Source organism: Myotis yumanensis, unplaced genomic scaffold, assembly GCF_028538775.1.
Source record: "Myotis yumanensis isolate MYYU_CA2020_CCGP unplaced genomic scaffold, mMyoYum1.0.hap1 SCAF_14, whole genome shotgun sequence".
Lineage (NCBI taxonomy): Eukaryota > Metazoa > Chordata > Mammalia > Chiroptera > Vespertilionidae > Myotis > Myotis yumanensis.
The window spans coordinates 33,808,380-33,929,179 of record NW_027223765.1 but is presented as its reverse complement, the minus strand read 5'-3'; the positions used below and the strand labels follow the sequence as shown (position 1 = coordinate 33,929,179).

Genomic DNA, 120,800 nt, shown 5'->3' with positions numbered 1-120,800 from the left:
AAATACTTAAAGAATAAGCAGCTAGAAAACAAGAACAATTTGATCAGATCCTCATCAGCTCCTCATCAGCTCCTCATCAGCTCCTCATCAGATCCTAACCAGAACCTAGTCAGAGAACATGGCAAAAGATCCTGGACAGAACCTGGCTACAGAACTTCACTGGAGAACCTAGACAGAACATGGCAAAAGAACCTGGATAGAACCTTGCTAAAGAACCTGGTGACTGAACCTGGCTGGAGAACCTAGCGAGAGAACATGGCACCAGAACTTGGTTGGAGATCCTGACCAGAACTTCGCTGGAGATCCTGGAGGGAGAACCTCGCTGTGCTGATGAACTGAAACCAGTTTCCATGTCATTCATTCTTCGCCGACTCCGTCCACACCTTTGGGGACCCCTGGACCCGCTGGGGCTGGACCCCAGCAAAGGAGTACACAGTTCTCATATCTTTGCTTTGTATGACACTGTTTGTCATATCTACAGTAAATTCAATGCCAAGTCCTGGGTCAGGAAAGAAAAGTTGCATTTCTGTCCATGAAAAAGGCAATCAACAAATCTTCCCGCTACTTCATCCAACAACTCAGGATGCAAGATGACGCCTGCTTCCTTCGCAGAAGACGTTCTTTCACAAAAGTGGGAAGGAAGCCATTTCTTAATACAAACTTTAAAAATCAGACTGTCAAGATTTAAGAGGATCTTTAATTCTTAAAGATCCTTAAATAGTTTCTCAAGCATTTCAGAAGGTGGGAGGGTATATAAAATAGATGCATAACTTTCCTTCCCACTCTTAGAAAAATAAATCAATTGGATTTACACAAAACCTAGTTTAAAAATAGAATAAGAATATATTAATGGCATCAAATCATTTTCAAATAATAAAAATACCCCAAAAGCTAAAAAAAAAAAAGAACAATTTGAACTTAAACATATAGAAAAGGAAAGATAATAAAGATTAGAACAGAAATCTGAAGTAAAAATCACACGTACAATACAGAAAATGAACAAAGCTAAAGTAAACTGCAGGATGAGATGGCTCCCATGGTAAATTATTCTGAACATTTAAGAAAACATGAATACCTACATTACACAGACATTTTTCAGAGAATTGAAAAGAAGGAAGACTTCCAAACTCATGCATAGCTCAGATACTAAAACTTGACATGGACATTCTGAGGAAGGAACACTACAGACCACTACCTCTCATAAACAAGGATAAAGAAATGCTAAACACAATATTAACCAAGAGAATCGAGTGATTTATAGGAAGAAAATGTAACAGAATAAAGAATAAAACAATATGGCTTTCTCGATAGATGGGAAAGGATTTGATTTTTTTAAAAAGACATGTTCATGATAAAAACTCTAAGGAAACTTGAAAGAAAAAGAAACTTCTTTAATTTGATAATAAATAGCTTCAAAAACCCTAGAGCTAACATTTTAATTAGTGGTGAAATACTAAATAATTTCCCTGAATTCAGGAACAAGACAAGGTTGTCCACTGTTACCACTTTTATTTAAGGTTACACTGAGGGTTCTCAGCAGTAAGTAAGGAAAAGAAATAAAGGATAGCTCAGTTGGTTCAAGCATTGTCCTGATACATCACGGTTGTGGGTTTAATCCTGATCAGGGCACAAAAGAATCAGCCAATGGATACATAAATAAGTGGAACAACAAATTTCTCTCTCTCTCTCTCTCTCTCTCTCCACTCTCTTTCCAAGATCAATACATAAATTTTTTAAAAAAGAAAATATATAAATATAGCATGGAACAAGCAACAACAATTAGGACATTTTTAAAAATATCATTTAGCCGAGACTGGTTTGGCTCAGTGGATAGAGCGTCGGCCTGAGGACTGAAAGGTCCCAGGTTCGATTCCGGTCAAGGGCATGTACCTTGGTTGCGGGCACATCCCCAGTAGGAGATGTGCAGGAGGCAGCTGATCAATGTTTCTCTCTCATCGATGTTTCTAACTCTCTGTCTCTCTCCCTTCCTCTCTGTAAAAAATCAATAAAAAAATATATTTAAAAAAAAATATCATTTAAAATAGCATCCAAAAACCCATCTAGATACCTAGGAATGATCTAATAAAAGTTGGCAAAGACCTATACACTGAAAACGACAAATTTCCCAATGTAGTTCCTAAATTTTTGAGAGAAATTTCAAAAGTTCTAATTGGAAGTATATACTGTGCTCATTCATTGGAAGACAATATTTTTACAAAAGCAAAGTAAAAGAACTACATACAGTTATATGTTCTTCTTATAGTATGTATAGATCAACACTGACAGCTATATGTTGTTCTTACAACACATATAGGTCTCAACTGTATAATGTTGGTCAAAAGAAAACAAAGAGTACATACTGAATTATTTCATTTATATCAAGGTCAAGAACAATCTAATTTGTGATGATAGAGGTGAGAATTACAGTTATCTTTGGGAGCTATTGATTGGGAAGGGGCATAAGGAAGCCGGGTATTGATAATGTTCTTTTTTTGGGTGGTGGTTTCATCAGTGTATTCATATGTAAAATTCATGGGGCATATGTATTTTGTCTGTTATATTTCAATGTTTAAAATTTTTTTAAAGGCAATACGAAATCATTGAAATGGATAAAAGAGTTTAATGACACGATCCTTTTACTTAAAAAAAAAAAAAAGGTTTTGTGTAACAACAGACTAGAAGAGGGCAGGAGCAGAAGCCAGAAGAGCAGTTAAGAGGCCATTGCATGGGCCCGGGTGAGGAGTGTGGGTTGCTTAGACTAGAACCATGAAAGTAGAAATGGAGACAAGAGGATTCATTGGAGAGCAGGATCTGCAGGATATAGAGAACCAGAGGGACATATCAAGAATTATCTTTCTGGCCCTGACCGGTTTGGCTCAGTGGATAGAGCGTCAGCCTGCGGACTGAGGGGTCCCAGGTTCGATTCCGGTCAAGGGCATGTACCTTGGTTGCGGGCACATCCGCAGTGGGGTGTGCTGGAGGCAGCTGATCGATGTTTCTCTCTCATCGATGTTTCTGTCTCTCTATCCCTCTCCTTCTCTTTCTGTAAAAAATCAATAATATATATATATTTTTAAAAAGAATGATCTTTCTGGGTTTCCACCATAGGAAATGGAAGACAAATAGCAGAGGAATGCCTGGAAAGAACATGACTAAAGTTTGGGATGCGAGTAGAGATTTTTAAAGGAGCACTTGGGCGAAGTCTAAGGGACTCCTTACTTGGGAGGCGCGGTCTGGCGGAACAGTTGAGGCAGGACCTGAGAACGGGTTGCGGGAGTGTAAACTGACATGTAGGTCGGGGTGTCTGGGATTAAGATGCCTCCAGCGGGGCGAAGTGATTCTAGGGACGCGAGAGTCGCTAAGGAATGCGCTTGGAGATGGGGCAGCCCCGTAGGCACTAAGAGTCAGCACACGGGATAGGACTTGCCATGGCCCGCCCAGGAGGCTTGGAAATGGCGGGAGGAGGAGGAATACGGGGACTGAGGATCGGCCCCGCCTCCACCCCGGCGCGGAACCAATTGTGACGGCGGCGAGGTTTCCGGCCGGCACTATAAAGGCGCACACAGGCGGGGGGGCGGTGTGCGCCTTCGTGACGCGGCCGCGCGAGAGGGGCAGGGCCAAGGCAGCGACGGCGGTGGCCAGACTGAGAGGCGGCAACACGACCACGGCCCTCTGTCCCGACCACCATGAGCACCAAACAGGTCACCTGCAGGTTAGTTTGCGGCTCTGCGGGGTCCCGGAGCGCCGGGCCGTCTGGGGCCTCTCCCCCGGGGCCCTGGGCGACGAGTGCGCGCTGGTGCTGCCGCCGGGGAAACTGAGGCTGGAGCGGATTCGTGGAAGGTTGCTCAGGTGTTCACCGTCCGGCGTTTTGGGCCCAGGGCGGGGGCCCGGCGTTGTGTGGCCGTGTTTCGTGACCGAGCCCCAGGGCGAGGCCAGCGCGGGGCTGTGCTGGTCGGAAGCGTGGCCCGTGTGGCTGGAAGGATGTGCGAGCCAGGCCGTGCGGGTGCGGGGCCCGGGAGGAGGGCTCTGGGACCAGAATCGAGCCGGACGAGGAGACGCGGGTTAGAGTGAGGGTGCGCGGAAGGGCCGTTTGCGGGCGGGGAGGCGACACAGGAGGGGCTTGTTAATCGACGATGAGGGCCTCCGAAGAGCCGAGGCCCGAAAGCGGCCTTGGTTCTCTGCGAATTCGAAGACCCCCGACCTAAACTTGCAGAAAAGAAGCAAGTAAGCACTGCTGTTCGCAAAGATAGCAACCGTAGGCAGGATGTTTGGAAAGTTTCGGTGCTCCTCAAATTGCCAAGTCCTTCGTATCCATTGTCTTTAGACTTCACTATAACGCGGTTAGGCAAATAGAATTTCCATTTTGCAGTGCAGGAACCAGACTGAAAGAGGGTAAGTGCTACTCAGTCTTAGGAGACAACCTGTTTACGTGGGGAAATACAGCGGCGATGGATGAATGGCTGCAGAAAAGTCAGGACCGGGTGACAGAGAGAGAGTGTGGTTGTGTAACACCGTGATTTCTTGGTCAGCTTGTGCGTTACCGGGATTGGGATCCTACTCTTGCTGAACTGATACTTGGAAAGTACACATTTTATTTTAATAAACTGTTTCCAATTAAACCTGTTTGGGAAGCATTGCTGAAAAGAATGTTAGTTTGATTATGCCATAAACTGTTTATTTATCATATATATTGTTATTTCTCTTCTCCAGTGTGAATAACTGAGAAGTGACTGAAAACATTTTCCTTTTAGCATTCGTATATAATTAGCTGTTCAATCAGTGTAACCAAGGCCCAGCTGATTTATGTTGAGCAGTTGTCAGAGATTTGTACTTAGGTAATTAGTACTAGAAAGTCTTCTGTGAAGACGTGTGTTTAGTTTTATTTGTATAAAGTTTCCCCAGCGAACCTAAAATTAAAAGGTGTTTTCAGAGTGAGCAGCAATACACATTTATTTGAGATTTAAAAAAAAAAAAAGAATGGCTCTTCTGGAATCACCGATTCAGGCAGAAACCCATGTAGTGTTTTAGTTAGGAAACAAAGAAAAGGGGTATTTAGGAGAAGGTGAAGGGGAACAATGACATCTAGAAGGAAGGCATTCTGTTGATGTAGGTAAGCTAACATTGTGATGCTAATTCTAGATAGTGTTTTTATTTTTTTTTTTTTATTTTTTTTTTTTAAATATATATTTTATTGATTTTTACAGAGAGGAAGGGAGAGGGATAGAGAGTTAGAAACATCGATGAGAGAGAAACATCGATCAGCTGCCTCCTGCACACTCCCTACTGGGTATGTGCCCGCAACCAAGGTACATGCCCTTGACCAGAATCGAACCTGGCACCCTTGAGTCCACAGGCCAACTCTCCATCCACTGAGCCAAACCGGTTAGGGCTAGATAGTGTTTTTAATGTTAAGTCCTTAGTCATAGCTGCTTTCTTGTTTTCCTTGCAAAGGGTTCTTTGGGGCACAATGTTGCTTTAGGCCCAGGAAAGGTTATTTTGCCCTGTTTTAACATTACAAAGGCTTGAGGTTAAGGCGTGTAAGGCCTTCCTGTGGGCTGGCAGCTCCAGCTCTCTTTAATGTGACTCTATATTTTTACATCCCTGTTGGAGCAATTTCTTAGTCATTGTGGACTATAGCAGATTCTGGCTACTGCTTCTAAGATGGGTTCACAAAAAAGTGCACAGTTATACAAGGTTTTATAATCGAATCTCAACTCTGGGCAGTATCTAATTTTACTGATACCAAAATCTTATCCTCAGAAAGACTTGAGACTTGCCGCAAACTTCACATCTAGTTGAAGGAATAAGAACTTAAATCAACATCATCTTAGTTATTTTCTGTACCAGAAGATGGCCTGTCCTGAAAGCTTTAGTCTTTGTTTCCCAAACAGGGGTGTCCTGCAGGATGTTGCTTGTAAACTGAGAGTGAGTTGGAATGTTGAGAAGGGATCACTTCTGTTTAAATACAATCCGATTCTGTTGGGGGGGGCTTACAACATGCTGGGTGCTCTACCAGCCATATTGCTATAGTCTAGCAACCAGGACTATTCCATAGATCGTGAATCTTAGCCTCAATGTTGAAGTGATTACCCAATATCATTCAGCTTCCAAGTGGCAGAGCTGTGGCATCAGAGTCCATGTTCTTGTAGACTATATGGCCTCCAAGTAAGTTTTAGAAATGCTAAATGAAAGTTTCTTTCCCGCAGGACTTTTCAAAGCTCTTAATATGTTCATATGAAAGGAAAACATAGGCAAAAACCTATAGAAAGTTCACTTGCCAAAGGGGGTGAAGGAATCAGCCCTCATAAGGACTGAACACATATTTAAATGGAAAAAACTGCAGTATTACCAAGAGTTCCAAGTTTACATTAGTGTGTTCATGGTGGAAAAGCTTTTCTTGCTTTATTATCTTATTCACTAAAGTTTTTTTTTTTTTTAGTTGAGAGAGAGAAACATCGATTGTTGTTCCACTTATTTATGCATTAATTGGTTGATTTCTGTGTGTGCTCTGATAGCGGATCAAACCCGAAACCTTGGCATATCAGGATGACTCTCTAACCAACTAAACTACCTGACCAGGGCCTTAATCACTAAAGTCTTATCTCCAGACATTTGTAACTTATAGGAAATGTTCAAGGTATGATTTATTTGGAGGGCAGACTTAAACAGGTTTCTTGGGTTTGTCTTAGGGTGCAAAGTATTTTTGTGGTTTGTTTTCCTGACTGGAATGTGATGTACATGCTTCTTCTGGATGGCAGCAGGACAAAGGGTTAATTTTGCTTCCATTCTAGTAGGTATTATATCTCTCCAAGAGATGGATATGAAGTCCTTGGATTCCCAAATTTAATGACAAAGACTAAATGTTTATTGTCTGGAATGACAAGAATGACAGCTGATACAGTTTTGTTAGTCAACTCTCCTTCCTAACCATCTCCTATGTCTTCCAATCTGTTTTCAAAGTACTGGTGCAGGCCTTTATTATAGCTTGGTAACCAGTTTTTTTTGTCCTCCTGAAGTCCCTCTGTCTTATTACTAATGAACAATCTAGAAATTTCAGTTTCCTGAGAGAGTCAAACCCAGAGTTTTTCATTCTTTGAAAGTCACAAAACTGTCCAGTAAGTGATAGGAAGAACGTGAGCTCCAGAGTTGGGGTAGTTCTGGATTCTGATCCTGATACCACCTGTGCCACAGTTTCCTCATCTGTAAAATGGGAATAGTAATGCCTAGCCAGCAGAGTTGGTTAAAATACTAAATAATAACAACAAACCATTTTGGAGCATTTATGATGTGTTAGGATAAGCAATTACATGCATTGTCTTAGCTAAATCTCACATTAGTTTATAACAGCAGTCTATGAAATAAAATTATTATAATCATATTAGTTGCCCAGTGCATGGATTCGTGCACATTGAAAGGAAATTAATTAGAAGAAATATTATAATATCTCTATTTACCCTTTCTCTATAATAGAAGTGTAAGAGATGAAAGAAAATTAGTAAAATTTATATGAAGGCCTTCAAGAAACCAGATTGATTCCGTTTTTTCAGCAACAGCTAGAACTATTGGTGGTTCTGTGGCTAAGAGTGAGCTGATATACTTTGCAACATATACCAGTAATAGCCTTACTGTCTGAAACAGTCTTGGAGTCACCCAGAATAGCAGACGCCTTTGGAGTGTTCCCCAGAAAGAATCTCCCTACTTTTTTTTAAGTATCCAGCTATGTACTTACCAGCCCTTGTACACTCATTCCCCCCCTACATTCTCTGCCCCAATTCATGTCTCTAGGAAGGTATAAGGGATGGATGGTTTAGCCATCAGGAAGGGTGAACAGTTGGAAATTCACTACAAGGTATGAGAGTCCTGGATTAAATTTAGTGTAACAGATGGGAGGAATGGCTATAAGTGGTTGACAAGGATGCCCCAGAGGTCAGGCAGAATGTATTCTTTTTTTTTTTTAATTTTTAATTAAATCTTTATTGTTCAGATTACATTTGTTCCTCTCCCCCCCCCCCCCGCCCCCATAACTCCCCTCCTCCCAGTTCCCACCCCACCCTCTGCCCTCACTCCCCACCCACTGTCCTCATCCATAGGTGCATGATTTTTGTCCCGTCTCTTCCCGCATCTCCCACACCCCTTCCCCCCTCAAGAATAGTCAGTCCATTCCCTTTCTATGTCCCTGATTCTATTATAATCACCAGTTCATTCTGTACATCATATTATTTATTCACTTGATTCTTAGATTCACTTATTGATAGATGCATGTTTGTTGTTCATAATTTGTATCTTTACCTTTTTCTTCTTCTTCTTCTTAAAGGATACCTTTCAGCATTTCATATAATACTGGTTTAGTGGTGATGAACTCCTTTAGCTTTTCCTTATCTGTGAAGCTCTTTATCTGACCTTGAATTCTGAATGATATAGCTTTGCTGGATAAAGTACTCTTGGTTGTAGGTTCTTGGCATTCATCACTTTGAATATTTCTTGCCACTCCCTTCTGGCCTGCAAAGTTTCTGTTGAGAAATCAGCTGACAGTCGTATGGGTATTCCCTTGTAGGTAATTGACTTTCTTTCTCTTGCTGCTTTTAAGATTCTCTCTTTGTCTTTTGCTCTTGGCATTTTAATTATGATGTGTCTTGGTGTGGTCCTCTTTGGATTCCTTTTTTTTGGGGTTCTCTGCGCTTCTTGGACCTGTAAGTCCATTTCTTTCACCAGGTGGGGGAAGTCTTCTGTCATTATTTCTTCAAATAGGTTTTCAATATCTTGCTGTCTCTCATCTTCTGGCACCCCTATAATTCTGATATTAGTGCGCTTGAAGCTGTCCCAGAGGCTCCTTACACTATCTTCGTATTTTCGGATTCTTTTTTCATTTTGCTTTTCCGGTTGGGTGTTTTTTGCTTCTTCGTATTTCAAATCTTTGACTTGATCCTTGCGCTCCTCTGGTCTGCTGTTGGGAGTCTGTATAATATTCTTTATTTCAGTCAGTGGATGCTTAATTTCTAGTTGGTTCTTTATCACAACATCGAGGGTCTCATTAGTTTTCTTGAAGCTCTCATCAAGTTTATCGGCAGCTTCTAGCACATTATTGAAAGCCCTCAAAATTGTGTTTTTTAGCTCTATATCCTCCATTTCTGTCATGTTTTTTTGTCTCTGCATTTTTTATGCTTTCTTGGTGCACCCCCTAGTGGTCTTTGTGCGCAGTCTTGTTCTAGTTAAGCCTTCATTGTTGTAGTTAATACTAGAGGGATTTGACCACCAGGCCGATTGGCTGTGAGAATCAACTGTGTCTGCCGTGGGAAAACTTCTGTCCTCTGGAGAGGTGCTAATCTAGCCTTTGCCTGAGGCGATCCGGCAAATGGTTCTGTGCAGGGCTTGGGTGGGGCGGGATCAACAGGGCGGGTGGAGGGAACAGTTATGGCTGCTCTCAGTCTCGTTCCCAGAGGCTCTGCTTCTCAGAACCCCAGCAATCGCTGCAAACCTCGGAGAGAAAGCTGCCCTCACGTTCCGACTGATGCCAGACAATCCCGCTTCTCCCGTTTGAGTCTGAGTCCCTAGAGACTCGCCCGGATCTGGAGCTCAGAGTCTGAGACTCCCTCCTGATTGAAAACGACAACCGCACCCTCAGCCACCAGCCCGCTCCGCGCACGCACTTCTGCACCTTTGTATTTTCCACACTGCACCTCCTCTGAGCCTCGGTATGCTGTTCTCTCTCCTTCTAGTTGAAGAATCTCTCCTCAGCCAGCTTTCCTGTGGTTCTGGGTGATGTCCATTCCACTTTTAGTTGTATTTTTGAAGTGGTTGTTTGCGGCAGCAATCTCCGGTGTTTACCTATGCCGCCATCTTGGTTCCAGGGCCAGGCAGAATGTATTCAAGGTAGTTTGTGTTTGTTACTGGGGAATGGAAATGGAGACATGCTACAAAAATAAGACTGGGCTGGCTTCGCCTCTTACATAACACTCGTTTCACACTCACCTTTCTTGAAGGCAGTGATGGTGGTCTGGAAGTTATTTTTGAATCTCTTTAAATTTGAGCTCATTCACTTAACTGAAGTGAAATGGCTGTGCAGAGTCACCAGCTTATAAGTGGCAAAACTAACTAAAAGCTCTGGTTGGTGGTTAAATATTTGTTTTCTTAATGGCAAAGATAATTAGTGAATGCAATTTGGAAGGCAGATTTTCTGAATATGACTTACTAGAGGCCCGGTGCACGAAAAAAGTGCACTCTGGGTGCAGTTGGGGGTTCCCCTCAGGTCAGCCTGAGCCCTCTCACAGTTCAGGAGCCTTTGGGGGATATCCAACTGATGGCTTAGGGGGAGCAGGCGTAAGCCGTCAGTCGGACATCCTTAGCGCTGCTGTGGAGGCAGGAGAGGCTCCTGCCTCTGCTTCTGTGCTGGCCAGCCATGAGCCGGCTTCTGACTGAACAGCGCTCCCCCTGTGGAAGTGCACTGACCACCAGGGGGCAGCTCCTGTGTTGAGCATCTGCCCCCTGGTGGTCAGTGCACATCATAGCAACCGGTCTTCCCCCATCATTCTGCCATTAGAGTTAATTTGCATATTACCCTTTTATTATATAGGATAGGGTGGGATGTGGTGGTAGAATTATAAAAGGCATCCTTGTACAACCAATGCAAAAAATCTTTCCTCTTACATGCCTGGTTAACAAATAGTATCTGGTAGAGGACTTCTGGCCATCTCCTACTCTGTTTTTTGTTTGTTTGTTTCTTTGTTTTCAGGAAATACTCTTGTCTAGTTTATCCAAAAGAAACCATTAATGAAGTATTTGTTAGACCTTGCTTTTTATTTTATTTTATTTTTATTTTTTATTTTTTTATAATTAAATCTTTATTGTTCAGATTATTACATTTGTTCCTCTTTTTTCCCCCCATAACTCCCCTCCTCCCAGTTCCCACCCCACCCTCTGCCCTCACTCCCCACCCACTGTCCTCATCCATAGGTGCATGATTTTTGTCCAGTCTCTTCCCGCATTTCCCACACCCTTCCCCCCCCCCCAAGCATAGTCAGTCCATTCCCTTTCTATGTCCCTGATTCTATTATAATCACAAGTTCATTCTGTTCATCAGATTATTTATTCACTTGATTCTTAGATTCACTTGTTGATAGATGCGTATTTGTTGTTCATAATTTGTATCTTTACCTTTTTCTTCTTCTTCCTCTTCTTAAAGGATACCTTTCAGCATTTCGTATAATACTGGATTGGTGGTGATGAACTCCTTTAGCTTTTCCTTATCTGTGAAGCTCTTTATCTGGCCTTCACTTCTGAATGATAGCTTTGCTGGATAAAGTACTCTTGGTTGTAGGTTCTTGGTATTCATCATTTTGAATATTTCTTGTCACTCCCTTCTGGCCTGCAAAGTTTCTGTTGAGAAATCAGCTGACAGTCGTATGGGTATTCCCTTGTAGGTAACTGAGTTTCTTTCTCTTGCTGCTTTTAAGATTCTCTCTTTGTCTTTTGCTCTTGGCATTTTAATTATGATGTGTCTTGGTGTGGTCCTCTTTGGATTCCTTTTGTTTGGGGTTCTCTGCGCTTCTTGGACCTTTAAGTCCATTTCTTTCACCAGGTGGGGGAAGTCTTCTGTCATTATTTCTTCAAATAGGTTTTCAATATCTTGCTCTCTCATCTTCTGGCACCCCTATTATTCTGATGTTGGTACACTTGTAGCTGTCCCAGAGGCTCCTTACACTATCTTCGTATTTTCGGATTCTTTTTTCATTTTGCTTTTCCAGTTGGGTGTTTTTTGCTTCCTTGCATTTCAAATCTTTGACTTGATCCTTGCGCTCCTCTGGTCTGCTGTTGGGAGTCTGTATAATATTCTTTATTTCGGTCAGTGTATGCTTACTTTCTAGTTGGTCCTTTATCACACCATCGAGGGTCTCATTAGATTTCCTGTACATCTCATCAAGTTTATCGACAGCCTCTAGAAGCCTCTTGAGAGACCTCAAAAGTGTGGTTTTGAATTCTATATCCAGTAGCCTGCTTTCCTCCAGTTCTGTCCTTTGTGGCCTGTTTCTTTGTCATGGCATATTTTATGCTTCGCTGTGTCGATAGAGTGGCTTTCCGTGTTAAGTGTCCCAATTACCTGAGGTAGACACTCTTGGTGCACCCCCTTGTGGTCTCTGTGAGCAGTCTTGTTGTAGTCAAGCCTTGATTGTTGTAGGTAATTACTACTTGACCTCCAGGCCAACTGGCTGTGAGAATCAGCTGTGTTTGCAGTGGGAGAACTTCTGCCCTCTAGGGAGGTGCTAATCTAGCCTTTGCCTGAGGCTATTTGGCAAATGGCTCTGTGCAGGGCTTGGGCGGGGCTAGTCCCAAGGGATCAACAGGGCGGAGGAGGGAGCAGTTATGGCTGCTCTCAGTCCGTCCCCAGAGGCTCTGCCTCTCTGTCCCAGCAACCGCTGCAAACCTCGGAGGGACTGAAGCCAGACAGTCCCGCTTCTCCCGTTTGAGTCTGGGTCCCTAGAGACTCGCCCGGATCTGGAGCTCAGAGTCTGAGGCTCCCTCCGGATTGAAAACGACAACCGCGCCCTCAGCCACCAGCCCGCGCTGCGCGCACTCCGCACCTTAGTATTTTACTTCAGCACTGCGCCTCCTCTGATTCTCGGTTCCTCCTAGTTGTAGAACTTCCACTAAGCCAGCCTTCCTGTGGTTCTGGATGATGTCCGTTCCGTCTTTTAGTTGTATTTTTGAAGTGGTTGTTCGAGGCAGCAAACTCCCGCGTTAACCTATGCCGCCATCTTGGTTTCCTCCTAGAATAGCTCAGACCTTGCTTTTGTGCAACTGTTTGGATAGCCACTTTGAGCCTGTTTTCTTCCATTATTTGAGTTTACTAATTCTGATAATTCTTTGTGATTGAGACTTGGCTCTTGAGACTGGTTTTTTTAACTTTTATACCTCCAAAGATCAAAGATCTTGAAATAGTATTTCAGTCTTGATTTTGAATAGCATTTTTTTTCAGAAAGAATTATCAAACTATTTAGAAGTGTAATACACTTGTGTGTCCAGGATTTTCAAGACAACCCCTACATCTGGAGGTAGGCTAGAAAGACCCACAGTACTCAGCATATAGTTGTACTCAGGGCTAAGACTTATTACAGTGATGTAGTAAGGAATCACAGCTGGATCACAAGGGGAAAAGACACAGGCAGCATCTGGAGGAACCCAGGTGCACACTTCCTACCTTCTATCTCTTCCATGACAGGTCACACAGCATACTTTTTCCCCAGCAATAAAAATGCTGCAACATATGTCCTGGGAAACCCCTTAGGGATTCATTGTCCAAACTAATCAACCTTTATTTATCATCTACCAAAATTCTAGACTCCCAGAAGGAAAGCAGATGTTCAACATAAGCCACATTGTACAGTTAAGACACAGTGAACAGTCTTATCACTTAGGGAAATTTTATATCACTGTAGAAAACTGTTTACCAGCCTCATTCCAGATTCTAGGCAGGGGTCAGCCTTTTAAGCATGCCTCTCTAAGGATTGCAGGCTCAGACCTGCTCTGTTAACTCTTTTCTGCACACTTAAAGTCAGTATTGTGAATAACAAGATCTCTTTGGTATAAGCCTTTTTAAATAAAGCTCCTGTTAAGTTTCTTTTTAAATTTTTTTATCTTTCAAGTAACAGTTCATTTACAATATTATATTAATTTCAGGGGTACACCATAGCGATTAGATATTTATGTAACTTACAGAGTGATCCATCTGATAAGTCTAGTACCCATCTGACACCACATATAGTTATTACAGTATTATCTTATCTAATAAAGAGGGATATGCTAATTGACCATCATACCCTCACAAGATGATGGCACCCACAGTCAAAAAGGGAATATGCCAATTGACTGTCACACCCTCACATAGATGGTGGTGCCCAGTTCCCCCAGCCCCCGCCTCATCCAGCTGGAGTCCCCCAGCCCCCTCAGCCGAAGGCAGTTGAGGGTGATCGGGCTGGCAGGGGAGGGCAGTTGGGGGCGATCAGGCCAGCAGGGGAGGGCAGTTGGAGGTGATCGGGCTGGCAGGGGAGGGCATTTGGGGATGATCAGGCCTGCAGGGGAGCAGGCAGAGTGGTTAGGGGCAGGCAGGCAGGTGAGTGGTTAGAAGCTAGTAGTCCTGGATTGTGAGAGAGATGTCAGTCAGACAGCCCCCGAGGGGTCCCAGATTGGAGAGGGTGCAGGCTGGGCTTAGAATTTCGTGCACCGGGCCTCGACTATATTCCCTACACTGTACTTTACCATCCCTGTGATTATATTTAATAATTGCTTTTTTGTAACTCTTAATTCCTTCATCTTTTTTACTCATCCCCCCAACCCCTTCCATCTGGTGACCATCAATTTGTTTTCTGTATCCATGAGTTTTATTTGTTTATTTTTTATGCTCCATATATAAAATCATATGAAATTTGTCGTTCTCTGGTTTATTTCACTTAGCATGATACTCTCTAAATTCATCTAAGTTGTCGCAAATGACAAGATTTCTTTTTTTATAGCTGTGTAATATTCCATTATATATATATGTACCAGTCTTCTTTACTAATTTGCCCATTGATGGGCACTTAGGTTGCTCCCATATCTTGGCTATCCTATCTAATAAAAGAGAAACATTGTAATTAGCCGTACATCCGCTACCCTTCCCATTGGCTAATCAGGGTGATATGCAAATTAACTGCCAGCCAAGATGGCGGCCGGCAGCCATGCACTGAAGCGAACAGGGAGGCTTGCTTGCTCCAGTGACGGCGTACTCCAACATTCCCCGCCTGACTTGCTGGCCTCTCAGCTGCAACTCTAAGCAACTATGTTGCAAATATAGAAGCTAAACAAAACCCCGGAAACCTGCTTTCAATCAGCCGGGCTTCAGCCAGCCAGACCGCAACATTGTATCAAATACAGAAGGTAAAAAAAGGCCAGAAACCTGCTTTCAGCAGCCGAGGCCTCAGAGCTAAAGCTGGTCCAGAATAAAAAAAAAGGAAAAAAGGAGCGGTTGGGAGCTTCAGTCACCCGCCAGCCTGAAAACGGCCCTCAGCCCCTCACCCAGACTGGCCAGGCACCCCAGTGGGGACCCCCCCTGATCCAGGACACCCTTCAGGGCAAACCATCCGACCCCCACCCGTGCACCAGGCCTCTATTCTATATAGTAAAAGGGTAATATGCCTCCCGGCACCGGGATTAGCGGAGCCGTGAGGCCTCCCGGCACCGGGATCAGCGTGACAGGGGGCAGCGCCCAAACCCCCTGATCGCCCTGCGGCTCTGTGTGTGACAGGGGGCGGGGCCACAACCTCCCTATCCGTCCTGCTCTGTTCATGACGGGAAGGTGCCCCAACCCCCTGATCAGCCCTGCTCTGTGCCTGATAGGGGGGAGCTCCCCAACCCCCTGATCGCCCTGCGGCTCTGTGTTTGACAGGGTGCAGCACCCTAACCCCCTGATTGGTCCTGCTCTGCGTGTGACAGGGTGCAGCGCCCCAACCCCCTGATCGGCCCTGCTCAGTGGGTGATAGAGGGCGGTGCCTCAACCCCTCCCCCCCACAGGCCCTGCTCTGTGTGTGACAGGGGGGAGCTCCCCAGCCCCCTGATGGGCCCTGCTCTGTGCATGACAGGGTGCAGCGCCCCAACCCCCTGATCCACCTTGCTCTGTGTGTGACAGAGGGTGGTGCCCCAACTCCCCTATTAACCCTACTCTGTGAGTGACGGGGTAGCTCCTCAACCCCCTGATCGGCCCTGCTCTGTGTGTGACAGGGTACGGAGCCCCAACCCCCCTGATGGGCCCTGCTCTGTGCATGACAGGGGGTGGCGCCACAACCTCCCCATCGACCCGGCCTTGAGTGTGACAGGGGGCGGTGCCCCAACCCCCCAATCGGCCCTACCCTGAGCGTGACTAGGGGTGGCATCGCAACCTCCCGATCCGCCCTGCTCTGTGCATGACAGGGGGCAGCGCCCCAACTCCCCCATCGGCCCTGCTCTGAGCCCGACCAGGGGCTGCACCTAGGGATTGGGCCTGCCCTCTGCCACCTGGGAGCAGGCCTAAGCCAGCAGGTCATTATCTCCTGAGGGGTCCCAGACTGCGAGAGGGCACAGGACGGGCTGAGGGACGCCCTTTCCCCCCCGAGTGCACAAATTTTTGTGCACCGGGCCTCTAGTCCTATATAATAAAAGCCTAAAATGCTAAGTATCCGGTCATCCATTCAACCAATCAAAGCGTAATATGCTAATGGTATGCTAAGGCTGCTCAACTGCTTGCTATGACATGCACTGACCACGGGGGGGGACAGTTGACCAGTCGCTATGATGTGCACTGACCACTAGGGGGCTGACGCTCCGACTGGTAGGCTAGCTTGCTGCTGGGGTCTGGCTGATCAGGACTGAGTGAGATGGGCCGGACACACCCTAGAGCCTTCCCGCGGTCCCTCCCCCGCTGGCCAACCTCATGTGTCCCTCCCTGGCCCTGATTGTGCACCGGTGGGGTTCCTCGGCCTGGCCTGTGCCCTCTCGCAATCTGGGACCCTTCAGGGGATGTTTCGGCCTGATACCGCTCAACGCAGGAGCTATCCCCTGGTAGTCAGTGCACTCCCATGGAGAGCACTGCTCAGCCACAAGCCGGGCTCTGTGGCACCACTAAGATGTCCAACTGACGGATTGGGCCTAAGCCATCAGTCAGACATCCCCCGAGGGCTCCTGACTGCAAGAGGGCACAGGCAGGGCCGAGGGAACCCCCCCCCCCCCCCCAGTGCACGAATTTCATGCACCAGGCCTCAAGTTTGCAAATAATAACAGTATTACTTCTTTCTTTCTGATTTAGATGCCTTTTATTTATTTGTTTTGTTTTTGTCTGATTTCTGTGGCTATCCTATCTAATAATAGACAAACATGGTAATTGACCATACTTTCGCTACGCCTCCCATTGGCTAACCGTGATATGCAAATTAACCGCCAACAAAGATGGCAGCTAAATTGCATACTGCAGGTGGGGCCGGCAGTGACCGGGGCCCATCCCTGACCCGGCAAGGCAGGGCCGGCAGCGCGTGATGCTGCCTGTGGGACCCGGGCCCGGATCCGTGACCTGGCGAGGGAGCAAAGTGGCAGAGAAGGGAGAGAGCCCAGGTGGCAGAGAAGGGAGGGAGCCCAGGTGGCAGCGAAGGGAGGGAGCGAGGCAGCGGAGAAGGGAGTGAAGCCCGCCTAGGTGGGCTTTGCTACCTTCTCTGCTTCGCTCCGTTCTCAGGAAACCCTATTCTTGCAGGAATCTTCCTGCAACGGGCGTCTAGTGTTCAATAAGAGTGGTAAAAATGGATATCCTTGTCTTGCTCCTGATTCTAAAGAAAAAGCTTTCAGCTTTTCATTGAGTATGATGTTAGCTATGGGTTTGTCATATATGGCCTTTATAATATTGGAGGAATGTTCCTTCTATCTCCATTTGGCTGAGATTTTTTTTTTATCATAATGTATATTTGATTTTGTCAAATGCTGTTTCTATATCAACATGATCAATGATTTTACTTACATGCTGTATCACATTGACTTGCAGATATTGAACTAATTTTGCATCCAGGAATAAATCCTGCTTAATCATGGTGTATGATCTTTTTAATGTATTGCTGAATTTGTTTTATATTTTGTTGAGGCTTTTTATATTTATTACTCATTGGAGATATATTGACCTATAATTTTTTCTCTTTTTTTTAGTGTCTGTCTAGTTTTGATATCAGAGTAATACTGGCCTTGTAAAATACATATGAGAGCCTTCTCTTCAATATTTTGGAATAGGTTAAGAAGGATAGATATTAATGATTCTTGGACTGTTTGGTAAAGTTCATCTGTGAAATCATGTGGTCCAGGGTTTTTGTTTGTTGGGAGTTTTTTGATCATTGATTTGATTTTGTTGATAGCTATTGGTCTGTTCAGATTTTCTGTTTCTTCCTGATCTAGTCTTGGATGATTGTGTATTTCTAGGAATTTATGCAATTCTTTCAGGTTGTCCAGTTTGTTCACATATAATTGTTCTAGTATTTTCTTATCCTTTGTATTTCTGGGTTGTTGTTTCCTTTTCACTTCCGAATTTATTTGGGCCTTCTCTCTTTTTTTCCTTGATGAGTCTACTTAAAGGTTTATCGAATTTGTTTATCTTTCTAGAGAACCAGCTGTTGGTTCCATTGTTTTTTTAGACTCTTGTTTAATTTATTTCTGCTCTGATCTTTATTTCGTTTCTTCTGCTCACTTTGGGCTTTGTTCTTTTTCTAGTTCACTTAGGTGTAAGGTTAGATTGTTTATTTGAGAATTTTTGTCTGTTTCTTGAGGTAGGCCTGTAATACTATGAATTTCCTCTTAGGGCTGCTTTTGCTGTGTCCCATAGATTTGGGGTTGTTGTGTTTTCATTTTCTCAAGGTATCTTTTGATTTAGTCCATGATTACATTGTTAACCCATTCATTCATTGTTTAGTAGGATGTTAGCCACTCTATGTCTTAAGGTGATTAGAGCCTTTAGAGCAGCGGTTCTCAACCTGTGGGTCGCGACCCCTTTGGGGGTCGAAAGACCCTTTCACAGGGGTCGCCTAAGACCATCGGAAAACACATATATAGTTACATATTGTTTTTGTGATTAATCCCTATGCTTTAATTATGTTCAATTTGTAACAATGAAATTGGGGGTCATCACAACATAAGGAACTTCGCAGCATTAGGAAGGTTGAGAACCACTGCTTTAGAGCATTTACATTTAAAGTAATTATTGATGGGTATATAGCTATTGCCATCTTATTATTTTTCTAATTTTTTTTTTTAATTCTCTGCTTTTTATTTTCTTGCTCTCGTGTGTTGATGACTCTATAGAGTATTGTGTTTGGATTCCTTTCTCTTTGTATTTTGTACATTTCCTGTAGATTTTTGGTTTGTGGTTACCATGTGTTTCATATATATCTAGTTATGTTTATAACAGTCTATTTTAAGTTCATGGTCACTTAAGCTCAACACATCCTAAAATCACTACAGTTTTTGTTCACCCAAAATGTTTATGTTGTTGTCATTATTTTTTAATTCTTTTGTGCATGTGTTTGTGTGTATTTCTTAATTTATTTTAATTTCACATGATTTTTCTACTTTTGCTTTTTAACCTTTGTATTAGCTTTATAGTTCACTAATCCATTGCTTTTATTGTTTACCTTTGAGAATCAAACCCAGGACCCTTGAGTCTGCAGGCCAACGCTCTATCCACTGAGCCAAACTGGCTTGGGCTGAACCTCAGTTTTTCTATTTGCATATGGGTATAGTAATAATACTCCTTGGTATTGTTAGGATTAAATGGGATAAATAAGTGAAAGTGCTAGAGCAGTGGTTCTCAACCTTCCTAATGCCGCGACCCTTTAATACAGTTCCTCTTGTTGTGGTGACCCCCCCAACCATAAAATTATTTTCGTTGCTACTTCATAACTGTAATTTTGCTACTGTTATGAATCATAATGTAATTATCTGATATGCAGGATGTATTTTCATTGTTACAAATTGGACATAATTAAAGCATAGTGATTAATCACAATAACAATATGTAATTATATATGTGTTTTCCGATGGTCTTAGGCAACCCCTGTGAAAGGGTCATTCGACCCCCAAAGTGGTCATGACCCACAGGTTGAGAACCACTGTGCTTGAGTATTGATAGTACTGCTTATCAGAACTTTTGTATTTTTTCTCATTTTATATATGTCTCATAATATACTTGTTTGGTGACAGTGTGAAAGGACATCTTGCTTAAAAATCTTCATTCAAGGGATATGTGAGTTATCCCTCTTAAAAAGGTAAATTGTCAAAATCATAAGGAGCAGAGCAGGGGGATGGGATCAAGCAAGATTGGTTGTGAGTTGATAATGTGAAAGTGTGCTGGTACATCTTGAGGGTTCATTCTACCATTCTGTTTACTTTTGTATGTTTGAAGTTTTTAAAATAAGTTAAAACAGTTCATGGATAAAGCTTCTTTACAAAGCAATCTCCTAATAGGCTCCTCACCTTCAGCCCTCTCTAATCTATTTTACACATGTAACTCAAGTGGCTTTTTCTGAAAAAAGCCTGGGAAGGTGTGTGTTTAATAAGAGTAAACAGTTTGCTTTTATGACAGAACACTCAACTTTTCCTCTGCTACTGTCTGTTGTAAATCTCTAAGATGAGACTATGATTTCCGAAGCTGACTTGACTGTGGGGCCTTAATCGCTTGTTTTGAGTATGCATTCATAATATTACAGCTGCTACTAAGGTATCTTGAAGCACAATTAGGGTAATGATGCTTCAGTCTCATCTCTCAACAGGCTTGTTCTCACTCCTTCTCCGCCTTTTTTCTTGTTGTCCTCTCTTTTGTTACATACTCCTCTCACCCACTGGCATGCCCTCCATTTTGTAGACTCAGCTTGGGCATGACCTCCACTGGGACATTGCACCCTGTTGTCCCACAGCATTCTGCATACATGTGACAACTGTCTAATTGTCAGTGTTCTTTACTAGACTTTAATAAGAGCTGGACTTTTGGGGGACCTACTGTGTGATAGGTACTGTACTGGGCATTTTATGTATTTCTTTAACCATACCCTTGCCAGTATTGGATGGCATTTATAATTTTTAAAATCTAAAGCAACCATTTATTATTATAAAATCAGTATATATTCATGGTGGGAATGTTAGGAGGTACAGATCAGCAAAAATAAGAAAATGAAAATGCCATAAACCTTACCATCAAGGATTGCTACTGTTAACATGCTCTTATACTGTAATATACCAGAAAACGTACAGCCTGAAAGAGTTCTTATTAATGTTGTAAATATATTGTGTTTATTGAACTCTGTTTATATTATATCATTGGACTGTGGATTTCTACTAATTGCTTTTAAAAGTGAATGTTCATGTGAGATAATTCTGAGAATTGTCTCTCAATAGCAGTACATAAGATTAATAGTGGATTTTTTCCTTAAAATCCTATATAATAAAGAGGTAATATGCAAATTAACTCTCAGCCCTCACAAGATGGCTGCCTATGACCAGGCTGGCAGGGGGGTTAGTGAGGGACAACCAGACGACTGAACAGCAGGCTGCATGGAGCGACCAGGCCGGCGGCAGGGGGCAGTTGGGGGCGACCAGGCCAGTGGTGGGGGCAGTTAGGGGCTACCAGGCTGGCTGTGGGGGTGCAGTTGCGGGCAATTAGGCTGGCAGGGGGGGCAGTAAGGTGACCAGGCCGGCGGGGGGCGGGGGGGCAGTTAAGAGCGACTGGGCCAGCAGTGAGGGGGCAATTGGGGGCGACCAGGCTGGCATGCAGAGGCAGTGAGGGGTGATCAGGCCAGCAGGGGAGGGCAGTTAGGGGCAACCAGGCAGGCAGGCAGGTGAGTGATTAGGAGCCAACCCAGGATCTGGCCTAAACCGGCAGTCAGACATCCCCCGAGGGGTCCCAGATTGGAGAGGGTGCAGGCTGGGGCTGAGGGAACCCCCCACCCCACCCCTGGTGCACAAAATTTGTGCACCGGGTCTCTAGTGTTTAATAATATTTTCTCTCCTTTTAGATGCCTGTTAGGTATATGAGTGAACTGAAGTATATTTTTTTTTATGAAGTTAGGTTGAATATCTTTTTATAATGTTTTATTTGTTTTGTGTTAAGGGGCCATTTTAAAAGGAGAGTTTGGTATTTGGATTTTCCTAGTGACCTTTTTGGTAGTCTTTTATATTCCTAATGCGTGATATACAGGATGGGGCAGAAGTAGGTTTACAGTTGTGAGTACTTGAAACAGTTTATTGTTGTATTATTATTTATTAGTTATTGTTTTATTTTCCATATGAACAACTGTAAACCTACTTTTGCCCGACCCTGTATATACATGGATTAATTTCTATTAGGCATTCTCATATTACTTACATTTCTCTTTCTTTTCCATGGGAGTCTTCACATGTAATGGTGTGAGCCAATTCTAGTTCATATTCAAGAGGTTTTATGCAGTAAGTCCTTTCATGTGTTCAAAAGAAACTGCGATAACCAAAGCCTTTCCCCAATTCTGCAATTTTATATGTGCATTGTTACATATCTTCGAAAAGTTGTGTGATAAATGAAAGTTTTCCCACATTCCTTACATTCATAGGGTTTTCTCTCCAATATGGGTTATTTCATGTGTTTGTAAGGAGCTGGGATCTCTGTAGGCTTTACCACTTTTTTTATATTCAAAGGTTTCTCTCCAGTGAGATTTCTTTTATGTTTTTGAAGATCACTGGGATACCTAAATGCTTCATTACATTTTTTATTTATATGACTTCTCTCCACTGTGATTCATATGTTGGAAAACTTTGATAATATCTGAAGCCTTTCCCACATTCTTTACGTTCTAAGGTTTTCTCTCCAGTATAAATTATTTTATGTGTTTTTAAGTAACTGTTCTCTGTAGGTTTTACCACATTGTTTACATTCATAGGGTTTCTCTCCAGTGTGAGTTCTTTCATGTGATTGGAAACCTAAATGAGAACTGAAAGTTTTACCACATTGCTTACATTCATACGGTTTCTCGCCTGTGAAACTTTTGGTTTGTTGGTAAGTCTCTATCAGGAGTCAGTTAATCATGTACGCGTGATTCTGATTAACGAGCTCTTCAGAAAGCTTCCGTCACCTTCCTTGAACTCCAAACTCTGTCTTTTCCCCTTGGCAAGATTGCTGTGCTTTACTTGGGGTTCCCCTCCCTGCACCAAGGTCCAGAATATGCCTCCAGACAGTAAGCCACACTGAACAGGCTCACCTCCCCTGTATCCCTTCTCTCAAGGTCCAGTATTATGTTGCCTTTTGTCCATGTCTGAAAGCAGCTCTTTGATGTATTTCTCTTTATATTATACTAGACCCCGGTGCACAAAAATTTGTGCACTCGGGGGGGCTGGGGGAGGGGGGTCCCCCAGCCCGGCCTGTGCCCTCTTGCAGTCTGGGACCCCTCGGGAGATAACGACCTGCTGGCTTAGGCCTGCTCCCGGGTGGCAGAGGGCAGGCCCGATCCCTAAGTGCAGCCCCTGGTCAGGCTCAGAGCAGGGCCGATTGGGGAGTTGGGGCGCCGCCCCGTCATGCACAGAGCAGGACTGATCAGGAGGTTGCCATGCCACCCTCAGTCACGCTCAGGGTAGGGCCGATTGGGGATTTGGGGCACCGCCCCCTGTCACACTCAAGGCAGGGTCGATGGGGAGGTTGCGGCGCCACCCCGTCACAGAGCAGGGCCGATCAGGGGGTTGGGGTGCTGCCCCCTGTCACTCACAGAGCAGGGCCGATCAGGGGGTTGGGGCGCTGCCCCCTGTCACTCACAGAGCAGGGCCAATCAGGGGGTTGGGGCGCTGCCCCCTGTCACTCACAGAGCAGGGCCCATCAGGGGGGTTGGGGCTCCGTACCCTGTCACAAACAGAGCAGGGTCAATCAGGGGGTTGGGGAGCTCCCCCCTGTCACTCACAGAGTAGGGCCGATAGGGGAGTTGGGGCACCGCCCCCTGTCACACACAGAGCAGGGAGGATCAGGGGGTTGGGGCAATGCACCCTGTCACACTCAGGGCAGGGCCAATGGGGAGGTTATGGCTCTACCCTGTCACACACAGAGCAAGGCCCGTGGAGGGGGGTTGGGGTGCCACCCTCTATCACCCACAGAGCAGGGCTGATCTGGGGGTTGGGGCGCCACCACTGTCACACTCAGGGAAGGGCCAATGGAGAGGTTATGGCTCTACCCTGTCACACACAGAGCAGGGCCCTTGGGGGGGGCGGGGTTGGGGCGCCGCACCCTGTCACACACAGAGCAGGGCCGATCGGGGGTTGGGGAGCTCCCCCCTGTCAAACACAGAGCTGCAGGGCAATCAGGGGATTGGGGAGCTCCCCCCTATCAGGCACAGAGCAGAGCTGATCAGGGGGTTGGGGTGCCTTCCCCTGTCATGAACAGAGCAGGGAGGATAGGGAGGTTGTGGCCCTGCCCCCTGTCACACACAGAGCCGCAGGGCGTTCAGGGGGTTTGGGCGCTGCCCCGGTCACGCTGATCCCGGTGCCGGGAGCCTCGCTGCTCCGCTGATCCCGGTGCCAGGAGGCATATTACCCTTTTACTTCATAGAATAGAGGCCTGGTGCATGGGTAGGGGGCCGGCTGGTTTGCCCTGAAGGGTGTCCTTGATCAGGGTGGGGGTCCCCACTGGGGTGCCTGGCCAGTCTGGGTGAGGGGCTGAGGGCTGTTTTCCGGCTGGCGAGTGACTAAAGCTTCCAACTGCTCCTTGTTCTCTTTTCTTTCTTTCTTTCTTTTTTTATTCTGGGCCAGCTTTAGTTCTGAGGCCTCGCTGCTGAAAACATCGATACAAAGTTTCGGTCCGACTGGCTTTCAGTCCGGCTGGTTTCTAGGGGTTTGTTTAGCTTCTTATTTGCAACATAGTACATAGTTGCTTAGAGTTGTAGCTGAGAGGCCGGCAAGTGAGGTGGGGAACGTTGGAGTCCGCAGCAAGCAAGCCTCATGCTCGCTTCAGTGCCTGGCTGCCGGCTGCCATCTTGGCTGACAGTTAATTTGCATATCCTCACTGATTAGCCAATGAAAAGGGTAGCGGTCGTATGCTAATTACCATGTTTCTCTTTTATTAGTGTAGACTAGAGGCCCGGTGCACACTTGGGGGTGGGGGTGGAGGGGTTCCTCAGCCTGGCCTGCACCCTCTCACAGCCCAAGAACCCTTGGGGCATGTTCGACTGTGGCTTAGGCCCATGGGAAGTGGACCTAAGCTATCAGTTGGACATTCTTTGCAGTGCCACGGAGGCTGGAGAGGCTTTGCCACTGCCACTGTTGCTGGCCAGCCATCAGCCTGGCTTGTGGCTGAGTGGCGCTCCCCCTGTGGAGTGTACTGACCACCAGGGGGCAGCTCTGGCCCCGCCCCCCATCGCCCCTCCGAAGCTACCGGTTGCCACCACCCCCCTGATTGCCATCCCCTCCCTCTGCCTGCTGGCATTCACTTGGCTGGCCTGGCGCCACCCACTCGTAGGCGCCGCCCCCCACCGAGCGGTCATGTTTTCCTTTGGATCCTTTAGCATATTGAGCATATTTATAATAGCTGTTTATAAAAAAAAAAATTGTCCACTGATTCCATCATTTGTCATTCCTATTACTAATTTTTCTCCTAGTTTTGGGTTGCATTTTTGCCTGCTTTTTGGCATGTCAATTTTTGATTGGATGCCAAATATTTGTGTTTTTGAGCATTTGGATTTTGTCTTCTTTCAAAGAGTATTAATGTGTGTTTTGGCTGACAAAGTTATTTCCTTTATAGGGTATATCTAAAGTACTCTTTACTTTAGGACTTATTAACCTTAATACCAGGTGTGCCCCTCTGGGGTCTCTTTACTGTTTGTTCTGAGTATTCAGTCATGATTCTCTACTCTGGCTGGAGAGAATACAAATGCCTTCAGGGCCAGAATTAGATATCACAATGGAACATTCATATATATTCCACTGTGATGTCTAATTCTGGCCCTGAAGGCATTATATATACTAGAGGCCTGATGCATGAAATTTGGGCATGGGTTGGGTCCCTAGGTCTGGCCGACAATCAGGGCCGATCTGTGAGGCGACGGGCGGGGTGATCAGGGGGCCCCCGCTGGCACCCACCTTGGCTGGCCTGGGGTCTGTGGGCTAGGGGCAGCTCCTGCATTGAGCGTCTGCCCCTTGGTGGTCAGTGCACGTCATAGCGACTAGTCGTTCCACTGGTTGTTTGGTCAATTTGCATATTAGGCTTTTATTATGTAGGATAGGATATATATATCTTTTGATGCTCACCACAACCCAGTAAAGTGGGTAGTATGACTTTCATTTTATAGATAAAGATAGCAAGGCCCAGGGAAGCTGATTTTGTGACTTGCTTATAGGTGGCAGGCTAGATCTTGGTCCCAGGTCTCTTTGACTCCATTAGAACCATACCCTGTAAGCTCCATGAGAAAGAAGGAGCCGTATTTCCTCAAGTATGAGGTGCATATTTTACACATGTAACTCAAATTAAGAGGCTATATCTTAAAATAGAAAATTATGGCCCTAGCTGGTTTTGCTCAGTGGATAGAGCATCGGCCTGCTAACTGAAAGGTCCCAGATTCGATTCTGGTCAAGGGCATGCCCGGATTGTGGGCTCAATCCTCCGTGGGGGGCTTGCAGGAGGTAGCCAATCAATGATTCTCTCTCATCAGTAATGTTTCTGTCTCTCCCTCTTCCTCTCTGAAATCAATAAAAAATATATTTTAAAAAAGGGAAAATTATGGGGTCATTTTTCTTCCTTGAATTACTTGTGGTACATCTAAAAATCACTTTGTCTTAGGAGCAAGGAAATATATCTCCAGTGCCAAATAGTCTTGATAACATAATATGTGCACAATAGATATTTCTATGCTAGGTTATAAAATATGGTGATTTTATACTGCAAAGTATGCTTCTAAAAGTTTTATGCCTCTGCTTGTCTCTTCAGGTATTTTATGCATGGTGTGTGTCGGGAAGGAAACCAATGCCTATTCTCACATGACTTGGCAAACAGCAAGCCATCCACCATCTGCAAGTACTATCAGAAGGGCTACTGTGCCTATGGAACTCGTTGCAGGCAAGAACCCCGCCACTGCCCCAATTGTTATACTGAGTTAAATATTATCTGGGATTCAGATCCTTCATTTGGAACATGGATCTTGAGGGGAAATTTTAAATTTAAAAGTAATATGACAACATTACAAAAAGTATGGCAAGTAGTTTTGAAACCTCAATTTCAGTACCCCAAAATTTTTTCAGAATCACTTTTCAGGCCTTATTTTTATAAGTCTCTAGTTACAAAATTGCACTGATGGTATATATAAAATTTTATATGTTGTTTTTCCCCCCTACTTAACATGTCATAAGCATTTTTCTGTGCTGCTATTTTATAATGTTACATAATGTTAACAGACCATTTTATTAACTGTGACTCCATTAGAAATTTAAATGGCTTCCAGTTTTTTGCTATGAACAATTACGTGCATAGAGTTTTCTTTTTACCACTGACATATGTAGGCAACTTTGTAACTTTTAAACGAGGAAATACTCCAAAAACCTGTTCCTGTCCTTTCCTAATGAAGAGCTGCTCTGTTTTTTCCCGGGTTGCAAAGCTCCCTTGCGTCCTTCTTCTGGATGCCTATGTGATAATGGAAGTTGGCCCACCTTGCCCTACCCCTGCCAGTGGTGCCCCAGAGAGACAGTCAGGAAGGCTGGTCTCCAGCTGTTACACTGGCCATTATTAACATTGTGGGGACTCCTGCCCAAAAGAACACTGGATTGGAAATTTCAGTTCAACATCTGCCTGGAATTTTCAGGGTTTCTTTTTGTGGTCTGAGGCAATATGTCTGCCCCACTCATGTCCTACAAAGACACACTGAACTTTCTATTCACTCTGAACTGCCAGGCAGTTTTTTAAATTGATAATCCCTTTATCAGTTAAAATATGGGGAGAGATTGTTTCATTCTCCACCTCTGCAAATGTAGCAGAAGGAAGGACATTCTACATCTGGGCAGTGTGGGAGACATGTGCTTGTAGTGTGTCCGTAATGCATCTGCTGTGTGTTTTGTTTAGATATGATCACACAAGGCCCTCTGCTGCAGCTGGTGGTGCTGTGGGTTCCATGCCCCACAGTGTGCCCTCCCCGGGCTTCCACAGTCCTCACCCTCCTTCCGACCTCACTGCACCTATTGTGAAAACTAACTTACATGAGCCTGGGAAACGTGAGAAAAGAACATTGGTACTTAGAGACCGAAGTGAGTGAGCAGAATCCTTTTGTTGTCTCTTTTTGAAAAGCAGTCTTGTCTTGTTTTTCATATTCCTTTCTGGTCTTCTCTTGACAAGAGGTTTGCTAACCTAATACCCCTCCAACCTGTCTGAATGCAGTCACCAGATCTGTCCTGAGAATGGGCTTCATTTGGCTGCAGAATATTCAGATGGTGCATTTGGCCTTGTGCCCAAGGCTGGGCTGGGCCCTAAGTTTGGCAAAATATAAACAGTGACTTTTTTGTTAGGTTGTAACTACCGTCTGCATAGGGTTGTTGCCCAGTTCTGAGGAGCACCAAACTGTTCATTTCAAAGCTACATGTTTTGATAAAGAGCATGTATCACTATTTTACCTCTAGGTCAGTACATAGTCTTAGTTTTTATGCTGAGCCAGTCCAGTGTTTGCCATTTTAGGTTGCACTTTTAGTAATAAGAATAGTATGTTGGGGCTTGGGGAGTGGTCTGTACCCTGGAACAGGATTTGGGCAGGAAGAAAGCTAAAAATCATAAAAGTTGTTTTTGTTGGCTGGTCCTCATCTGGTGAAGGGATTTCTAGATCTCGGAATTGTGTGATTTTAAGATAGGCAGATTCCATCCTAAGCAAACAAATAAGTGATCCAGTTCAATATGTCCCCTCTAAAAAGGCAAGAGTGTGTGTAATGGGAAGGGAAGGGCTCCAGGTGTGAGAGGGGGAGGCCATAGGACAAATTTCACATTGACCCCAGGACCCTAAGACTCACTCCAGGTTTTCATTACTTCTAATTCACTTTAAAATGATACATAACTTGACTGGTATAAAGGAAAACACTGTATTCTATTGACCACATTCTAAATTCCTTTTCACACACACACACACACACACATTGATACATATATTTTCATATTAACTGGTCCAAATGTTGACATTTCTATACTTGCTATTTTTAAATAGCAACTTTAGTGTTCTTTTGTATAAATACATCATGGTCTGTTTCCCTGTGTTGCTAACTATGCTTTTAAGTTAATGTCACTATGAACATTTTATGCTGTTCCTTTTATTTTTTTCCTCTTGGCCTGTTTTTTCCTATATGTTCCAAGAGTGAAATTCCCAAGGTCAGAGGTGCTTAATCTGTTAGTTTTGACTAGCTGCTTACCAGAATGGCTGGGCCAGTTTTCATTTATATGTGTGCTGTGTGTTTTGTATTAAGATCTCTCTGGCATGGATGAAGAAAAGGCTTGCCCAAGTGTGGTGAGTAATCCAGGAGGCAGTGATGCCCAGAGTAGCCCAGAGATGAAGCCGAATTCCTACCTTGAAGCAATAAGGAGTGGCCTTGATTACTTAGAAGCCAGCAGCTCCTACAGCAGCGAGGAGCAGCTATGCCCCTATGCAGCCGCTGGGGAGTGCCGCTTTGGGGATGCTTGTGTCTACCTGCATGGGGAAATGTGTGAAATCTGTAGGCTGCAAGTCCTGCATCCCTTCGACCCAGAGCAAAGGAAAGCTCATGAGAAGGTAAAGTTATAAGACTGTATGAACTCATTTTAATAAATTTGAAATGCACTATGTGACAAAATTGTTGGTATTTCTGCAAGCATCTGACTGCCAATAATACCTGTATTTTGTACCTGGCATGTTTACACCCTATTTTCAAGTCCTTTTTCTATTGTCATTTGACAATTCTTGATTATTTAGAATAAAGGGAAGAGGAGAAACCTCAGAAGCATAAAGCTATGCAAAGTTCAGGAAAATAAATCTAGCCTCAGGAGCCTAGTGTGTGTCTGTCACACACATAACACATACACACCCTTCCTCCCTAGGTTTACATAGCATTGTGGCTACAATCTAGCCAGGCTGAATTCTGAAAAATTTAAGGAGCCCAAATCATAGAATTTGAGGAGCCAAGTGTTGGAAGGGTCATTAGGTGCCAGTGTAGGAGGCACTGCCTCACAGTGGGCCCTGTGCTTGGTTCAGGGCTCTGAAGATGGGTGAGAGAGAAGGGGAGGAGCCCACAGCTGTGGTGTAGAACCCCTGAATAGGAGCTCCCTGTATGTGGAGGTTGTGTCCGCCACTCTCCATTGTCTTCCCAGAGGTGTTCAAATGAGTGCAGAATTAGAGCTTCACCCAGGTGTGCTGAGGTCTTTGTGCTGTGCACGTTGATTTATCTCACATCTGTGTCCACTGTGAGCACCGAAGGGCAGAGCCTCGGTCTTTGTACTCTTTTCAGACTGTAATGCCTGATACACAGTACTGTAAGTCACCTGCTTACTGAATAAATGAATTCATTAAGTAATTTATTCTCTTGAGAAGTGGTGCTGCTTACTTCTGACTCTGTACTGCCAGCCTGATATTTCAAGTTAAGGATTATTTAGCGTTTCTGGTATTGGTGTGGGGAAGGCTGGTTCAGAGGAGCAAGGAGACCAGGGTCCCGGTTCTTATGAACTCTGTGGTCCCACACTGGTGCTCTAACCTTTGGGACATCCATGGCCTCAGCTCTAAATTGGAAGTGACCATATCATGCTAGGAAAGAAGGGGCTGGGCCAGTGATGGCTTGAAGTCCTTTTTGTGTTCTGAGAGTGCTGTATCCTGAATCCAGGGATTGCTGTACCCTGCATAAAACAGCCAGTCTGTGTTCCTTCCTGGTCTCAATTGTGGCGGTGTGGCTGGCAGCTGCCCCCTGGCTCTCCCTGCTGCTCAGCAGCCCAGAACCTAAGGTTTCCCTCCTCTCTCTCTGCTTCAGATCTGCATGTCAACATTTGAACACGAGATGGAAAAGGCCTTCGCCTTCCAGGCAAGTCAGGACAAAATGTGCAGTATCTGCATGGAAGTGATCCTCGAGAAGGCGTCTGCCTCTGAGAGGAGGTTTGGGATTCTCTCCAACTGCAATCACACGTACTGCTTGTCCTGCATCCGACAGTGGAGGTGTGCCAAGCAGTTCGAGAACCCAATCATTAAGTAAGTACAGTAATGAGTCTCAGCTGTAGAAATGGGGGGGTGGGAGCAAGGGGGGCGTTTGATCTGGAATCTTCTTCCATCCACTCTTAAGCCCTCTTGTGTCTTCTAAAGGCGTTTCAATGCAGAGGATAAATTGTGAGTGCTGGCCCCGGGTGTGTGAACTTGGGCACATCACTACCTTTCCTGAGCCCACGTGCCTTTTCCTTTGATATGTGGTAACAATTCCCACCAAGCTTCAGGGCATTGGAGGGACACGCAGCAAGGATCATCTGTGTGAGGTTAATGGCAATGCCTATTTGAGCTCAGCACTAACAGTTACAGGGGGCTGCCCTTAGGCCAATTGCCTTTTTTTTTTCCAATTGCCTTTTTTTTCCCTTTTTTTTAAAAAATATATTTTATTGATTTTTTTACAGAGAGGAAGGGAGAGAGATAGAGAGTTAGAAACATCGATGAGAGAGAAACATCGATCAGCTGCCTCCTGCACATCTCCTATTGGGGATGTGCCCGCAACCCAGGTACATGCCCCTGACCGGAATTGAACCTGGGACCCTCCAGTCCGCAGGCCGACGCTCTATCCACTGAGCCAAACCGGTTTTGGCTCCAATTGCCTTTTTTAAGCTTCATTTTTTCCATCTGTAGAATAGGATTATTTGATGATTAAATGGAATAATGCATGTAAAACATGTCTGACAAACGTGATGTGCTCCATGAAGCCAGTATTGAGCTATAATACTATACTAATAAAAGACAAACATGCAAGTTGACCATACTTTTGCTACGCCTTAAGCCACGCCCGCCAGCCAATCAGAGCAACTATATGCAAATTAACCCAACCAAGATGGCGGCCGGCAGCCACGGAGCTGGAGTGAGCAGGAGGCTTGCTTGCTCCAGTGATGGAGAAAGCCAAGGTTCCCCGCCTACTGCAGCCCAGCTCTGAGCTCCGCTGAAAGCAACAAAGTTTCAATTATAGAAGGTAAACAAACCCCAGATACCTGCTTTCAGCCAGCCGTGGCCACGGAGCTGGAGTGAGCAGGAGTGGGTTGCCCCTGGCGATGGAGGAAGCCAAGCTTTCCGCAGGCCTCCGCTAAATGCAACAAAGTTGCAATTATAGAAGGTAAATAAATCCCAGAATAAAAAAAAATAAAAGAAAAAAAGGAGAGGCTGGGAGCTTACGTTGCCAGGGTGCTTGGCCAGCCTGAAAACGGCCCTCAGCCCCTCACCCAGACTGGCCAGGCACCCCAGTGGGGACCCCCCCACCCTAATGGGGGTGTGGCCAGCCTGAAAACAGCCATCAGCCTCTCACCCAGGCTAGCCAAACCTCCATGGGGTGAGGGTTCCCACTGGGGTGGACATCCTCCGAGGGGTCCCACACTGCAAGAGGGCATAGGCCGGGCTGAGGGACCCCCGAGTACACAAATTTTTGTGCACCGGGCCTCTAGTTGACATATAACAACACAGGATTCTTACATTCTACAGTGGGACAAGGTGCGGGGGAGAGCTAACTCATTGAGAAGTCACTGCATGCTGTGGACTGTTTTAAAAATTCTTCACACACTAATTTATACTTCTCTCAGAGACCCTACAATATTCCTCATTTTACAGATGAGTAAACAGGTATGAGCTCAAATAACTTGCCTAAATTTACACACATTTGTGTGGTAAAATAATAGCTTTATTGAGACAAAGTATACAACTTAGTGTTTATAGTATATTCACAGAGTTTGTACAACCATTAATTACTACAATCTAGTTTTAGAATATTTTACTATCTCAAAAAGAAACCTCTATTTGTAGTCATTGCCCATCCCCTCCCTACTCCCAGGCCCTGGCAACCACTACTTTACTTTCTGTCTTTTGGAACTATCCTAGACATTTCAAATAAATGGAGTCTTCTACTATTTAGCCTTTTTGTATCTGGCTAACTCTTACACTTAGCATGGTGTTTTTAGAGTTTAACCATGTTATAGCATGTACCAGTGCTTCATTCCTTTTTATGGCCAAATATCTCTTTGTATGGATATCCACATTTTGTTTATCTATTCATCAGTTGATGGGCATTGGGTTGTTTCCATCTTCTCGTAATTGTGAGTGGTGCTGCTATGAATATTTGTATACAAGTTTTTTTATGGATACATGATTTCATTTTTCTTGGGTAGATACCTAGAAGTAAAGTAGTTGGGTAATATGGTAACTATATTTAACATTTTTCTTGGGTAGATACCTAGTAGAGTAGTTGGGTCATATGGTAACTATATTTAACATTTTCAGAACTGCCAGACTATTTTCCAAAGTGGCTGACCCATTTTACATTCTACCAGCAATGTATGAGAATTCCAGTTTCTCCACATACTCATTAATACTTGTTATTGTCTTTATTTCTGATTTTAGCTATTCTAGTAGGTGTGAAGTAATTTTATTGTGGCTTTTACATTTCCCTGATAACTAAGGATATTGTGCATCTTTTTCTCTGCTTTCTCAGCATTTCTCCAAAATGCTTACTCAAATCCTTTGCCCACTTTAAAATTGGTCTTTTCATTGTTGAGAAAAACATGTTTTTAATAGTAAATATGTTGGTTAGGAAACATCTGGAATGGTCATGCATTTGAGCAAGGGGTTAGAGTGTAGTGTACACAGGATTTGTAACCTAATCTGTTCCATACTAAACTGATTCTTATTTCAGATCTTGTCCAGAATGCCGGGTGATATCAGAGTTTGTCATTCCAAGTGTGTATTGGGTAGAAGATCAGAATAAGAAGAACGAATTGATTGAAGCTTTCAAACAAGGAATGGGGTAAGTGCTTTGGGTCTGGGCATGATCCTGATGTCTGCCTTGGTTCTTCTTTGCCATCGCCTGTAGAGCCTCCCCTTCCGCCTGAGAATGTGGTCTTGGAAGCCTGCGGCCACTCAGAATCTCTTCCTTCTCTTAGGCATCATGCTAGGCTTTGCAGATGCAGAGATGAGCAAAGCCATGATGCAGTGGACTTGTTTTTTAAGCTGAGGTTGACTTTTTATTTGTGATTATCATCACCAGAGCATATTTTTTTCCATTGATTTTTTTTTTTAAATAGAGTTGAAGGGAGGGAGTAAAGTGGGGGTGGATGAAACATTGACGTGAGAGACACACATTGATTGGCTGCCTCCCACACGCATGCAACTGGGGCTGGGAAACAAACCTGCAACCCAGGTATAGGCCCTTGACCAGAAATCGAACCCACAATCCTTCAGTCCGCAGGCTGATGCTCTGACCACTAAGCCATGCCTGCCAGGGCCGATGTCTCTTCTAACAGGTGTGAGGTGATATCTTATTGTGATTTTGATTTGTATTTTGCTGATTAGCAATGTGCAAGCATCTTTTCATGGACCTGTTGGCCCTTTGTATGTCTTCTTTGGGGAAATGTCTATTTAGCGCCTCTGCCCATTTTTATTTTTTCCCCCAAGTTAATATGACTTTAGTTGCAGTTTCAAAAAAGAAGTACATAGTTACATGTTGACTCCAAAATCTTTATTTCTCTCATGATATCCTCATGAAGTCGGATATAACTATGTTTATTAGATATTTATTTTCACTTGTATGTTCTGATCTAACTTCACTAATAAATGAAATGGCTTCATAAAAAAATAAAGTACATAGGACATTGCTTTTCTCTCCCCAAGAGCGAAGCACTTATAAAAATCTATCTTTCTTTAAAAAGTCATAATTAGCCCTAGCCGGTTTGGCTCAGTGGATAGTGTGTCAGCCTGTGGACTGAAGGGTCCCAGGTTCGATTTCGGTCAAGGGCATGTACCGTGGTTGCAGGCACATTCCCAGTAGGAGGTGTGCAGGAGGCAGCTGATCGATGTTTCTCTCTCATCGATGTTTCTCTCTGCCCCTCTCCCTTCCTCTGTAAAAAATCAATAATATATATATACATATTTTAAAAAGTCATCATTAGACTAGTACTTTAGTAACAAGAATGTTTTGTCTTTATTGTTGAAAGTATTACAGCCTGGCCGGTATGGCTCAGTGGTTGAGCATCTACCTATGAACCAGGAGGTCACGGTTCGATTCCTGGTCAGGGTCCATGCCTCCGTTGCGGGCTCAATCCCCAGTGTGGGGCATGAAGGAGGCAGCCAATCAATGGTTCTCTCTCATCACTGATGTTCCTATCTCTCTTTTTAAAATAAACAATACTTTTTATTTATTTATTATTTAATTTTAGAAAGGGAGAGAACCACTGATTGGCTGGTCCTCATTGGTCCCCTCCATCCCGCTCCTATACACCTCCCTCCACCCTCAGGCCTTCACCACACTATATTTTCTGTATCCATGGGTTATGCATATATGCATGTAAGTTCTTTGGTTCATCTCTTCTCGCCCCCTTCCCCCCTTTATGCCCATTTTTAAATGGATTGTTCTTGTTGCTGCTGAGTTATATTTGTTCTTTATATATTCTGGATATAACCCTTAGCAGAAATGATTTATAAATATTTTGTCCCGTTCAGTAGATTGCCTTTTCATTTTGTTGGTTTCCTTTGCTGTGCAGAAGCTTTTAGTTTGAGGTAACCCCACTTGTTTATTTTTTGCTTTTGGTACCAAATCCAAAAAGATTCCTGGCAAGACCAGCGTTCAGGAGCTTATTGCCCCCTGTAGTTTCTAAGTCAGTGGTAGTTCAGATCGTATTATTTCTCTAGGGTTTCTTTCCGTGTTTCCCCTGGGCTTCAGCAGTTATATGTCTTATGTAGGAGTCGTTTTCTTCATATTATGCTGCTCGTTGTTCTCTGAATCTATAAGTTTTTGTCATTCACCAAATTTAGAAAAGTTTGGCTACTAAATATTTTCTCTACCTTATTTTTTTGTTTCTGGTTTCATCCAGCTATCTTTTGTTTCTTCAGGCCAGAAGGACTGGATTTTTCCATGGCAGTTTTAGCCACCCTTCATAGACACACTCAGTTGTGGCCTGCTCTTGGCTAAAAGCTATTTTTTCTATAAAGATAACTCACCTCTTTGCCCTTCTTCTTGGTGTCTAATCTCTTAGAGAATCCTCCTGCTGCTGTTCATCCTCCAGTACTTTCAGGGTTTTTAAAAATGTTTGTTTCTAGATATCTGCAAGAGGGCCAGGTCTAGAAGCTTACTAAAAGCAAAACTATGTTATCTATAGGTTCCCTTTTTTTTTTTTTTAATGTTTTTATTGATTTCAGAGCGGAAGAGAGAGGGAGATAGAAACATCAATGAGAGAGAATCATGGATCGGCTGCCTCCTGCACGCCTCCTAGTGGGGATCGAGCCTGGGACCCAGGCATGTGCCCATGACTAGAATCGAACCCAGGATCCTTCGGGGCCCGCAGGTCTGTCCACTGAGCCTAACCGGCCAGGGCTAAAGGTTCCTTTTTAAGTTGTATATTAATTACTAAAGGCTTGGTTTTTTCCTCATGTGATGTTATCATGTGTCCACCAGAGGGCAGGAGTGGCAAGGCAGAGGGTAGAAAGGAGGTCTGCTGGAATTGTTCAGAAATTCTCGTTATTGTTGTTTGGATCTTTCCTGGCCTCGGTTTCCATTGATATCAGTGTTTTTATGCATTCCACAAACACTGAGTACCCACTACATACCAGGCACCTTCAAGGTAACACCAGTGGGGGCTATGGAATAGGTTAGTAAATACTTATAATGTCATGGAAAATTGCAAAAGGGCAACTATGATACAGGTTTTCTGGTGATAAATTCTTCATGAGAGGCCCAAGCCATATATCACAAGAGGATGCACCTGGAGAGGAGTGTCAGAGAAATCTGAAGTGTGAATAGCCTCTCCGTTTGTGTTAGAAGGTTGGGGGTGGGTGCACAGAATGACATGGGTGCAGGATGGGGAGCAGTGGAAGTGATCACTGAGGTTGAAAGAGGTATGTAGAAGGATTTGGGAGGACCTACTACCACAGGGATAATAGGGGACAGACTAGAGCAGCTGTGGGCAAACTACGGCCCACGGGCCGGATCTGGCCCTTTTGAAATGAATAAAACTAAAAAAAAAGTACCCTTTTATGTAATGATGTTTACTTTGAATTTATATTAGTTCACACAAACACTCCATCCATGCTTTTGTTCCGGCCCTCCGGTCCAGTTTAAGAACCCATTGTGGCCCTCGAGTCAAAAAGTTTGCCCACCCCTGGACTAAAGTCTAAGGGGGGAAAAACAGGTGACCTACTATTTGGAGATGCTCCTCTGTGGTAGAGGTTGGAACCTGGTGGGAGGGGAGGCCAGTTAAGAAATGACTGACTGACATGCAGGTACCAGAGGATGGCACCCCTAAGGGCTTCAACAGTGTGGGAACTGAAAGGACAGGTCTATTGGGGAGTTGCTCTGTAAGCAGAAGTAATAGTTGAATATGAGTGCTGAGAACAAAGGGAGTGAGAGTGATCTGAAGGCTTTTGTCCTTGGTGACCAGAAAAGGCTGGTGAAAGAAAAGCAGTTATTTTGCGAATAGGAACTAGAGAATAGTTTTGAATTAGATGAGTTTATTAAAGCCTGTGTCCAACTAACTCTGGTAAGAACACACTGCTTGAGCAGTCATTTCAAGATCTCAGAACCTCAGGGGCAGGGGGACCAAGGAAGGTGTCTGATTCATCACACACCTCTGCTTGAATCGACTCCCCTACCGCATATCCTGGGATCAGGCCTGGTGGGAATAGCGCCCAGGCAAGCAAGGTAGTTCCCTCCCCTCTGTGAAGAGGTGTTAGGGTCTAAGGGCCCTTCACCACTGGTCTTTCGCTGAGAAACACGAGTCAGGGAGTCCCCCTTGTCATCTGCCACCATTACATACCCTGGCTGACCCCTGGCAGCAGCCCACACTTTCTGCACTGATTTGGCTTTATTCTGCAACTTCCCTTCCTCAGCACCCCCAGATAGCCCTCTGGGTTATTGGGCTCTCTTCCTCTTCTTTAACTTAGGATCATTTGTGAGAATTTCATATGAGCAACAAGAAATGGGAATTCTCTGATTGCGGTTTTCCTCAGGAGCGGGGGTTCTTAACACATTGCGGACCAGTCGTTTTATTGCTAGCTTTACCCAGTGGCCAGATAAGCTTCTATTGAACGAGTACAAAAAACGTTTCACATAAATGTTAAAGGCACGCTTTAAAATTAAATGCCCATTGCATTTTGAAGTTATTTATTACATGTTCTTACAAGCTACTATCTTTTTAAAGAATTCTCGTGATTGGCCACAAGGCTTAGAACAGAAAACACGAGAATTCTCATGATCTGTCTGCAATGTTTTAACATAGGGGTCTGTGGCAAAGATAGGAAAAAAATTAACTTTTGATACCTGTATTTTGTGCATTTTAAAGAACACTAGAGGGTGGGGACCAAGGAAAATTCTAATGAGACCTGTAACTTTAGGCAGCTGCTAAAATTCACTCCTTCCCTTACACACACACACACACACACCCACCCCCCCCCCCACCCCCCGACTCCTATCATTGCTGGCCCAGAGGACAGCAAAGGTCTGTGTTTCCTGTGGCCTTTTTAGAGCACTGCAGGCCCAAAACAGTGGGGTACCCATGCAGGTTAAGTTCTGTATTGAGGGTGTATGTCACAGTGGGAATACCAGTATTATCCAGCTTGGAAATCAGCATCCCAACCTCTCTGAACTTCAGCTTCCCTCCCTGTAACATGAGGTTGACCCAATCCTAGCATTGTAGGCCCTAGATTCTCTCACCATCTTGGAATTTTTTCTTCTGTTTTTCAGAAAAAAAGCGTGTAAGTACTTTGAGCAAGGCAAGGGGACCTGCCCATTTGGAAGCAAATGTCTTTACCGCCACGCTTACCCTGATGGGCGGCTAGCAGAGCCTGAGAAACCTCGGAAACAGCTCAGTTCTGAAGGCACCGTGAGGGTAAGGACTTCGCCATCTCTAGTCAGGCACACTTACTGTGGGCATTTCTAGATACTGCTCCTGAGTTTTTCTCTAATAGTTAGGGCAACCAGAAATAGACAAAAGAAAAATAAGCTACTCAGCCTCCATATTGTCATTTTTAGTAACCAGGTATATTTTCTGGCTATTTTTGCAGTTCTTCAATTCAGTGCGCCTCTGGGATTTCATCGAGAACCGAGAAAGCCAGCATGTCCCCAACACTGAAGATGTTGACATGACAGAGCTTGGGGACCTCTTCATGCACCTGTCTGGAGTGGAGTCGTCAGAACCCTGAAGATAGATGGTTGCCCCTGCATCTTGGGCTCCGCCAGCAGAGCCTTTCCCAAGTAGGGTGTGCAGAGCTTCCTTTACTGCAGCCCCAGGTAGTGTGTTGCTTGGATTTGCGTGGGGTTGTATTTAACCTGGGCTCTCATCCATTCTCTATTATTACAGCCATGAGAAGAGTGAAGGATGTAAAGTTAACCTAACAAGTATATGGAATCACTACTTTTATAGCTGATACCTTAGTTACACCTCAAGCTCCTCGCGGGGGGGACCAGCTAAACAGCCAGACTGAGTTTTGAGTGATTGCTTTTAAAACAAAGTTGGCTCCTATCCTTCATGAACTTTAGCTCCCTAGAAACTACATCAACTTGCAGTTGCCCCTAACGCAGATTTCTTTTTCTTACCAAAGGATTCTTCGTCCCTAAAAATGATTCCTTATAGTGAATTTCCATAGTACTTTAGTGTGTGGTCAAAACCTGATCTATACAGGGCTTTTCCAGAAACAAAAAATGGGCACTGCACGCCTTAGTGCCCCAGATCAGAGCAGGCGTCTCACTGTTATATAGTCAGTAAGCAAAGTATAAACCTTCTTCCTTGTAATGGGGGCTCTTGAAGTAGCAGGAAGTACGAGGTGATAGATCAGGAGTACAGCCCCTCATTTCTGGTTAGTATTGTGGCCACAATTGGAGGAAACCTTGCACATGTGCCTCCAGGGAAACATGTCCTTAGCTCTCCCCTGTGGGCGTGGTACACACGTGCTTTTTTATGTGCCGCCTGCCCAACCTGTCAGTCTTACCTGTAAAAAAACTGGTCCAGACCCATCAGTGGTCCTAAGCATGTCTTTTTATCATCAGTTGTGATTTTAAATTGAAGGAGCATAATCTTGTGAATCAGAACAAACTCACTCTAAGCCTGAATTTACCTATTTTTATAAACAGTTATAGATATCAAATATTTTGTAAAATGTATTAAAGTGTGGGTAGAAATAAAAAGGTCTATTCTTACCTGAGTTTAGAGTGCTTTATGCATAATTTTTATAGTTAACTCTTTAGTGACAACACAGGCAAAGGCTGAATTAAATTCATTCCTAGCAGAGGCTCTGGGCCCATTTCGTGCTTCTTGAGTCCTGTTCCAGAAGGGATGAACAAATGGAGAGTTCAAGCTGTGAGCTTAACATTACTCTAAAAGGAAGAAACAGCCAGTAAGCCTACATTTAATTTATTTTATTAAAATAACATAATTGAGGAACCATCAGATAACTGTATTTTGTCAGGCGCAATAAAAACAAAATTAAAACCCAAATCATCAAGAAAACCTGTATTCCTGGCTTCCTTGCATACACATGACTTGACTGTTGAGAGACAAGGCTGGCCAATGGCCCCACCCCATAGGGGCAGCTCCTGGAAGACAAAATTCAGCATGATGGAAGACTGCTCCCTGAGAGAGCGGAGACTTGGAAGGGGTAGGCCGGGCACCTCTTCTGGAAAACCATCCCAATGCATTGGAGACCTCCATGAAAAAGGAAGGTCCCCAAACTCAAGTTCCATAGTACCAAAGCAGACTCCTTTAGGCGGCCATGGTCTTGACAGTCCTGGGCTGTTTGGTGCATTCATTATGTGCAAAACTACCTGTTTGGCGCCACACCACTCACCACTATCTCTGAAGAAAGTCCTTCCTGTGATAAGCATTCCACATAGGAGCTGATACTCAAAATCCATGTGTCCCCCCAAGATGGCTGGTTTGCCTACCTTCATTTTCCCTCCAAGTGCTTTTTCTTGCTCTAAAAGTACTTGTCTAGCCGATGGCCAGGGTCCCAGATCATATATTGCCATCAGCAGCCACTGGTGAATCTGGAGAAGGCTCAGCTCATGAGCATGGAGGATGCAGGTAGGGAGCAGGAGAAACCAGCATTGTAAATGGCTTCCTTCTCCCAGGACCAGAAAGGGTAGAAAAGAAGGCAACATGAAGTAAGGCCCTGTGAGTAGTCTAGAAGGTCCTTAGCAGCAGCTTCTCTGAAAACAAACTCTGCTCCCATAGAAAGGGAGCAGATAGATGGTGCCTGCTGACTTCCCTTTCTCCCCTGGTGGCCTGAGTATAGGTGCAAAGTCAGCTAGAAGACAGGCAGTCTGGGGGACGTGGTCAGTGTGCAGGCATTGATATCCTCGGTGTGGGCTGCCCGATGCAGGGATGGCTCAGAAGCGCTCCTGTTGATTTTCGGTAGAGAGTGCTGGAGCAGCTCAATGGAAGACAGGATCTGAAACGGAGCCACAAAATGGTGTGGGCCTTGGCGTTTCCACAGCAGCAGCTTTCAATTAGGAATCCAAAGACGCAAGCTGTTATCACCCCACCTGTAACAGCTTGTGGAGAACACCAGCCCTTCCCTGTTTAACCAGTTAACTGCCATGATACTTTGAATTAAAAAAGGTCGACCAGCTTGCGTCTATAGACACTTACGGTGTACAAATGGCTTCAAAAAACAACCCACCATCATACTTCCTCATCATGAAAAACTGCTTCAGTTTAATCAGGTCCAGCACCTTTGAGCTGAGTCTTACCTGGGGAAATAGAGGCCTCTCTTCCTTAACTTTCTTCACACAGTCAGCTACAAGCCGCTTCATTGCTTTGGGGCAGTTCTTGTATAGCTTACTAAGGTCTGGGGAGGCATACCCTCGGCCCACCATGAAGATGATCTAAGGAAAAGAAAACAGTTGAGTGAATGGGTGATTAACACTGAAAGCAGCAACTTCCAACTCTCCAGCTGCACAGACTGGCAGGAGGCCAAGGAGCTTCCACAGCAAGTTGGGCCCTTTACTGGCAATGCACGTACCTGGTCTCGGTTGTTGATGTGGGAGTAAGGGAGCTCCCCTGTCATGAGCTCATACAGCACAATGCCGTAGGAGTAGACGTCGGACTGGAAGCTGAACGGGTTATTATCCTGCATTCGGATCACCTCGGGGGCCTACAGGGACAAAGTGCATACCTCACCATCTGCACCCAGCACACCCGGGGCCAAACTATCCCTTCCATTGGGTATGAGAGTCCTGTCCTCTGTCCTCCATAGCTCTTCCCTAAAGGGCCCCCCTGACACCCTCAGGGGCTGGCTAATTTGAGCTCAAATTCTAATCTCTGGGATCTAGCACTTCCTTTCACCTAACTCCTCCAAGCTCTATGCTTCAGCATGGTTCTCATCACCAGCTTCTTCCAGGAAACCCAAATTCACCCCAGGCTGTCTGATACAGAAAGTGTCAATGAGGTGGCCTGGACTTTGGGGAAATGTGGAGAAACGCTTTAAATTTTGCACACAGACCTGCAGGGCCCCCCTTCTTCCCTGTACCCTCCTAGTGAAGCCATGCCTCCTCACCATCCACAGGATAGAGCCGGTGGGTTGTTCAACCTGCTGAGAGCCACTCCAGCGCGACTTCACTGTTGCCAAACCAAAATCTCCAATTTTTACTGTCAGGCCTTCATGGAGAAATATATCTCAATGCTTGTTAAGGACTCTGGTTTCAAAATACTGGTCAAGTTAATTTTGAAAAACTTACCAAAGTTCTTACTAGCACAGCATCTCTCCACCTCCTATCTGCCCCCAAGCCTGCTCTGCACTGGATTTGCTAGGGTTTCCAAAGTTTTAAAAAAAGTACTTTTGAAATGCCCCTTCTTCCAGGAGGCATGCAAAGAATGCTTGGAGTGCAAAATTATTTGGCTCCAGCCCAAAACAAGGCTGTTTAGCCCCTGCTGCTTCTCCCCATTTACACATCTAAGTGCCAGGTCCCTGGCCTGTGACCTTCCCACATAATGTAGGTGCCCAAAACCTCAAGACTTAAGACTGCAGGTGCGCCTCAGAGCTGTGCATGACCTGCTGATTTGTTACATTTCGTTTCTCCCAGCATTCTGCCCTCAAATGGCACATGGATAACAATATAGCAAATCACTCAATAAATACTGAATGTCCTAAGACATTTCTCATTAGAACAGGTAGCACCTGATGACTTCAAAATCAGAACCAAACTCACCTCATTTCTGGGTAGTCAGGCAGTTTAAGGCTGCCTTGTGATCTGCTGATGCCCAGTAATTCACACCACCTTAAGGTCTGGTATCTGCTTTCATGGCATAATGTATTGGTCCCCCAAAAACCACTAAAAAGTATTCCATGCCTCATACATGTACCCCAAATAAGCCATGTCCCATAATCAAACTCAACACAACTGTCATGCCTGTCATGGCCAAGAAGCAGAACTACAGCTGTAATGTCACACTCCTTTCCAAGAGAAAAGGTGAGAGAGGGAGAGAGATGTGAAATTGTTACATTTCATGTCTGTAAGTGTGAAAAATGCCTTAATTCATTATTTCTACAAAAGCACCTTAAACCTTAGAAAGGATAGAATTGATTCTAATAACCTCTAAGGAAACTATTTCTGTACATTTAAAACACAATTATAAGTAGTAATTCTGAAAATCTTACGTTTGGTTTCATGTATGTTCTGACGAGATACACACTATCCACAAACTAAGGGGAGGGGAAAGCCCCCCCCCCCCAAGTTAAATTTGGTAATAAACAGCATAATAAAAAAACTAAACCTATTTCACACATAACCCAAACACATATCTCACTCTTGTGGAAATCTTTCCAAGGTCACTTTTTGCTGAGATAACTTTGAAATGAGAGTCTCCCTGTTTTCCTAAATTGACAACTGAGCAGTCAAACCACCACCAAAGGATACTGTTGGATTTCATGTCTCTGTGGATGATGTTCTTTGCATGCAAGTAGCTGTGAAGGGAAAACAGTGTAAGGGGCATGGCTAGAACGAAGCTTCCAAACACTACTAAGAAGCAAACCACCTGAAGGCCTGGCTCCCAGGGGAGCTACGTTTGGGGATGGCCCTGCGATGGTCAGGCAGGGCCACGTCGTGCCTTACCCTGAAGTAAAGACTATAGCAAAATGGAGCGACTCTTTAAGCATCAATTTTAACCAAAAGTAATTCTCACAACCGAAATGCCCCTTAACTGGTTAACAAATAAAATGCAGCAAATATCCATATAATGGAATATTATTCAGCCACAGAAAGGAATGAAGTACTGATATATACTATAATATAGATGAACCTCTCAAAAAACATGCTCAGTGAAAGCAGCCAGACACAAAAGATCTCATGTTATATCTTGAAAATATTCTAAAATTAATAGTGATGGTTGCACAACTCTGAATATATTTTTTTAAAAACACACATACTGAGTTGTACACTTTAAAGGGGTGAATTTGACGATATGTGAATAATATTTTTAATTTTTTCCTAAAAAATAATTGTGCTAGTTATTTCCTAAAATGTAAGGTAGAAAATGAGCTTTTCTATAGCACTCACAAGCACAGCTTAGCTTAAGCTCCATATAAGGTACTTCAGAGGAAAAGTTTCAGAAGCACTGCTCTGGGCTAGCCAAGAATGGAAGGAATAAACACCTTTCACAAAGAAAGGTGTCAAGCACAGAGACACAAACGGGTAGTATGTAATAGAGGCGCTGAGCATGACCTATAAGCATTATCCTAAAAGTGACATCTGATGCCCACTCCCATAGCTGTAAGGCTGGGTGGCTGGACTTCGAGGGCAGTGGCTGAAAACGGAATCTGAGTCCCAAGACAGCGGCCTCAGCTTAGACAAGGAACATGAAAGTGTCATTCCCATACCAGAGGCTTATTTTCAGCTGTGCCAAAATATCACAGAAATCACTCAACAGGATTTTCCTAATCCTGATTTAGGGACAAGTTGATGCTTGGACCTCAGACTTTGTAGTCATCAGGCCATCTACTCACTCCATTCCCTGAGCCGTCTGCCGGGCAATGTCAATCAACTGGAACATCTGGAACTTGGTCTCTTGGACATGCAGGTGTTTGTAGAGGCTGCTACCCTCACACCATTGGGTCACAATCGCCAGATTGTCCTTCGTCATGTACCCCATAAAGAGCAGAATGTTCACGTGCCGTGTTTTGCTGAAGGAGGGAAGAGAGAAGGCTATGAAATGTCCCTTGTTTCAGATTCAGATCTACTCTGCTTCCTCACTGATAGCAAATCCTGTATGTTCTTGACACCACCCGTGCTTACAAACTGGGTGGCTGGCAAAACAAACAATCCATTTGGTGTTCTGAGCTGTCAAAGGAGCCCACCAAGACTCACGATTCACCTCACTGCTGGCCTTGTTTGTAGAAAGGACATTATCATTGTGCATTCACGATTCCCCCCACAGGGGTTAGCAGGAGCCCTCGTTGGTGGAATTTAACATCATCCAACTTATTGCTACAAGTCTAAATAGTGACTCAGAGATTTGAAAGCTGAACGTTTGCCATCCAGAATTAGAAAACTTGGCCATAAGAAAGAGCTCATGAAAATAAATGTGAAATGGAACCTATTTCTCCCTACCTCAAACCAAAACTCAAGAAACAGAACCTGGACTACTGAGTATAGTGTGCCCAGAGACCTAAAGCAATGGAGGGGTTCTGCTCATTCTATAGGTTTGACAACCACATAAGCAGGAAGGAAACCTTCCATTCCCTTTCACTTGAAAGGGAGGAGTTTGAACCACAGGCCTCCACAGTGAACTCACTAACCACCAGTCCCAGCCATAGGCCCTCAGAGACAGGGCTACACCATGTAGGCCCACTTACTCCGTGGTTTGTGTACCACCACCAGTCCCCACCCTTGCCACTCCAGGGGGGCCAGACAGGCCAGCTTTCTACTCACCGCAGGACAGCCACCTCATTCCTGAAGGCCTGAAACTGCTCTGGTGTGGGGTCAACAACCTTTAGGATCTTTACTGCAACGTCTCCTGCAAATTAGTTTGTAGTCAGTATAATCAGTTGAATGATCTTACTGTATTTTTCATAGACCCTAGTTTTGAGATACAGTGAATCACTTATTCAAAAATCATATACCTAGAAAGATGGAATATGCAAAATTCTAAATTATTCAAGTGGCTGGAAAAAAAGTTACATAGGTTACACTACTATCCTTTAAATACCACCCCCACAAGCCCTGGCCGATTTGGCTCAGTGGATAGAGCATTGGCCTGCAGACTGAAGGGTCCCGGGATCAATTCTGGTCAAGGACACATGCCCGGGTTGCAGGCTCAATCCCCAGTGGGGAGCCTGCAGGAGGCAGCCAATCAATGATTCTCTTTCGTCACTGATGTTTCTCTCTCCCTTCCTCTCTGAAATCAATAAAAATATATTCATACATACATACATACATACCACCCCACAGGATTGAACAGACTTGGTTTAAACTATTCCTAGGAAGCCTGGCTTCCTGAGGTAAGGGCATGTGTGACAGGTCACACAACCTGGGCCTGTGAGGATGACATCAGTGGGTGGACATGAATGGCCCAGCAGATACTGAATCTTTGGGGCCAGAAGCTGGTGCTAGGAAGGAGGCCATTTAGCAAGCAGTTGTTAAACTTAGCAGCCACATTTCAATGAGACCTCAGATGGTCCATTGTACAAATTCAAAGATATATATTGAAATTAAGCTCCTTTGCTTTCAATACCATTAAACAGAATTCCTAACGATTAATAGCGATTGCTTACTATATCCTTCCTGGCACGGTGTGTGTTTTCGCAGGCATTATTTCATTTAATCCTCACAGTTGCCTTATGACATACATACTGTTATCCTCATTTTACAGAAAAAGTTTATAGCCACTAATCAAAGTGCTGGAATCAAGATAAGATAGAACTCCCAGTCTGACTCCAATGGCTACTTCTAACTATAATACTATCAAGTTACTGTTAATCATTATCAATCACTGTGAGCCTCTTTCTATTACCTTAGAAATATCCATGGATTATTTCTACTTTATATGTGCTACCAATTTAGAAGCCAATTTCAAAAATGCTTTTATGTTATATTTATCATAGAAATTATACTAAGTTACTTGAAGCCCTATTAGGACCTCGGATTTTCATGGCAAATGAATTTACTAACACAGCCTTCTGGTGATCGAATAAAGTAGGAGTCAGTTGAATGGCACCTTGGAAGTGATAGTTCCTTCACTTATCAAGCACATCATATCCTTGCAACCTCTGTTGGAGCATTCCTTACTTCACTTTTGGGGAGCACCAACTGGTAGATAGTTCTTGCGACAGGTCCCAACTGTTGCACTGTGATCTCTGGTTTTATCAACTAAAGTCCCCACTTAACAACAGCCTCCACACAGGCTTTCATCCAATTCACTGGCACAAGTGTTTACCAAGGGGCCGGGCTGCCTGTGAAGTTGCTGCTGACCTGGGATGGGAGGTGCAAACTATATTCAGAGCTGCATTCTATCTAGGAAGATGGAGCTAGTAAACCATGAAGCCCAACCTCAAGTTCCTTATGAATGAGTAGGATTAGCATAACTGCTCATCTTAGAGCATTTGAGCCAAGAAAGGTGTGAGGAACAGGTAAGGTAAGGAGGGGAGGGGTGAGAGAAATATGAGCTGTGTTCAGAAAACTCTAGCATGGGATTTGGGCACCTGCAGGATAGGAGAGAAGCCAGGAAGGAGTCTACTACAAGAGCCCAGGTAAGATGCAGGCACAGTAGTGGCATGGGAATAGAAAGGAGGGGGTGGAAGCAAGAAGCCCTATGAAGGTAAAATGATCCATGTGGCAGCCAACCGAGTGGCAGGGCTAGGAGATGGCAGTGCTGCTGGCCCAGGCACTGGGCAGAGCTTTAAAGGGACAGGCCAGGGTGGGGTGCAGGAAGAAGGCTTGGGGAGATGCTGTATTGTTCCTCAGGACTTTCCTAGTTCATGAGCCCTTCCTTTTTACAGCTTTCCTCCAGACATGCTCCAGGTGCCACTAAACTCATCCCCAGTGGCACCAATTTTAGACCTAATCTGTAATGCAACCTTAGAGCTCAGAGGATTCACTGGGAGACAAAGCTTGCTCACAGTGACTCACTTTCCTGGTAGTCAGCTGATCATCCTTCACCTCTAGCCTCCATTTTTTGGAAGAGTTAACAGGGATAATTAAAAGTTCTTATTTTCTTTGTTCCATCATCACAGCCCATTCAAATCCACCCATCTCTCTAAATTCTATTATCCAAAGATACATCACAACTCTGTGTGAGACCCACAATACCTGAGTCTTCATGCAAGTCATCAAACAGGGTCAAAGACAGTCCTATAGCCCCCACAGGGATGCATCTGCCAGCCAGCTTACAGTGAACAGTTACAATAACGAGACTCTATATGACCCCACTTCATTTACGTGTAAATATTCTAAGAATTTCCATGATAGGCAGTCTGCTAGGGACAATGGACAAGCATAGGAAAACGGAGTTCAACTCAAATAAAGAACAGTTTTCCAGCCCTAACCGGTTTGGCTCAGTGGATAGAGCGTCGGCCTGCAGACTCAAGGGTCCTGGGTTCGATTCCGGTCAAGGGCATGTACGTTGGCTGCGGGCACATCCCCAGTGGGGGGCTTGCAGGAGGCAGCTGATCGATGTTTCTCTCTCATCGATGTTTCTGACTCTCTGTCCCTCTCCCTTCCTCTCTGTAAAGAATCAATAAAATATATTTTTTTAAAAAAGAAAAAAAAACAAAAGTTTTCCAAAACAAAACAAAACAGTTTTCCACTTGGTAGGAACTGCCTAGAGTTGGAATGATTTCTCATGGGATTCTACAACCTCCATCCTCAGACCCCACTCCTATTAGCCTTTCCCCTCATTTACTCTACTGAAGCCATCAAGGCCAGGTGAGTGGCCCACTTTGCACCTGCTGCTGCTGCTTTCCCAGGTACCTGCACCACCCTCAGGCTTCATACAAATGCCATTTCCTCAGCAGACTCCTCCCCTACCAATCTACAAAAACTGAACTGGGCCTGCCACTCCATACCTGCTTTCCTCCATTTTTCTGCTTAGCACTTATAATACACTATATACTTTACTTTTCTTGGTTATTGTCCTCATCAGAATATAAACTCCATTAAGAGAAAGAATTTTTATCTGTTTTGTTCACTGCTTCATTCCTAAGCCCCTAGAAGAATGCTTGGTATTAGAAGAATGCTCAGGAAGCATTGCAAAGGGATGAATTCTAAGATGCAACTGTAAGCTGTCTGGCTGAGGCTCTGGAGTGGAAGTGGGGACAGCCTCTGGTGGGTATACTGAGGACTTAGCTGTTCGCAGCCCAGGTTTCTGGCAGGTAAGTCAGGACTCAGTGCCCAGCCTAAGGCCCCCAGGCCTTGCCTGGCCCCAAGTCTGTAGAATTAGGTCCTGGCTCAAATAGACTGCTCTCCAAACTATCCAAATACCTTTACAGCTGGCAATCTTCCAACATCTAAAGGATGGTACTTTATCACATTAGCAAGTAATATGAATGACAAAGGTAGTCAGCCTTTTGATGGAGGTTAGCTATATGAAGTAGTTAACCAGAACTTCTTACTTTCCCTTAATAGTAAAGTCAGAAGCAAATATAGTACAAATAAGTTAAGACCTGTTCCTATAGGTTGTGTTTTTAATGGGATGTTGATATCTCATTCGTCGTTGGAGAAGAAGAGCTGTTATCATTGGTGAATTTGGAATGTTTTTAACCTTTTTAAACACCAATTCATTTCCCCATTGGGATTGTCTAAAACTTATACACACACCCTGATTTCTAGAACAGAACAGAACCAACACCATTCCTCCTCTCCAAATTGACTCAGTGAAAGTTATAAACTTCAGCGTTAGGCTAAGATGGGGATCCCCAGAAAAGGGTTATACCAGACTGCTTGCCTCACACTAAGTGGCCTAAGACGGTTCTCCAGTTGAGAGATCTCCTTGAGGGTTTTGCTGCCTTCTTCTCATGCTGTCAGTGATGGTCCCTGCCATCAGTCTACAGCCTCTATTGCTATCTTCATTCCCTTAAATGTGTTGTTTGTACTGAGCAGAGACTAACAAATCAAACCCCGAACTTATGCTTAAGAGGAGGCTCTGTACTTGAACCCCAGGGCCTCTTTACATAAAGTAAGTGAACTTTTAGTTCATGGATCCGAGGTCTCCATCTCAGCTGCTTTGAGACCCTTCTGTTTACTTTCACACCTGTTAGGCAGAATAAAAAATTTTCAAAAATCATCAAAATAGCTCTCACTAATAAATTGAATAAAATAATGTATACAGGAACCAGGAAAACAGTAACAAAGGGAGTGGCAGGGAGAGTACAGCACAAAACACTCAATCTAGAAATTATGGTTTCCTTGATCCATTTTTCTTCTTTATTCAGAGATCATGGCTCGCTTTTTGAGAGGCTGACTTTTCAGACTTTAAAAAACTAGAATTTTATTGATCAGACTGTCAAACCTCAGAGGGAAGGTAGGGGAGGGTGGGGGTGTGGGGGAGAGATCAACCAAAGGACTTGTATGCATGCATATAGGCCTAACCAATGGACACAGACAACAGGGGGGTAAGGGCATGAGTGGGGGGTTTGGGGAGGGTAATGGGGGGATGAGGACGTAATACCTTAATAAAGAAATTTAAAAAATAATTAAAAATACAACTAGAATCTTAAAAGCATTAGACATTATCTACCTTCTAACAGACTTTATGGCAGTAACACTATAACAAATACATCTTATCACAGTCTAAAAGCTCACATGATTGAGAAAAAACACAAGCTCATAAGCAGTACTGTGGCAAATCTAACTAATGCTTTAAAAATTATGTGCTCAATCAGGACACTTAAATTGGGGCACAATTTACACTGCATCTATTGGCTTTTAGCAGATGCTTTAAAAAAATGTGGCATAAAAATGATTCAATGCTCCTAATGGAAGCATTAAAGCAATAGTCACTGCTCTAACTCCTGCAATTACTCTCAGTCTTGTCTCAGGTACAAGCACCTCTCTCCTTTCCTAAGGGGTCACTTAGACATTTGGGACATCCATCTGGATAATATTCTGCAAGAGTGTGATTTCTCAGAGACCCACAGGCAGGCCACTAGTATATTACATAGAATTTCCCAAGGAAAAGGAATCATCCTACATGTAATTTACAAACGTTCACTCCTGTGCCAGTCCCTTAAAGGAGAGATCTGTCAGATGATTAGTTACAAGTGGCAAACTCATATTCGTGAACTTAAGGTTCAAGTAATATTGGAGGTCTTTCTTGGTTTTCAAAACCTTGAATTTTAATGCTCCATTCACGTGATGCTCTTAACCTCTCTCAATCTTTGCCCATTTACAAATAAAGATAATATGGGAGCATCCAAAGTAGAAATATAGGCATGTAGGCACTTTAGGTGTTTTTACTTTTTGTTTGCTTGCTTTGGTTTTTTTGCTTTTTAAAAATCTGAATTTATAAGAGATGTCTATTTAGGAACATGTAGCGTTTTAAAAGGCAATACTTCTTATGATGTTAACATCCTAAAGCCAGAGTCACTAAAAACCTAACAGAAAATGCCAAGTATTTAGTTGCCAAATACACAAGCTGTGGCTACAGACACAAGCTGTGGCTACAGACATTTCCTTCCAAGAGAAAAAAGTGTTTCCATTAGAATAAGAATACTAACAACTCCACAGATTCAAGAAGTAAGCCTTTGAAAGCTTCCTTCCCTATTTGATTGGGATTCCCACAGCCAATCCTAGGGCAGAGCAAAGAGAAGCTGTTGCAGGAGGCTCCTGGCTCTCCTGTGCCCAGCTGTTTGACCAGGGGCATGATGGTTCCCCTCTCAGGACCTGTTTTCTTACGTGTAAAATCTCTAAGGTGCTTTCCAGCTTTAAGTTTCTAGAATACATGCTCCCCTCATAGCAGCAGATTCTTACTCATTTAAGAAGCTTCAAAGCATGTCTCTCATATGCAGCCTGTATTTAAACCCACGTAATAAAAGCCTAATATGCAAATTGACCAAACAGCAGAATGACCAGTCGCTATGACATGCACTGACCACCAGGGGGGTAGATGCCCAAGGCAGGAGCTGCCTCCTGCCCACAGGCCCCAGGCCAGCCAAGGCGGGTGCCAGTGGGGGCCCCTCGATCGCTCGACCGGTCGACCTACAGATTGGCCCTGATCGCCAGACAGGCCTAGGGACCCTACCTGTGCACGAATTTCATGCACTAGGCCTCTAGTCAGTTTATAAGAAGATTCCCTGACGTTTAGGGCTCACCTCTTGTTCACCAATTTCTAATTATCCTGACAACTTTATACCAATTACAGCATTGTGGAGTCTAAAATGAATGCTATGAAATCTCACTGAAATATTAAACTCAATCTTCAGATGTAATCCAGTATCCCTAGGCAGCGGTTCTCAACCTGTGGGTCGCGACCATCAGAAAACACATATAGCATATCAGATATTTACATTACGATTCACAACAGTAGCAAAATTAGTTATGAAGTAGGAACAAAAATAATTTTATGGTTGGGAGTCACCACAACATGAGGAACTGTATTAAAGGGTCGCGGCATTAGGAAGGTTGAGAACCACTGCTCCTAGAGAGCACTGCTGTGAGCTACAGAGCTTGCTGAATCCTATCCCCCTCCTAGGCTCTCTGTACTGAAACTTGACTTCATCCCTTGAAGTAAAGGCCCCAAACTTACCATGCCACTTGCCCTTATAAACAGTTCCAAAGGAGCCTGATCCAATCCGAGTGGAGAGCATCACTTCACTGGCTTCTATTTCCCAGTAATAACTTGAATCTCTCTGTCCACGAGGCCTCTGAAACAATCAGATATTAAATACATTCCATGGAATGGTAAAGGTCTATTTAACAAGGGTTTCAAAGAAAAGATCAACTCCATCTATTCTCATACGTTTTAAAGATAAACATATTAACTATAATTCCAATTTTTATTTTTCAGAAAATACCATCTTAGTTGCACCCTCCCTTACAACAAACCAGTAAGTTTTCCTAATGCAAGCATACCAAAAATGGCACTGACGTTTATAAAAGAATTCATCAAATGTTTTTTATTAGAGTCCCCTGCCTCCCAAAATTAAAAGCATTCTCATTTCTAAGTTTTTCTTACTGAACCCTAACCTGCAGGAGATACTTTGGCCATACTCACAATTTTGTTTTTCTCTTGGGTCCCAGATCCTGGTGCCCGCTCTCTCTGTGCTGGCACAGGGGTTTTGGGCTGTGACCAGCCCGTTGGGCTCAGATTGTTGGGGCTGCTGGACAAGGCTGAAGGTGAGGCTTAATAGACAAGATAAACAGAATCCACACATGGATAAGCCAAAAGAAGATACACAACATTAAGAGCAAAAACCCATTACTATTTGCTAAGACTTTGGACAAGTACCTGATTCACTGTGACTTCGGATTGCATCCTGAAACAGAAAAGGAAAGCTGGTCAATTTCTGCACTAGAAAAGATGTTCTCTGGGGAAGAGGGAGGGGAGGATTTGCAAGAACAAAGTAGAGGACAAAATCTCTAAAATACAGTCTAATTATACACATTCCTTCAATTAAATTCACCAAATGTCACTGGCTAATACTTCTAAGATTGTTATCAAATATTAGGAGGACTGATGTTAATTTTTCATATATGATGAAAACCCAATTATCTCAGAAGAAGGCAATGCGCACAGCAAACATACACTTTAAGGAAGGCTAGCAAAGGTACTATCAGCTAAGATCTTTCCAATGCTTGGGGATCTTGCTCCCGCAAGGCAACAAAAGTGGGGAGTCAGTGGCAAGCTCACTCTTACTCCTTTAGGAGTTCATTCGGGCACATTGGCCAGAAGCTGGATTTGATATGAGTGAGCCATGACTTTATCACTTTATCCAAGCCTAAAAATCATGGAAAGATGAAAGGATCATAATCTCCTAGTCCAATACTTACATTTTACATATAAGAAAACAGTGTAGAGAGGAGGGGAGTTATGGGGGGAAAAAAGAGGAACAAATGTAATAATCTGAACAATAAAGATTTAATTAAAAAAAAAGAAAGAAAACAGTGTAACAGGTCAAAAGACCTGGCCAGGGTCACACTGCCAGTAGGTGGCAGAACTAAAACAAGAAACCTTCACGAGGGATCTCAGCTCATTCACCACAAAATGCTCTTCAGACCTTATGGGCAAGCTCTGAAATTAGTTACTCTCTATGTGGGTAAGACATCAAATGCTATCTGTAGAATTTATCACAAACTGGGTGAAAGTTAAATCACAAGGCCCTCCACAAGACCTAAGTACTCAATTTATATATCCTCACTTAAGAGTGTATAAATAGTAACAATATAAAACCACTTGGCCCCCACATCCTGAAAAAGGGTGTTTTCCTGGGAAATCCTATCCTCTTTGATTTCTCTGTGTCACCATAGTTAAGGTAAGATACTTTTTTTCACACAACTATTACTGGAATGCTGCCACTCCGTAACATCTTCACAACATTTAAAGAAAAATCATAAACCAAGTTGCCCTTCCTGGCCTTTGGCAGCCCCACCAAAGCATCTTCACAGTTCACCAATAAAGCCTGGATCTGGGGTCCCACACCTGGCAAGTCTTCAAGAATCACCTAGAGAGGTGTTTAATGTCACAGATTCCCATGCCCACTAGGACTGAGTAAGCATGTTTGGGAGAGCAGGTGGGAAGTCCAGGAATTTGTGGTTTTAAGTACAATAGGATGGCTGCCAGGAGGGAAAAATATTGGCCAAAAATAAACCTGAATTTTATTAAATACGCAGCAGCTACAGCTTTATTATCCAACTAATCTATTACTTGTTTTTAGTTAAAGCATGGCACAATGTATTTTATTGACCAGGATTATATTCCCATGCACTAGGATTTTTTCTTAATGCACAGTAATTTTCTTCTTTATATCTATTCTATACAGCATATTTTATTCTGTATTAATATCTACAGTTGGATTGATTTATCCTAAAAGGGACATTTCAAACATCTTGGAATCTAAATATTAAAGCAAGAATGTATACTTTAAGAATGCTGAATCATATGTGATAAAAACAAATCAAAATTTGCTGTCTCATGTTTCTCTCTCCCTCTCCCTTCCTCTCTCTCTAAAATCAATAAAAACATATCCTCAGGTGAGGATTAAATAAATAAAGTACAGAGAGGATTAAGCACAATGGCAGTGCTGGTTATTTTATAGTAAAAATTAAAAAATTTTCACTTTTATAATGTTTCCTTTAAATAGAGTATTTACACAGGAACAAGTCATATAGAAAAAATAAGTAACTGATATATTACCACATGATTAACAGGGCTAATTATGGTAAGAAATAGAAATAAAATTCATAGCTTCTATACACATGACCTCCTCACAATAATCCTGTAATACTCGAAGTGTGTCCCTCCCGACAAATGACTACTATAGACCCCATATCAGAAGCCAAGTTTTTTGTTGAGTTCCTGCCACCTCTGATTGGTAGGACACATGATTTGAGGGCTGAGTGAGGTAAGCTGCGCCTACAGTGGCAGGTATCCCTGAGGTACTTCAAGGAACAAATCATGATGTAGAGAGAGCATAGTTATCTCTGATAAGTTTTAACAAAGGATTTTCAAGGCATATCAACCAAACTGACACATTTGGTTTTTAAACAAGGTATGAATAGAATAGTGGTGCTGTACCAACCAAATAAATCTAGCTAGCATTGGTCTTGGATTGGAAATGATTTAAAAAATTTTTAATGCCCTCAGCTTCAAAATCACACTTGAGAAACTAATTTCACCTGTCAGCAATACCAGAGACAGTATTTTTTTTACTCGTATGTGCTCTATTTGAAAAAAAAGAAAAGAACATGAAAGCAAGTCTGACAATAAATATAAAATTTAACTTAGTGATTGTTTTCTTTCTGACAGTCTACTGTCTTGACAGTCTTAGCAATCCTGTTAATTGACAAGAAAGCAAAGGCATAAAGAAGAATACCTACTCTTCCCCTCAAACAAAATCCTCTGGACCACGCCCTGGGAGAAGCATTCAGGCTGTTATTCTAGTCCAAAGCAATGAGAAATAAAGAAGAATGAAGAACAAAGGAAGTAGTTTTAAGTGTATTCAGTTGTTATTAAAGATGAACTAGAAAGCAAACCAAACAAATAGAACATACCAAAAGCCAAGAAAAGAAAAGGCAGTTTGAAAGCACTGGCTGGGCACTTTTACATCTCCCTAAATACCTGCTTATTAAAATCCTGACCACCCTTTGATTTCTAAATTAAAACATTTAAAGTCTTTCAGAGTTTGTAGTTCTCCATCACTATTATTTTCTTTCCCACACCAAAACGAAACTACTTATGTAGCTTATTCACTAGCTCACTGAAATCCTATTCAAATCTAACATGGAAAAAATGAATTCAAGTGTTAACATTTCTTCAGGAAATTTTAGTTCTCCACTTGAATGATATACCAACCAGATTACTCAGCCAATCTAAAGATGTAGTGGATAAAAAAGAAATTTAAAAAGTTCAGAGATCTGAGAAAGTGCTTATCAGATTTGAAACCCAACTCTCTGGCACAACAGTCAATCCCACCCGAATTGACTGATTCCCATCACCGCCCACAGGGCCCTATTATTACCTCAATCATCCTGCTGTCCACAGGTAGGGTAGTGCTGACCATGTGGACATTAGGTGTGGATGTCGACCGCTGCCTCTGCGAGAGGGAACCTTCAGAGGAGGGGCTGGAGGTGTTGAATGTAAAGGCGTGGGGCGTGGAGTATCTATGCTGGGAACTAGGTGAGGAGAAGAAAGACAATTCCATGATTGACATGCATGCCTCCCCACTGGAAAAGTCATTCAACTACCTACTTTATTGAGATCCTTGGGACCCCCTAGCAGGTGTAGCTCATTGGTTGGCATCATCCCGTGCACTGAAAGGTTGTCTGTTCAATCCCTGTCGGCACTTGACAGAATTGCAGGCTCGTGCCTGAGTTGTGGGCTCAATCCTCAGTAGGGAGGAGGGTGCAGGAGGCAGTTGATCAATGTTGTGCTCTCACATTGGTAAGTTCCTCTCTATCTCCCTCTCCCTTCCTCTCTCTAAAAAATCAATACACATGATTTAAAAAAAGAAAAAGGAAAAAAGATACTCTGTGGTAAACCCTACTTGTACTACATTACAACCTTTTACAAAATGTTCTTTTCTTTCAATATGCATCATTTAAAATTTTTCCTCTGTGTAGATGCTTTTGCATGCAAATTTTTGAAAAGGAAGTAATACATGCTCTTGGAATTCATGTGAAAAGAACAACATCTAGAGCAGTGGTTCTCAACCTTCCTAATGTCGCAACCCTTTAATACAAGGGTATGTTGTGGTGACCCCCAATTTCATTGTTACAAATTGAACATAATTAAAGCATAGTGATTAATCACAAAAACAATATGTAATTACATATGTGTTTTCCGATGGTCTTAGGCGACCCCTGTGAAAGGGTCGTTTGACCCCCAAAGGGGTCGTGACCCACAGGTTGAGAACCGCTGATCTAGAGAATACTCCAAATTTGTAGACCATCTCTGGAAAAGAGCAGATTAGCATTGCCAACCTAAGCTAGCTAGAACTTGCCCAGTTTAATTTAGAAACTAAATCAGAGAATTTTAAGGAAAATTATTTAATGGTTAGACCTGCTGAGCACATCTACAAAAAGGCCAGCATTTTATCTACTGTGTATCCTCTCCTTCCATAACCAACTCACAAAGTCTGTTAATATGAGTTCCATTTTTTATTTATTTTTTATCCTCACCTGAGGATATTTTTCCATTGATTTTTAGACAGGGGAAGAGAGAGGAAAAGATAGAAAGAAATATTGATGTGAGAGAAACACATCGATTGGCTGCCTCCTGCACAAGCCCTGACCAGGGAGGACCTGCAATCGAGGTACATACCCCTGACCAGAATTGAAACCGGGAGCTTTGGTCCACAGGCCGACACTCTACCTACTGAGCCAAACCAGCTAGGGCGTGAATTCCATTTTTAGGTTGCAATATCTAACTATGAATTAATCACTGGTCTCTTGCAGCCAATGCTACTCCCCCACCAGCCAGACTGGAAATATACATTAAATATAACATTTTCACTATTTGCTCTAAAGATGTTTTGTTCAGAATCAAATAACCCCATGCATGAATTCAAGGGATAACAGGCTAGTTTTTCTAGTGGAAATTGTTCTATTGCCTTGAAAAATTGCCTTCGAAGGTAATTCAATGTTTACAACCTCAGAGGCCTGGTTTCTTCTGTGAAATCTTCAGAAGCAAGTACAGTTTTTTTGGTCAGACTTGCTTTTCAAATTTTCAAGAAAAACAAAATCATACACAAATATATATCCAGACACTATTTCGATACAAATCTCTTGTTCTAAGATATGCTACTTTTAACAATTCTATGGTGGTTTCATAAAGGCCATTAAATATTATACGATCATATACACATTAAAGTCAGACTTTTTACAAAGAGGAAGCTATTACTTTAGGTTTCAAATTCACATGTAACACTAAGCAAGATGTAAAGTCAACAAACGCTCATTTTAAAGGTGGAAAACAGTAAAGAAAAAGTATGTTCAAAATCACAGGTACATAACAAAGGGTGTTTACATAAAAATACCACCAAAAAGTGGATTTTTAACCTTTGCTGACCAGATTTTGTCTGCATGTTTCAATTATCCCTGTGAATTTCAATTTAACTGCAGAAAAGAAACACTATTAAAGTAGAATGTCTTGGCACTGAGATTACAAAGCAGAAAATTTATTGTTAGTATCCCTTTAAAAAATGAAAATGGTATCAAAAGTCTGTTGTTTCAGGAGTCTTTGTATTTACAATATTCATGCAAATTTGTTAATAAGCTTTCATTTTGATCAAACTGATCATCTACATTTTTGTAATAAAACTGAAGACTCAAAAAATATATATGTAATTAGATTCTTTTTAAAGATAGCAGTCTATTAAATACCATGGTCTTAGCAATGCAAGGCCATAATAAGTTCAGTAATTGAGCACTGAGCTATGAACCAGACGGTCACAGTTCGATTCCTGGTAAGGGCCCATGCCCAAGTTGCAGACTCAATCCCCAGTAGGGGGTGTGCAGGAGGCAGCCGATCAATGATTCTCTCTCATCATTGATGTTTCTATCTCCCTCTTCCTTCCTCTCTGAAATCAATAAAAATATATTAAAATAAGAAAAAAGCTTTTTAAAAAAGTTTTGTTTTTATTACGTCATTTTACATAGTTTTGGGACCCTTCCCCTGAGGCTCACCTCACTACATACTGAAGGCAGCAAAAATCTCAAGGTTTTTAAAATATGATGAGATATTAAGGGGCATACATGATAACAGAAGAAACCTCTAGTAAGAGTCACTTTCCAGAATATAAGAACCACAGGACCACAAAAAGAAAGTTCTACATTTTTCTCTAACACCAATAAAACAGCAAAGGGTTTACAGAGAGAGGAGAGAATGCAAAAAAGCCCCCAAAAAACCTTTTCTTTTATATTCAGGATGCAATCCCACCTCTCAAGTCCCCATTGTAACTTAAAAAAAAAAAAAGCTATAGTAAAAAAAAAATTTACCTAACAGGCATCCGGGAAACAGACTCTCGCATCCGACGCATTGTCAAAGAAGGCAGTGCTGGGACCCCACTATCACCAAGAGTGGAATTTGGAAACAATCTAAATGAAATCAGAGAAAGACTAGTTTATAGACTTGCAGTTATTTTATAGTCAGCCTGACTTCCTTGCAAATTAAAGCTCCTCAAACTGAACTTTTCCTATTCACATTTTCTGTGATCATTTTAGGCTACCCAGAGTAAAGAGACCATCAACCCAAATGATTGGGTTTGAATAACCACAAATTGTGAACAATATTGACCTGCCAATGAACATGCAGGCTTTACGTGTTTCTAGGAAATACTGGCCCAATGTCCAACTACGTGCTCCAGTAAGGCACATTATAACATAAATCATGTACAGCTTTTCTGGAAACATTCTGTCTCAGAAACACATAGATGAAAAGACTGAAATATAAAGAATAAGTCACATTCAGCACCAAAAGTCATAAATAAGAGAAGTGGTAGTGAGATGAGCACTTATGCTCAGCAGTTTCACATTACCTCAGGTAATCCTCACAAGAACACTGCCAGGAAGGTAATAACCTTCCCCCCCACCCCCGCAGATAAGTGAATCAAGGGGCTCAGAGGTGGTTATAGTTATTGACAACATCAAAATTTTGACCCATGTCTGCTGGACTCCAAAGCTTGTGCCATTTATCCTATACAAGGTCTCTGTAAAAGCAACATGTCACTACCACAAAAGTAAAAAAGATGTTCCCGTTGTGGTTTAATGATAACACTCCCTTAGTTTATCCCTCAAAATAGGATAAGACTTTGACTTTTCATATTCCTATATTAACAGTTTTAAAAAGCACTTTGGAATATGTACCTTTAACTTAAACCTTACTAAAATATACTTCTTCCATATGATATACATTTTGATAACTGGTTTATCTCCTGAGGGATACAAACGTCTTTTAAGGTTTTAGATTCAAATAATTTCAAAACTGTTTCTCCAGTCTGAGGTGAAGATGGTGTCTATTAGTGAACTACTAGCTGACACTGTCGTTTTGGTTCCTGTATCCCTTTGTTCTTTGCATTACTGAATCATGGTATCTCAATCTCTCTATGACGGATTAACAGCCCTAACTGCTCATTTTAGAGAGTTATGCTGCACTAAAACTCACTGGTTTCAGATATGTCATGTTTCTAAAGTAGATGGTTTCCAGATCACGATAATTCATTAAACAAGTCCAAATCCCTGACTTGTCAGTCAAATATACAATAAGCATCCTCAAGTGATGTTATACATCCCCACCCCCTTATATTATGTTAATAAAGAATAATGCCTTACAAGAGTTGTCTGACATTACTCCAGTCCACACACATAGTAGGTACTTTGGTGCTACAATGCTCGTGAAATTTGTAGCCACAAGTCTGACATCGAAATCCATTTAGCAAAAACTTCTGACACATGTCACAGAAGGCAAGCTTCAGAAAGGTCTTCCGAGCCTGGAGCGACAAGAACACATGTAAATTACGCTGAATAAATAAAAGGTGACAAAAGACAAAATAATTTCTTTCTTGACCCCCAAGAGATTTCATAAATAAAGAATCGTACTTCCAACATTTGTAATATTCATACCTAGAAATTAAAGTATATCTGTGACTAATGAAGCCTAAACTGCCTTAATGTAAAACAATGGCATAATTAAAGCTTTAGATATATGCTTATTACCTTGGAGAAATTCCCGCTAGCCAAAACACTCAATATGCCACAAAGAGAGAAGAGATCGGCAACTTACAAAGTTGTGTGTTGTGAGAGGAACATGATCCAGGAAGTCTACTTGAAGTTCTTCTCCAATCAAGGAGGCAGCATCAGTATTCCAATCTAAACGTGCTTTTTTACTAAAGAGGATTGAAAAAAACATACAAAAGGAAAATATTTAAACAAGGTGAGAGCTCTATTATTATTGGAATCCAGGTTGGTTGGGTCACACAATGAAATATAGCAATCTCATAATGTAAATATGCAATAAATTGGACTTTGTGGTATTAAATCCTATTAAAAATCCTAAAGAACCTATAAAACAGGTTATAAATACTGCTACAGTGGTAATATTTAATCTTCACTTGCTTACTTCAATCTAGAAGATAAATAGAAAGGAATCACAAATGAAATGCACTTTTCTATTAATAAACAATAGGCTCAAGTCTGTAGTTTGCAGACTATAAATATAAGCTGACAGCTGACTTGACTGTCTTAATATTTATTCTGAGACCACTCTTTTGGTGCCTAGAGTATACAAGACAGAAAAATCGATACACTGAAGTAAAATGTAATGCCCAGCTCCTTTTTCATGTCTTGTCTAGTTAATTAGGTCCATTATCCTGAATGATGAATACTCTCAGGTAGGGAGAGAACACCACCATTCAAACCTTTGTTTACCAGAAGACTATTCCAGCCTTTTTTCTTTTTTTTTTTGTTTCCAATAGTAAATCATCAATCCCTTAATATAATTCCTTATACAAAGTCTGGGAACTCCTGTTTTGCCCTAAAGAAAAAAGATGGCAGCCCTATTTTCCAATCAGTCTTCAGGTGCTGTCTATCCAAGAAATAATGTAGGGTAGTTCTAAATCAATGCAGCCTCAGATGGGACTGGAATGGACCAAGGTCCTCCTTATCTCAGAATCTCTCTAACCTTTTTTCTTATATGACAGGTTTATTTCTCACAGTTTTGGAGGCTAGAAGTCTTAAGATCAGGGTGCCAGAAAGGTTAGGTTCTGGTAAGAGCCCTCTTCCTGGCTTGAAGGTGGCTGCCTTTGCACTGTATCCTCACATAGGTAGAATCTCTAGTCTTTAAGGAGCACTATAGATTGGCTTGGGGACCAACCTGGGGCTACACCCAAATAAAGATGACATCTGCTTTGAAGATTTGCACTTTAACACCACCTCCTAAGCTAAGAGAAATAGCATAAATAGAGGAATTTATGCTCATCTCTTTGAGTAGACTCATTTCTGGGCCATACTCTTAAACTGGGGAACTCCCTCAAATATTACAAATGTTAACTGAAGCTCAATAACAGAACTAGCACTTTGCAATAAGGTAAAGATAAGGTTATTTATCCACATTTTTGGGGTACGGTAACAGATAATGGGTGATTATAAGTGGCTCTGATATGCTGGTATATTATTCCTAGCCTCAGAAGGGTTGCTTCTTTTGTGCCACTGAATCTTCCTTGAAGCAGAAATTCTTCTGCATCTTTTAGCCCTGTATCAAACTATAGGGATTCAGTAAACTTAACTGAATAAAAATAAATGAGTGAATTACAAGAGAGTCAATCTCTTGGGAATAGCATTCTTTATCTATAAACAATAATGCAATACTTTGTGAGTACCTAATATGTGCACTGCATTACTGCAAACACAAAAAAACTTTGCTCTCAAAAAATCTGACATTACTGTTTTCATCTATGGAAACATCAAACATGCATTTTATTTTTCAATGCAATGTGGTTTTTTTTTAAAATATATTTTTATTGATTTCAGAGAGGAAGGGAGAGGGAGAGAAAAACATCAATGATGAGAGAGAATCATTGACTGGCTGCCTCCTGCACACCCCCTACTGGGGATCAAGCCCGCAACCCGGGCATGTGTAGTATCCCTAGCCTTGGAGGGGATGCTTTGATCAGAATCGAACCTGGGACCCTTCAGTCCACAGGCTGATGCTCTATCCACTGAGCCAAACCAGCTAGGGCTCAACGCAATGTTTTTAAGCAATAATTTCAAGCTCTTAGTATTTTATTTTTCTGAATTGTCTCTTTATAAACAAGGATATACAAATATACAATATTTTACAGGAAGCTAGTATATTGTTTTAAAAATGGAAAACAGTTATTATTTGAAGATCCTTACTAGCATGAAGAAGAGAGCTAATTTTGAGTTCTTACCCTTTGTGTTCGTGGAGAAGTCTGAACACTGCGCAGCACTCTGGTTGCAGGCCCCTCACCTTGAGTGCTTTCATAAGGCAGTCATGCAAGCTCATTCCATTTCGTACATTGACCTACAAACAAAGGACCATCTTTAGGACCAACACAGGCTGCACACCCTTGGAAAAACGAGCACAGAAATAAATGCACCAGTCTGTAAGGGTGCACGTGGAAAGATATTTATAGCAGCATTGCTTATAATGGTGTACACACACACACAGAATGTCTAGCAATAGGTGAGCGCTTGAATAAAATACAGAACATCTGTGTATGTCACATTATGCCCCTATTACATTGCTCATAATGACCTGGAGGGAGGGGTGTCCATGATATGTTAACTGGGGGGGAAATGTTTTTGTGAATAATACAAAGAGTAAGGTATTTAAAGGGTAGAGAACATATATATGTATCTGTGTGAAAAGATATACACCTAGCTGTTAAGATCGAGAGTGAGTGGTTGGAAAAGATAAAATAATAGACTTTCCCTTTACACATATCTAATTTGTCTGACTCACTGAAATGTACATGTAATCATAAACATCCACCAGAAAGAAAAATAAGCCAATCTGATCTATAAACAAACAAATCTTTCTGATCAAAAATTTGTATTTCAAACTATTTTCAACCAAATAGTTGATCTTCATAAAAAAAAATTTCCATCTTGCCCTGGTGAGGTGGCTCAATTGGTTGGAGCGTCATCCTGTGCACCAAGGGGTTGCGGGTTCGGTTTCCGATTGGGGCACAGATCTAGGTTGCAGGTTCAATTCCTGGTCACGTAGGGGAGGCAACCAATTGATGGTTCTGACATCAATGTTTCTCTCTCTCTCTCTCTCTCTCTCTCTTTCAAGTAAATTAAAACATATTTTTGGATGAGGATTTTCAAAAAAAATTCCCATCTCATTTGCACTTCACACTAGTGAGGGCAAACAGGAAATGAAAGGGATAGATTCTGCCCTGCTGTAAGGACAAACGCCACAGCTAGTTTAAATAAATGTGCACAACATTCCACGTAGCCTCAGCATTTATGCCTCTCCACAGTCCCCTGTTCCCAATCCTTAAAAGTTAGGCACTCAGAGGCCTAGTAGAATGTGTGAGTGTCCACGGTGCTAATAAGGGCAGCTATATAAAAATTTCAACTAAAATCTTAAAGGGTTTTTATACAAGCTATATACTTTATTTTTAAAGCCAATAAAGTTGACACAACGTAAGGCAACTAGAGTCAGTATGGCCAGTAAGGAGAGCAGAATGTAATAGCAGTATTTGTGAACTGCCCACAGTGGAGCTCCCCAACTAGGTGAAAGAGTAACAGATGCCAGTGGCTGACCCAGCCCCTTCCCAGAGGAACGTGAGTGTACTTTGTATCTATTATAAAGGTTTAAAATATTTTAAAACATTCATTTAAAATGTTACATAACAAGTTTATTTCAAAGGTTTCTTGAAGCAGTGATACTCTTTAAAAGATCACACTAACTTCCAGCTTTTCAGAAAAAAAAACCCCGAACAAGTAAAGTGAAATAATAATGTGCTGAGCCCTGACCACCGTGGTTCAGTCGGTTGGAGCATAGTCCTGTACAAACGAAAGGTTGAGGGTTCAATTCCCATTCACGGCACATACCCTGGTTGTGGGTTCGATCCCCAGTAGGAGGGGGTGTATAGGAGGTGACCAATCGATGTTTTACTCTCATATCTCTTCCTCTCCCTCTCTTTTTCTCTCTCTCCCTCTGTCCCCTTCTCCTCCCCCACCTCTCTCTCATCCATTAAAGCATGTCCTCTGGTGAGGATTGAAAGGGGGGGAAAAAAAAGAACAAAATAATAAAATAAATATAATGAGCTGAACTATGAAGATAAGAACAGCAAGAATGAGGACAACAAAGAGTGATAAACACATCCTAAGAGTATCATACATGACGTGCATCAAACACTGTGCAGCAGTGCTTTGAAAGCTGTAAAGTGATACCTGTATTATATCATTAATCTTCAATGAAATTAACAGTCTCCAAGAGTTAGACAGTTCTTTAAATATCTTCTAATCCAGTGGGGTTCTCAAATGTAGCTGCCACTGGAATCATACAAGGGGCTTGTGAAATATAGATTCCCAGCCTCTCCCCTCCCAAACACAAGGATTGTGATTCAATTAATCTTGAATGAAGCCCAGGAATCTCTATTTTAACCTGCTTTGTCAGGTGATTCTAACTGTAAACAACAGTCCTCGCTATGGGCCAATTACTCATCCAACAATAAGCAGCCGCAGCAGTTGTCAGAGAGAGACATGTTTACAAAACAAATGACAAAAAAAAAACTTCAAAACATAAGCAACTACTACTTTATTACTTCTAAAATTATTTCAATCAGATATACATCTTCTCTATCATTCTCTCTACAACTCCCCTTAGATACATGTTGAAACTGGTTACATCTGACTAATTTCTGGAGCCCACTAAGTAATGATGAGAGTTGTTTCTCGGGCTCCAGCAGTGAAGCAACCTGGGGCTAATTAGAAACAGCTGACTGATGGTGTTGGCCAGCAAGCAACTCCTTTCTTCTTCAGCGTTCCCCTAAGCTGGGAGCCTGGTGAAAGAAGCTGGTTCTTCCAGAAATAGAGGGTCCATCTCGAGTCAAAGAAATAGAAGAAACTAACTTTCTCTACTGAACCTTCTCTTGAGCTGTAGGAGAAATCAAGTTTCCAAATCACTGGTTCCCAATTACCAGTTGTGTTCAAATGAAGGCTGCCAAGGACTACACAGATGTAGAAAAAAACTCAAGAAATAATCATAGCTACCATTTTACTTATGAATTAGCCACTGTATTCAGCATGCCTCATTTCATAAAGGTCAGGAAACAGAGCCTCAAAATATTATGTAACCTGTCTAAATGACACAGCTAATAAAAGGCAACACAGGGATTTAAGTTTGGGCCTGCTTTCTTAAAGGTCCATACACTTAATCATTATGCCAAACCAAGTTTCCCAGCCTTCCAGGCAAACTAACAGTAGATGGGGATAGAGAAGATAACTGCAGTAACGCCCAGAAGCCGCAACAGGTGATCTTCAGCTTCCCATCACATTCATACTTCCACCTGGGCTCTCCATTTAAAGTTAGAAAATTGAAATAGTAGGTAAAAATCACTTTGAAAATGCAAGACTACTGTTGAAATATAAGAGGATTGTTACTATTTATTTTGCTAGACATTAAAATTTCATTTTTAGGAAACAAAAATAAATCAACTTTAAATGCCTTTTGAGTTCAAATGTACCTTAATGCAATACTATAACTGGGAGACTCCTTAGGTTCACAAAAGAAGTATAAAGTAATTTATTAGTAAACTGGGGAGAGTGGAACTGTTAGAACTGAGAAAACTCTGTCCTGACCTCCCAACCTCAGAATCCTGCCTCACCCTAAGTACAAAGAGTAAACACAATGCAATGATTTTACATAAAGAATGAAGAGTGGGAAAGGAGAAGGCATGGAAGTTTGAATTAAGGTTTTCAAATGTCCCATCAAGCAAAACGAGCACAACTTCATTTTTCTGTTTCAATGCGGAGGTGTTAGGATAGTAGAAAACTGTTTTGAACATTTTTTTTTAAGTTGAGGGGTTTTGTTTTTTTTTTTTGGTCAAAAAACTGAGTGGCAGTGTCTGCCATGCTAGATGCTAACAGAAATCTGTCACTGATACTACAAAAATAAGCTTTGCAGCAAAAACTGGCTAGTGCCAGTGCTCTGGAAAAGAAGAAGATACTCTGATTTCTAAGCAACCTCCAGCTTTGTCCTGGGCCTGTGAACTTTAACAAAATGAATTTTTCTAGGTAATTTTATTTTCTTCTAAATACTTAATTATAATATCCAAAAATATATATAAGTGAACATTTTGCTTTAATATTAAGAAGAAAATAATTTTTAATTATTAATGACTTTTAAAAATTAGCTAGAAAGGTCTAAGGGAGCTTTGAGAGTCTTTAAAATATATCCCCATAAGAATATACTATTTGCCCTGGCGGGTGATTAGAGTGTTGGGTTCAATTCCCAGTCAAGGGCACATCCCTGGGTTACAGGTTCAATCCCCAGGCCTGGTCAGGGTGTGTATGAGAGGCAATCAATCAATGTGTGTCTCACATCATGTTTCTCTCTTTCTTCCCCCCCCCTTCCACTCTCTTTAAAAAGCAATGGAAAAAATATCCTCAGTTGAGGATTAACAAAAAAGAATGTACTATTTGTTTAAATGAAGTGCAGAAAAGCAGATATACTAGGCAAGAGTTATAATAGAAGGAAGGCCAAGGGTTGGGAAAAATAGGAGGTGTGGGAGGAACACAGCCATATAAAATCTGCAGCTGGAAAGCCAATTAATGAAGACCCTAAGCAACAGTGAAGATTTTGCCTGATTATAAGATGGGCGACATGATCCATAATGTTCCCTTTAGGCAGATGGACAACTAAATTTTCTCAGAGGAATGTTCACGTACCACTGTTCTTTGCTTGTTTGGCAAGAAAACACGGATAGTATTGCTTGTCTTAGAAGAGTCCATAAGTTTGCCATCATCTGATGCTCGGCGCTGATAGCCAAACTGCTGAACTATTGTGGGGGAAATGCAGCTGGGGCCATCAAACACTGCATCTTTGAATCCAAAACCATTGCTGATCGTCTTCCAGGCCCCCTGTATGTGCTCCATTGATGCAGCTTACACAACACTTAAACCTGGTTATAAGAAAACAACAACATATTATTTTTAATTATTTTATTAAATTATAATTCTAAAACATAAGCAATTAACTCAACAACAATATATAAGTTGTGAAAATCATGGTCTGTGGGCTATCTTTTTTAAGTACTTCATTTACTTATTGTTGTCTTTTTGTGGTGAGAACACAGTATGAGATGCTCTTGGCCAGGTTAAGTGCACAATAGGGACAGCGCCATATACATCTCTACATCTAATTCATCATCTTGCTTAAGTAAAACTTTTGCCTTTGATTAGCAACACTCCATTCACCCCTTCCCCAGCCTCTGGCAAACACCATTCCATTCTGATTCTATAAATTTGACTATTTTAGAGTTTTCTTATAAGTGACTAGAGGCCCAGTGCACAAAATTCATGCACGGGTAGGGTCCCTAGTAGCTGCCGGCTGCCAGCCTGGGCCTCCTTTCATTCCACGCCGCCCCCTGATCATAGTGAGCGATCAAACTCCCGAGGGGACACTTTGCATATTAGGCTTTTATATATATAGATGCCTTCTGCTTAAATAAATTAATCAGAAAGCTTCTATATTAGTATATTCCTATAAAATATTTCTGTTAATCCTCACCCAAGGATACTTTTTTAGAGAGAGTGGAAGCGAGGGGGAGATAGAGGGAGAGAAACATGGATGTGTGAGAGACATATCGATTGGTTGCCTCCAGCACCAGCCCTGACCAGGGCTGGGGATCAGCCTGCAACCAAAGTACGTGCCCGTGACCAAAATCAAACCCAGGACCCTTCAGTACTTGGGCCAATGCTCAAAACACTGAGCAAAACTGGCCAGGGCCTATAAAATATTTCATAGATAACTCAAAAAATTAGCAAAGTGGGAATCAAAAGATTCATCAAGGGTGAAGGATCTCCTACCCTTTGAGACAGCATGGAGGGACCTAGAGAGTATTATGCTAAGTGAAATAAACCATTCAGAGAAAGACAAGTATCACATGATCTCACTCATATGTGGAATCAAATGAACAAAATAAACTAATGAACAACATAGATCCAGAGATATAGAAGCATGGGATAGACTGACGAATCTCAGATGGAAGGCAGAGGTAGGTGGGGAGAGATTAACCAAAGAATTTACATGCATATATGCATAACCCATGGACACAGACAATAGTGTGGTAAAGGCCTGAGAGGTAGGATGTGGAGGGGGGTGTCAATGGGGGAAAAAGGGAGACATCTGTAATACTTTCAACAATAAAGATCAATTTAAAAAAGAAGATTCATCAAAGTTTATACCATCAGGGAACATGAGCCAAGATCTCTTGACTTTTAGTCTAATACTTTTACCATTACATTTCTCTTCTTTAGTTATTGTATATTAAGTATGTGTACACTTGAATATGAGTAATACGTTAGTAATAAGAGAAATTATTTTTAAAGTGTGAGCCAGAATTTTCTACCTTCAAGGAAGGAAAAGAAGTTAGTATTTCTAGGACATGTTATACACTTTATATATAAACTAGTGTCCCAGTGCATGGATTCATGCACATTAAAAGAAAATTAATTAGAAAAAATATTTTAATATCGCTATTCGAGTCTTGCTAATGAAAAGAAAATAGGATTCTATGAGTCTCCTATCTACCTACTCTAGGACTTCTGTGGGGATCAAATGAGATGAGGCACAGGAAAACGCTTCACAAACATTTGGTTAAACTTTAAAATGTTTGCAACTGGCTATAAAGCAAGTCGGGTTCCTGAGCTGAAGAAAATCCAAGGATGCTAGTCACTAGGGATAGGAAGCCGTGTGTTGCTACGTGATATCATTACCCAGTGCCCACAGAGACCGCTTCTGGGCTGGGCTGGGCTGTGGGCAGCATTTTGCACCATGGGTTCTTGGCAGCGTTGGCTGAGATTTGGTGGGGTGTTGCTCCAGGATGGTGGTGGGGTGTTGCTCCGGGATGGTGGTGGGGTGTTGCTCCGGGATGGTGGCGGGGCCTGTGTCCCACTTGGGGGAAGCCGAGTGCTGGTTTGTCGGCGCCAGGTCCGTGGTGCCGTTTATTTTTAAATGGCCAGTGTGTGTCACAGCAGCTCCTGTGTTGAGCGTCTGCTCCACCGTGGTCAGTGTGTGTCATATCGGATGGACAGACACTTAGCCTTTTATATATAGATTATCTTACTTAAGAAACCCAAAGATTTTTAACACATTTCGTACCCCTCAGGAGTTTTCTCGTGTTTCTCGCGCCATCTGTTAAGGACCGCTCACGAGTGTTCTCGTTTTTCACGCCCATGGAAAAAGGAGCGAATCTAGATACTTATGTAAATTTTGTTCGGTCCCTCTTCATAGAGGAAAATGTTTTATGCAGTACCATATGTTAAAAAAGCACTAGGAACTTTAATTGTTTAATTGTTTTTGTAAATAAAAATGTTATAATTATTGAAAAACAACACCTAAAGTGCATTATGATGATTTAAATAATGTGCAGTTTGCCCAAAAACGTGCAGTCCCTGGCGTATGTCTTAGAGATTTAATTCATTACTTTATTTTGAAGAAAAAGTTATCTTATACTTTGGGAAGCTTATGGTGAACATGCTCCATCTCAAGATACTTGTGAACACTGGTTTAAACACTTTAAAAGTGAGAATTTCGATGTGAAAGACAAAGAACGTCCAGGTCAACCAAAAAAGTTTGAAGACCAACAATTATAAGCATTATTGAATGAAGATGCGTGTCAAACTCAAAAACAACTTACAGAAAGATTAAATGTTGCTCAGCAAACAATTTCCGATTGTTTACAAGCGATGGGAAAGATTTTAAAGGAAGGAAAATGGGTGCCACACCAACTGAACAAAAGATAAATGGAAAACCGAAAAGTCATCAGTAAAATGTTGCTTCAACGGCACGAAAGAAAGTCTTTTTTGCATCAAATTGTGACTGGCGATGAAAAGTGGATTTATTTTGAGAATCCCAAATGCACAAAATCATGGGTTGATCCAGGTCAACCATCAACATCGACTGCAAGGCCAAATTGCTTTGGAAAGAAGACAATGCTCTGCGTTTGGTGGGATCAGGAAGGTGTGGTGTATTATGAGCTTTTAAAACAGGTGAAACCGTTAATACTGATCGCTACTGACAACAAATAATCAATCTGAACCATGTTTTTATAGTGAAACGACCAGAATGTTCCAGGAGACACAGCAAAGTAATTTTGCTTCACGATAACGCACCATCACACACTTCAAAACCAGTTAAAGACATGTTACAAGATCTTGCCTGGGAAGTATTAACCCATCCGCCGTATTCACCAGACCTTGCTCCTTCAGATTACCACTTGTTCTGATCAATGGCACACGCACTTTCTGAGCAGTACTTCAAAACGTACGAAGAAGTGGAAAATTGGGTCTCTGAATGGTTTGCCTCAAAACAAGAAAAGTTTTATTGAGACGCTATCCACAAATTACCTGAAAGATGGGGGAAATGTGTAGCTAGCGATGGAGGGCAGTGCCCTCCCAGCACAATTATAGCCAACAGCTGTAGTTATAAGCCTGGACCTATGGTCCGAACACGTGGTCCCACGTGCCTGAGTAATGTGGGCTTAATAGAGTTCAGGTGCATGTAGTTGAGTAGGACTGAAACACAGGAGAATGTTGTAAACATCTTGGTCACACCCTTACTTTGCCTCGTATCATCTGCTATAAAATAAAAGCATGGCTGTGGGCATGGTCGCTGTCTCTCAGAGAAGCAGTATCCCGCCGAGACCTGGCTTTCATCTTCTTGTCTGTCTTTTCTAAGCCTTTCAGCCGCCCCCACTCAGGTTCACCCTTGGCTGTACTGGTACGGCACACTTTATATAAAGATCTGTCTCCACGCTCCCAGGGCGAGTTCCTGCCTCAAACCCTGACCTTACAGGAAACAGCTCCGGAAAACAGCTCAGAGGAGGGCCCAGCTGTTGCCAAGACCCCTGCAGGACTGACTTCCTTCCGCTTGGTCGCGGCAGTTCAGGTCATGATGAACACCACCTATGGTTTTTATATAAGTAGACTAGAGGCCTGGTGCACAAAAATTTGTGCACTCAGGGGGGGGTCCCTCAGCCTGGCCTATGCCCTCTTGCAGTATGGTACCCCTCGGAGGATGTCCACCTGCTGGCTTAGGCCCGCTCCCCGGAGGATCGGACCCAAGCTGACAGTCAGACATCCCTCTGGCAGCCCGGGAGCCCTCGGGGGATGTCCATTTGCCAGCAGGGAGCAGGCCTAAGCTGCAGTCAGACATTCTTAGCGCTGCTGAGGAGGCGGGAGAGGCTCCCACCACCACCACTGTACTGGCAGCCATCAGCCTGGCTTGTGGCTGAGCAGAGCTCCCCCTGTGGGAGTGCACTGACCACCAGAGGGCAGCTCCTGCATTGAGCATCTGCCCCGTGGTCGTGTGTGTCATAGTGACCAGTCATTCCCAGTCGTTCTGTTGTTAGGGTCAATTTGCATATTACCCTTTTATTATATAGGATAGAGGCCTGGTGCATGGGTGGGGGCCGGCTGGTTTGCACTGAAGGGTATCCCAGATCAGGGTGGGGGTCCCGTTGCGGTGCCTGGCCAGCCTAGGTGAGGGGCTAATGGGTGTTTTCAGGCTGGTCACACCCCCTTCAGGGTGGGGGTCCCCACTGGGGTGCCTGGCCAGCCTGGATGAGGGGCTGGTGGCTGTTTGCAGGCTGGTCAAGGCCCCCCCCCCCAAGTGGGGACCCTTACCCCATGAGGGTGTGGCCAGCCTGGTTGAGGGGCTGGTGGCTGTTTTCAGGCTGGCCAAGCCCCCCGGCAACGGAAGGTCCCAGCCTCTCCTTTTTTTCTTTTTCTTTTTTTATTCTGGGATTTATTTACCTTCTATAATTGAAACTTTGTAGCCTTGAGAGGAAATCAGAGCCGGCCAGGGTGGGCAGGAGGGAAGCCTCCTGCTCACTCCAGCTCCGTGGCCACGGCTGGCTGAAAGCAGGTATCTGGGGTTTATTTACCTTCTATAATTGAAACTTTGTTGCTTTGAGTGGAGCTCAGAGCCATCCCCAGCAGGCAGGAAGCTTGGCTTCCTCCATCATTGGGGCAACCAAGCCTCCTGCTTGCTCCAGCTCCGTGGCTGCCGGCCGCCATCTTGGTTGGGTTAATTTGCATATAGTTGCTCTGATTGGCTGGTGGGTGTGGCTTAAGGCATAGCAGAGGTATGGTCAATTTGCATGTTTGTCTTTTATTAGTGTAGACTAGAGGTCCTCCCTCCCTCCCTCTCCATCCCCTCTCTCTCTTCCCCCCTCCCTCCCTCTCTGAAACTAATAGAAATATATTAAAAAGCAACAACAACAAACTATAGCCCTAACCAGTTTGTCTCAGTGGATAGAGTGTCAGCCTGCAGACTGAAGGGTCCCGGGTTCGATTCTACTCAAGGGCACATGCCCAGGTTGCAGGCTCGATCCCCAGCAGGGGCCTTGCAGGAGGCAGCCAATCAATGATTCTCTCTCATCAATGATGTTTCTATCTCTCCCTTTCCCTTCCTCTTTGAAATCAATAAAAATATATTTTAAAATAAAAATAAAATTTTAAAAGACATATATATCACCCTATAAGGGATTGCTATTCCTAATACACAAACTCCTGAAAAGTAATAAGAAAAAGATTTTTAAAAATGACACACACACACACACAAAACGGAATCAAATTCAGACTAGAAACACAAAGAACATAAACATATGTGTGTATATATATTAGAAAGATGCGAAATTTTAAAATAAATTACTACTTTTAATATCAGATTTATAAAATTTAAAAGAATGAAGACATCCATCACAAGCATTTGAGGAAAATTACCTCTCATTATACTGGTAATAGTATAAACCACAACAATCGAATAGTGTCTATTACTAAAGATTTAAATTCACCTACCATTTGACAATCTATCCTGGGGTGGCAGGAGGGGAGAGGACCTGAACACAGGACTGCAAAAACACACAGGGATAGTTACTGCAGCATTGTTTGCAATATCAATAAACTGTCAACTACTTCAGAGCCAAAACTGTGGAACTAAACTAGGAACAATTTAAAGCAAGACTGGTTTACAAAAACACTTCCCAGGAAAGGATGCTGCTTCAACACACTGGCTAAAGGTTTAATTTAAAGAATATTTAGCTAGATTTTTTGTCTGGAAAAAAACAGTATCTAAAGTTATAAAAAACGCTACTTTTATTTTGCCAGAGTAAACTTTTTAAAAAGAAAACTTGCTTTAAATAGTGATTATTTTATACTTTTATATTTAAGTAGCAAAACTATTGGATGTCACTGCTAAAATTGTAAATTACTTTTCATAATGTAAGAATGGTGCCAATGTCATCTATCTGTTACCAATACATTTAAAAATACTTTAAAGGACTACATGTGTTATGTAGTATCAAAAGTTAGTCAAACATTCTCTTTACATATACAAAACAGTAACTTTATTGCTATTGAGTTTAGGCACCTGAAATCTGTATAATTTTTGTTAACCAGATAAATTTTGTCACCCCAAAATTCAATAAAAAAGGGGAAAAATAAGTAAAATCCAAAATAAATAACAACCCCCCCATAAAACAGTGCCTTTATTATTGCAAAAGTTCCTTGACCTCAAATATTTGTTGAAACAGTCTGAGATTCTGTATTCTAAAATCTAAACATTTATCTTTCACCAGAAAACACATAGCACACTCATAGTTTTATTTATTGTGATAGCTACATTCCATAAATTACTTAGGAAGCTTACAATTTATTTAATATGAATTTTTCTAGCTTATTTTAGATTTCAGGTTCAACTGGTTCTAAGCTGCTTTCTTCTGCATTCCAGACCCCCTTCCCTCCTCACCCACCCACAGCATCAAAGAACACCTCAGAAATTAAAAGCCTAGATCCTAACTGCTTCCTCTATGTTGGCTACTATTCCATTAAAGAATTGACACAATGAGCCTACTCCCAAAACCAGTCTCTGGAAGACACTAGAGTAAGGATATTTTATGAAAGAAAATGGAGAGAACTCATTAACTGCTAGATATCTTTGCTTTCTGTAGTCACCCACTTTATACTTGTCAATCATAAGTTTCTCTAAATTTCTCTGAATCTATTATTTCTAGCCTACATTATTTCTGAGGGTGGTAGGTACCATAGGTTCACCAAAGTTTGCCTTTAATTGGCTTCATGCTTCATTCTCCCATCATGCTCCATTCTCTCATCCTAAAGATATGTTCACTTTAGTCACATAACTCAAGATTTTTATAGCCTAAACTCTTTTTCAAAGCTTTATCTTTCTATACAGATATCCGTTTTTGCCCTGGCTGATGTTGCTCAGTAGTTAGAGCATTGGCCTGTGCACTTAGGGTCATGGGTTCGATTCCCAGTCAAGAGCACATACTGGGTTGCAGGTTCCATCCCCGCATGTGGGAGGAAACCAATCAATGTGTCTCTCACATCAATGTTTCTGTCTGTCTTGCCCTCCCTCCCTCCCTTCTAAGCTCTATGGAAAAAATATCCTTGGGTGAGGATTAACACACACAAAATGTCCATTTCTATTATCACAGTTCACTTGTCATAATCACTCAACCTCATTTATCCTCTGCATGAGTATTCCTTTGAAAGTTAGAGCTATATCCTAGTTTCTATATCTAAGTTAAAAGATGGTTTGTAACTTCTAAAGTACTACTGAGTTTAGGAGCAAGCAAAATAAATATAGTATAAAGACACACAGTTCTGAATAATGCAGCAAGGGACTCAACAGAGTCAAAAGCCAAGCCCCTCAATAATCTAATAGGCTCCATCTTGAGATCCATTTCAGCTGCCTTCTTTGAGCCCTTTTTGTTTATAACTAAAATAGCACCCAATATGGTTTCAAACAGAGAGATTAGATATGTTCTTTTTTTTTTTTCATCCTTACCCAAGGATATTTTTTCCATTAATCTTTTTTAGAGAGAGAGTGGAAGGCAGGGAGAAGGGGAGGGAGGAGGGGGGGGGGGGGAGAGAGAGAGGGAGAGGGAGAGAGAGAGAGGGAGAGGGAGAGAGAGAGAGAGAGGAACAGAGAGTGAGTGAGTGAGTGAGTGAGTGAGTCAGAGAGAAACATCGATGTGAGACACACACAACAACTGGTTGCCTCCTGCACACACCCCAACCTAGACCAGGATTGAACCTGCAACCCAGGTGTGTGCCCATAACCAGGAATCAACCCCGGGACCCTCGATCCAAGGGTGACGCTTTAACCACTGAGCCAAACCAGCCAGGGCTAGGTATCTATAATAATAAAAGTATAAAATGCTAATTAGACTGGATGTCCTTCCAGATGACCTTCCAGACGAAGCTGGGACTATAAGGGAAGTGCGGGTCCCAGGTGCCAGAAGGAAGCCGGTGCTGGCAGCTGGGGGAAGAAAGGCCTACTCTTGCATGACTTTTGTGCTTCAGGCCTCTAGTCTTCTTATAATACACTGCTTCTTCAGGGGAGAGACTGAAAATACTCAAGTCTCTATTTCAAACAGTGGGGTATGATGACCCATTACTGCTCAGGAAATCATTTTGGTGAGTCATGACCAGCTTTCTCTTAAAACTAGAGGCCTGCCCTAACTGGTTTGGCTCAGTGGATGGAGCGTCGGCCTGCGGACTGAGGAGTCCCGGGTTCGATTCCAGCCAAGGGCATGTGCCTTGGTTGCGGGCACATCCCCAGTGGTGGGTGTGCAGGAGGCAGCTGATCAATGTTTCTAACTCTCTATCCCTCTCCCTTCCTTTCTGTAAAAAATCAATAAAATATATTTTAAAAAAAAAACACAAAAAAAAACTAGAGGCCTAGTTCATGCACCAATGGGGTCCCTCGGCCTGGCCTGAGGAATCAGGCCAAAGCCAGCTCTCTGACATCTCCCAAGGGATCCCGGATTGCGAGAGGGCGCAGGCCAAGCCGAGACCCCACCAGTGTCAATCGGGGCCAGGGAGGGACTGCGGGAGGGCTCCAGGGTGTGTCTGGCCCATATTGCTCAGTCCCGATTGGCCGGTCCCCAGCAGCAAGCTAACCTATGGGTCAGAGCATCTGCCCCCTGGTAGTCAGTGCACATCACAGCGAGCATTTGAGCAGCCTTAGCATATCATTAGCATATTACACTTTGATTGGTTGAACAGCCAACAGGACGACCAGACACTTAGCATATTAGGCTTTTTAATATAGGATTAGGGCAGAATGTATCTCGCATAGGACAAGTACTATTTTGAAAAGTCTTTGTTTAGGTACACACACATTATAAAATGTTTTTCTTAGTGCGAATCACTATTAAATTTGAAAGTTACTGATGTTAATTCTGAGGCCTAGAATCCCAAGGAGAGTTGGCATCACCTTCTCCAAAGGCATTTATTTATCCACACAAAATACATTATTCCTGCACTTGAATAACCATTTTTATAGATCCATCTAGTCTTAAAGTATCTTTATTAGTCCTACCAATAAACTTTCTCCATATGTATGCTAATTCCACTTTATGTTATATATTTTTTAAAAAGTCATTTCCCCTACTTCATGTAATTCTTCCAGTTTTGTGTATTTCATTGCTATCTGGACTAAAAAGAAACAAACTCAATATATTAAGTTTTCATTCTTTTCCTCAGGTACATTAGTTATTCTGTGACCTTATTTATTACTCAAATTTACTGTGAAGATATCTACTTTAATGAATACACTGACAGTAACCTGAGACCATTCTCCAATACAGATTAGGTCACACTGTTCACTAACTTAAACAATATGATATTTTAAGGCATGGAACTTACATACCCATGGGTTTTTTGTTTTTTTAAAAAATATATTTTTATTGATTTCAGAGAGGAAGGGAGAGGGAGAAAGAGATAGAAACATCAATGATGAGAGAGAATCATTGATCCACTGCCTCCTGCACACCCCCCATTGGGGATCAAGCCTGCAACCCAGGCATATGCCCTTGACCGGAATCGAACCCGCGACCCTTCAGTCCGCATGCTGACGCTCTATCCACTGAGCCACGCTGGCTAGGGCATACCCATGGTTTTTGTAATATATATATAGAATCTCATTTACTAAATTATTTTGCCCTATGTGGAGTTCTAATATTATCTGTCTCTCAATGTTAGACCTTCCTTTACTTTCTCATTTATCATTTCTTAAAATGATCGTTTTTGCTGCAGGGCCTTCTGTTTCCTGCCTGCTGAGAGGATTTTCTTTTCTGCTTTCAAATAAAACACCAAATGAGAGGATGGTATTAACTCTATTTCACTGAACTTAAAGTAGATTCCCTCCCCAATTTAAATCCTCCAAAGTGCACACAACAAAGATTCAGTACTCATTTAGTCTAGCAATTTTTTTAAAATATATTTTATTGATTTTTTACAGAGAGGAAGGGAGAGAGATAGTTAGAAACATCGATGAGAGAGAAACATCCATCAGCTGCCTCCTGCACATCTCCCACTGGGGATGTGCCCGCAACCCAGGTACATGCCCTTGACCAGAATCGAACCTGGGACCCTTCAGTCCGCAGGCCGACGCTCCATCCACCGAGCCAAACCGGTTTTGGCATGTCTAGCAATTTTTTACCTTCTCTCTAGATGGCTTAAGAGATCCAGACTCAGCCGGAACCGGTTTGACTCAGTGGATAGAGCTTAGACCTACAGACTGAAAGGTCCCAGGTTCGATTCCGGTCAAAGGCATGTACCTGGTTTGCGGGCACATCCCCAGTGGGAGATGTGCAGGGGGCAGCTGATGGATGTTTCTCTCTCATTGATGTTTCTAACTCTCTATCTCTCTCCCTTCCTCTCTGTAAAAAATTAATAAAATATATAAAAAAAAAAAAAGAAAGAGAGAGAGAGATCCAGACTCTATACCGTACAAAATCCTGAAAATGTACAAAATGGTTTTCTGGAAGGCTTTCTTTGAGGGCAGCCCCTCAGTAAAATTCTGTAAGCCTCTATTGAGGCTTTGGATCCTCTGTGAGATTCTTCAGGTAAAGCACCTAAAATTCCCCATGATAAAGCTTCCCTTCTTTGTTTGCTATTCATAAGGAATTTATTACTCTCTTTTTCATATTTATATTATCTACATGTATATTAATAGCACTTCCCACCCTGTATTGTAATTTATTTATTTACATGTCTGCTTCCCCACCTATTGTAAGTTCTTTGAGGATGGAATACATACATTTTTTGTTCTTCCAGAACTTGGCACGACACCTGACTCATAGGCATTATTCAGCCAAGACTTCAAAACCAATGGGATGGTAATTGTAGAATCCACAATATATTAACATTAATGTAAATTATTAAGTAAAATGGCTAATTTTAAGATGTAAAATTATATTTGAGATTTTTCTTGCTTCTTGAGGTAGACTTATAATGCTATAAACTTCCTTCTCAAGACTGCTTTCACTGTGTCCCATAGATTTGGGGTTGTTGTGTGTCATTTTCATTTAATTCCAGGTAATTTTTTTATTTCTTCTTTGATCTCCTTGGTAACCCATTCACTGTTTAATAACATGCTATTTAGCCTCCAGTTCTTTTTTTTACTGTAGTTGATTTCTAGTTTCATGCCACTGCAATCCAAGATGCTTGGTATTTCAATCTTCTTAAATTTATTAAGACTTATTTTGTGTCCTAACATGTGATCTATCTTTGAGAATGTTCTGTGCACACTTGAGAAGATGTATATTCTTCCACTTTGGGATGAAATGTTCTGTAAATATCAATTAAATCTATCTGATCTAGTGTGTTTCCTCATTGATTTTTTTTGTCTGGAAGATCTATCCAGTGATGTTAGTGGGGTGTTAAAGTTACCTACTATAATTATACTAGAGGCCCAGTGCACGGATCCGTGCACCGGTGCGGTCCCTTGGCCTGGCCTGCACCCTCTTGCAACCTGGAACCCCTCAGGGGATGTCAGATAGCCGGTTTCGACCCGATCCCCGCAGGCCCGATACAGACAGGAGGGAGCCCAATCCTTTGCGTTGAGCATCTGTACTTTGGTGGTCAGTGCACGTCACAGTGACCAGTCGACCAGTCGTTCGGTTGCTTAGGCTTTTACATATATAGGCTAGGGGCCCAGTGCACGAATTCATGCACCTTGAAAGGAACTGTGGGCTGCGAGGCTGCAGTGGGCATAGGGGTGAATCTCGGCCCATCCTCCATGCCCCACCCGGTCCCTCCTGCCACAGCCCCCAGTCCCTCCCGTCTGCTGGCAGCCCCGCTCCCGCTGCAGCTCACACCTGGTGATGGTGCGGAGTGATTGGGGCCGGCACCAGCAGCGGGTGCGAGCAGCAACTGCTGCTCCGATCGCCCCTCAGGAGCAGAGGGAGGTGGAGAAGCCCTCAGGGGTGAAAGGGGCCAGCAGCTGTCGCTTGCACCCACTGACAGCGCTGAGCGATCGGGCTGGCACCAGCGCCAGCAGCGGGTGCAAGAGGTGGCTCCAGGTGCAAGCAGGGCTGGCACTGGCAGTGGGTGTGAGAGGCGGCTGCCAGCCCTGATCACCCTTCAGGAGCAGGGGGAGGTGGAGAAGCCCTGCGGGGTGATCGGGGCCAGCAGCTGTCACTCACACCCACTGATGGTGCCAAGCGATTTGGGCTGGTGCTGGCAGCAGGTGCAAGCAGGTTCGGCGTCGGCAGCAAGTGCAAGCACCAGGCAGGACTATGGCACACAGGAGGGAAGAATTTTCAATAACCACCAGAGACTTGCCCTGATGACAGCAACCAGCACCCGTTCACCTGCTCCACCATCCTGTCGCGGCTGACGCCTGCCATGTTCCGAGCCTGCCGCCGATGCCCACCATGTTCTGCACGTTCCTTCTGGTGGTCAGCGCACATCATAGAGACTGGTTGTTCGGCCATTCAGTCTATTTGCATATTAGGGTTTGATATAGATATAGATATAGATATAGATATAGATATAGATATAGACTGCTGTCAATATCTCCCCTTAAAGTCCACCATGAGTTTTTTATATACTTAGGTGCTCCTATATTGGGTGCATATATATTTACAAGAGTTATGACCTCTTGTTGGATTGCTCCCTTTGGTATTATGAAGTGACCTTCTTAGTCTCTTCTTGTGGCCTTTGTTTTGAAGTCTATTTTGTCAGATATGAGTATTGCTATCCCAGCTTTTCTTTTTCGTTTCCATTTGCATGGAATATTTTTTTCCATCCCTTCACTTTCAGTCTGTGTAAATCTTTTGTTCTGAGGTGGTTCTCTTGTAGGCAGCATGCATATGGGTCATGTTTTCTTATCCATTCAGCTACCCTATATATTTTGATTGGAGCATTTAATCCATTTACATTTAAGGTTATTAGTGATAGGCACTTATTGTCATTTTTTTTTCTTTATACCTATGTTCCTCCCTCCCTCACTCTTTCTTTTTCTTCTTAAAACAGTCCCTTTAACATTTCTTGCAATGCTGGCTCAGTGGTAATGAACTCCTTTAGCCTTTTTTGTCTGGGAAGCTCTTTATGTATTTCATCTTCAATTTTAAATGCTAGCCTTGCTAGATAGAGTACTCTTGGCTTCAAGTCCTTGCTTTTCATTACTTTCAATACTTCATTGCCAATCCCTTCTGGCTTGAAGTGTTTCTGTTGAAAAACCAGCTGACAGCCATGTGGGAACTCCCTTGTAACTAACTGTTTCTCTCTTATTGCCTTTAAGATTCTATCTTTGTCTTTAACCTTTGACATTTTAATTATGATGTGTCTTGGTATGGGTCTCTTTGGATTCATCTTGATTGGGACTCTATGTGCTTCCTGAACTTGTATAACTTTTCCCTTCACCAGATTAGGGAAGTTTTCTGTCATTATTTCTTCAAATAGGTTTTCTATCTCTTGCTCACTTTCTTATCCTTCTGGTACCCTATGATGTAGATATTGTTACATTTCATATTGTGCCAAACTTCCCTTAAACTATCCTCATCTTTGTTTTTTTAAAATATTTTTTCTTCTTGTTGCACTGATTGGGTATTTTTTCTTTTTCTTTTGTCTTTTTTTGAGGGGGGGGGGGGGCGGTGCGGAGGGTATTTTTTCTACCTTGCCTTCCAAATGGCTGATTCTACCCTCTGCTTCATTCAGCCTACTTTTACTCCCATCCTGTGTATTTTTGATATCAGATATGGAATTCTTCCTGGTTTCTTATTCCTGGTTTCTATGTCCTTTTTCATGCTGATGTAGTTCCCACTAAGTTCCTTGGGCATTCTTATAAACATTACTCTGAACTCTGTGTCTGATAAATAGCTTGCCTCCAATTCATTTAGCAGTTTTTCTGGAGATTCCTACTTTTCTTTCATTTGTGGGCTGTTTCTTTGTCTCCCAATTTTAGCTGTCTCTTTGTGTTTATTTCTATGTATTAGATCAGTGGTCGGCAAACTCATTAGTCAACAGAGCCAAATAGCAACAGTACGACGATTGAAATTTCTTTTGAGAGCCAAATTTTTTAAATGTAAACTATATAGGTAGGTACACTGTTATTAACTTAATTAGGGTACTCCCAAGCTGGCCTTGCTAAAAACGTCCTCAATCTGATTGAGGTATGTTCACTGAGGTTGACCCCTTCCAACTCTCCCATCCACACTCGTCTTGTATACTTGTTTCGTCTATCTCCTTTCGCTCATCCTCTCTATATGTCCAAACCATATCAACATACCTTCTCAATCCTCGACACTACATCTTCTTTCACTCCACAACGTTCCCTAAAATTAACTTAATAAACTTTAAAGTTTTAAGTCAACTTCGCACTGTACATCTGCGCCCACACATGGTATTCTGTGGAAGAGCCACACTCAAGGGGCCAAAGAGCCGCATGTGGCTCGCGAGCCACAGTTTGCCGGCCACTGTATTAGATAGAAACTGCTATGACTCCCATTCTTTGTGGGGTGGCCTCATGTAGTAAGTGCCCTATGTGACTCAGTGATGCAGTCTCTTTGATCTCCTGAGCTGGCTGCTCCAGAAATGTCCCTTGTGTGGGTTATTTGGGCTCCTGTTGTAATTGGGTCCTAAATGTTGTTGTCCCGTTCGTGGGTGGGATTCTCCCCTCAAGCTGGCTGACTGTGAGGCTCAGCCCCGACCAATCATGAGAACTGCTATGCACGTGCAGTCTCAAGATGGTTTCTGCCCTTCCTTGTTTTTTAAAAGTCTCCTCTTCAGCTAGTCTTCAGTTGGTAATTCAAGGTGAATGTTACCCAATTTAGTTTTTTTTAAATATATTTTTTATTGATTTCAGAGAGGGAGAGAGAAATAGAAACATCAATGATGCGAGAGAATCACTGATCGGCTGCCTCCTGCGCGCCTCCTACTGGGGATCGAGCATGTGCCCTGACTGGGAATCAAACCATGACCTTCTGGTTCATAGGTTGACACTCAACCACTGAGCCACACCAACCAGGCTCCCAATTTAGTTTTATTTCCAGTTTGGTTCTGGGAGGAAGTGCAAAAAAGATCCACCTACTCTGCTGCCATCATGAAACCCTGTAATAGAAAATTATAACCACAAGCAAGCATCCATTAAAAAACACAAATATTTAAGAAAGACTGTTTGGCTATCTAAACAGTCAATAATAATACTGGTTTGCTCTCTATTTTAATACCTGCCAACTCACTATGCAACAAGATATATCTGCTAAATTTTTTTCTTCAAATTCTGTACCAACTAAGCAGCAACATTAATGATAATATTGAGGTTTTTTACATAAGAAGTTTGTTCTTTACATACAATATCTCATTTAATATTCCCAACTCTGTTCCCAAAGATTATTACTGTATTCTGATTTTGGCGATTAGGAAACTAAGGACCAAAAAGGTTAAATAAAATTATCCAAGATTACATAGTAAGATAGGGAACAATCAAGATTACTGAGAGAATATCTAAGGTCAAAAGCACTCACAAGTTTTACTAAGGTTTTATCAAACCATCTTTATTCTAAGGGGAGATAAGATCGGTGCATTTGTGAGACAAGCTGTTGCTCAGATGAGGTGCCAGATTTCAACACTGTGGCTGCCTGCTTCCTGATAGTTGCTCTTTCCTTCCACTCTGGTAACTTTTTAAAAATTATACTTTTATTTAGAATATGATATGGCTGCCTGCTTCCTGATAGTTGCTCTTTCCTTCCACTCTGGTAACTTTTTAAAAATTATACTTTTATTTAGAATATGATATAAGAATTAAGTTTGGGGAGAAAAATAAAGGAAAAATGTTACCTATAATCTTACTCATCCCTAATCTATTATTTTTTAAATATCATTTTCTAATATTAGAAGCACAATACATGCATATCAGTTCAAAACCTACCTCCGACTTTTATTAGCTGTGTGGCCTTTGCTTAATTGCTTGACTTCCATCACAAAAATATTATCACTCGATCATTCATTCATGCAATAAACATTATCAAGTACCTACTATGCACCAGACACTGTTCTAGATGCTTCGGGTACCTCACTGAAATAGAGACAAAGATCCCTAATTTCAGGAGAAGCATATCTTCTAGTGGAGAGACACACAATAAAGTAAGATATATAATACAATAGTGTGTAATAAGTACTGAAGAAAGAGAGGCAGGTTGCAATTTATATAGTGAGGTCAGAGTAGGCCTCAGTAAGGAGGCAACAGTTGAGCCAAGACTTAGAAGTCAGGGAGTTCAACTTGCAGATATCTGGGAGAACAGCCAGTGAAAACCCTAGAGCAGGAGTGTCCTGTGTACAAGGAATACCAAAGAGATCATGGAGTTCAGTGAACTGAGAGTACAGTTGGGGGCAGGGGAGACAATGCAGATAACATACTGTACTGTAAGGACTTTGCCTTTTACTGAGTGAAACAAAAAAGCCATGGAAAGGTTTTGAGCAGAGCAGACAAGGATTCCTTCAGCTGCTTTTTGCAAATAAACCACATAGACAATAGATATAGAATTATGGAGTTCAGAGAATGTCTGGGTTGAAGAATTAAGTGTAAAAAAAGGGGTAATACCCCACTGAGTTATGAAAGTTGTTCAAAAATGTTTGTAAGGCACTTAGCGCTGTGCCTAACACATAGAAAATGATCTTATATAATAAAGAGCTAATATGCTAATTAGACTGGATGGGGGGGCGGTGACCTCCCGGAAGACCTATGGTGGGCGGGGCCGTGGGGCTGCGAGGACCAAGCCCCTTGCACAAATCTCATGCATCAGGCCTCTGGTATTGTTATAACTTCTGAGCTACACAAGGATTCCCAGTATAGAAAATGAAACAGGGTAGAAATTCAGCCATGTACCCAATACACAGACACCATTAGCCTGGAGGAAAGGCTTTCTCCTAATTCACATGAAGTGGGCAGTCCTGCTAGCTGAGCCATGGATCTTTCTTTTCACTATCTGGCAATGGTGCTTTTGGGGCTAGTGTCATATTAATCCTTGTCCATATGTACGCACAATTATATTCCCAATCCAAATCCTATACTCCATTATTCTTCCTATATAATTTTAAATATTTGACAATTGTTTGCCTAATCATACTCTGTTGTGTTGGATGTAATTTATTATTATCTATGCTTATTTTTGTATTTTTTCAAATTTTAAAATTTCTGAAATCACCTTATTTATCCTAACAGAGAAATTGAAATAAACACAGGAATATAGACATTGTGCTTAACATCCTAGGCTTGGGATTACTGGGTTAAAAGGTTAAGAATTATGTATGAGTGCTGCTACTGTCATGTTTTTAATACTTAAAACTGGACTTGGGTGAATTTTTGTTTTTAAAGTAAGCTTGTTTTCTAAAAGCTATCTATTTTCTCTGATCTTTTTGGGAGGTGGTGGAAGGGAGGTTTAACCCGGAAAGGGCAGGTTGTGCTACTACTTCATCTTCTTAGAAGACAGAGTTCTAAAAGTGTAGAAAAGGGTAAAGATACAGATTGATAAAGGCAACACCAGTGGGTGTAACTTTTATAAGAATTTCCTATCAGGTCAGCATTTCATCAGCAGGGTAAATGAGATTATTTTGTGCTCTTCATACTCCTTCAAAGATAAGTATAACTCAGCAGCCTAATTCCCAGGAGCTCTCTGAAATGCTTCTTTTTAAAAAAAAATTTTTCTTTTATTTTTATTATTTTAATCCGGGAATCAAACCCATGACCTTTTGGTGTATAGGATGATGCTCCAGCCAACTGAGCCACACTGGCCAGGGCTTGAAATGCTTCTAAATAAGAAGGCCCAATACCTTTTATTCCTGGAAAAGGTCAAATAGAAGATCTCTAGACTGGCGTACAGTTTAGAGCATAGATTCCATTCTAAAAACTATGCTAAGTGCTCAAATGCGGAGACCAAAAACCCGTTCCATAGCTAGGCAACCAGACTCAAAGAAACTGACACGAGTTCCCCTCCCTTAACATGAAGCTCAAAAACAAGACTAACCTAAGCACTCAAAGATTCCAATCAGCTGTTTAATCCTATCCTTTTAAAAATAAGCAGACTGCCCAGAATTACCAGACATTTTAGGAGAGCCTCTAAGATGGACGATAAAGATCAAAACACACAAGGGGAAAAAACAACCAGAAAAGAGCCCATCGAATGAATGCCTAGTACCTCAAATTTTATAATGGAGGACAAAAAGATTCTATATACTTCTAGAGAAAAAAATACAAAGGACCAGAAACCAGAAAGGCTTCAAATTTCTCAATACTGAAAGTTAAAATAGAGCAAAGCCTTCTAAATTCTGATGGAAAGTTACCTCAAACTTCGAATAATCAGCAAAACTATCAATGAAGGGTAATAGGTAAGTAGTGTTTTCTGACATTCATAGTTACAGAAATTTTACCCTTCAAGATTTCTTTCTCAAGGAATTTGTTACTTGAATAAGAGTAAATCAAGAAAGAGAAAGACTTGGGATAGAGAAACTAGGGCATTAACAAAAAAGAAGAGAATGAAATCCCCTAGAGAACAAAGAAGGAAAATTCTTGGATAACAAATGTGCATCAGGAACAAAAATCCCTAATGATGTGACTCTTTCTAGCAACCTCAACTACTACCAACAATACTCACCTACATAATGTCTTTTTCTTTTTGGTGAGGGAGAGATGGAGGGGACAAATGGGAGGGAGGGAAAGAAGAAAGGGGACAGAAAGGAGGAGAAAACAGTTCACATTTAAGAAGTTTAACATGATCCTACACCCCCTCACTTTAAGTATACCCTTCCTTGAAGAGAGGGGACCTATTCTGGATCTTGATATTCTAGGTCAAGCATGTCAAACTCAAAGGCTAACACGGGCCAAATAAACAAGATTTAAGTTTATGTGGGCTGCAAAAAAAACAAAAGCTTCAATTTTCATAGAAATGTAGGTTTATTTCGATAGAGACATGCCGAATACAAAGGGCTGAAATAAATGAGTAACTGTTAACATAAAATAATAGAACATTTTAATAAAAATTAATATTTTTTCTTGACTAACTTACCAGATACTAAATAACTGCACAAATTAATAAATGTAACGCAAATAAACCTATTTTTCTTGTTCTCCGAAAGTGAAATATTTCCTGTTGCGCACGCCAAACAAGTCAGTGCAAGACTAATAACACAGAAAACGACTGCTAAAATATTCGCTGCTAGTATTAGTGGAGAGAAATGGTGCGCTTGGGCATAAGGCACATAAGGGAAATGAATGCAACACGATTATAGTAATCAGCCATTAGTGAACTTGTAGTTCATTTTTTTTTTTTTATTAAATTTTTATTGTTCAGATTACATTTGTTCCTCTTCCTTGTAGTTCATTATTAATAATTATGTATGACAGGATATTGTAAGAATTAAGTTCTGAAATTTTTATTAAAACATTTCTTATGTGCCATTATATTAGCTGGGCCTCGAGTTTGACATGCTTGTATTACTGGGATGGATATTATGTCTGACTGGGGATTGCTTCCCCTGCCTAATATAATACTGTAAAATAGAAAGCATATAAATCCGTCCTTGGGGGCCAGTATTCATTGGGCATGCTAAATGGGAACCACTGAAACTGCCCCAGACCACACAGGTGGTTAACGTAAAGCAATACAGAATACCTGGTGGGCAAAAAAAGAGTATCACTTTAATGACATGCCAGAAGCTGGAGTGCTGGTATCAGTGAATTGGCTGTAAATAGCCCTGTGTGGCCTGTAAAAAAGGTAGATGGCTCATGGAGACTAACAGTAGACAATTGAGGCTTAAATAAAGTTACACTGCCCATAGCCTCAGCAGTTCTGCACATGGTCTCAACTATACAGAAATTACTAGGTGTACCAGTTAATAATGCAGATTTTCTTCAATAGATGGAGTTACACATATGTTGTTATATATATGCAATTTGATATGTATGCTATTTTGTTGTATTGACAGCAAGCTTCAAAACTTCATATGTCAAATTTGCTGAAGGTGTTAAAATCAGATATTTTAACGCTTAAAAATGTCGAATTTTGTGCCTAAAAACAGCATTTGCGGGAAGTTTTAATTCATTGCTTTATTTTGAAGAAAAAGTTACCTTATACTTCAGGAAGCTTATGGCGAACATGCTCCATCTCAAGATACTTGTAAACACTGGTTTAAACGCTTTAAAAGTGATGCTTTCGATGTGAAAGACAAAGAACGTCCAGGTCAACCGAAAAAGTTTGAAGACCAACAATTACAAGCATTATTGGATGAAGATGCGTGTCAAACTCAAAAACAACTTGCAGAAAGATTAAACATTGCTCAGCAAATAATTTCCGATCGTTTACAAGCAATGGGAAAGATTTTATTTTTTAAAATATATTTTATTGATTTTTTTTTTTACAGAGAGGAAGGGAGAGGGATAGAGAGTTAGAAACAACGGTGAGAGAGAAACATCGATCAGCTGCCTCCTACACCCCCTCTATTGGGAATGTGCCCACAACCAAGGTACATGCCCTTGACCGAAATCGAACCTGGGACCCTACAGTCCGCAGACTGACACTCTATCCACTGAGCCAAACCGGCCAGGGCAATGGGAAAGATTTTAAAGGAAGGAAAATGGGTGCCACATCAACTGAACGAAAAACAAATGGAAAACCGAAAAGTCATCAGTAAAATGTTGCTTCAACGGCACGAAAGAAAGTCTTTTTTGCATCAAATTGTGACTGGCGATGAAAAGTGGATTTATTTTGAGAATCCCAAATGCACAAAATCATGGGTTGATCCAGGTCAACCATCAACATCGACTGCAAGGCCAAATTGCTTTGGAAAGAAGACAATGCTCTGCGTTTGGTGGGATCAGGAAGGTGTGGTGTATGATGAGCTTTTAAAACAGGTGAAACCGTTAATACTGATCGCTGACAACAAATAATCAATTTGAACCACGTTTTGATCGTGAAACGACCAGAATGTTCCAGGAGACAGCAAAGTAATTTTGCTTCATGATAACGCACCATCACACACTTCAAAACCAGTTAAAGACATGTTACAAGATCTTGCCTGGGAAGTATTAACCCATCCGCCGTATTCACCAGACCTTGCTCCTTCAGATTACCACTTGTTCTGATCGATGGCACGCACACTTTCTGAGCAGCACTTCAAAACGTACGAAGAAGTGGAAAATTGGGTCTCTGAATGGTTTGCCTCAAAACAAGAAAAGTTTTATTGAGACGCTATCCACAAATTACCTGAAAGATGGGGGAAATGTGTAGCTAGCGGTGGACATTACTTTGAATAAAGCACTTTTGATGTTTCTCTTGAAATTATCTTGTTTTACTTGATTACAAAATCTGCCATTATTAACCGGTACACCTAGTACATCAAGCTAAAGGAGGCAGGTCCTCAATGACTGACCTTGCAAATACTTCTCCAGAGAAGAGCCAACCGCAATTTGCCTTCACATGGAAAGAAGCACTATTTTTGCTATGTTACTTGAACTCCCTGGTTTATTGTTATAATTTGGTCAGAAAGGATTTGGACTTGATGCAGGTCTCCAGTATAATAATACATTATATTGATGACATTATGACAATATCGGAAACTAAAGAGCAGGCTAAGACTGATATGAATGCAATGGTACTGCACATGACCAACCAGGGCTAGTTAATAAATCTAGCAAAGATCTGAGGGCCTGCCCAAACAGTGAAATTCTCAGGAATAACCTAAGCAGGAGCCACCAGGGATATTCCACAATAGACTAAAAGTAAACTACTACTGCTACCCACCCCTAGGCCCAAACCAGAAGACCAGCGTTTGATTGGTTCATTTGGATTTTAGAGAATGCATGTATCACATTTGGGAGCACTGTGAGCTCCCATCTATAAGACTACCCAAAAGAACGATATATTTGGGTGGGTACCCTAACAAAAGCAGGCTGAATTACAATAGGCTGTGTAGCTCTCTCAACACCTTTGGACCCTTCTGATCGCCACTCATTTATGATGTTGGAAGTGTCTGCCACCCCTTCTCATGCAGACTAAAACTTATGGCAAAAGCCCACGAGTGCCTCTCATTTGAGAGACAATTATTAGCCTGCCTGAGCAGTAAGACTGCCTCAATGACTGAAGAACATAAAACAATCATGAAACCTGAGATACCCATAATGTCTTGGGTGATGTTGAAGAAACACTCTAATGAGAAAGGCAGTACCCAGAAGAGTTCCATAATAAAATGGAAATGGTTTATACAGGAGCATGCTGCCTAAGGAATACAAGGAGGCAGCCACCATACCCATGAGTAGGTAGCCTCTTTTCCTCTAAACCGTCTTTGGAGCCACCTGCAGAGCTGCTGGAACCAACTGCCACAATGACAGTGCCTGATGAACAGCTCTCAACTAAACAACAAAGAGCTGCTTGGCAGTTCCAAGACGAACAGAGAATATCACAAACTCACACTCCTCTTTTGAGAACTTTCTTCCCTCACCATAGGAATAAGCCCCAAGCAGCGATGTTTATATGTTTATATTCATGATCCTACCCTCTAGGCCCCACTATAATGGAATGGAACAAAGATCCAAGCTGGGCAACTTGATTTGAAATAGAGACTAGATAGAATGGTCCTATGAACTAAAACATGTAAACTCAGAAGTTATAAGAGTAGAAGGTGGGCCCAAAAGCAGGAAAAGCAATTTTGCTGTTAAGATGGCAATATTCTCCAAACTGATCTATAGTTTCAACACAATCCCTATCAGAATAGGCTTCTTTGCTGGCTTATCTGTAGAAACTGATAAGTTGACCCTAAAATTTATATGTAAACTCAAAGGACTCGGTATATAGCCAAAGAATTTTGGAAAAGAACAAAGTTGGAGGATTCACACTTCCCAATTTCAAACTTATTCAAGACAGTGTGGTACTGGCATAGGGACAGACATACAGATCAATGGAACAGAAATGAGGAGGGTGCCAAACAATGGCCCCAGCACAAATGGTGCTGATACAACTGGATTATCTACATGCAAAAGAATAAAACTGAACCCCTACTTCACAGCATGTACAAATATTAACCCAAAAGATCAAGATTCTTTTGTAAGAGCTAAAACTAAAAATTCTAACACTTAAAAGAAAACATAGGAGCCCTCGCCAATTTGGCCCAGTGGATAGAGCATCGGCCTGTAGACCCAAGGGTCCTGGGTTTGATTCCAGTCAAGGGCACATGCCCAGATTGTGGACTTGGTCCCAGTGAGGGGCACGCAAGAGCCAGCCAATCAATGATTCTCTCTCATCATTGATGTTTCTATCTCTCTCTCCTTTCCTCTCTGAAATCAATAAGAATATATATTTTTTAAAAAAGAGACAAATAAAACATGGGAGTAAATAAATCATCATGATCTTGAATTTGGCAGTGGATTTTTAGTAACGCCATCACTGGGGGGGGGGGGGGGGAAGCAATTGACAACATTTATTATTTTGGAGATTTTGTTTAAAAATAAACAAATTGGAACACCCCCCCCCAAAAAAAAGTATAAGCAACAACAAAAACCAGATACATTCATCAAAATAAAAAAAACTTTTGTGCTTTAAGAACACCATCAAGAAAGTAAAAACAGCCCAGCTGGTGTGGCTCAGTGATTGAGCATCGACCTATGAACCTGGATGTCATGGTTCGATGCCAGTCAGGCACATGCGAGGGTTGCAGGCTTGATCCCCCGTGGGGGACGTGCAGGAGATAGCCAATCAATGATTCTCTCTCATCATTGATGTTACTATCTCTCTCCCTCTCCCTTCCTTTCTAAAATCAATAAAAATATATATATTTTTTTAAAAGTAAAAAGACAACCGAATTTAAAAATAGGCAAAGGATTTTGAATAGACATTTTTCCAAAGGAGAAACAGGAACAGGTAATAATAACATGAAAAAGTGCTCAATATCACTAATCATTAGGGAAATGAAAATCAAAACCACAATGATACCACTTCACACCCATTAGGATTACTGTTAAAAAAAATTGTTGGCAAGAATGTGGAGAAATTGGAACTCTTGTGCATTGCTGGTGAGAATGTAAAATGGTGCGGCTGCTATAAAAAACAATATGGCAGTTACTCAAAAAATTGGAAATAGAATTACTACATGATCCTGCAAGTCCACTTCTAGATACAGACCCAAAAAAACTAAAGCATTTACTCAAAGAAATATTTGCACACCCATGTTCATAACAGCATTACAGTTCACAATAGCCAAAAGGTGGAAAAAAACCAAGTGTCCAATGACCGATGAATTGATGGAAATTCTGATACATGCTACAACATAGATGAACCTTAAGGACATTGTGTTATGTGAAATAAGCCCGTCATAAAAGGAGAAATATTGTATGATTCCACTTATGACACACCTAGAGTATTCAAATTCATACACATAAAGTAGAATGGTAGAGTTGCCAGAGATAGGAGTAGTTTAATGGGTACAGAGTTTTAGTCTGGATTTATGAAAAGGTTGTGGAGACTGATGGTTGTAATGGTTACAATAGTGTGTGAATGTACTTAATGCTATTGAATTGTACGCTTAAAATGGTTAAGATGGTAAATTTATATTTGGTTAAGACAGTAAATTTAGTTATGTATATTTTACCACAATACATTTTTTTAAAGGAAGTTTAGTTGTGCCCTGGCCAGTTGCTCAGTGGTTAGAGCGTCAGCCCATAAACCGAAGGGTCACAGGTTTGATTACAGTCCAGGTCAGGGCGCATGTGGGAGGCAACTGATCAATCAATGTATCTCTCTCACGTGGATGTTTCTCTCTCTCTCCCCCTCCCACTTTCCCCTCCACTCACTCCAAAAATCAATGGGAAAAATATCCTCCAGTGAGGATTAAAAAAAAAAAATGTTTACAATTGCCTAATCCTACCATGTCATTAAAAAATAAAGATAGCATGTTGACCATTATAGGTCAAAACACTATGAAGTCACTGATACTAAATTTGGAGGCACTGGAAAGCTTGTGCAACAAACTCCCTGAATCTTATGGCTTCATCTTTTTTACTTTTTTACTCTTTATTTTTTCCATCATCATTTATCCCCTCTATATTCTCTTCTTCCCCCTGCACCACCACTCCCCCCTCCCCTGCCACAATCACCACACTATTATCAGTGTCCATTAATTTTGTGGCTTCATCTTAAAAACAAGGTGGGTAGAACTAGATCAGTCCTCTTCCCAGATTAGTGTCTCTCGACCCCTGTGGACTTCAACTGTAATTTTAAAAAATCCTCTGGTTACTTTCAACATTTCCAAATAAAACCTAATAAAAGTATTCTTTTACCTTCCAAAAGCCTGCCCAGAGCAATAAAAAATATTTTTAAAATCGGGGTTCTCTCTTTCCTACAGACTAGAATTATAGGACTCCAGGGTGGGCTTGCAGGTTATTAAAACCTTAAGACCTCAGTATGTTCGTAGCAGCATTATTCCTAATAACTAAAAGGTGGAAACAGCTCAACAGCCCATCAACTGATGAACAAATAAACAAAACATGGTATGTCCAAACAATGGAATATTACTTGGTCATAAAAAGAAATGAAGTACTGATATATTCTACAACATGGTTGAACCTTGAAAACTTTATGCTAAATGAGAGAAACCAGTGACAAAAGTTTACACATTACATGAGTCCATTCATTAAAAAGTCCATAATAGACAAGTCCATAGAGATAGAAAGTAGATTAATGTTTGTCTATGGCTGGGGGGATGAGGAAGTTTGGAGGGTTATGGCTACTGGGTTTCTTGGGGCGGGGCGGGGGGGGGGGGGGGGCTTACATGTTTTTATTGATTCTGGAGAGAGAAAGGAAAGGGGGTTGGAAACATTGATCAGTTGCCTCCTGCACACGCCCCAACTGGGGATTGAACCCACAACTTAGGTATGTGCCCTAAGTGCGAATCAAACCCACCTTTTGGTGTACAATAATGACGTTCCAACCAATGGAACCACCTGGCCAGGGTAAGAATTTCCCACCTGCCCCCCACATAAAATATAAATGTTTTAACTCCATGAGAACAGTGACTCAGCCTTGTTAACCTTTGTAAACTTAACTCCTAGAATACTTGGCAAGTAGTTGTTGAATGACTAAATGAACTGAGCATGTGCTTAGAAATATAAAAAACAAAACAAAAAACACCTGTAGCTGAATAAACTTGGCTGTGTGGACCTGGGCAAATCACACCTAAGGCTGAATTTAATCTGTAAAATGAGCACCACTATATTTAAGAGGTTGTTGTGAGAAGTAAATGAAAAACTACAAAGAGTGCAAAACTCAATGTCTGATACATAGTGGGCACTTAATCCATGATAGCTATTACTACATGATAACTATATTACTATTATTGATGATAATATAACAGTGCTTAGCACAAAAAAATAACCTTGATTCCTTTATTTTCCTCACCCACCACATTGAATCATTCATCCTGTCCTGTCAAGTTCCTCCTTCAAAATTCAACCACTTTAGCCCTTTCCATGTGGCTCAGTTTGGTTGAACATAGTCCCATACACCAGGAGGTCGCTGGTTCAATTCCTGGTCAAACCCGGGTTGCAGGCTCGATCCCCAGTTAGGGGACATGCAGGAAGCAGCCAATCGATGTTTCTATATCTCTCTTCCTCTCCCTTCCTCTCGCTGAAATCAATAAAAACATATTTTAAAAAATTTTTTGATCCAACCATTTTAACCAAATCCCAGCCAATCATCATCATCTCTTGCCTATTCCACTATGTTCCACTCCCAATCTCTCTAAATCTACTCTCTAGTCATCTAAAAAAACAAACCTGCTATTTTTCCTCTCCTAAAATCCTCCATAGGTTCCCCATCACACTCAAAATAAAACCCCAAATCTTCAACTATGACCTACAAGGCCTTACACAATGACCTGGCCTCTATCTCCCTTTTCCACCTTATCTCCTACCCCCCTCTCTCACGCTCACTTTATTTCTGTCATACTGACCTTCTTGCTGCTAGCTCACTTCTTATCAATCATGTTTCTATTCAAAAGTCACTCCTCAAGGAGGACCTCCTTGACCATCCTGTCCCTACCCATCATTCTTTTCTCTTTACTCAGCTTTATGGTTTTCATAATACTTTGAAGTTGTATTAGATATCTGCCTACTCAGTGTTTACTGTCCCCTACCCCACTAGACAATATGCTCCAAGAAGCTAAGTTCATTTCACCCTTATAACCCCTTTGCCTTAACAATGTCTAGCACACAGTAGGTCCTTGAGATATTTCCGGAATGAATAACAAAATACTGTCATCTGGGTCCAATGAGTGCTGCGTTCTAACAGAAATTTTCAGTGCAGTCATTTAGGAACCACACTATGCTAAGGGACTACACTCTAGAATCAGAACACGAACAACTGCAGAATTCTAGAACTGTACAAACAGCACAATACAACTGTTGACTGGCAGTCGGCTAGTCTTATAACAACTCATCAGACAGATCCCAGGCAAAAACAAGCTGATAACACCCAACTGAAGCCATTATAGAATTACTATACTGACGTTATTTCCAAAGTTTGATTTACTAGTATTGTTTGGCATTTCCCGCCATAGTGTGTGTGTGCGCGCGCGTGCGTGTGTGTGTGTGTGTGTGTGTGTGTTTCAATAAAACTAAGCACCACTTCTGTTCACCTGGTTCTGTCACACGAAATTGTAAACATTTTCCACCTACACACATACATATTCAATCTGTCCTAAATACACAATGCTAAAAATAAAAAATGGTTTTAAACCACAGTAACCCTACTAAAGAAAGTAGAAATGTGTTTTTAAACATGCATAAGGTCATGTGCAATCCAAAAGAATGTGTAGAAAGAGAAGCATTCTTTAGAGGGGATTGTTCAGTTTAAAGGATATACAATAATTCCCAAGTATTTTGGGTACATGTTTCAAAAAAACAAGAATGTTTTAAGCATTATGCTAGTTATAGTTTAGAATCTTGGGTATAAATTTAAAATATTCTTCATGTAGGATGGACCTGAGAGCATTATACTAAGCAAGCCAGTCGGAGAAAGATAAATATCACATGATCTTACTCATTTGTGGAATATAATGAACATAAACTGATGAACAAAAATAGAGCCAGAGAAAAAATATTTTAGAATATAATAGAATTGTTATTTGCAGATTTTTAATATTTCTTACAACTTATGTGATATTACACTGTACTGTTTTGGTAATATTTTATTTAAAATCTTTTTTTCTTGAAATATTAATGTTTATTGCATGTGACATTATTATATCTAAAATAGTTTTTCTTGAAATATTAATGTTTACTGCATGTAAAAAACAACAACAACAAAAACATCTCGGATGGAGGACTCAGGGTCTGTGTGTGTGTGTGTGTGTGTGAGTGTGTGTGTGTGTATCCTATCTAATAAAAGACAAAAAGGGTAATTAACCTTACCTCCGCTACGCTTCCCATTGGCTAATCAGGGCGATATGCAAATTAACTGCCAACAAAGATAGCGGCCAGCAGCCATGCAGCTGAAGCGAACATGAGGCTTGCTTGCTCCAGTGATGGAGGAAGCCAAGGTCCCCCTCCTGCCCCGGCCAGGCTCTGAGCCCGAAAGCAACAATGTTTCAATTATATAACCTAAACAAATCCCAGATACCTGCTTTCAGCCGGCCGCGGCCTCAGAGCTGGGAGAGCCAATGACGGCAACAATGTTTCAATTATAGGAGGTAAATAAATCTCAGAATAAAAAGAAAAAAAGGAGAGACTGGGAGCTTCAGTCGCTGGCCAGCCTGAAAACAGCCCTCAGCCCCTCACCCAGACTGGCCAGGCACCCCAGTGGGGACCCCCCACCCTAAAGGGGGTGTAGCCAGCCTGAAAACACCCATCAGCCCCTCACCCAAGCTGGCCAGGCACCCCAGCGGGACCCTCACCCTGATCCGGGACACCCTTCAGGGCAAACCAGCCAGCCCCCACCCCTGCACCAGGCCTCTATCCTATATAGTAAAAGGGTAATGTGCAAACTGACCCTAACAGCAAAAAGACTGGGAATGACTGGTCACTATGACATACACTGACCACCAGGGGGCAGACGCTCAATGCAGGAGCTGCCCTCTGGTGGTCAGTGCACTCCCACAGGGGGAGCTCTGCTCAGCCACAAGCCAGGCTGATGGCTGCCAGTACAGCAGTGGTGGTGGGAGCCTCTCCTGCCTCCTCAGCAGCGCTAAGGATGTCTGACTGCAGCTTAGGCCTGCTCTCCGCTGGCAAGTGGACATCCCCCGAGGGCTGCCGGGCTACCAGAGGTATGCCTGACTGCCAGCTTAGGCCCAATCCCCCGGGGTGCAGGCCTAAGCCAGCAGGTGGTCATCCCCTGAGGGGGTCCCAGACTGCGAGAGGGCACAGGCCGGGCTGAGGGATCCCCACCCCCCCCCCCCAGTGCACAAACTTTTGTGCACCCGGCCTCTAGTGTGTATATATATATATATATATATATATTCTTTCATTTCTTTTATTTTTGTTTATTTTTATGTTTGTTATAAATACTCAAATATTCTTTTTTACAAAATAAGGAAATAAAAATTAAAAACAAAAAAATATATATATTCTTCATGTATATAAATTGCCCACCATGAAACCAACCAGACATTCAGTAAAATTAAGAATTAAAGAGTAAACAATTAAGGAGTAATATTAATAAAGAGTAATACAGTAAAATTAAGAAGTAAACAATAAACAAGAGTAATTCAGTAAAACAAGCTTAAAATTTTGTTAATGCTTCCAGGATTTCCAAAACTAGCAAAAGCTAAATGAGAGAACTGCTACATGTTCACATTATGTTTGCAAATGACTATAATGGTAATCACTACTTTCTCTATATTTATTATGGGCCAAACACCACAGGCCATAAATATTGTACCCCTAAGAATAATTCTCCATTTTAGTAAAAGAATGAAGCCAATTTCTTAATAAATAAATAAGAACTGCTGAATGTCAACAAGTTTTATAAGCCACGGCAAATTAGCTGATTTCTATGGTGCAATATAAACTTCTCAAACTCCTTTCTTTTTAGAACTATTTTTTTAAATATATTTTTATTGATGTCAGAGAAGAAGGGAGAAGGAGATAGATAGAAACATCAATGATGAGAGAGAATCATCCATCAGCTGCCTCTTGCATGCCCTACACTGGGGATCCGGCCCACAACTCCAGCATATGCCCTGACCACGAATGGAACCGTGACTTCCTGGTTCATAGGTCAACGCTCAACCACTGAGCCATGCTGGTCGGGCTAATCTTATTTATTGAAAGTAAAGCCATGAAAATCACTGGCCTCCTGCTTCAGAGCTTTCTGCTAAACGTATAGCAGAAAATTCATTGGCTGTACTGGTGCATGCTGTTCATGGAAACCCTCAAGAAATGTATTCCTGGTTTTAAAAAATCTGATTTACAGTAAAAGTTGAGTGTTTCTGAACATTTCTATATTTCTGAATTATTCAAGAAGGAGTTTGCACAGCTGGCATGGCTCGATGGTTGAGCATTAATCTATGAAGCAGGAGGTCACGATTTAATTCCCAGTCAGGACACATGCCTGGGGTTTCAGGCTCGATCCTCAGTGGGGGCTGTGCAGAAGGCGGTCAATGATTCTCTCTCATCATTGATATTTCTCTCTCTCTCTCTCTCCCTCTCCCTTCCTCTCTGAAGTCAATAAAAATATATTTTAAAAATAAAAAAAAATGATTATCTTTTTAAGTCTAAACACTGGAAAGGCAAGGTACAAGTCCTCCCATAATATGGCACTTCCATCCTCAGGCAACAAATCAAATGGCCAGTAAGAGCACAGTACCAACCACTCAATCCCCAAGCCTCAGCAGAGAAGTCACAAACATTCTGTTGGCTAAGGCAAAAAGCTGTACTGTATTTCCAGAGTCTGCAGAGTTCTGAAAACTGTTGCCACAATCTGCATACCCCAATCTACACAAAGTACCATGAGAAACTGATTATAGCAGGTAAGAACACTCAAGTAAGCAAACATTTCATATATCAAAGTAAGGAGGTAGTAAATATAGGGGCCACAGTATGTTTGTGAAAGTGACTTGTTAAAATTTTTTAAAGAAATCAAGTTATTCAGAATGTTAAACTACAATGGGGAGCCTGGGGAGGGTTGGGGGGGGGGATTAAGAGACCAACTGAAGGACTTATATGCATGCATATAAGATTAACCAATGGACACAAGACACGGGGCGGGGGGGGCGGGGGGTAGGGGCCGGGGGAATATCATGGGGGGGAAAAAGGAGACATATGTAATACTCTTTGTAATACTTTAAGAAATAAAAATTATTAAAAAAAAAAAAAAAAAAAACAATAAAGAATTTAAATTAGAAAAAAGAAAAGAAAAAAAAAAAAAAAAAAGAAATCAAGTTATTTCCTAGTACAATTCCCAATAAGTTGTTCAACGTGATTTTATAAAAGACATTTGTATAATTTATTCTGCTCATAATCCAGGAAAGCACTGAGTTGTGGTAAAAACATTTTAAACTCAACACATTCATTTCAGCCTGCTCACACTGCGGCCCAGTTCTAGTAATAATTTCAGAGGCATTTCTAAAAATGAATTACTAGTGCTAGATTAATGAAATGTAAGTTAGAAAACAAAATAAACTTTTCAAAAACTTTGGGAGGGCTTCATTGTCTTTGCTTGAGTTTATCAAATGCTATAAAAAATGTTTTAAAAGCAGGATTATGTTTAAGGTGCAATATTACTAGGGTGCAGCACACATACAAAATACTGTTAAGTAGCCTCAGGACAAGTCAAATCTGTTAAGACTACAATTATGTAGCCGAAACCGGTTTGGCTCAGTGGATAGAGCGTCGGCCTGCGGACTGAAGGGTCCCGGGTTCGATTCCGGTCAAGGGCATGTGCCTGGGTTGCGGGCACATCCCCAGTAGGAGATGTGCAGGAGGCAGCTGATCGATGTTTCTCTCTCATCGATGTTTCTAACTCTCTATCTCTCTCCCTTCCTCTCTATAATAAATAAATAAAATATATTTTAAAAAAAAGAAAAGAAAAAAAGACTACAATTATGTAAATGTAACTAGCAGTACTTAGGGTATAATTTTAAGTGATTTGAGTCCTATGCTTTAAAGTCCATCTCCCACTTTAAAGCCTAATCTGAGGCATAAGTGCCTGGAAATTCTACCCTACCGACTTCTGGGGATATAAACCACACTAGAGCACTCACTCAACATTTCTCATTTATTCTCTTGTCACACAGCTCCTCTCCTAAAAGGTGGCCCCATCTTTTGGTTAAAAAAACAAACCAGCCCAGCCAGCATGGCTCAGTGGTTGAGTGTCGACCTATGAATAGGTTCAATTCCCAGTCAGGGCATATGCCTGGGTTGCAGGGCAAGATACCCAAGGTGGGGTGTGCAGGAGGCAGCTGATCGATGACTCTCTCTCATCACTGATGATTCTATCTCTCTCTCCCTCTCCCTTCCTCTCTGAAATCAGTTTAAAAACTATATATATATTTAAAACCCACAATTATAGCAATCCTGATTAATCCACAAAGCTTTTTAGGGGTTCAAATGTACAAGAACTAAAACATCCCAAAACTTCTGCCTAAAAGAATCAAGAAGAAATTGGCAAATTTAGGGTTAAAGTTGACTTTGTTTTACCCTCTCCCTACCTCAGCCAGGTTAAGCAGCCATACATGTTACTAGGGAAAAACACATACACCAAATAATGTAAATAACACACAGGCATTTTCAATTTTCCTCAAAAATGCGTCATAAATCAGAGTTTATAATTATAATTTTTCTGAAAAACCTTACTTTTTAGTTTTTCTTCAAATATTATCTTATATTTCACTTATACTAAGTGGCAGAACAAAAATATCTAAGGTAGCCAAGCACTTTGATGTTTAAATGTGATTTTAAGACAATCTACCTAAAACCTAGTTTCTGAGAATGCAGCAATACCTTCTGTGTGGTTAAGACTGATTCCAGAAAGTTTATTTCAATCAACAGACCTGATAATTCTACAGAACTTTACAGTTTATTCAACTCTCCTCACCACTACCTCAGGGGACTGTTAAACTGGGTAAAGGAGGTAGTATTCCTACTTCTTTTTTAGATAAAGAAAATGTAGTGATGCCCTAGTGGGCTTGGATCAGTGGATAAGAGCGCCGGCCCAAGGACTGAAGGGTCCTGGGTTTGATTCCAGTCAAGGGCACGTACCTCAGTTGCAGGCTGGATCCCGGCCCTAGTCAGGCACGTGTGAGAGGCAACCAATAGATGTGTCTCTCTCACATTGATGTTTCTCTCCATCTCTCCCTCTCCCTTCCACTCTCTCTAAAAATCAATGGAAAAATATCCTCAGGTGAGGATTAACAACAACAAAAAAAAGCTTTAGTGAAAATTTAAGAGAAACGAAACAAATAAAGTCAGATCTTCATTAAATTGCAGCTCTATAACACACTGATTTAATTATGTGATGTTACTATTGTAGTACTTTTAAAGAGTTTATAAGTAATGCATCAGACCTGTATGTAGAGGAAAGGAACATTTATACCATTTCTAAATAATAAATGATTTAGTTTAAATTCATTATCCTAGCATTCCTAATGTTTTTTCTAACTTGGCCTTTCTTTCTTCTTATCTACTAAGTAATATAGAACAGAGGGTGTATCAAAAAGACAATCTCTTATTCAGAAAGTTAATTCTTATAATCTGCAGTAAATGGATACAATTTAAGACAAATACAATGAAGACTCCATACATTTTTAAGCCATTCCTTTTTATCCTCATTCCAAAAAAATTTTCCCCAGATTAGATAAATTAGAAGACTCCTGAACTTAAAAACCACGACTCACTAATTCTGAATATTAGCCAATACAAAAGAATTCCTACACATCAAATAACCTAGGCACTGCCCTCCAGTTAAAATTCTATTGTAATATTATCTAGCTGCCCTGAGTTTCTCCTTCACAAGCATAGAGGAGGAGGAACTAGTAGCAAAGAGCTTTAAAAGTCTATGTCTGGCATAAATGGCCTGAATACAGTAAATGCCTGTATTTTTAAATAGTATTTTATTTACTGACATCTAAATTTAAGACACATTTCTTTCTTCTCTACTTGGCATGTTTTATAACATGTGAGGATTAAATAATATATGGGAAGTACATAGTGTTAACCTGAGATAGTAAATGCTACCTATTATCATGTGTTATACAATCAATGATGGTTCTATTGATTACAATAATCAGGAACTCTTCAAGATGGACCTTAAACCTCCAGCCTGGCTTTTTCTGAGTTCAAAACCTAAAGCTCTTAATCACTATGCTATTGTATTCCAAAACTTAAGTTCCAGGTTCCAAAGTACAGACCAACTTTGAAAGACCTTATTTAGCTCTCACGTTACTTAGGGGATTAAGACTGGCACTATCTATTCATTTGCTCTTTGCAAACTGTATCCATATTCCCTGAGATCCTCTGCAGAACATTTCTTCCTCTTTAAAATAGGATAATGTATATGAGTACATCACCAGGTTGTTGGGAAGATTAAGGGAATTAAGAAAAAATCTTAAATGTAGTCAGTCAATGAAGGTAAGCTATTATCTTTACGGATCATTTTTTTAAAAAGTGTTTCTTTAAACAAAAGAATACACCCTTAAAAATCAAATGTCATCTCATCCAAGCTAGGAAACAATATGTCTACTTTGGAAAAGGCTATCTGGATTAAGCTATAGTTTCCCAACCAGTCCAAAAGGACACTCCGATACACTGCAAGGTGGGGTGTGTGTGTCAATATTTTTAGTTTCCTCACTCCTCTTTCTCAATTTCTGACCACAAACTGATACCTTCATCAGATGACTTGCCAGCATAAACGCACATAGAAAAATAGGACACTCTACCCTTCTCAAAATTAACAATCAGGGACTGCCCAAGTTTTGAAGATTCTGTTAAAAAAAGGTATTTTTAAAATACAAGTTAAAAATGAGCTAGTTCAAAAATAATTATGTTAATCAGCTCCACAGTGAAATATGTCTTCAGCCAATTTCATTTTTAACTCTTGCAACAAATTAGTTTTTCATTATTTTAAGTCACTTTGTCTGAACCCTTTTTAACCCAAGTTTTACTTTTCATCTCCAAATCAGTCATGTTTTACAGGGAATGAGAATGGGGGGAAAGTGTAGACGGAAATGAAACTAATGATGAAGAGTATAGCCATTTTTATTTTTTATTCAACTTCATATTCCTTTTATTTTAAATATTTAAATATAACAACTTTACAAAAACACCCACTATATATAGCATAATGTCCCCATCCTCAGTTCCCTATAAAACTTTTGCTCTGCTTTATTTTTTTTTTTTTTTTTTTAAATATATTTTATTGAATTTTCACAGAGAAGAAGGGAGAGGGACAGAGAGCCAGAAACATCGATGAGAGAGATCGATCAGCTGCCTCCTGCACACCCCCCACTGGGGACGTGCCCGCAACCAAGGCACATGCCCTTGACCGGAATCGAACCTGGGACCCTTGAGTCCGCAGGCCGACGCTCTATCCACTGAGCCAAACCGGTTCGGCTCTGCTTTATTTTTTTCTATAGCACCTAAACGATATATAAATTAGGGGTCTTTTTTTTTAACCCCTTCTTTGCCTTACCCTTTCCCTTTCTTCTCCTGTCTAACTCCACTAAGTAACTTATATTAACAGCCTAACATTCTTTGGTAATTTTCTCTATGCTTATAATACCATACATACATATAAAGTTTTTAGAAGTAATTTATATTTCCAAATCTATTAATCTTTAAAAAGATATATTGACTGATTACAGAATACCTGTTTATGGGGGTGGGGGAGTCGGAAAAAGACAAAAATAAATAACCTATAGATGGCTCTTGCCAATATGTGTGGGCATATGTATCTCGTCTTTTCTATGCACAGATATATACTTATATTTTTATTTATAAAAATGGGATCTTCTTATACTTAGTGCCCTACTTTTTCCACTTAATGTATCTTATCACCCAGGGTTAACTGAAATCATCTTTCACCAGTTGACTGAATACATTTTAGATTAAAAGGATATGCCCTGGCCATTTGGGTTAATTGGTTGGAGCATCTTTCTGTACACCAAAAGGTTGCAGGTTTGATTCCAGGCCAGGGCACATACCTAGGTTGCTGGTTGATCCCTGGGGTGTGTAAGGGAGACAATCAATGTTTCTATCTCACATCAATGTTTTTCTCTCTATTTCCCTTCTACTCTCTCTAAAATCAATAAAAACATGTCCTCAGTGAAAATTTAAAACAACTTCTTTAAAAAAAAGGGTATGAGGGTATAAAGAAAGGTGGTTACAACAACTACATGTATCAGCTTATCAAAAACCTTTATTCTTTTCAAAAAAGACGAGTCATTAATTCTGTAATTAATTTATCCCTTTAAAGAATATTATATACAAATATATTTATAAGGAAGAAAAAAAGTCCATCAGATGCAAATATAGACAGCTGTCTAACTTCTAAGCTACTGGTTTTCCTATTAAACATAATTAGCAGAAAGAAAAAAGCCTAGAGCCACTTCATATCTATTAGGACGGTTATTATAAAAAAAAAAGATAAACAACGTATGTTGGCAAGGATGTGGAGAAACTGGAACTTCTATGCATTGCTGGTGGGGATGTACAATAGTGCAGCTGCTGTGAAAACAGTTTAGCAGTTCCTCAAAGGGTTAGACCAGCTGTGGGCAAACTACGGCCTGCGGGCCAGATCCAGCCCGTTTGAAATGAATAAAACTAAAAAAAAAAAAAGACCATACCCTTTTATGTAATGATGTTTACTTTGAATTTATATTAGTTCACACAAACACTCCATCCATGCTTTTGTTCCGGCCCTCCAGTCCAGTTTAAGAACCCATTGTGGCCCTCGAGTCAAAAAGTTTGCCCACCCCTGGGTTAGACAGAACTACCATATGATCACTCCTAGGCATATACTCAAAGGAAAACAGAAACTAAAAACAGACACGTATATCCCAACTAGAGGCCTGGTGCACGAAATTTGTGCACAGGGGGTTGGTCCCTCAGCCCAACCTGCACCCTCTCCAATCTGGAAGCCCTCAGGGGAGCCCTCTCCAATCTGGGAGCTCTGACGGCTTAGGCCCAACTCCCCATGGTTCTCTGCTCTCTGCGGGGCCTGGCCACTCTGCACCCACTGCCCAGAGGCTCTCCGCGGCCCAGAGGCCCTCCGCGGCCTGGGCAGGATGCTTGCCTCGTCGCCGCAGCAACAAAGCAAGCATTCAGCCAGGCCACTCATGCTGCCCACTCTCAGCAGCCATTTCCCCCCCCCCCCACACACACACACACCCAGGACTGGGGGATTCACCAGGGCTGAGGGGACTGGGCGCCACCATCTTTGTGATGGAGTGACAGTTAATTTGCATATTTCCCTTTTATTAGATAGGATTATTAAGTAGGATGTTCATAACAGCATTATTCACAGTAGCCAAAAGGTGGAAACAACATGAGTCCATCAATAGATAAATAAATGGATAAACAAAATATTACATACACAGAGGAATATTATTTAGTCATAAAAAAGAATTAAATTCTGTGCCCAGATGGTGTGGCTCAGTGGTTGAGCATTGATCCATGAACAAAGAAGTCACCAGTTCGATTCCCAGTCAGGGCACATGCCCTAGTTGTGGGCTTGATCCCCAGTAGGGGGTGTGCAGGAGGCAGCCAATTGATGTTTCTCTCTCATCAATATTTCTATCTCTCTATCCCTCTCCTTTCCTCTCTCTCTAAAAATCAATTAAAAACATATTTTTTTAAAAAAAGAATGAAATTCTGACACATGGTACAATATGAAAAGCATAGTGCCTCAAGTGGCTATACCACAGTTTACATAATTATTTTATTGCTGTTGAACATTTTAACTCTTTCCAGTTTTTTTTATTGTAAACAAATTTTCTTAAATCAAATGGGAGCTCCTTTCTGAATGATCTATCTGTATCCAGAAGCTCTGAGCTTCCTAATGAGATTTGCCAAAGAGAAGAGTTACATTTTTCCAAAGAAAACAGGATTTCATCTACCTCAAGCCTAGGTAAAGGAAGATGTTAAAAGTTAACCGAGGCTGAAAAGGATGCCTCCAAAATACCCATTTTAAGAATGAAAACTCATAAATTTAAAGACATATTAGCATAGTTAAACATTAACTAGCCTGACTGACTCTTCCATTAGAAATGTACATGGGCTCTAACGGGTTTGGCTCAGTGCCTGTGGACTGAAGGGTCCCAGCTTCGATTCCGGTCAAGGGCATGTACCTTGGTTGCAGGCATATCCCCAGTGGGGGGTGTGCAGGAGGCAGCTGATCGATGTTTCTCTCCCATCGATGTTTCTCACTCTCTCTCCCTCTCCCTTCCTCTCTGTAAAAAAATCAATAAAATATATTTTTTAAAAAAAGAAATGTACATGTTTGGAGAAAGGTAAATACTTTGTCCAAATGTGATGCCTAGTATTAAGTAGCAGGCATATCCCCAGTGGGGGGTGTGCAGGAGGCAGCTGATCGATGTTTCTCTCTCATCGATGTTTCTCACTCTCTATCCCTCTCCCTTCCTCTCTGTAAAAAAATCAATAAAATATATTTTTTTAAAAAAGAAATGTACATGTTTGGAGAAAGGTAAATACTTTGTCCAAATGTGATGCCTAGTATTAAGTAGCTTCAAAAAAATATCAGAAAACTTTTGCTTTCCATAACAGATTGAGTGTAAAAAGAGGGAAAAAACAAAACAAAACACCTCTTGAAAATAAAAATGGTGGCGGATAAGTGGATGCTACACTCCCAGGACCAAACTGAAATTACAACAAAAATACAAAAAAAAACCCTAGCTGGTTTGACTCAGTGGAAGGGTCCCAGGTTTGATTCCAGTCAAGGGCACATGCCCAAGTTGTGGGCTCGATCCCCAGTGTGGGGTTTGCAGGAGGCAGCCGATTGATGATTTTCTCTCCTCGTTGATGTTTCTCCCTCTCCCTTCCTCTCTGAAACCAATAAAAAAATATTTTAAAAAAATACAGAAAAAGCCACCCTAAATAATCAACTGAAGACTAGCTGGAGAGAACCCTAATAACCAATGACAGAAAGTGGAGACTGCATAGAGACTGATTAAAAAATAAACAAAACACACATCTTAACTAAGACAGTAAAGGTGTACTTAACTTTTTTTAAAGATTTTTTCACCAGTTTTTCTTTTCCTTTCTTTTTAAATATATTTTTATTGATTTCAGAGAGGAAGGAAGAGGGAGAGGGAGAGAGACAGAAAGCAACCTCAATGATGAGAGAGAATCATCGATTGGCTGCCTCCTGCACACTCCTCCCCTCCCCCCGCCCCCCCCCCCCCCCCCCCCCCGGGGATCGAGCCCAAAACCCAGGCATGTGCCCTTGACCGGAATCGAACCCGGGACCCCTCAGTCCACAGGCTGACATTCTATCCACTGAGCCAAACCAGCTAGGCTAGGGCAATGTACTTAATTCTCGCTATTAAATGACAGTAAATAAAATCCAACAAGTAAAAAGAGAAAATGACACTGGTGTAGTCCACATGGTCCTCATAAGCAATCAGATATTGGGTTTTGATTGCCATCAATTACCACTGCCTGCTGCTTCTCATTCATTAACCAAAAAGGTAAACAATCTCTTAGTCACAAAAGTTTTAAAATTCTAAACTAGTTTTAGAATTGTTAATCGCACCCAATAAAATCCCTTAGAATCTGGTCTAAAAATAAAACTATGTGTCAAGTGTTTCTCAAGAAAAACTATGTACACTGATTGGAATGTGAGGCAATTAATACACTTTGTGAGTGATTTGCCAAAGAGACTTCAGATAGCCTGGGCCAAAACCAGTAACAAAGAAACAACACCCACTTGACATTTTCCTTGGTTAAAATGAGATCCGAGGAGTAATTTTAGAAGAAAGGCTAACATCTGAAGTTAACTACTAAAATCACTGAGAGCTACATAAGTATTCTGGGAGAAATTAAGGAAAAGATGACTCAACCAATGTAAAATTAAAGATGAAAACTTTAATATATTATTAAGGAATTTTTACTCACAACTTTAAGGCAAGAATAAAATACCCAGCCATTATGATCATGAAGATAATAAGCAAGGTTAATTTAGCCCTACACATGAAATACTAACTGAATTTAGCAGCACAAATATCTGGTATTACATTTTGAACCTAGTCTGTTTAATAGGAATCCTTTTCCATCCATACACATACATGTATACACATACACACACAAAATAAGACAACCTAAATATTACAAACCCACCCTAAGTCAGGCCAGTGTTCCTTAGTTTCCAATTAATTTAGTCAAGGTGAGCAATTTTCCAACTACAGTAATTTATTTTAAAGAAATGAGACTTCCATGATTTTGCACAATTTAAAAACAAAACAAAAAACTTTTTAAGTCATGATTTTGTGGTTTCATAAACCCCCTACTGTCACGTTAGTTCACTGTCTTTCAAAAGCAATATTTAAAATTCTCTTCTGCAGATCAACATTAAGGCATGCTGTTTGGCTAACAAGCTCCTCCCAAGACCAGGATTATTATGTATGGCCTATTATGTTCCTAACATGCAAAACAAAAGCACTCCCTCATGTAACATTTTTCTATTTTTAGGCAGCAGGTTATCAACAAAGTTTTATCTGAAATTAAAGTGCAACAGAATCATACATCTACTAACAAGGCTACTTAAAATAGTAATTTGAAGATATTAATTATATTTTCCATTTAATAAGTAATCTAGTGCTTCTGGAAAAGTGAAATTTAATTTCCAAGAAGTTTTTAATCTTCAGAGAAAACCACCTACTTGTGATTTCACAAGTGCCATGTTTTAAACTAAAAGCAACTAGTTTCAGAGCAGTTGTAATACACTTGATTTTAAACATTCTCCATTTCATCTTTTAGATTCTTTTCATCATAAATGACCAGCTTAATCTGCTTCTCACTGTTTTCTTCAGCTAAACCAAATCCCTTAAAATATTTTAATGTATTTCACTCAAGTCTTTTACTTTGAAGGCATACACTTTTTTTTCAACTACTAACAAGAGTTTAACAAGACTAAGCAATTCCACTATGATTTATGCTCATAAACACCACATACCTAAAAGATAAGCTTTTACAACAGAAACTATAACGGGTTTATTTTCCCAAGTATCCAGTGTTCAACTGGGTCAAATGCTTCTGTTGCAATTTAAGCAGCTTAGTCCTTGAAGTGATAAGAGTGAAAATAAGCCAAAAGAGTCTTTTTTTTTTTAAGACAAGTTGTGGGGGATAACATTAGTTAATAATATAAGTTTTAGGAGTAAAATTTCATAACACATCATCTATATATTCCATCCAAAGTCTAGTCTCCTTCCATCAACATCAAGAGCATCACAACTCAAGAAAGATTTAGAAACTGTTAGCTAAAGTCTGTTAATATGATAATAAACAACACTTTAACATAGCATTAATCACAATACAGCTGCTTTGGGGAAATCATGTTCATAAAGCTAAAGACTTTATAACAGAATTGGAATCCAGGGAATCAATCCAAAGATACAGTTTACTGTACAAAACACATTTACTAAACTTAAAATACTCACTTGCATTCTACACTTTTTCAGACGTTTTACATAACCTGCCCATTTCCATATGACTGGACAGTAATCATTTAAAATGCAGTATGAGTACAGTGTACTACATTTATAAAGTCAATATTTTTGTGAGCAAGTTATAACTTTAAAAGAGTGATTTTCAACCTTTTTCATCTCATAGCACACACAAACTAATTACTAAAATTATGCGGCACACACAAAAAAATATATTTTTTGCCTTTCTGACAAGAAAAGGATATAATTTTGATTCATTCACACAGGACAGCTATTGTTGGATGGCTGTTGCCATTTTTTTATTTAAAAATCTAAGTGTTGCTTTTTTTTAGAGAGAGAGAGAGAAGGGAGGCTGGGAGAGGGAAGAAGAGGGAGTCTAGGGGGAGGGAGGGAGGGAGGGAGGGAGAGAGAGAGAGGGGGAGAGAGAGAACATGGACTACTTGTTCCACTTATCTATGCATTGATTCCTGTATGTGCCCTGAAGGGGGAAGACTGAAGGAACAGCAACCTTGAGTCCAATGGAGACAATGTTCTAACTGAGCTACCCGGCCCCGGCAGGTGTGGCACGTTTTAAAAAGTCTTGAGACACACCAGTGTGCCATGGCACACCGGTTGAAAATCGTTGCTTTAGAAGAATCTTCTGCAAGAATCCCTAGGAATATGAGTTCAGTTTATTCACTGTGTAAAGCACTTACCAAAAATATTCTTAACTGGGTTTAACAAAGTAAATCTTTTCAATTACTATCAGCTTCAACATCATCAAGGGGGGAAATTAGTCATCAGCAAGAAAAAAAGAACAAGCAACACATTTAAAATAATCCAAATGTAATAAACTAGTTCACTATCTTCAACAAAGAGCCTTCACAATCTAGACACCTCTTCCTTTAGGCCCTCATCTCTCACCACTTCCTTCCAGCACCCCAGACTATTTATTTGCTGCTCCCCAAACTCATCCCAACCCCAGCATGGCTCTGCGCTTCGCACCAGCTGTGCCTTCACTTGAGCATGCTCTGCCCTCCTCACCTGGCGAGCACTTACTCATCCAAACCTCGGTGCAAAAGTCCCCTCCAGTGGACACGCTGCCTCGACTCCCCCAAGGAAAAACCAGTTCCCAACTCCCGCGGCACTGGGTCCGTCATTCCGTCCCCATCACGGCGCATTGTTTTCACGCCCGGGGGTGGAGGGGGGGGGGCAACAGAGGGTAGATTCCCCCCACTCAGCCCCCAAAGGACCAGGCCAGCAGAAATACTCCATGGACGTGCGCCGAATTCATCCCCACACAGACTGAGTGCTCCTCTGGAGCCCGGCCCCGTCTCCAGGAGACACGGGAGAGCCTATCGCTCTTCCCACCAGAAAAGGAACACCAGAGGCACACCCAGAGCCCCGCAAGGGGAACAATGAATGAACACCGCCGCCTCGCCTCGCCTCGCCTCGCCTCACATCCCCGGGTGTCCAAACTCCTCTCCCCCGGCATCGCCTGGCGCTGCAGAGCCCGTGATGCAGCTGCAGAACCGAAACGGCCTGGCGGCTCTCGCTCCACACAAAAGACAGCCCTGGGCCTTCATTCCAAAGCATCCCGAGACCAGTGCTCAGCATAAGCACCCCAAACCCTGAGTTAATAACCCAGCGAGTCCTGAAACCCAAGGCGAGGTCCCTATGCTTTCGGGGGGGGAGGGGGGGGGGCAGTGACCTATCATATCCTCCACTGGTCCCGGATTCCTCTCGTCTTCCCTAAAAAGGCTGTCACTAGAGTGACGGTCCCTGAGAGAAGATGCCAGCCCGGGTCCCACACTCCGCGCCACCCGCCCCCCAAGAAAAGGAATGAGCTCATCTGAGTGACAACACAATACCGGGCAGCTCTGGGCGGATTTTCCCATTACCAAAACGTGAGGAATGTGCACGGGGTACAGGGGTGGCGCCGGCACGTTCTCCCGAAACACAAGGAAATTAGAGCGGAGATGTGGGAACTTGGCTCGCCGGCCATGACACCGGGCCCCGGGGTCCCCGCCCGCCAGCGCCACCGGGGTGACAGCGGCCTGGCTGGGGCCCTCCACCCACCAGCCGCGGGGCCACTCCGTCAGCGCCGCCCAGTCCGGGCCGACGGGGAAGCGACCCTTTCAGCCCCGCCGCCCGTCTCCCCCGGCATCCAGGCCTCGGCCCCGCCGCCTACCTGAAGGAGCCGGGCCGCCTCCGTGTCCCGTCGTCAGTCCGGCGGCAGCGTCTGGCCCGCTCCTCCTCCCCGCGCCGGGTGAGGGAGCGGGAGGCGGTCACATTCGGCGCGTCCCCAGCCCAGGGGACGGGGCCCCGGGCAGCCCCCGCATCGTCGCACTCGTGCTGCGCGCCTCAGGGCACACGCCCCAAAGCCCGGGCAGCTGGCCCTCTGTGGGGCCCAAGGAGAGCGGCAGGGAACCCTTCTCGTCTCACGCTCCTTCTCGTCTTACTCCCTCCATCTAAGATGGCGGCCCCAGCGCCCGCGATGAAGAAACTCTCGGGCGGCCCCGGCAAGCGAGCCGTCCGCTCGGTGCTCCTCCTCCCGACCTGCGGCGCCACCGTCTCTCTGCTTCTGCGCGAGCCCGCCTGGCCGGCAACTTCAAACTCGGCTCGGGCATCTATCGCTCTGGCCTGAATGTAGGCCCCGCCTCCCTGGGAAGGGGCGTGGCCTCGCCGTCCAGCTGTTTGCCATTTCGGAGATGGGCAGGCTGTAGGGCCAATCGTCGCCGGCGCTTGGGAGAGGCTGTTGGCAGCTGAGAAGGGCCAGCGATTGGCCGCCTCCCAGGGGTCTGAGGCCAGAGGGAGGAGGGCCAACTTGCTAGCATCGCAAGGCCGGGAAATACCTGAGGATGCTCGGCGTCGACAGCTGTCCAGCTTGGGCGCATCCCCTCCAGAGTTGGGCACTAGGGTTATCAGGTCGCTACTCCACCACTTACCGGTTAGGTGGGAAAGTCCCTAAACTTTCCTGAAACTCAGTTTCCTCATCTGTAAATTGGTGGTTCCTTTTGCCCCCATCAGATTGGCAAGAAGTTAAAAAGTGGTAATATCCAATGTGGTCCAAAGCAGATGAAAGCCCGTCGTGGACCCGCCCTCCATCGACACTGGCCGGAATGTGTCTGGGGAGGGCAATTGATTCTCTATTGACATGTTTAATGTACATACCCTTCCTCCCACCAATGCCACTTCTAGGTACGAATTCTAAAGCAATATGAACACCTGTGCACAAAAAAGGTATGTGCAAAGATGTTTATTGCCATATTGTTTGCATTAGAGATACACTCGCACTATTTATAGGAAACTGTAGGGCTGGCTCATTCTTTTTTAACAGATAGATGATAGGTCTTCCATACTGTGGAGTTAGCTCTGTTTATGCAACCAGTTTCCTATAAATAATATTCAGGCAATATGTGCAATATAAAGAAAAATAAAGTGAAGCAAGATGAGATAATGTTGGAGTATGTGGACCAACATGAAAATACTAGTAAGTGCAGGGGAAAGATGAAGGCATTGAATGTGGAGGACCTATGAGGGGCGTTGTTTTTTGTTTTTTATTTTTAATAGGAATCACTAAAAAAAAAAAACAAAATTCAGCCCAGTGTAGGGGGTCCTCCATGCACCAAAAGGTTGCGGGTTGGATTTCCAGTCAGGGCAAATGTCCAGGGTTACCGGCTTAATCCCCAGTAGGGGGCGTGCAGGAGGCAGCCTATCAATGTTTCATTCTCACAACGATGTTTCTCCCTCTCCCTCTCTCTAAAAATCAATAAAAAAAAATATTTTTTTTTAAAAATTCAATTGAGTAATCTTGAAGATCTTATTGAGCGATATCAGGCAGCATCCTATCCAACAACTAGAAAGGTGCTCCTAGGGGTACAAAATGGAAGGTTTATATAGGAAGAAGGGTGGGGCAAGGGAGCTATTGCGGATGGGGCAGTAACATCTTTTCTTTGGGGGAAGAGAAGGGAAAGGGTTTTACCATACAGATTGCCTCTTCTTTCCATTGGGGATGGAAAGGGCCTGTGTGACAGATTACCTTACCGCTGCTTGACCAGAAAACTGTGTCTGGGAGAGGTTGAATCTGTAATTAGATCGGGTATTAAGTCTAGGTTTGGTATCTTGGGCTTTTAATATGAGTGACACATTTTGGGCCTGTCGTTTTTTCTTTAAAATAACAGCAACACCTATTTCATAGGATTAAATAATAGGAAGCACTTAGCACAGAGCCTTGGGTTTTAGACTTCAGTTTGTGGAGTCTAACTGCCCAGGTTCAAATTTGTACTCTGCCGCTTCTTCAACTGTGACTTGGAAAAGTCCTTTAGACCTCAGGTCCTTAGCTTCCTCATCTATAAAGAAAACATGATAGCACCCACCTGATAGCATGGTAAGACTTTGGTGAGTTGAAGAAGTAAAGCACTTAGAATAGTGCCTGGCTCATTTACACTAAAAGTGTCAGCTGTAATTACTATAGCTATCTCTTATCATCATCACTATTTAGGGCAGGGAGGCAAAGCCACACCTGCTAACCCTAGAGGCCATTCCTTTCAGTTGACCCAGGTATTGGTCCTGCACTTCACAGCTTAGAAATCTTCAGGAACCTGTGCCTCATTCAAACCTCTCAGCTGATCAATAAGCGTGCCAAAAAAAAAAAAAAAGTGCCTACTTAATTTTTTTCAAAAAAAATTTTTGAGGCAAAATTCACATTACATGAAACTAACCATTTTATAGTAGCAATTAGTACATTTACAAGGTTGTACAACCACCACCCCCATCTAGTTCCAAAACATTTCCATCACTCCAAGGTAAAACCCATTAAACAGTTTCTTCTATCCCACCCCGACCCAGCCCCTAGCAGCCACCAATATGTGTGTTCTATCACCGTGGCTATATCTGTTCTGGGTGTTTCATATAAATGGAATCATACAGTATGTGACCTTTTGTGTCTGGCTTCTTTCACTTAGCATGTTTTCGAAGGTTCATCCATGTGGTTGCACGTGTCATTACTTCATTCCTTTTTATAGCTAAATAGGTAAGTATATGCCACTTTGTTTATCCATTCATTTGTTGATGGACATTGGGGCTGCTTCCATTTCTTTGCTATTGTGCATAGTGATTGCTATGAGCACGCATGTACATGTACTTGTTGGAGTACCTGTTTTCAGTTTTTTCAGGCATATACCAGGAGTGGAATCGCAGGAATCATCTTGCACTCCGCTGGGTTGCATGTCCCCACTTTGAAACCTCTGATTTGGTGGGTTGAAGAAATGTCCAAACCTGTAGAGAATGTTTATAAGAGTTTATTTGAGCCAAACTGGCGGCGCATGCCAGGGAGCAAGGTCTCAAATCCTCTGGAGAATAACAGTTTTGCAGTTTCTTTTTTGCCTTTGAAATTAAGGAGAGACCATAAGGAAGATCACATGGAGGGAGAAAGCAAGGCAGAGATTGGATTACAAGGTTGTTGAACTCATATTAGGGTGGACTCATATTAGAAGGAGGGGTATGAGCCCGGCTGGTGTGGCTCAGCAGTTGAGCATTGACCTATGAACCAGGAGGTCTCAGGTTCAATTCCTGGTCAGAGCACATACCTTGCTTGCAGGCTCGACCCCCAGTGGGGGCTATGCAGGAGGCAGCCAATCGATGATTCTCTCTCATCAATGATGTTTCTATCTCTCCCTTCATCTCTGAAATCAATAAAAATATGTTTTAAAAAAAAAAAGGCGGGTTGTGAAAGGGAGCATTTCAAAGGTGTGTTAACCTAGATTCACCGAAACAAAGGATAGGGCTTACTTAAGGCAAAGATACGCCTTTTAGTAGAGAAGCTATATACCTGGGCCATGACTATCCACCCATCTACTTCCCATAGAACCCCTTTTTTTTCATCCACTGGTGGTAGGAGAGGTCAGGAGAGCTAGGGTTATTCAGAAAGGTCTCAGGAGAGAAAAGAGGGAAAGGAATGAGTCAGAAATGGCATGAAGGAAGACTGGACATGCCATGATCTCGGATCAGACAGAGGAGGGGAAGAACAGGAGGCATCCTCGGTGGGAGGAGTGATTGGGGAGTCTACTATGGAAACCTGCCTGGGCATTGGAATGTTCTACTCCTTAATTTAGGAGGTGGTTACATGGGTGTGTGTATAGTATATGTATCTATATATATACCAGTAACTGGTATGTCCACTTTTCTATACATTTGTTACACCTCAATAAAAAAAATTCTTTGGAAAAAAAACACCAGGTCTCTAAGCCTGGCAAAGGGGTGCATTTTTCAGATGAAGGAAAGAAAAACTTCACAAATAATAGTTACCTTTCATGGAGCCTCTTCGTATAATCAGACATTTTACACAATCTCCCTTACTCATCTCAACTTGAAAGGCCTGATCTTCAAATGAGGAAGCCTTCCGAGAGGGTAATTAATCCAAGGGCAAAGCTGGGAAGTGGTGGAACAGGGATCTGAACCTGTTCATTTGTTTATTCCTCATGAAGATTAATGTTGTCCTTAATACGTGCCAGGCCCTGCACTGAACAAGTCAAAGTCCCTGCCCGCGAGGTCTAGCAGGGAGACAAGTAGCAAACAAGTGAACCAATATATCAACACGAGAGTTAGGATTGTGATAAATCAATAAAGGGGATGACTAGAGCAGTGGTTCTCAACCTTCTGGCCCTTTAAATACAGTTCCTCATGTTGTGACCCAACCATAAAATTATTTTCGTTGCTACTTCATAACTGTAATGTTGCTACTGTTATGAATCGTAATGTAAATATCTGATATGCAGGATGGTCTTAGGTGACCCCTGTGAAAGGGTCGTTCGACCGCCAAAGGGGGTCGCGACCCGCTGGAGTAGAGCATGATAGAAGGGGAAGGGGGAATGCCTGTAGACTTCTCTTAGGAGGTGGTAGTTAAACTGGGCACTGAGACGTGAGCGAGAGCCAGGGTAAGAGCATTCTAAGCAGTTGGAACAGCACTGAAGGGCCATGAAGTGGGAAAGGAGTGCAGGCCAGTGTGGTCAGAGCACAGAGAAGGCTGGGGAGGAGATGAGGCTGGGGAGGTGGGAAGAGGACAGAGGATGGAGTCATATCTGGTCTGACTCCCAGTCCCGTGGCATTCCCATTCCATCCTGCCTCTCTGGTGAGTTTAATTTTAGTCACAGACGGGTTTGAAGTGTGGGCTGGCCTGGACTGAGTGCTGGAGAGAGCGCCAGGTAAACAAACAGTTACCCCACCAGGTGATCCCAATGTACTCTAATGGCGAGCTATCCCAGTTCTGTGGGAGGGCACCCAGAAAGGGGAGGGAGCTACCAGTTCTGCCAGGGAGGGTCACAGAGGTCTCTGCAGAGGCAACATTTAAACTGAATTTTAAAGGAGAAGTCAGAATTTTCCAGACTGAGAAGAGAGGGAGAGCAGAGTCAGAGGTGGGAACAGTATGGGCAAAGGCATAGGAGGTGTGACTTAGCACATGTTTGGAAAACAGCTAAGTTTTCATTGATGTTCCTATCTCTCTCCCTTCCTCTCTGAAATCAATAAAAATATGTTAATAATAATAATAAGTAAATAGCCCTGACCGGTTTGGCTCAGTGGATAGAGCGTCGGCCTGCGGACTGGGGGGTCCTGGGTTCGATTCCAGTCAAGGGCATGTACCTTGGTTGTGGGCACATCCCCAGTGGGGAGTGTGAGGAGGCAGCTGATCGATGTTTCTCTCTCATCGATGTTTCTGAATCTCTGTCCCTCTCCCTTCCTCTCTGTAAAAAATCAATAAAATAGCCCGGACCGGTTTGGCTCAGTGGATAGAGTGCCGGCCTAAGGACAGAAGGGTCCCAGGTTCGATTCCAGTCAAGGGCATGTACCTAGTTGCGGGCACATCCCGAGTGGAGGGTGTGCAGGAGGCAGCTGATCGATGTTTCTCTCTCATCGGTGTTTCTGACTCTCTATCCCTCTTCCTTCCTCTCTGTAAAAAAATCAATAAAATATATTTTTAAAAAATCAATAAAATATATTTTAAAATAATAATAATAAGTAAATAATTTAAAGTTCAGCCCTGGCTGGTTTGGTTCAGTGGTTAGAGTGTCAGCCCGCAGACCAAAGGGTCACGGGTTCAATTCCTGGTCAAGGGCATGTACCTGGGTTGCAAGTTCAATCCCCAGCCCTGGTCTGGGCACATGCAGGAGGCAACAAATTGATGTGTCTCTCACATCAGCCCCACTGACAGTGATCGCTGGGGTCCATCTGCCTCTGAGGTGTAGCCAACACAGGGCCTCAGTCAGTCTCTGCTACCATCTCCATGGCTCCACCTCCTCCGACTTCCTCTCATCATCCCCAGACCATACCTTAAACCTGAAGACCACTTCCAACAGGAGCCTGAGCTGCCGCCTTTCCACCATATTCTTTATTCAGCAGCTGCTGAGAAGAACAAACACTGTAGGTCGCAGCTGCCAGAGGAGGCTCCCCAGAGATGTGGTCCTAGAGCTGGGGTTGAAAGTCGGGAAGAGCATTTTCAGCAGAGGGGAGAGTGTGAGCTGCTTCTCCAGGTGTGCTGGGTGCTGCAAGCCTGAGAACAGAACAGGCACCTTTCCTGGGACAGGAGGCGTCAGGCCAGTGAAACAGACCAGAACCTCAGAGGCAGGCCTTCCACAGGAAAGGGATGCCCTTTACCAAATGTCATGGAGGCGGGGAGGCCTGGGCGGGAAACCCTCCTGGAGCATGTTTTGGTGAGGACAGGCATCAAGGGGTGGCTACCGTCCCTCCTCTCTCCTCTGCGGAGTAGCAGGCATGGGCTCTGAAGTCAGACCAGCAGGAGATCAAGTGCCAGCTGGGCCCTCCTGGCTGTGATGCCTGGCCTCTCCCTCAGGGGATGTCGGAGTAGGAACACGTGCCTTCCGGGGTTATTGGGAAGAAAGGAAACAGAGAAGTACCGCCCCGGCACGCAGCAGGTGCTCAGGGAGTCTTGCTCCTCATTCCCTTCCTCGCCAACACCTCCCCTGACTTACTGCTTTCTGCCCTAAATAAACAAGTCTGCCAGGTCTTGGAGAAGAAAAACACCAGAATTTTCAAGTGTGTCTTTCCCCCTTTCAGTTGCCACCCTCATTCTTTCTTCCCTTCTGGGCCAAATGTATCTAAAAATAGTGTGGACTCAGGCTCGATGTTCTCACCCATCCCTCCATTAAGCCCCAGCCGTCTGCCTTCCACAGCCGCCCCTGGATGCCTCTCCTCGTGGAAACATCCCTCCAGGAGGCTTCCCCACGCCCAGGCCTCCCCGCCTCCATGACATTTGGTAAAGGGCATCCCTTTCCTGTGGAAGGCCTGCCTCTGAGGTTCTGGTCTGTTTCACTGGCCTGACGCCTCCTGTCCCAGGAAAGGTGCCTGTTCTGTTCTCAGGCTTGCAGCACCCAGCACACCTGGAGAAGCAGCTCACACTCTCCCCTCTGCTGAAAATGCTCTTCCCGACTTTCAACCCCAGCTCTAGGACCACATCTCTGGGGAGCCTTCTCTGGCAGCTGCGACCTACAGTGTTTGTCCTTTCTCTGAATGTTTGTGAGTTTCCCACTTCAGCCCACACCTTATTACGCTGTCTTTTCTTAGTCTCTCATCGTGTCAACTGGCAGAAAAGGACACATTTTGGAGTCAGACATTGAATTTCTTTTTAGTTAATTTTAAGAGAGAGAGAGAGAAACATCAATGTGAGAGCAACACATTGAGTGGCTGCCTCCACACACCCCACCAGGGATAGAGCCCACGACCCAGGCCCAGGGATCAAACTAGCAACCCCTTGGTGCCCGGGATGATGCCAAATCAACTGAGCCATACCGGCCAGGGCAGACTGAATTTCCAGCTACTCTTCCTATTAGCTGTGTAACTCGGGTCAGGCCAACAAGCTAATACACCCGTCTGGAAGGTTTTCCTATCTGTGAAACAGGTGTAGTAACATGCGTCATGGGGCTTTGGTGAGGCTGAGACCCTTACTAAAGCATCTTGTGTTGGTGAGAAGCAGAGCGGCTTCATGAGCATGGATCAGGGCAGACCCCTGCCTGCACGCAGAAGGCCCAGAGCTTGGGTTTTAACGATCTGTGGTCTCTATCTTAAAATTCTTGATAATTTTATCTCTGAATTTGTGTTTTGATAAGTGAAGTCGGATGGGACAACGGAGCATGCAAATAGGGGCTTTGGAACCTCTGCTCATACGTGGTCCTGCCTCCTGCCTACTGACTCCCAGGGGTTCTAGCCAGCTCCCTACTCCCCTTCCTTTCTGACACTTCCCTCTACCTGCAACCTGCATGCCAAGTCCTGCCCAGCCTCCCTTCCTCTACCCCCTCCACCAGCCCTGGGAAAGACCCTGCAGCCAGCAGGCACACATGGGCCTTAGTGGAGTCTGCACTCACCCTGTGAAGATCCCTGCACCTCCGGGAACCCAACATTAAATAGCAAACACAAAACACTGTGACAGGTCAAGAGAAAGGAAAAAGTTCTACACTGTAATACTTTTTTTTTATTATTTAAAATATTTTATTGGTTTTTTTACAGAGAGGAAGGGAGAGGGATAGGGAGTTAGAAACATCAATGAGAGAGAAACAGCGATCAGCTGCCTCCTGCACACCCCCCACTGGGGATGTGCCCGCAACCAAGGTACATGCCCTTGACTGGAATCGAACCTGGGACCTTTCAGTCCGCAGGCCGACGCTCTATCCACTAAGCCAAACAGGTTAGGGCGGCTGTAATACTTTTGATGGCACTTTTTCCTGCTGCGTGAACGAGGGGCCCCACATTTTCAGTTTGCAATGGGCTCAGAAATTATGGAGCTGATTCTGGAGAGAGGCCAGGAAGGTTATATGGCCCCAGAAGGGTCT

The 120,800-nt window shown here is 42.4% G+C and overlaps 2 protein-coding genes across 6 annotated transcripts; one reads left to right on the top strand and one right to left on the bottom strand.

The window, feature by feature from the left end:
* Positions 1–3,590: 3,590 nt before the first annotated feature.
* MKRN2 (makorin ring finger protein 2) lies at positions 3,591–40,886 on the top strand. The gene is made up of 8 exons (XM_070433607.1): positions 3,591–3,712; positions 26,453–26,581; positions 27,578–27,759; positions 28,957–29,258; positions 30,484–30,698; positions 33,379–33,489; positions 38,416–38,560; positions 38,736–40,886. Exons 1-8 carry the CDS (start codon positions 3,687–3,689, stop codon positions 38,871–38,873), a joined length of 1,248 nt encoding a protein of 415 aa, XP_070289708.1. The 5' UTR covers positions 3,591–3,686; the 3' UTR covers positions 38,874–40,886.
* Positions 40,072–112,503, bottom strand: RAF1 (Raf-1 proto-oncogene, serine/threonine kinase). 5 transcript variants are annotated; one of them, XM_070433601.1, is made up of 18 exons: positions 112,151–112,503; positions 67,735–67,967; positions 63,240–63,352; positions 61,094–61,196; positions 60,643–60,800; positions 59,311–59,409; positions 56,334–56,487; positions 55,693–55,752; positions 53,105–53,132; positions 52,871–52,998; positions 52,403–52,520; positions 45,595–45,679; positions 44,670–44,846; positions 43,585–43,631; positions 42,225–42,343; positions 41,691–41,822; positions 41,419–41,553; positions 40,072–41,117 (listed from the first exon to the last, which is right to left on the bottom strand). In XM_070433601.1, the coding sequence occupies exons 2-18, from the start codon at positions 67,939–67,941 to the stop codon at positions 40,974–40,976; spliced, it is 2,007 nt and encodes a 668-aa protein (XP_070289702.1). In that variant the 5' UTR covers positions 67,942–67,967; positions 112,151–112,503; the 3' UTR covers positions 40,072–40,973. The 5 variants fall into 5 exon arrangements, with proteins under 5 accessions (XP_070289702.1, XP_070289703.1, XP_070289704.1 ...); XM_070433602.1 differs by lacking the exon at positions 55,693–55,752 and having other exon boundaries at positions 112,151–112,501; XM_070433603.1 differs by lacking the exons at positions 67,735–67,967; positions 112,151–112,503 and adding an exon at positions 65,236–65,323.
* Positions 112,504–120,800: the final 8,297 nt, after the last annotated feature.

Coding starts and splice junctions, on each gene's coding strand:
- MKRN2 (XM_070433607.1), top strand. CDS start 3,687: ATGAGCACCAAACAGGTCACCTGCAG. Junction 29,259..30,483: donor AAAGGAAAGCTCATGAGAAG/GTAAAGTTATAA, acceptor TCTCTGCTTCAG/ATCTGCATGTCAACATTTGA. Junction 30,699..33,378: donor TTCGAGAACCCAATCATTAA/GTAAGTACAGTA, acceptor TTCTTATTTCAG/ATCTTGTCCAGAATGCCGGG.
- RAF1 (XM_070433601.1), bottom strand. CDS start 67,941: ATGGAGCACATACAGGGGGCCTGGAAGACGATCAGCAATGGTTTTGGA. Junction 63,353..67,734: donor CAAACAAGCAAAGAACAGTG/GTACGTGAACAT, acceptor CTTTGTTTGTAG/GTCAATGTACGAAATGGAAT. Junction 53,133..55,692: donor GATTTTGTTTGAGGGGAAGA/GTAGGTATTCTT, acceptor TTTCTGTTTCAG/GATGCAATCCGAAGTCACAG.